This window comes from Helianthus annuus, chromosome 12 (genome assembly GCF_002127325.2).
Source record: "Helianthus annuus cultivar XRQ/B chromosome 12, HanXRQr2.0-SUNRISE, whole genome shotgun sequence".
Lineage (NCBI taxonomy): Eukaryota > Viridiplantae > Streptophyta > Magnoliopsida > Asterales > Asteraceae > Helianthus > Helianthus annuus.
In genome coordinates, this window is record NC_035444.2 from 19200629 (window position 1) to 19344807 (window position 144179).

The window sequence follows — 144179 nt, forward strand, 5'->3', positions numbered from 1 at the left end:
GGTATCAATGTGTGAAGTTGAGAGTTCAATTCTCACAATGAATAAATATGTAAATTTAGAAGAAATGGGATTATAGAATATGTCTTGTGTAAGTGAACTTATAGGAAAATCATATTCAACGTCCTTATCACTACTTAGCTCCTTGCTTTTACCATTGATTACTATTAGTACAATCAATCAGAACCGGCAAAATGTATCGTATTGTATAGTGGCGGAACTAGCCCATTAATTTAGGGTATCCTAATTTTTTTATTGTTTTTGGTCTTAGGCTAACTTTAACAATTATATTTTGGGCTTCCTTTCAATTCTATTATTGTTAATTTGGTCCTATTTTATCATTCGGGCTTAATTATTCTACAAGTTTTCCAGTTGTAAAATGTTTGGGCTTTAAAAAAATTGGATTTTACTAAGTACCCTATTTTTTGGATAGGTGTATCCTCGTAATTTTTTAGGGGTATCTTTTGTATAAAACCGAAAAATAAAATAAAAAATAACACTAAGAATACGGGGTTAAGCCGTAGCCCGTGCTACGGCTACTAACACTATAGTTTCGCCCCTGATTCAACATGGCATGTGCAACTAAACGTGTAGATACTCAAACACTATCTGGAACATGTTTATAAGCGGTTTACACGACACAATACATGTAACACGATCAAATATAACACAAATAACCAGTACAATAACACAAATAACTTATATGTTTAGCACAATTAAATATAAACAATTCAATAGAACAAATGATACAACACACATTTAAAACGATTAGTGACACGTACGGCCCACTTAATAAGATAAATAAATAGTAAAACATAAATAACACGATGAAAAGAGTATAAAAAATACAATGATGAAATCCTTCATGAATTACGTTAACCAATTAGGGAAGTGAATTTAGTTGTGCTATATTATGTTCTATTAAATTTCAAAACTACATCATTTTGATAAACAAACCTTAAAACGTAGCGTATCAATCATTTTATGGCCCGGAACTTATTTAACACGATTAGCTAAACGTGTCATCCGTGCAATACACATGTTAGGCATGTTAAAACCACATAAACACGTCTTTAGCGGCCTCATTTATGTGTCAATAATTTTATATCACGAACCTCTTTAACTTCATGTCAAATCATGTTTGTGTTAAATAACCAATATCATAAATTGTCAACTCTACAATCATATAAAGGTACAAAGGAACTATTAATTCTTTTTCATGGATGTCATATAAAGTGAACCTTTTTAAATAAAAGCTCATATAGTTTTACATGATCAAACAATTATTCACGTCAGTATTTTTATATGATTGGGACATAATCCACCTCAAATTTTGTCTGATTTAAAGGTAGCCAGCCACAGAACAAAACAATCATCAAATAACAAATTCATGAAGATTTCCTTGCATTTGTTTTATCATTGAAAAGTGGAACAAAATGGAAACATGTGAAGCCACAATCACTTCTACATATTTATAATCCTGCGAGTGCCAAAATCTACCAGACCCCGATGCCTGATGGTGCCACTAATGTCCTCCATTGTCGTAACAGGAGTCGTCTGCTCAAAACAATACCAAGGGACCTGCCATTTTGCATCTTCAAGAGCCGCACCTACTTCGAATGTCATCACATGTGCTTCCCTTCCTGCACACAAGAGCGATTGATAACCAACCAGCCATAACCGAATTAACAAAACCGCACAATTAACTTATGCTTTGGTTAAACCATAGCTGATTAACCAAAAAGTTATGGTTCAGTTATGATTTTAGTGTATCCCTTGTTTAGGCTAAGATCGGCGACCTTATTCACACTACAAAAGGCGAGTGGGGTACATAAACTGGACGTGAGGCGCGCTTTTCATACACATTTTGTGCATCAGAATGTTGTATAAGTATACGATTGGCTTTTCCTCTCCACAACACATGTTCTTGGGTGTGAAATGAAAAACCATGCATCCCCTATGTTCATTACAAGAAATATAAGTAATAGCGGCGACACTTTTGGCGGCGACATAGGAAAAGTCGCCGCTATTGCGCAGATTCTTTGTAGTGGTGACGCGCCTTTTTTTTTTTTTTTTTTTTTTTGCATTGCACATTCAGCACAACACATAGTCTAAAGCCTATTTATGTAAAGATTTAGGTAATAATGCTAAAAAATCATAAGAAATATATAAAAAAAACATTTATATAAATAAATTGCGGTCAATGTACAAGCTTTGCACCCTTCGCCTCAATTTTAGACCATGTCGCTACACCTCGCACATTTTAAAATCAAGGTGTCTGGCATAACCGAGTTAACCGAACCAATATTCATCGGTTCAGATATCAGTTTATTTAACTTAAATTTTTTTTCAACCAAAAACCAAACGGATCCAAATTAAATATATTCGATTAAACCGGTTATTATTGAATTTGGCATATATACCCGTGTAGAAGACCCACTTGACTGGACGTCTAGTCACAACATCTTCATAATACGTAATAAAATCAGCCTTCTCCCAAACATAACAATCGAAGCCGTCAACTTGCCGTTGACCGACGTATGTAGCTCCGGCGAGCCAATTGGGTCGTAAAATTCCGACATCCAGCTGCACGGAGGAGCACTGGCGGTCGGAATCAATAGTAAAGAAGAAGGAAGTGCCGTTGTTCCATTCGATGTCGTAGAGTACGGTTCCGAGTTGGTACTGGATGATGTTGAAGTTCCGGCCGTTGGTCCAGTCGTAGTAAAGGTCTATTAGTTGAAGCTCGTCGGTGGAGTTCAGTACGAGAACGGAGTGGAATTGTTCCGGCCATGGTGTTGGTTGAGGTGGGTTATCGGCGTTAGTGATGGTGGAAAACAGTAGTAGTGTTGTGATGGTTGTTATGATTGTTGTCATCGGTGGATCAATGTTTCACCGGCAATATGTGGTTTAAGCAACCTCTATTATTGTTATTTGGGAAGAGAAGGATTATTTAACATTATCATCGAGTATTTTAGTATTTAATGGTGATATCAAAGTCGTCGTGAAACATGATGGCTAGATTTGGATTATAATATAACTAATTGCTCGCAATCAAGTCCCTCCTACTAACGGGCGTTAGTTAACCATCAAATAACCATCACTAGTGCTCTAGTGGTGGCCACAGGTATTTAAGTTCCACTTATGATGGGCCCGGGTGAGTTTTCCCCTCAAGGTCTCAAGTTCGAGTCTTGATGATAGGGGTTTCTCATTAAGGGGTTTAAATTGGGGATCATTATGCGAGAGGGCTCTCTAGCGCGGACTTGGTTAAGACAACGTATGCTAGACCTCCCGACATTCGCGAATAATTCACACCTTTCAAAAAAAAAAAAGTTAACCGTCAAATAACTTAACGGTGAGGAGGGTAGAAAGGTAATTTCACAAAAATATGAAACTTGTCCAACCTTTTAATCCCCTAACTTCCTTCATAAGTCACATTCCACTCCTTCGTCTCCCCCAAACCCTCCTGTTGTCAACAGTATCGATCATCAAGAAGATATGGCGATACAGAGCTCCAATCATCAAGAAGATGAGGCGGTACGTTGTTATACTAATCACATTCCACATTCTAGGTACGATATTGTCTTAATTTTTCATTTGAACTTTGATTTCGTGAATTGGGCCTTGTATAAAACCTGAATTTTGATTTGTTTATCTTCGAATTCCAGTCGGAATCAGAGTTCAGGTCACAAGACAACACGTTAGAATCTAATATCGGGTCATGTTGAGGATCGGTAGGGGGTTTCGTGTTGACCTTTGTTTCCAACGTCGCCTGTGAAAGATTTCGGCTCCATTGTTGTACATAGATGATGCATATCTAATATAGTAACTGATGCGTGTTAGTGTATATATGTTTTAGGTATATATTTTAAGCCCTTTTTTACACTTTAGCCAAGTTTTAAATTTATAAAACACGATATTTACTAACACTAAACACACATATGGGCAAGTGCACCCATCGTGGACGTAGTATAGTGTTGGTAAGATACCGAGGTCGTCCAAGGACACAAGAGCTTTTAGTACCGGTTTATCCTCAACGTCTAATCAAATCAAAATGTTAGAAAAAGATTTTTAAACTAAGAAAAACTAACTAAATGCTGAAAAATAAAATAAAAATAAAAACAGATAGACAAGATGAATCACTTGGATCCGACTCGTGTGTTAGTATAACCTTTGATTATTTTCGCACTTTTGCATTTGTTTAAGAGATTATCTTAGTTATTGTAGTAGGCCCCTCTTTTGAAGGCGACGTTACCCTCAACCCAGTAGTTTGAGTCACCAAGGATACAATCCTAAAGGGTCGGATTATTGAAAGATAATTAATTAAGTTATTAATGCAAATTATGGTAGGCCCCTCTTTTGGATTTGACGTTACCCTCGACTAAGTAGTCTGAGTCAGCAGGGATACAGTCCTAAATAGCCGGGTTATAGTATTAATAGTAGTTAACTTATGAGGGGATCAAAGAGTTTGGACCCCCGCCATCCAATACTTTTGGGTATTGAAGGAGATCCTACTAAATTTGACCCAGGTCCCTTGCAGGACCTCTAAACGTTGAACAAGGGCAAGACCCTTACCAAACCGTTCCCTTAACCCCCGACCAGGTAGCCAACATACCTCCATATAGACCGTGGAGATATGAATGGTGAAAATCTTTTATTTTATATAGACAGTAAAATAATGCCAAGACACCACGGACAAACGATAAGGAAGAAGCACCTTCAACATAAGAAACTAGCTATTAAAGTCATTAATACAAAACCAATTAAGAAGTGCAAAAGATTAAGAATAAAAAGTATTATACTAAACACTTGTCTTCACCAAGTGATATAAGAGACTTAGGCAAACATGGCGTTGATTGTCAAGAACTCTTACGATCAATCTTGGATCCCGAGACGACTCACACACTCTATGATTGACAATGGATGATGGTGGTGGATGATGGTGTTGTGATGGTGGTGGGTGGTGGATGAAGTGTGAGAGAGGTGGTGTGCCAAGGGATGAGTTGCAATGGATCCAAGCACTCCTATTTATAGGCTGAACAAAAGCCTGGGCACGGCCCCATGTCCGCTGGGCACGGCCCCGTGCCCGTCTGACACTATCTCTCCTCATTAATTGTAATTCACAATTACAATTAATGCGCCTGCAGTACTTTGGGCACGCCCCCGTGTTTACTGGGCACGGCCCCGTGGTGAGCAATAGAAGCTTCTACAGGTTTGTCTTTTCTGCTGCTTCTTGGGCACGGCCCCGTGCTCGCTGAGCACGGGGCGTGTTCAGTCTTCTGCCTTCTCTGTTTTGCTTGGGAGGATGCTGTCGAGGGGTCGGGCAGTCCACTTTTGTTCCCTTTCTTGTATTTATGTTAGATTTAGCTGTCTTTTTGCTTCTTTTGTTAATTTGAGCTCATTTAATCCTGAAAATACAAAAGGAAGACAAAAATATACTTTTTCCAACATTAGTACTTAAAAAGGGTTAGTTTTATGCCTCATTTGATGTAATTTATATGTTGCATTTTACACACATCAGTAACTATAATTGTTGTTATTGGTTAGTTTGGTCTGGTCATTTTTGGGTTTTAGTAGTTGATGATTAGTGTTAGTTACAACAATTTAATTGGGTTACTTGGGTTGGTCAAGTTTTGAGTATGTGAGATTAGTGATCATCGGTAACCCATGTTTTCGATATATATGAATGTTCTATGACTTATTTATGACATTTTATCAGTGATGATGAATGATTGGTTTTATTTAAATCTGCTAATTGTTGTTTTTATAAGAATGATATTAATTGAACGGTAAATAGTCAGACCATTAAATGCTCATACGGTATGCTAGTATTGCCCATATTTATTTAGAAAGTTGTTTGTTAAGTTTTGGAAAGCTTTGGTTAAGTATTTGGAAAGCTGTTTGTTTTGACCATTGAATGCTTTGGTTTGGAAAGTTGTATGTGCTTTGGTTGGACGAACATGTTTTTCACACTTACTCGTTTTAGTCATTTGAATGAACGTGTATTGGATGTCCATTTCATTGTGCATTTAACTGAGTACATGTATGTGAATAAACAAGTATATGACAATACATAACCTTTTATTCGAATGAACATGTATTTGATTGAACAAAACCAATGCATTTAACTGTAATTGAATTTGGATGTTGAAACATGTTTGACTAAACAAAAGTCTTTTTATGTTCAAACATGAGGCAACAAATAGAGGTCAAATTGAGGACCAAACATGCTTGACTAACATTGTAACAACCCGCACGTTCGTGCGTTGTTACCATTCGTTATACTCGTTACGCCAAGTACCAGAGATTCGAATCATAATGTAGCCATATCGAATACATCGCTATTTCGCAGTATTTTCGCATATTACGCATACTTTATCGCTATAACACATCACATCGCACGTACTAACACTCATAATGACGTTGAGTAAGGACCTATTCTACCCTCCTCGATAGTCGTGATGTGTCGCAACGCAACGCATATTCGAAACGCGCAGCTCGATTATCGCAACGCGGACTTTGAAATGTGGATATTTATACGACCCTTTGTGACTAATTATAATAAATATGAGAATGTGGGTACGAAAATGTGTAACCAAACCATCACAACGCCCAACGCACAAAAAGAAACATCGAAACGCAACTCGCCGGAGACCACCTATCGAACGACCATTCGATCAAATGGTCATCTGATCGAGTGACCAACCGATTGGATTGCCATTCGATCCATTGCACTCCATCACCTTCTCTCATCTTCACCTACAAACAGCACTTGTCACATCACTGTTCAAGTGATGTGACAGCTCTCACTCGACCAGCACACTTTGGGGCTATTTTCTCCCGATTCCTCGCGATTCTTGTAAGTTTCTACCTCAAATCTTGTACTTCTATGATCTACACGCACTCCTTCACCTTTTTCAACCTCAAATCTCACCTTTTCATGTAAAATCCTCTGATTTGGGGCGTTCTAAGGTGATGACATCATGGAGTTCTTAGGAACAATGAATCGTGACCTCACCTCATCAAGAACTGTTCAGATCTAATGGATTCAACGGTATAAAAACACTAACCGCACCTAGATCTAAGTCGAACCTAAGTATTTCAAGTTTCTCTCAAGCTTTCTTAACTTTTTACTCAAAACCGATAGAATCGGAGCTCGTTCAGACCTTCTACTCATTCTATAGTGAAGTGTCGGTTTGAGAACTGATTTCTATCGACGAGGTGACCGTTTAACGGGTTGAACACGAACAACCGTCAAGGACAGTTAACTGATCGAACGAGGTGATTCCCATCCGATCTGATGACTTAGCCTTGGTGGAGTTCCATTGTTTAATACGTTGTCACACCGTCTCGATCAAACCGCAAACTATCAAACTAATCAAGTTCAAGAGGATCTGGTTCGTTGGGACGGATTGTCGTCCGATCGGATTGCCATCCGATCGGATTGCCATCCGATCGGATTGCCATCCGATCGAACAGCTAACCGATCGGATTGCACTAGGATCCACACTTAAGCAATTGTTTCAAACTTTCAAAGTTCTGAACGACGAACGGATTGTCGTCCGATCGGATTGCTATCCGATCGAACGACCATCCGATCCATTGACATTTGAATTTCAACACTTAATCATTTCATAATTTCCAAAGAACATCAGTTTCTAACGGATTGCCATCCGATCGGATTGCTATCCGATCGGGTGACAATCTTGCAGTGAACTTGTTCTCACCAAGTGTCCTGCCAATCGGATCGCTATCCGATCGAATGACCGTTCGATCGACGTCCTGAAAGGTAGAGATACTTCTCTGCTTTCAAAATGCTACAATGAAAACTTCAAAGCCATCTTACACAAACACATCCATCCTAAACGCATGACAATCCAATCGAATGGTTATCCGATCGGATGACCATCCGAATGGATTACCATTCGACACTTGGTCACTCGCCACCGTTTAACGCACTGTTCAACGCTTACGCCATCGTTCTGTATTCAGGCTAATCTCAGACGCGCTCCCTTCAATCCAACCAAGTTGTGTTGAGCACCGACTGTGTGACAACTCGTACTTTAGACCTATCTTGTAATGTTACGCGAGTCACTCTAATTGATTAAATGCATGTTTACGTGATATGGTTTGCTATCGTATGTTACGAATTAAATGCTTATACGTATGTTGCTTGAACTAAACCCACACGACATGGATCAATCACACAAGGCCATTTGGGCCGTAAACCTTGTAATCGGAACCAAGGGGCAACCCAAGTGGGGTTCGGCCCATCCCTCTTTGATTGTTTAACAATTAGGGTGTTAGTAACTACCACCCATTGCTACCAAAACACTTAACACACACAAGTTGCAAAACCCTAGCTCTTCTCTCCCTCTCCTTCTCGAACCAAAGGCAGCCAGGCATCCCTCCTCACCGAAGCTTTCTTGTAACCAGATCACCTTCTATCAATCGGTTAGTGCTTGATTATTCGTAAATGATGATGTGATTGTATATGATTACGTGTTAGAATTCATGAGTAGGGATGTTTACATGATAATCCGATATCTTGCAATATGTTGTTCGGATTCTTGTTAAGATAATGTTGAACCGAATGCTTGTTAAATCGGACGTGTTTATGTTAAACGTAGGTTGCCATGTTTCGGGTTACATGCCATTGATTTAGAGCCGTATAATTGTTAATCAAATGATCCGGTTGCGTATTATGTTGATATTGAATTACTGTTCTTGTTGATGATGATTTGAATATGTAAAATTGTTAAACATGGTGTTTGATCCGATTTGTGAAACTGATAAGTTGTTAGCTGGATTTACGGAATGATTGTTGCTGTGTAATCATGGAAAGTTGTTACATGCACCGTTGCGACACCGATTGCGAGTCGGAATCTCCCGTTGCGACTCGAAACCACACACGGTTGCGAGTCCCGTTGCGACTCGAGACCACACATTCCCGGCACAAACCGCACGAGCCGAAACCACGGTTGCGAGTCAGGTTGCGACTCGAAACCGGACCATGACAAGCCGGAACCACAGTTGCGAGTCCCGTTGCGACTCGGAACCTCCTTCGTTGCGACTCGAGACCTCTGGTCTCGACTCGAGGCCCTTTTACACGTACACTTAGTTATTGGGCCTGCACACTGTTACGAGCCCAACAGATTGGGCCAGATACTTGGACTCTGCTTGTTTACGTGATTGTTTACGCTGATATGTAATGTCGAATACTTGTACAATCTGTTACAATATGTATGGAACATACGTGCACTACTTGTATACGAATCTGACCCGCATAATAACTGTGGTAGGACGTGGTTAATCGCTCTATAACTTAATTGAACTGTGTGAATCATACCGAGCAACCCCAGGTGAGTTCATTGCATTTTCTCAAGCATGCGTCCCGGTGGTTTGGGACAACTGGTAAACATTTGGAAGGGAAACATTGGGTAAACAACTTAATCGGTTTTGGTTATTGCCTGGAGGGCAATGTGGGTAATTAGTTGATAGCGCTATTAGGTACTAATTATCTGGGTTTCACTATGGTTGTTTAGAGGCACACTCCTCGGTTACGTAAGGGCGTTTTCCCTAGGGTAACTAACTGAACAACATGGTGGGTTGCTAAGAGGCACACTCCTCGGTTACGTAAGGGTGTCGTCCCTAGGGTAACTAACATGAGCAACAACGTAACACAAAATTGAATCGTATTAACATATATCTGGTAACACAACTCATGAACAAAACCTTGAACTCACCAGCGTAGTCTGACACACTTGTTTGCATGCTTGTAGGTCACTAAAACTTGGAACATGGACTTGCTATCTGGGAGTGCTGGAGTGGTCATGGATCGAGGCTCTTGGATTTATTTACATTGGATACTTTGGTTTTAAGTATTATGAAACAATTGCTAAACGATTTACTAAATGCTTCCGCTACACAATACTTTGGGATTTGATATTATATTTTATTTAAGTATTTACTATTGGTTCAATGTGATTGGTGGCTCGAACTCTGATGCGTAACACGCCTCGCGGGATTTCCGCAAGTGGGATTTTGGGGGTGTTACAGTTGGTATCAGAGCCACTGGTTATAGTGAACTAGGTTTTAAAACGTTTTGTAAAACCAGACTATAACCGAACGCCTTCGAACATCGATCATGACACTCAGCTCCAGATTGCAAGGTTCGTCTCTCCCTTTATACCTTACTAGCTTAGCAGTCACACACTCACAACGTATATGAACTGACACATTTAATTCTATAGTGACTTGACAGTGTGACACTACCCTCCGACTCATGTAAACCATAGAACTGTGATATCATCTGTTGTGTTGTTTGAACGGGGGAAACTTCGAGCGCAAGCTAAGAGGCACTGAGATAAGCATGCAAATTGCCTTATTATTATGGGTGCACACTTAATAATAACGCGGGGTGCATGTAAGTCCCAGTGAGGCTTATCGAGCGTGAGAAGGGTTCTGCCTTACTAGGTGTAAACTTGGTAGTATATAGATATCTGTATGACACCTGACTTCCATCTCGTTTCGATTTCTAAATCGGTTTATTCCCAACTATAGAAACATGAGTGGACGAGGACACGGACGTGGCAACATCAACATGACTCAGGCTGAGTTGAATGACCTAATCAATACCCGCGTGGCTGAGGCTTTAGCAGCCTATCAAGCTGGTACGGAATGTACCAAGTACTCTTTACTCTTATACCACGTACACGTCTTTTCATCCCTATAATGTGTTCCCTTTCGTCATTTAGGTCAGCAAGCGCAACCTCAACCTAACCAGCCTGCGTGTACGTTCAAAATGTTTATGGACTGCAAGCCACAGACCTTCACCGGGACTGAAGGGGCTGTGGGACTTCTAAGATGGTTCGAAAAAGCAGAGTCTGTGTTTGCTATCTGTAACTGTCCCGCTGGGGACAGGGTGAAATATGCTGCGGGTACCTTGGCAGATGGTGCCCTAACGTGGTGGAACGCCCAGGTACAGTTGTTGAGCATCGAGGCAGCGAATGCCACAACTTGGGAAGACTTTAAAGAACTGATCAGGGAGGAGTACTGTCCTCGGGATGAAGTCCAGAAGTTGGAAAACGAATACTACGACTTGAAGATGGTTGGATCTGAAGTCGAAGCGTATGTGAAGCGATCGTATGAACTGGCCGACATGTGCCCGAACTTGTCTCGGCCTATGTCTCGGAGGATTGAGTTATTCATCAAAGGGTTGCCTCCGCGTGTGAAGAGCTTAGTCACTGCAGCCCATCTCAATGATTTGACACAGATCGTTCGTCTGACTCATAAGATTGTGGACCAAGAGGTGGAAAACGATTCGTTACCTCCGCGTATTTCGGCCGCTACTGCTGCTACACCCACTGCCACTGCGTCCGCTAATGATAACAAGCGGAAGTGGGGTGATTATGACAAAGCATCCAGTGCTGGCCAGACTCAGAAAAGGCCAGACAACAGCAACCGCAACATCAGCCAGTCGTCTTCTGTCAATCAAGGCCAGGGAAGTGGCCACAGCCAGGGCTCTTATGCAGGGAGAAAGCCACGGTGTAACAAATGTGGCTATCATCATTGGGGGCCGTGTGGTCGGACGTGTAACAAGTGTGGTAAGCCAGGCCATGAGGCTAGGGATTGTAGAACCTCACAACCCAAACACCAGCAGCAACAAAACCAGCAGAATCAGAGACAACAGGGGCAACCACCCCAGCAGAACCAGGGTTTCAGGAAGGGGTGTTATCAGTGTGGTGATGAGGGCCACTTTAAGCAGGATTGCCCCCAGTTAAACCAGAACGCCAACGACAACAACCGCCCGAATAATAACAATGCTGGGAACAACAACAACAACAACAACAACAACAACGGCAACAACGGGGGTAATGGTGCTCGGGGCAGAGTGTTTCAGCTTGGAGCGGGGGATGCCAGGAATGACGGCAACGTTGTAACTGGTACGTTTCCTGTTAACAATCGTATTGCTTCTGTATTATTTGATTCGGGTGCCGATTGGAGTTACGTGTCCCTAGAGTTTAGTCAACGATTAGGGATAACCCCAACACCTCTAGAAGTTAAACAAGTAGTAGAACTAGCAGATGGTAAAACGATAGAAGCCTCGAATGTCCTTTTTGGATGTAAACTAGATCTCGTGGGTCAGGTGTTTGACATTGACCTCCTTCCCGTTACGCTCGGTAGTTTTGACATAGTGGTAGGCATGGATTGGTTGTCTAAGCACCAAGCAGAAATTCTATGTAAAGAGAAGATTGTGCGTATTCCTCTCCTTGATGGAGAGTCACTGTTAGTTCAGGGGCATCGTAGTGGGACGATGGTTGGGATTATCACGGCCATGCGTGCACAACAGTATCTACAAAAGGGGTATCCTGCACTGTTAGCATTAGTTACCAACGCTCAGTCTGAGGAAGGTAAGATCGAGGATCTACCAGTGGTGCGGGAATTCGCTGATGTATTCCCAGAAGAGCTATCAGGGTTACCTCCTCACCGTCAAGTAGAATTTCAGATTGATCTTGCACCAGGAGCGGCTCCAATTGCTCGAGCTCCTTACCGGTTAGCACCAGGAGAGTTACAGGAACTGTCCAATCAATTGCAGGAGTTGTTGGATAGGGGTTTCATTCGACCCAGTTCTTCGCCTTGGGGAGCCCCGGTTCTGTTTGTAAAGAAGAAAGACGGGTCATTCCGTATGTGTATCGACTATCGAGAACTCAACAAGGTGACCATTAAGAACCGCTATCCGTTACCACGCATCGACGACTTGTTCGACCAGTTGCAAGGGTCGAGTTTCTATTCAAAGATCGACTTAAGGTCGGGTTATCACCAGGTAAGGGTTAGGGAAGAGGATGTTCCCAAGACCGCCTTTCGAACGCGCTACGGACACTATGAGTTTTTGGTCATGCCGTTTGGATTGACCAATGCACCAGCAGTTTTCATGGATCTCATGAACCGCGTATGCAAGCCATATCTCGACGAGTTTGTTATAGTGTTTATTGACGATATCTTAGTCTACTCCAAGAACAAGGAAGATCACGAGCGTCACCTACGTCTCATCTTGGAACTCTTGAGAAGGGAGCAATTGTATGCGAAATTTTCTAAGTGCGACTTTTGGATTCGAGAAGTGCACTTCCTCGGGCATGTTGTTAACGAGAAAGGGATACATGTGGATCCTGCGAAGGTGGATGCAGTCAAGAATTGGGCGGCACTGATGCGTGTTAGTGTATATATGTTTTTAGATGTTTATTTAAGCCCTTTTTACACTTTTAGCCAAGTTTTAAATTTATAAAACACGATATTTACTAACACTAAGCACACATATGGGCAAGTGCACCCATCGTGAACGTAGTATAGTGTTGGTAAGATACCGAGGTCGTCCAAGGACACAAGAGCTTTTAATACCGGTTTATCCTCAACGTCTAATCAAATCAAAAAGTTAGAAAAATGTTTTAAACTAAGAAAAATAAAAACTAACTAAATGCTGAAAAATAAAAATAAAATAAAAACAGATAGACAAGATGAATCACTTGGATCCGACACGTGTATTAGTATAACCTTTGATTATTTTCGCACTTTTGCACTTGTTTAAGAGATTATCTTAGTTATTGTAGTAGGCCCCTTTTTCGAAGGCGACGTTACCCTCAACCCAGTAGTTTGAGTCAGCAAGGATACAATCCTAAAGGGTCGGATTATTGAAAGATAATGAATTAAGTTATTAATGCAAATTATGGTAGGCCCCGCTTTCGGCGGTGACGTTACCCTCGGCTAAGTAGTCTGAGTCAGCAGGGATACAGTCCTAAATAGCCGGGTTATAGTATTAATAGTAGTTAGCTTATGAGGGGGTCAAAGAGTTTGGATCCCCGCCATCCAATACCTATGGGCATTGAAGGAGATCCTACTAAATTTGACCCAGGTCCCAAGCAGGACCTCTAAACGCTGAACAAGGGCAAGACCTTTACCAAACCGTTCCCTTAACCCCCGACCAGGTAGCCAACATACCTCCATATAGACCGTGGAGATATGAATGGTGAAAATCTTTTATTTTATATAGACAGTAAAATAATGCCAAGACACCACGGACAAACGATAAGGAAAGATCACCTTCAACATAAGTAACTAGTTATTAAAGTCATTAATACAAAACCAAATAAAAAGTGCAAAAGATTAAAAATAAAAAGTATTATACTAAACACTTGTCTTCACCAAGTGATGTAAGAGACTTAGGCAAACATGGCCTTGATTGTCAAGAACTCTTACGATCAATCTTGGATCCCGAGACGACTCACACACTCTATGATGGACAATGGATGATGGTGGTGGATGATGGTGTTATGGTGGTGATGGGTGGTGGATGAAGTGTGAGAGAGGTGGTGTGCCAAGGGATGAGAGAGAATGAAACCAAGCTCCTCTATTTATAGGCTGAACAGAACGCTGGACACGGCCCCGTGTCCGCTGGACACGGCCCCGTGCCCGTCTGACATTCTCTCTCTTCATTAATTGTAATTGCGAATTACAATTAATGCGCCTGCTGTACTTTCAACACGCCCCCGTGTCCGCTGGGCACGGCCCCGTGGTGAGCAATGGAAGCTTCTACTGGTTTGTCTTTTCTGCTGCTTCCTGGGCACGCCCCCGTGTTCACTGGACACGGGGCGTGTTCAGACTTCTGTTCTCTTCTCTTTGTCTTGGGAGGTGCCGTTGAGGGTCCGGGCAGTCTACTTTTGTTCCTTTTCTTGTATTTATGATAGAATTAGTGGTCTTTTTGCTTCTTTTGTGATTTTGAGCTCATTTCATCCTGAAAATACAAAAGGAAGACAAAAACACTCTTTTTCCAACATTAGTACTTAAAAAGGGTTAGTTTTATGCCTTAATTGATGTGTTTTATATGTTGCATTTTACACACATCAAATACCCCCACACTTGAACTTTTGCTTGTCCTCAAGCAAAACTCTTTTAATGTGGCTTACACTCCCAAATGGAATAGGTAGAAGAGAAGTTTTTAACTTGTCCTAGAGTGTCGGGAATCCAAGGTTTGTATAGGTTCTATTTTTATTTTATTTACAATCTTATTCGTCGTGGCTTATTTTGAACTTTTCATAAGATAAACTACTTATTTGGGCATAGCATGCCTTATTAAAACTCCATTTATATACAAGTTCACATACCTCACGGGAGATCACTCAATCACTCGGCCGAAGGTGTATATTTAAGTGAATCGCTCGAGAGCGGCACGGATTTACATTCTCCATATGCTTGCCAAGCGATCAATCCTCCTCCTTTTTAACTTTTTACCTTTGTAAATATCAAGAGGTCTTTTGGGGTGAAGGCTTGGGTTTAAAGGTGGGTGGTTGGTTAGTGGTTAGTAAAAAGGGCGAAAATCGTAACAAGTGTCGGTTTTCGTGAAATACCTTATTTTTGGTGACATTTATTTTTGAAGTATTTCTCCAAACAAGCTTTTTGTAGCTTAAGTTTGTTTTTGACTTCATTCATTTTTTTTTTTTTTTGTCACTTAAAGGGTGTGTTTATGAAAAACCGAGTTTGTTACTAAAATAAAGGTGAAAAAAAATGAAAAAGGTTTTTGGTGGGTAAAAAAAAAAAAAAAATTGTTTTGGGGGTAATGAAATGAAAGGTTTAGGCTCAAAGGGGTTTTCTAGGGGGGTTTTGGGTAGGTAAAAAAAATTGAAAAATAATGGTTTTGAAAGAAAATAGTTAGTCCTAATGCCTCCATCATTTACTTACTTGGGTTTAAGTTGGTAAGGACCGGGAATGTATCGTCGTGGCAAGTTCTAGATTTGTAAAGACCGAGCGGCTATTCACACAAGAAACGAAAAATGAGCATTTAATCTAAATATGTGTATTTTTATGCTCAATAAAGGCTCAAAACTCACTTTTTGTGGGAATGGGTTTTTAATGTGACCAAGCATATATAATCGAATTTTAGCTAGACTTGTTATGCCGGTTCATAATTTTCTTATGTTAGTTCTTTTTATCACGACGCTATCGGTTGTAAGTTTGTAAAAATATAACCCTTTTATAACTTGTTATTCCCAACTTAAACTAAGACAAGTAAATAATAAAAAAAAATGAAAAAGTTTTTGAAAAAATTTGGGGTGTTTAGCGGTTCCAATAGAGTTTTGTGTAAGGCTTGTTTTAGGATTTTGCAAAATTCCAAGGTTTTAGCATCCCCCCCACACTTAATTTACACATTGTCCTCAATGTGTCCAAAAATAAAGTTTTTGGTTGATTAGAATATGTAAAAGTGTGTTTAAAAACAAAGATTTGTGTTACTGGCGCTCTGGACACGGCCCCGTGTTGACCGGGCACGGCCCCGTGGTCAAGTGCCAGTAACAAAAATTATAAAAGTGAAACAGAAGCCTGGACACGGGGGCGTGTTCGCTGAACACGGCCCGTGTCCAATTACCTGAACTGGGTGATTTCCTGCAGGGGGTTCAGCACGGGGCCGTGTTGGTTGGGCACGGCCCGTGTGGAGCCTTCTGTTATGGAGATTTTTGTCGGTTTGTTCTGTTCTTCTGCATGGTTCCATTTTTTCTCGTTCCCTTTTTCATCCATTACCACCACGAGCCCATAAATCATAAAAACCATCATAACATTGCTAATAGAGAGATAATACATAAAAAAATTACATAGATAGTAAGCTTATGGAGTTCTAGCCCTATGTTTTATTTTAATGTTAGCAAAATTTCCAAGAATCTACTGATCTTGGTTAGATAAGGCTTTGTAGAGCTCCATCTTTCGGACACGTTTTTCCTCATATGTCGGCAAGCCACTCCTCTACCTCCCTTGGAAGGAGGAAGGAAGGCTCGTTTGCATTTGTTTGAGGAGTTTCAACTTCCGCCGGGACTTCTTGTGGGATTTCCATAGGAGGTTCCGCGGGGATGTCTCCCCACCCGGTAGGGTTGTTAATACCGAGTGCTAAGTTCCAGTCTTGTTGTGGAAGGACTGGTTCCATGGGAGGTGCCACCAAAATGTTTAACCTTTGGTGCAAAAGGTTAATCTCTTGGAAGCTGCTTTCCAATCCCATCGTAAGATCGTTGATACGGTCAATGAGGACCTCCTCTACGGACGTCATTTCGTCGAGAGCCTCTCTTAGTGCTATCACGTAGTGCACAAGTGTGGCTTCAACGGAGGGCCTCCTTCCCCTTCGGCTGTTTGAGGAATGAACGGATGATGTTTCGCTGTTTTCACTCGCCATTCTACGAAAAATAAACCAAAAATAGTTTATAAGACTAAACAGTTTCTGGACACGGCCCCGTGCTCATTGAGCACGGCCCCGTGTTCATCTTTCTGCAGAATTTTGGAGCAAGGAATCTTGGGTTTTTAAGTTATTTTCTGGGTTTATGCAAGCTTTTTGTCAGCAAATAACTTTAAACAATGTTACATAACATGTTTTTACCAAGATTCTATGATCAAAACTCATTGTTCCCTACCACAAAGATTGAAAATTCAAACTTTTCATGGTAGTTCTTGAAGAAAGATGAAGAAGAAGGAAATGTCTAGAAGAGGAAAGGACAAGATGGGTTGTTGGAAACTTCTTTTAGACTTACCTAGGATTGTTTGAGAGAAGATTCCTTCAAATCTCTGTCCCCAAGTTGGTCCAAATGTGCAGGATTTTTGGCTGCATTTATAGAAAACGACAGCCTGCTGGACACGGCCCCGTGTCCGCTGGACACGGCCCCGTGTGCAGAGAAAATTCTGACACAGTTTGTCCGTATTCTGACGTCATGATCAGAAGGGAATCTTTTGATGGACACGGGGGCGTGTTGGCCGAGCATGGCCCCGTGTCGGAAAGCTGATTTATGAGGTTTTGTCTTTATTAAGGAGCTAATTCTTATCGGGTGGCTCCTGACTTGTTGGAACAACCCCAAAGTGCCTAAGATACCTTAATTGTCCTATACTAAGGCGAGAACGCAAGAGGTTGTCGGTGAGGGTAATTCCTATTTTCATTCTAGGTGGACAAGTCCAACCCTTTCCCGGGCTCTCGTTAAAGAAGGTGTATGCCGAATCGCTCAGGTCTATGTATGCACCGAACGAGGTCGATGGGGAGTCCTTCACGGCACAATCGGCACAGGGACGACTATCGTCCACGTCTTGTCTAGGAAGAAAGGTATTTTCGGGAGCAACGAGGTTGTCAGAATGCGGTTCCAACATTTCCTCATGGTCATCATCTTGGGATGGATCTAAGAAATCCTTCCTAAGTTCTTTTGACCAATTTAGAAGTAGTTCTTCTAGTTGAAATAGCTCGTCAAGGAGCATATCTCCTAGAATATCCGGTTGGGCGCATTCGAGGGAGAAATAGTGTTTATTTTTACTTTCGCCCCTCTTAAGGCTACAAGGAATTGGTGGGTCTATATAGTGTGGCCTATAAGTGAGGAAGAAACATTTTAATTCCTCGTGTTCGCCCCCACATAATTGACACCACAAACCATAAGAGTGCCGAAAGTAAAAAGAATCACTATTACTCATGTTTGTATCAGAAGTTACCAACCGCCGGGATCAAACGGTTCTGTTTTCAGTAACTGAATCTTGGGCACGGGGGCGTGTTGAGTGGACACGGCCCCGTGTTCAGCCTACTGTCTGATATAAAACAGGATTGCCAGTTCCAATGATTGGGCACGGGGGCGTGTTCAGCGGGCACGGCCCCGTGCTGAGCTCTGCAGAAGCTGAAAAATCTAAAAAAAAATCCTAAAAATTAAAGAAAAATAAAAAGATGATTAGGCCGTTGATTCCTGACTTTCTTAAAATCCTTGTGTCCCCGGCAACGGCGCCAAAAACTTGATGCGTGTTAGTGTATATATGTTTTTAGATGTTTATTTAAGCCCTTTTTACACTTTTAGCCAAGTTTTAAATTTATAAAACACGATATTTACTAACACTAAGCACACATATGGGCAAGTGCACCCATCGTGAACGTAGTATAGTGTTGGTAAGATACCGAGGTCGTCCAAGGACACAAGAGCTTTTAATACCGGTTTATCCTCAACGTCTAATCAAATCAAAAAGTTAGAAAAATGTTTTAAACTAAGAAAAATAAAAACTAACTAAATGCTGAAAAATAAAAATAAAATAAAAACAGATAGACAAGATGAATCACTTGGATCCGACACGTGTATTAGTATAACCTTTGATTATTTTCGCACTTTTGCACTTGTTTAAGAGATTATCTTAGTTATTGTAGTAGGCCCCTTTTTCGAAGGCGACGTTACCCTCAACCCAGTAGTTTGAGTCAGCAAGGATACAATCCTAAAGGGTCGGATTATTGAAAGATAATGAATTAAGTTATTAATGCAAATTATGGTAGGCCCCGCTTTCGGCGGTGACGTTACCCTCGGCTAAGTAGTCTGAGTCAGCAGGGATACAGTCCTAAATAGCCGGGTTATAGTATTAATAGTAGTTAGCTTATGAGGGGGTCAAAGAGTTTGGATCCCCGCCATCCAATACCTATGGGCATTGAAGGAGATCCTACTAAATTTGACCCAGGTCCCAAGCAGGACCTCTAAACGCTGAACAAGGGCAAGACCTTTACCAAACCGTTCCCTTAACCCCCGACCAGGTAGCCAACATACCTCCATATAGACCGTGGAGATATGAATGGTGAAAATCTTTTATTTTATATAGACAGTAAAATAATGCCAAGACACCACGGACAAACGATAAGGAAAGATCACCTTCAACATAAGTAACTAGTTATTAAAGTCATTAATACAAAACCAAATAAAAAGTGCAAAAGATTAAAAATAAAAAGTATTATACTAAACACTTGTCTTCACCAAGTGATGTAAGAGACTTAGGCAAACATGGCCTTGATTGTCAAGAACTCTTACGATCAATCTTGGATCCCGAGACGACTCACACACTCTATGATGGACAATGGATGATGGTGGTGGATGATGGTGTTATGGTGGTGATGGGTGGTGGATGAAGTGTGAGAGAGGTGGTGTGCCAAGGGATGAGAGAGAATGAAACCAAGCTCCTCTATTTATAGGCTGAACAGAACGCTGGACACGGCCCCGTGTCCGCTGGACACGGCCCCGTGCCCGTCTGACATTCTCTCTCTTCATTAATTGTAATTGCGAATTACAATTAATGCGCCTGCTGTACTTTCAACACGCCCCCGTGTCCGCTGGGCACGGCCCCGTGGTGAGCAATGGAAGCTTCTACTGGTTTGTCTTTTCTGCTGCTTCCTGGGCACGCCCCCGTGTTCACTGGACACGGGGCGTGTTCAGACTTCTGTTCTCTTCTCTTTGTCTTGGGAGGTGCCGTTGAGGGTCCGGGCAGTCTACTTTTGTTCCTTTTCTTGTATTTATGATAGAATTAGTGGTCTTTTTGCTTCTTTTGTGATTTTGAGCTCATTTCATCCTGAAAATACAAAAGGAAGACAAAAACACTCTTTTTCCAACATTAGTACTTAAAAAGGGTTAGTTTTATGCCTTAATTGATGTGTTTTATATGTTGCATTTTACACACATCAGGCACCAAAGACTCCGTCTGAGGTGCGTCAATTTCTTGGTCTTGCTGGATACTATCGAAGGTTTATTAAAGACTTCTCGAAAATCGCGCAACCTCTCACCTCACTGACACAGAAGAACACGGCGTACTCTTGGGGAACGAAGCAGGAAGAGGCCTTCCAGTTGTTAAAACAGAAACTTTGTAGTGCACCGATTTTGTCTTTACCAGAGGGCACCGAAGATTTTGTGGTATATTGTGACGCGTCAATTCAGGGTCTCGGTTGCGTGTTGATGCAACGCGAGAAGGTAATAGCTTATGCTTCTCGTCAGCTGAAGGTGCACGAGAAGAACTACACGACGCACGACTTGGAGTTAGGAGCGGTAGTATTTGCGTTGAATATGCGACAACGACGATGGGTGGAGTTATTGAACGATTATGAATGTGCCATCAAGTATCATCCGGGCAAGGCGAACGTTGTAGCTGACGCCCTCAGCAGGAAGGATAATGCACCTAGGCGTGTGCGAGCATTGCAACTCACGATTCAGTCCAACCTCCCTTCCCAGATACGAGACGCTCAGTTGGAAGCGTTGAAACCAGAGAACGTTCGAGCTGAAGCTTTACGTGGCTCGAGACAACGACTAGAACAGAAGGGAGACGGCGCTTACTACGTAACCGGACGCATTTGGGTCCCATTCTTTGGCAACTTACGGGAACTTGTAATGGAAGAGGCACATAAATCACTGTCACACCCCGATTTCCACGCGTCTCACCGGTGGGCCCGGTGGGGGATTACCGTGACGATGTTGGCAACAATATAGTCAAACCACACAATTATATAATGCACAGCGGAAGCATAAGATAAATATATATATTTCAACCTCTGGTGATAATATCAATGTATTACAGGAGTTGAATATCCACAGTGGATCGTAAATAAAAGTAAAGTATTGTTCCATTAGATACTGCAATCAAGCTTGCGAGGCTTATCCCGACGCTAGGGAGCTAATACCAGCCAATTACGTTTAGGTACCTGCACTTAATCTTTTTGGGGAAAATACGTCAGTTTACACTGGTAAATACATTCAACTGACACATTTGAAAATGTTTATTAAAATTGATTTGAATGCACAAGGCACAAACTCTTTTATAACTTGGGAAAATTCATAATGATCTTGTGAACGTTTTACATGTTCTTTTATGCGTTCAGTAGCCCGGGTCGTGCCGGGTTAAAGATTTATAGACACACCACGTTTGCGTAAAACCGTAGTACAAAAACCAACGGCTACGTCTTTTAATTTTAATGTCGACACTTTATACCGGGTGTACGCCTACACCGGGATGTCGATGGTCGTGGCCATTTCGTAAAATGATGCCAAGGATATCCGGGACAACGGTCATTAAACCCCCCAAAGGCTTATAAGCAACAAAACTGTTTAAATGAGCCGATCATATTTAATCAATTAACCACCTAAGCGATGGAATTATATAATGCTCAATCAAGCGGTATTAATATACCGTAACCCAAGCCCATATAGGGGAAATAAGTCAAAGTATTTACCTTTGCAAGTATAAATCCTTAATTTAGATCAAGTCACCGATAGCTTTTACTGGGGCTCCTAATCTGGAACGAAGGTTTTAATTAACCTCTTAGAATCCTAACGGTCCTTGTATTAGCCGTAGCTTAAACCGGTTGATTCCGATATATAGATATGGTTAATTCGCACGAAAAGGCGAAAACCGAGAATGGAGTATGATTTGGACCCAACAAGTTCAGTGACTTGTTTTATATGGGTTTATAGTTCATACTCTGGATTTTGGGGTTCAAATAATATAATTTGACCCATATCGGCTATTGCACGAAAACTAGTTTCATGAGCCGTACCGTGTGCGCAAACAGGCGAAACGGTTAACCATAAGTGTCCTACGCTTATTTCCTAAGTCAATATGCCTTAAAAGTATTTTGGTATCAGTAGGATACCTTCCGTAATGCCCGTAACGAGTTTAAGTTAATATTATGCCCCGTAGGGGCTTGTCGGTCATTTTAAAGACTCTAAAAGGGATTTTCGAGTTCTACAGGAAATCTGAGTTTCCCGAACAGCTTAAAAAGCTTAAAATACTTTATTTATTATTTAAAACCAGTGGCAACTGGAATCGGGTCAAAAGACCTTGTAGAACTCCCGTTTTGGCCAAAAAGGGCATATTCGGTATTTACCGAACCGTAGCCATAACCGCAGGTTATGAGCAAGGTAAAATTTATTAAAAATCTTTAAAATTCCCAAAATATTATTTTACCACAGTGGGTAAAAGTTTTGGTGACGAAAACTTGGGTTAGATGGGCGTTATGCTAATTGCGCCGTTAATTACAAAACTTTCTTAAAAGTGCGCCTTTTAGCATAACTCTCATTCTAGGCCTCGGATTGACGTGAAACTTTAAGGACATGCTTATAATTTGACAAGCAAGGTTTTGGTCCGTTCACGTGTCCGAAATACTCGTTTTAATTTTAAAAGGCCGTTACGGTCAACTTTTAGGCGAATGACGGAAATACGTAAAAGACTTGGATAACTCATGAACCGACCACAGAGGCGTATACCAACATGTGACCTGGTCCTAAGAGAGTCCTAAGGTATATTTATACCTCACTAAAACGGGTCAGAACTGAAGTCAAAGCAAAAGTCAAACTTATGCGACTTTCGGCTCCGAACCGGTTCAATATAGTAAATGATCGATTCAAACGAGCGCAAACAGGTTTATATACTTATTATCATGTTTTATGATTGTCAAAACAGGTTCCATAACATACACATTACAGATTATGCATAAATCGCTAAAATAGCTTTCTGTTGACTTTTTAACCGCACGTTTGACTCGACATTTGACATAGTTAGAGTGGTGATCAGGGGGAACCATTTTAGAGGTTTATTACCCACGTAAATACCAACTCATAACCACTTTTGATTCGTCATAAGACTGAACCATTACTGATTTATTGTAAAGTCAAACCGTAGTTACGACGGTTTGGTTTTTAGCTAAAAACTAAGCATAAACTGAACTATGGATGATCAAGGTAACTTACAGAAGTTAGTACTTGAATATGGAGCAGAGAGGAATGCTTGGAGCTTCTTAGAATGATCAGATAGTGTGTTTTTGTGTTGTGTGTATGTTATGAGCCAAGCATGCTATTTATAGTGGAACTAAGCCCTCTAGCTCACTAAATAACAACCTATACTGACCATGATGGTAAGTAGATGTCCCCTGGGTGATATGGGTCGAGCAGGGGGCTCCCATACCTCATTTATTGGGGTTGATCGTTCACTATGCTCAAAAGTCAAGAAAACACAAAGTTTCTGCATCTGGGCGTCCAATGCGGCCCGCATGGAGGTTCCATGCGTTTACAATGCGGGCCGCCTGGGATTAGAAGATCAGACGCGTAGTTGAGGAGGCTCGCGGCCCGCCTCAACTTAACCCATTATGCAATGCGGGCCGCGTAGGGTTAAGATTTCAGAAATTTTAAATCTTTTTGCAATGATTGCAGAATCTGGCCATTAATAACGAAATCTTTCGTAATGATTTACCTGACCTTTCGGGTTTGAAGGGGTAACTTTGCGGTTTGGCCCTCGGTTATTTACCGATAGGGGCCTCGTGTTAATTACCCGCATTATTAAGTCCCCGGTTTATTTATTAATTATATTGGAAAGCCTTAACTTTCACTATTGACGCCTTTAACCCTTCTTCTACGAATTTGATCGTAACTTTCTCGTTTCATATCGAAACTTCGCGAAATTCATATATTTTATTTTAGTGAGGGTATAATACCGTTACAAAGTCTTTGGAACGTTAAAGGGTCACTCAGAGGTATTATTAAACATGTTGACACAGTTAACCCCTGTAGTTTGTAATCTCTCACTTTCTTTCGCGTTTTGTTTTTGTACGATCTATAATTTATTCGTTTGATGGTTTAAGCATTATTTAGGGATACTATACAGTATATTTACCCTTGTTGACATTTATAACCCTCGAATTTATATACTTTCAAGGTTTGTCAAAATTAGTCCTTTATTTATTATAGATGCCACGTGTAAACAAATGACACGTGTTAACACATCATTGGACACAAAAATTCGAGGTGTTACATCCTCACCCCCTTAAAATAAATCTCGACCCGAGATTTACTCAAATAAATAGGGGTATTTTTCTTTCATTGTAGCTTCGACTTCCCACGTATATTCAGGACCTCTACGAGCATCCCATTTGACTTTTACAATTGGTACGTGCTTTCTGCGAAGCTTCTTCACCTGTCGATCTTCAATCGACAAAGGTTTTTCGATGAACTTAAGCTCTCATCTATATGCACATCTGTGTGGGGAATCACCAACGATTCGTCGGCGAAGCACTTTTTGAGATTGCAGATGTGGAACACATTGTGAATTCCATTGAGCTCTTCAGGCAAGTTCAGTTTATAGGCAACTGATCCGATTCGTTCAATGACCTCAAAAGGCCCTATGTATCTCGGACTCAGTTTGCCCTTCTTGCCGAAGCGCATCACCCCCTTCCAGGGTGACACCTTAAGCAATACTTTTTCACCCACCTCGAAGTGAAAATCCTTACGCTTTGGATCAGCGTAGCTCTTCTGCCTATCGCGGGCAGCCTTGAGACGTTCCCGGATCTGGACAATCTTGTCCGTTGTCTGGAAAACAATCTCTGGTCCCGATAATTGGACCTCTCCTACTTCCGCCCAACAGGCGTATCTACATTTCCTACCATATAATGCCTCAAAAGGCGCAGCCTTTATGCTGTGTGGTAGCTATTATTGTAGGAGAATTCGATCAGGGGTAGGTTTTTATCCCAGTTACCACCTAAATCGATCGCACATGCACGAAGCATGTCTTCTAGCGTTTGGATAGTACGCTCACTTTGACCGTCCGTCTGTGGATGGTAAGCCGTACTAAAATTTAAACGCGTGCCCAAAGATTGCTGGAAACTTTTCCAGAAGTGAGATGTGTATCTAGTATCCTTGTCGGAGATAATAGACACAGGTATGCCGTGTAAGGCTACAATCTTATCAACATAAAAGTTGGGCTAACATATCGGAGCTATATGTCTCCTTAATGGGTAGAAAATGAGCTGATTTAGTCAGCTTATCGACTATGACCCATATTATATCGTTTCCTTTCCTGGTTTTGGGTAACTTGGTTATGAAGTCCATAGTTACGCATTCCCACTTCCACTCGGAGTTCCCACTCGGGAGTTCAGGCTGTTGTAGCAAGCCAGACGGCTTTTGGTGCTCGGCTTTGACTTGAGCACAAGTCAAGCACTTTGCTACATGGGCGGCTACAGACTTTTTCAAGCCTATCCACAATAATTTGCCTTTAAGTCTTGGTACATTTTATCAGCACCAGGATGGACTGAGTATTTGGAACTATGGGCTTCCTGGAGAACAACATCTCGTAGTCCTCCATATATCGGAACCCATATACGTCCGTTCAGTCTAAGAATTCCATCCTTGCTAAGAGTCAACTGCTCCTCAGTTACTCCCAGCTTTTCATTAGGATAATTAGCTTCCAACACAGCCTCACGCTGTGCAGCTAATATCCTTTCTATCAAATTATTCTTAACCTCAATGCTCTTGGCATTGATTCGAATGGGTTTTACCCTTTCTTTCCTGCTCAAGGCATCGGCGACTACATTCGCCTTGCCGGGATGGTACCTGATTTCACAGTCATAATCATTCAGGGTTTCAGGGTTTCCATCCAACGGCGCTGTCTCATGTTCAACTCCTTCTGGTTGAACAGGTGCTGGAGGCTTTTGTGATCAGAAATAAATCACAAATTTAATACCATAAAGGTAGTGCCTCCACAACTTTAGTGCAAATACAACGGCACCCAACTCCAAGTCGTGGGTGGTGTAATTCTTTTCATGCACCTTTAATTGTCTTGAAGCATAGGCAATCACCTTGCCCTTCTGCATAAGCACACACCCCATGCCTGTGTGTGATGCATCGCAGTAAACTACGAATTCATCTGTACCCTCAGGTAAGGTCAACACAGGTGCGTTGCTTAGCTTTTGCTTCAGTATTTCGAAGGACTCTTGCTGCTTCGGGCCCCAAATGTACTTTTCTTTCTTCTTGGTCAAGGAAGTCAAGGGCGCAGCAATCCTTGAAAAATTTTCAATAAATCTTCGGTAGTATCCTGCTAATCCCAGGAAACTACGGATTTCGGTAGGCGTCTTTGCCTCTACCTTAGCGGGATCCACCTGGATACCACGCTCACTTACAACGTGTCCTAAAAATTGAACTTCTCGTAGCCAGAATTCACATTTCGAGAACTTGGCGTAGAGTTTCTCACGCTGAAGTAATTCGAGAATGCAACGGAGGTGCTTCTCGTGGTCAGCTTGGTTCTTGGAATAGATTAGGATATCGTCAATGAAGACTATGACGAATTTGTCCAAGTATGGCTTGCAAACGCGATTCATGAGATCCATGAACGCAGCCGGTGCATTTGTGAGCCCAAAAGGCATCACTAGGAACTCGTAATGACCATAGCGAGTCCTAAATGCAGTCTTGTGTACATCTTCATCTCTGACCCTTAGTTGATGATAACCCGACCTTAAGTCGATCTTGGAAAAGTAGCTTGCTCCTTGCAGCTGATCGAATAGATCATCGATCCTTGGTAAAGGATATCTATTCTTTATGGTAACTTTGTTCAGCTCACGGTAATCAATGCACAACCGCATTGATCCGTCTTTATTCTTTACAAACAGAACTGGTGCTCCCCAGGGAGATGAACTAGGTCTGATAAAACCTTTCGCCAGTAGTTCATCCAACTGGGTCCTCAGTTCTTTCATTTCCGTCGGAGCTAATCTGTAAGGTGCTCTGGCTATCGGAGCTGCTCCAGGAATGATGTCTATTCTGAACTCCACTTGTCTATCTGGTGGCAAACCAGGTAGTTCTTCAGGAAAAACCTCGGGGTATTCAGAAATGACAGGAAGTTCCTCGATCTTCGGCTTTGGTTCTTCAATTATCACCTGAGCCATGTAAATTACACAGCCTCTGTTCAAACACCTTGAAGCTTTCAGCATAGATACGTCTTCGGGCAATCCGTAATGCGTATCCCCTCGAATGGTAAGAGATTCACCACTCGGAGTATTTAAAACTATTTGCCTTTTGCCGCAAATGATTTGGGCCTGATTATGGGATAACCAGTCCATGCCTAGCACGATGTCAAAACCCGCTAATTTGAAAGGAAGTAGAGATAAAGGAAAAGAATGGTTCCTAATGGATATTTCACATCCTTCTAGAACAGTAGAGACGGTTTCTATCGTGCCGTCTGCTAACTCTACTTCGTATTTCACGTCAAGGGTTTTGATTGGCATATTTAGTAGTTGGCAAAATTTCTGGTCTACAAAGGATTTATCAGCGCCAGAATCGAACAGTACTCTTGCAAATATATTATTTACGAGAAAAGTACCTGTAAGCACATTGTCGTCCTTAACCGCTTCCTTTGCATCCAAGCGAAAAACTCTTGCATTCGACTTCTTCGTCTCTTCCGCCTTCTTGGCATACTTCGGGCAATTACTCTTTATATGCCCCTTCTCATTACAATTATAGCAGGTTGCATCCTTTATCTTTTTGCACTCCACTGTCTTATGATCCTTGGACTTGCATAGCCCACAGGGTGGAATCTTTTGTTGCGACTGTGAACCAGACGCAAACCTACACTTCCCGGAGTGAGGTTTCTTGCAGACCTTGCAGTGAGGTCTTCCATCAGCTTGCCCCTCCTTCTTTGCCTCCGACCCTCTCTTGCCTTCACCGTTTCCACGGTGCTTTTTCCCAGACTTTCGTGAGGTATCATCCTCACGTTTTCGCTTTTCAGCCTCCTTGCTCCTTTGTGCCCTCAGACGGACAGCATCAAGTGTAAGAGACAAGGAGAGGTCAGTAACTGACCTGAAGGTCGTCGGCCTAGAAGCCTTTACACTGGCCTTAATCGTCGGCTCTTAGCCCCCAATGAAACGGGGAATCCTTCTAGGTTCTGGTGTCACAAGATATGGCACCAGGCGTGACATAGTGTTAAAACTTGTCAGATATGCTTGACAATCCAGGTTTGTCATCACTAGTGAGACAAAATCAGCCTCAATCTTCTCAACCTCGTGCTGAGGGCAGTAGTTTTCTTTTATGAGGGCAATAAACTCCCCCCATGACATTTTGTATAAGGCAGACTTACCTGAAGCCTGCACCAGAGCTCTCCACCACGCCAGGGCCTCGCCCTTGAATGACTGGGACACAAACTTAACCACGTCCCTCTCAGCGCACCCGCTGATGTCCACTATCGTGTCCATCTCGTCCAGCCAGGTGATACAATCAACCGCACCTTTCTCCCCTGTAAATTCACGGGGCTTACATGATACAAAGTATTTGTAGGTGCAACCCTTAGCACTTGACGCATCAGTATATTCTCTATCGCGATGAACGCTGTGCTCAGTAGACGAGTGCTTGTCGTCATCTTTCTTGGGTTCAGAGGGTGGTTTGGAGTGTGTCTTTGGTTTAGAGGGTGGTTTTGACACAGTTCTGCCTTGAGACTCAGTATGTTGACGATCAATAGCTGCCTGAACAGCATTGTCGATCAGAGCCTTCAGTTGTGCGCCTGTCAAATGCACTGACGCATTGTCATAGTCATCTTCGTTTGTGTGGCTGTTCTCTCCGTTGGGATCCGCCATTGTAACTTGAATCTGTTACAGAAGATAACAAAATTTTAATTCAGGAGATTATTATATGATTGTCTTTTATGACAATTTGTCAACCATGGTACAGAGACCATATTTGGTTAACTTTTTATTTCATTAAATATTAGGATTTGAATATATCCTATTTTAACTATATAAATAGTACTGGCGGCATAAAGCCTAATCATGATGATGTTTTATAATGTTAGCCGAGATTTCAGAGAATCAAAGGCATAGAGAGTTGAACCGTAGTTCTTTTATCTCTTTCTGACAGAGAGTCATAGACTACCACTGCCTTTTGTCTTTATAAGACAATTATTATGGCCCATAGGCACTACATCTCTAATGGATGTCTTAATATGGTTGGCCCGTAGGCACTACATCACTAATGGATGTTTTAATAATATTGGCCCGTAGGCACTACATCACTAATGGATGTTTTAATAATTCTGGCCCGTAGGCACTGCATCACTAATGGATGTTTTAATAATACTGGCCCGTAGGCACTACATCACTAATGGATTTTTTTAATAATTCTGGCCCGTAGGCATTGCATCACTAATGGATGTCTTTATAATACTGGCCCGTAGGCATTGCATCACTAATGGATGTCTTTATAATATTGATCACCTTCATTGGTGATTTAACCCACGATTTATATATCATTTAGTTGGGTTTTGAAATCCTTAAAGGATTATTGTATAAGAATGACGTGCGTGATTTTAACGAATCACATCTGCCATGAATGTTAACATGCGTACAGAGGTTAACTGGGAATCAGAATCTTTTCAGTTAGGTCGTACCATCTTGACTAGATCTTAACAGACCCCAAGCTAGGTTTCACCTTTTAAGATTCTTTATTTAGGCAGATCAATATAAAAGGAATGGTTTTGATTTATTTTTTTTTTTATATATATTAAAACAAAACTCATAACATACATTCCAAAATCTCAAATACAATTACATATTGCCCTAAACGGGTCTTTCAAATAATACATACCTCCAGAGAGGTTTTAAAATAAGTGACAAGTCCACGCAGGGACTAATACATGATAGGTGTCCATGCAAGGACTAAATATAAGTCCTCGTAGGGACTGAAATACGATAAGTTGTCCACGCAGGGACTTATTTCAAAGTAGAAATTACATTCGTATAACTATTAAGGGCTAGTGGTCACGTTTCTTCTTTTTGCCCTTTAGTAGGTTCGCCAAGCCTTTGAGAAATCCTCGGTGGCTCTTTTTCTCTTCTTCGAACTCTCTCTCCACACGATCTAGTCGATGGAGTATTTCTTCCTGTTCAGGAGGAGAGAATCGTGGTTGTGGCGCTTGATGCGGAACGGGAGGTCTGGGAGGTATTGGATACCCATGAGCTGAGTAATCCGGTGGTCCCATGTTTCCATGTGCTCCGTCAGGGTAGCGCGCATTATATCTAGCCGACACCACATATGGGTCGCGCTCATAGCCGTAGTTGTATTGTGCTTGTGATGGTTCAAACGGGTTGTAAGCCGTCGGACCCGTATAAGCAGGTATGGGTTGGTCATACCCGAATGGTGGCGAATTTCGTGCAGTAGGTGCGGAGTTCGCCTCCTGTATAGGACTTGAAGGTCCTTCTTCTTGTAGCGGCGGATAGTGGCTACTACTAGAATGTCGAGGAGTGCTGAAGTGGATACCCCCTCCTCCTCGTGTAGACATACGAGCATTTGTCCTCCTACGCCTCGACGGATCAGGTATAACTGGTTGTGCCGGTGGCGGAGGTGGTGGCGTAACTGCCTCAAAGCGTGAATCCTCGGAGGGATCCTGTGGGTGTCTCGGTTGCGATGTCTGATGAGATGGTGTGTTGTACCACTCATGTCGGTCAAACAAGGCCATAAAGCTGTCTGGGCCTTGATACTGCGGACCATGATATGAAGATCCATCAGATACTTCTATCGGATGCGTGGGCGTACCACGAGCTGGTTCAGTTGGATCCTCATCTTCCTCCATGGGATCTTCAGAAAAATGGTCTTGTGGCCCTAGTGGAACAAAACCTGAAGGTTCCTGTATGTAGTCAGCCGGATTAAACTGACCTATGTAGTACGGACTAGGGTCGTCGTAGTTCCGGTGCGAAACCGAACGTTGCAGAGGTATGAAGGAAGGTTGTGGGTTGTTGGGATTATTTTCTGAATCTGGCCCAAAGGAGTGCCGGTAGGATGGCGTCGAGCTGTGCGAAGTGGAATGCCTCGCGGGTTCGTAAAGATCTCTTCGTCGTTGTGGCTCTTCGCTCCGTGTCATCGAAGGATGTCTTGTACCAGATGGTCCAGCTTCTTGATCGTGATGTGTCACGATTTCTCCTCGGCCTCTACGTCCCCTTCCTCTTCCTCGGAATATAACAGGTGGCATTTTCCTGCTCCAAAACTTATTAAAAATCAATCGAAAATAAAGACAAAAAGGAGTAATAATCCGAATTTGTCCTAAGTTATTGTCTAGACTCAAGTATGTGCAATTGTGTTATTGAGATTAAACACATTAGGATAGTGTTTAATTCACTCAATGTTGGCTCTGATACCAACCTGTCACACCCCGATTTCCACGCGTCTCACCGGTGGGCCCGGTGGGGGATTACCGTGACGATGTTGGCAACAATATAGTCAAACCACACAATTATATAATGCACAGCGGAAGCATAAGATAAATATATATTTTTCAACCTCTGGTGATAATATCAATGTATTACAGGAGTTGAATATCCACAGTGGATCGTAAATAAAAGTAAAGTATTGTTCCATTAGATACTGCAATCAAGCTTGCGAGGCTTATCCCGACGCTAGGGAGCTAATACCAGCCAATTACGTTTAGGTACCTGCACTTAATCTTTTTGGGGAAAATACGTCAGTTTACACTGGTAAATACATTCAACTGACACATTTGAAAATGTTTATTAAAATTGATTTGAATGCACAAGGCACAAACTCTTTTATAACTTGGGAAAATTCATAATGATCTTGTGAACGTTTTACATGTTCTTTTATGCGTTCAGTAGCCCGGGTCGTGCCGGGTTAAAGATTTATAGACACACCACGTTTGCGTAAAACCGTAGTACAAAAACCAACGGCTACGTCTTTTAATTTTAATGTCGACACTTTATACCGGGTGTACGCCTACACCGGGATGTCGATGGTCGTGGCCATTTCGTAAAATGATGCCAAGGATATCCGGGACAACGGTCATTAAACCCCCCAAAGGCTTATAAGCAACAAAACTGTTTAAATGAGCCGATCATATTTAATCAATTAACCACCTAAGCGATGGAATTATATAATGCTCAATCAAGCGGTATTAATATACCGTAACCCAAGCCCATATAGGGGAAATAAGTTAAAGTATTTACCTTTGCAAGTATAAATCCTTAATTTAGATCAAGTCACCGATAGCTTTTACTGGGGCTCCTAATCTGGAACGAAGGTTTTAATTAACCTCTTAGAATCCTAACGGTCCTTGTATTAGCCGTAGCTTAAACCGGTTGATTCCGATATATAGATATGGTTAATTCGCACGAAAAGGCGAAAACCGAGAATGGAGTATGATTTGGACCCAACAAGTTCAGTGACTTGTTTTATATGGGTTTATAGTTCATACTCTGGATTTTGGGGTTCAAATAATATAATTTGACCCATATCGGCTATTGCACGAAAACTAGTTTCATGAGCCGTACCGTGTGCGCAAACAGGCGAAACGGTTAACCATAAGTGTCCTACGCTTATTTCCTAAGTCAATATGCCTTAAAAGTATTTTGGTATCAGTAGGATACCTTCCGTAATGCCCGTAACGAGTTTAAGTTAATATTATGCCCCGTAGGGGCTTGTCGGTCATTTTAAAGACTCTAAAAGGGATTTTCGAGTTCTACAGGAAATCTGAGTTTCCCGAACAGCTTAAAAAGCTTAAAATACTTTATTTATTATTTAAAACCAGTGGCAACTGGAATCGGGTCAAAAGACCTTGTAGAACTCCCGTTTTGGCCAAAAAGGGCATATTCGGTATTTACCGAACCGTAGCCATAACCGCAGGTTATGAGCAAGGTAAAATTTATTAAAAATCTTTAAAATTCCCAAAATATTATTTTACCACAGTGGGTAAAAGTTTTGGTGACGAAAACTTGGGTTAGATGGGCGTTATGCTAATTGCGCCGTTAATTACAAAACTTTCTTAAAAGTGCGCCTTTTAGCATAACTCTCATTCTAGGCCTCGGATTGACGTGAAACTTTAAGGACATGCTTATAATTTGACAAGCAAGGTTTTGGTCCGTTCACGTGTCCGAAATACTCGTTTTAATTTTAAAAGGCCGTTACGGTCAACTTTTAGGCGAATGACGGAAATACGTAAAAGACTTGGATAACTCATGAACCGACCACAGAGGCGTATACCAACATGTGACCTGGTCCTAAGAGAGTCCTAAGGTATATTTATACCTCACTAAAACGGGTCAGAACTGAAGTCAAAGCAAAAGTCAAACTTATGCGACTTTCGGCTCCGAACCGGTTCAATATAGTAAATGATCGATTCAAACGAGCGCAAACAGGTTTATATACTTATTATCATGTTTTATGATTGTCAAAACAGGTTCCATAACATACACATTACAGATTATGCATAAATCGCTAAAATAGCTTTCTGTTGACTTTTTAACCGCACGTTTGACTCGACATTTGACATAGTTAGAGTGGTGATCAGGGGGAACCATTTTAGAGGTTTATTACCCACGTAAATACCAACTCATAACCACTTTTGATTCGTCATAAGACTGAACCATTACTGATTTATTGTAAAGTCAAACCGTAGTTACGACGGTTTGGTTTTTAGCTAAAAACTAAGCATAAACTGAACTATGGATGATCAAGGTAACTTACAGAAGTTAGTACTTGAATATGGAGCAGAGAGGAATGCTTGGAGCTTCTTAGAATGATCAGATAGTGTGTTTTTGTGTTGTGTGTATGTTATGAGCCAAGCATGCTATTTATAGTGGAACTAAGCCCTCTAGCTCACTAAATAACAACCTATACTGACCATGATGGTAAGTAGATGTCCCCTGGGTGATATGGGTCGAGCAGGGGGCTCCCATACCTCATTTATTGGGGTTGATCGTTCACTATGCTCAAAAGTCAAGAAAACACAAAGTTTCTGCATCTGGGCGTCCAATGCGGCCCGCATGGAGGTTCCATGCGTTTACAATGCAGGCCGCCTGGGATTAGAAGATCAGACGCGTAGTTGAGGAGGCTCGCGGCCCGCCTCAACTTAACCCATTATGCAATGCGGGCCGCGTAGGGTTAAGATTTCAGAAATTTTAAATCTTTTTGCAATGATTGCAGAATCTGGCCATTAATAACGAAATCTTTCGTAATGATTTACCTGACCTTTCGGGTTTGAAGGGGTAACTTTGCGGTTTGGCCCTCGGTTATTTACCGATAGGGGCCTCGTGTTAATTACCCGCATTATTAAGTCCCCGGTTTATTTATTAATTATATTGGAAAGCCTTAACTTTCACTATTGACGCCTTTAACCCTTCTTCTACGAATTTGATCGTAACTTTCTCGTTTCATATCGAAACTTCGCAAAATTCATATATTTTATTTTAGTGAGGGTATAATACCGTTACAAAGTCTTTGGAACGTTAAAGGGTCACTCAGAGGTATTATTAAACATGTTGACACAGTTAACCCCTGTAGTTTGTAATCTCTCACTTTCTTTCGCGTTTTGTTTTTTGTACGATCTATAATTTATTCGTTTGATGGTTTAAGCATTATTTAGGGATACTATACAGTATATTTACCCTTGTTGACATTTATAACCCTCGAATTTATATACTTTCAAGGTTTGTCAAAATTAGTCCTTTATTTATTATAGATGCCACGTGTAAACAAATGACACGTGTTAACACATCATTGGACACAAAAATTCGAGGTGTTACAATCACGCTACTCTGTACATCCTGGATCAGATAAGATGTACCACGACTTGAAAACTACCTACTGGTGGCCCAGCATGAAGGCGCATATAGCAACCTACGTCAGCAAATGTTTGACTTGTGCTAAAGTCAAAGCAGAACATCAAAAGCCCTCAGGTCTACTGCAGCAACCAGAAATACCCACCTGGAAGTGGGAACAGATCGCTATGGATTTTGTGACAGGACTACCAAGAACTCAAGCTGGGAATGACACTATTTGGGTGATTGTTGATCGCCTCACGAAATCAGCACACTTCTTAGCAATCAAGGAAACAGACAAGTTTTCTCAGCTGGCAGCAGTGTATCTTAAGGAAGTGGTTTCTAGGCATGGAGTGCCAACTTCTATCATTTCAGACCGTGATCCGCGTTTCACTTCAGAGTTATGGCAGTCAATGCATAAATCGTTTGGTTCCCAACTCGACATGAGTACCGCTTATCACCCACAGACGGATGGTCAAAGCGAGCGCACCATCCAAACACTCGAAGATATGCTTCGGGCATGCGTACTCGACTTAGGAAAAGGATGGGAGAAGCACCTACCGTTGATAGAATTCTCCTACAACAACAGCTACCATTCAAGTATTAAGGCAGCTCCGTTCGAAGCACTGTACGGACGGAAATGTCGTTCACCTCTCTGTTGGCATGAGGTGGGTGATAGCCAGATCACAGGCCCTGAGTTTGTCCTTGAAGCATCAGAAAGCATCGTGCAGATCAGAAATCGTATGGCCGCAGCCCGCGATCGTCAGAAAAGCTACGCTGACAAGCGTAGTAAACCACTGGAATTTGAAGTTAATGACCGCGTTATGTTAAAGGTTTCACCCTGGAAGGGTGTGGTGCGTTTTGGGAAACGCGGCAAATTAAACCCTCGTTATGTAGGACCCTTCAAAATTGTGGAACGGATTGGAAAGGTGGCCTACAGGTTGGAATTACCGGCTAAGTTGGGTAATGTCCATGATGTATTTCACGTATCACAGCTAAAGAAGTGTTTGGTTGATGAAACACTAATAGTACCATTCCAAGAGCTAAAGATAGATGACAAATTGCAGTTTGTCGAAGAACCAATTGAGATTATGGATCGGGAAGTTAAAGTTCGTAAACACAGCCGTATACCGATTGTGAGAGTTCGTTGGAACTCAAGACGTGGTCCAGAGTTCACGTGGGAACGCGAGGACCAGATGAAACTTAAGTACCCACATCTGTTCCCCGAAGACCAGTCTAAACCTAGCGAACCTAATGTTGATGCAACTAGCGAATTTCGGGACGAAATTCCCATTCAAGTTGGGGAGGATGTGACACCCCAGGAAAACCAGCAAACGATATAACCTACCTAGCTTTAACTTATCTAGCTTTCCCAGTGAGTGCGTACCAAATTTCGGGACGAAATTTCTTTTTAGTTGGGGATACTGTGACAACTCGTACTTTAGACCTATCTTGTAATGTTACGCGAGTCACTCTAATTGATTAAATGCATGTTTACGTGATATGTGTTGCTATCGTATGTTACGAATTAAATGCTTATACGTATGTTGCTTGAACTAAACCCACACGACATGGATCAATCACACAAGGCCATTTGGGCCGTAAACCTTGTAATCGGAACCAAGGGGCAACCCAAGTGGGGTTCGGCCCATCCCTCTTTGATTGTTTAACAATTAGGGTGTTAGTAACTACCACCCATTACTACCAAAACACTTAACACACACAAGTTGCAAAACCCTAGCTCTTCTCTCCCTCTCCTTCTCGAACCAAAGGCAGCCAAGCATCCCTCCTCACCGAAGCTTTCTTGTAACCGGATCACCTTCTATCAATCGGTTAGTGCTTGATTATTCGTAAATGATGATGTGATTGTATATGATTACGTGTTAGAATTCATGAGTAGGGATGTTTACATGATAATCGGATATCTTGCAATATGTTGTTCGGATTCTTGTTAAGATAATGTTGAACCGAATGCTTGTTAAATCGGACGTGTTTATGTTAAACGTAGGTTGCCATGTTTCGGGTTACATGCCATTGATTTAGAGCCGTATAATTGTTAATCAAATGATCCGGTTGCGTATTATGTTGATATTGAATTACTGTTCTTGTTGATGATGATTTGAATATGTAAAATTGTTAAACATGGTGTTTGATCCGATTTGTGAAACTGATAAGTTGTTAGCTGGATTTACGGAATGATTGTTGCTGTGTAATCATGGAAAGTTGTTACATGCACCGTTGCGACACCGATTGCGAGTCGGAATCTCCCGTTGCGACTCGAAACCACACACGGTTGCGAGTCCCGTTGCGACTCGAGACCACACATTCCCGGCACAAACCGCACGAGCCGAAACCACGGTTGCGAGTCAGGTTGCGACTCGAAACCGGACCATGACAAGCCGGAACCACAGTTGCGAGTCCCGTTGCGACTCGGAACCTCCTTCGTTGCGACTCGAGACCTCTGGTCTCGACTCGAGGCCCTTTTACACGTACACTTAGTTATTGGGCCTGCACACTGTTACGAGCCCAACAGATTGGGCCAGATACTTGGACTCTGCTTGTTTACGTGATTGTTTACGCTGATATGTAATGTCGAATACTTGTACAATCTGTTACAATATGTATGGAACATACGTGCACTACTTGTATACGAATCTGACCCGCATAATAACTGTGGTAGGACGTGGTTAATCGCTCTATAACTTAATTGAACTGTGTGAATCATACCGAGCAACCCCAGGTGAGTTCATTGCATTTTCTCAAGCATGCGTCCCGGTGGTTTGGGACAACTGGTAAACATTTGGAAGGGAAACATTGGGTAAACAACTTAATCGGTTTTGGTTATTGCCTGGAGGGCAATGTGGGTAATTAGTTGATAGCGCTATTAGGTACTAATTATCTGGGTTTCACTATGGTTGTTTAGAGGCACACTCCTCGGTTACGTAAGGGCGTTTTCCCTAGGGTAACTAACTGAACAACATGGTGGGTTGCTAAGAGGCACACTCCTCGGTTACGTAAGGGTGTCGTCCCTAGGGTAACTAACATGAGCAACAACGTAACACAACATTGAATCGTATTAACATATATCTGGTAACACAACTCATGAACAAAACCTTGAACTCACCAGCGTAGTCTGACACACTTGTTTGCATGCTTGTAGGTCATTAACACTTGGAACATGGACTTGCTATCTGGGAGTGCTGGAGTGGTCATGGATCGAGGCTCTTGGATTTATTTACATTGGATACTTTGGTTTTAAGTATTATGAAACAATTGCTAAACGATTTACTAAATGCTTCCGCTACACAATACTTTGGGATTTGATATTATATTTTATTTAAGTATTTACTATTGGTTCAATGTGATTGGTGGCTCGAACTCTGATGCGTAACACGCCTCGCGGGATTTCCGCAAGTGGGATTTTGGGGGTGTTACAGACTGTGAGTATACTCGAACCCTTTTTATCGCAATTTGGGTGTAACATACGTTCCTATCAAATCGAATTTATTAAAACGAATTATTAATCAAACTGCTTATCACTTACGAATAACTGTTATGCATATTTACACGTGATGCTAGTTACATATGTGTTAGGACTTTTACTCGCGAGATCCCGCCTTAACTAGTATAGTACTTCTAGTATAGTACTTTAGCTGGTAGTATCTGTCCAATATATGTGTGTTGTATCTCGTTTATGTATGTGGTAATTCGCAGCACTTTTTATCTATTATGCTACTTCAACAAAACTTGTATACTCGCCAATACTTTTGTATTAACGTTGTTTTAACGTATGTTGCAGGTTTAGTCGCAGTCTACATCAAATCAAGCTAGGAAGTCTACAAACTCACCTAAAATCTAGGTTGTCGGATTTGTATTGTTCGAGAGGACAGGAAATCTGTGATAACTTATGTGATTGTATTGTTTGTTAGTATGGGATAACAAATGTAATAAATATTGTCGCTTTATAGTTGTTATGGATTCTCTTGAGCAATCTGATCCACCTAGTGCCGCGCCCCAATGATTCCGCCATCGTTTGGGGTGTGACAAACATAGAGGTCAAAACCAAGTTAAGTATGTTGTACCAATTGCAGTTAGGTGTTTGGAAATTGAGTAAACAGATGCTACAAATGTGTTATTACTAAGTATTGTTATTAACTGTCGTAAACAAAGGCCAACCACGGCTTCCTCGTTCAATTCAAGAAGTCAAACCCATTTGAAGTGGCTGTTAGTAGAGATGCAAGTTTTATTAGTGGGTTGGCAAAGAAAAAAGCTGCTAAGGCGGTAGATTTGATGTGTCTTCTATCCAAATTAGGTGACCCGTAGAGTGAACTACTCTTGCTTCGATCATGTATGGGCATTGCCAAACTTTTCTTTGGCTTGAGGACATGCCAACCTGTACATATGGAAGATGCATCGTTGTTCTTTGACAAAGGTTTGCGTGAGGCGATTGAGGAATTGGTGGTTTGTGGAGGTCCTTTCTTTGGAGACTTCCAGTGACGACTTGCTTCCTTACCTATTAGGTTTAGGGGTTTGGGGTTGTATCCATCCGATTTGTAAACATAATAATAAGTAATTTAATCAACAAGATAAGTTTTGAAGACACTCATCTTCAATTAGAGATCACATGGCCAATGAGATGATGTTCTATTGCCACGGGGTCATGGACACGTGTCTTCCACGGAGCAAAAATGTTGCCAGAACTTTTACAACAGTGACCCTTTGGGCAGTGAGCTTCCTATACCGGTGGCGGGCCACGCCACCTACGTCGTCAGCATTCGGGGGCGAACGTGGCCTTTTGCCATTGAGTTAACCTGGGTGATCGGAGTTTTGTTGAGCATTCAAAAAACATAAAGATCACATAGACCAAGAACCGTGGTTTTTTAACCTAAAATAACTAGTTATTTCATTTTTTAAACCTTTTAAACCAATTTTTAAGTTTTCTTTTACCATTTTTCCCTCGCAAAGGTTTTTTTATTTTACAACAAACAAGTTAATTATTTATAAAAAAGAGAAAACTAGTTATTAATAACCGATTATAGGTTAGCAGGTCGTAAAATAACCTAATCGGGTTACATAGGTTAAGGGTTTCGGTCCCCTTAAACCGGTTATTGGGGTAATCTAGAGGTGCACTAAAAACCTGTACTTGGAATTGGCCTGAGAAAAAAAAATAAAACCGGTTATTTTTGTACCAAGGTATTTTATACCCGTAATTGAACCCGACACTACCCATAAGGAATGGGTAGGGTATACATTTTGCGTCAGTATCCATAACCGAAACCGTGCCCGATTTATACCCAAAATACCCAGAACCGGTCATACCCTATACCCGATATCAGTTTTTTTATACCAGATTGAACACCCTAATTTTAAAGAATATTATTATGTTTACTTTACAACTTTTATATTTAAGTTTTTTAAAAAAATGCATATTATAAAGCAAATAATTTGTACATTGAGTTAACTTATGTTATCGTAATTTATTTTAATTATTTTTACAAATTACAAATCAAATTTAATTTTAAATGAATTAATTTTTATGTAAATTAATTACAAACACTTATTTTTTAAAACCGGATATTAATACCCGATTCTAATATCCGATTATACCCGAACTCAATCATATCCTACCCGAGTACATAGGGTATGGTACTTCTCCTCAATACCCGTATCCAAAACCTATCCAGTTTTTCTTAATATCCGATCATACCCGAAACTGAGTATTAAAAATACCCGATTTGTGCACCATTAGTGCACAGTTTACACACATGTTTTTTATTAAATTTCTATGGTAGGCCTATATCAAAGGATAAGACCATGGGGTATGGTGGGGCGGGGGTTTGGGGCATGGGTTGACACGTGGAGTTCGAGCCCCTCTGCTGGTGAGTGACGTGTCCGTGGGGTATGGCGGGGCGCGGCTAACCCGGCGTGGCTTGGCCATGTCTATTAAAATAAAAAAAAATCTAAACATGGCCCGCTATGCCCTAGCCAACAAGCCAATAAGAGCCGGCCACATAGGATCGCTAGCATGCCCCACGCCCGGCCTTAAACTCCCGCCCAAGGGGCCACGCCCAAACCCAAGCCCACCCGGGGTGGTGACTTGGGCGTTTCTCTCCAACCCACGCCCCAACCCCCGCCCCATACCCATAGTCTAAAGCCCAGCTCAAAATAAAATAAAAAACAACCAACGCTTTGAAACCCAAAAGCATACATACATGATACATATAATAACAGATCATCATGAGAGTATAGGCGTGCAGTGATCGTGAACTCAGACTTTTCGTCAGCACGGTCTTTTGAACCGGATGAAAGTATGCAACACTTTAGTGTATCTGTCGGGTTTCCAACAGCTGAGAGCGTATCAGATATAGTCAAAATGGACCCACAAATGATAAGAAGACGCGTGACATTTTCCGTTGATGATCATAATGATTCTGAACTCTGAAGAACCAACAGATCACACAGGCAAATGAAAGAAGAACTTCAAGATTTATTGGATGCTCAAGTGGGACTGCATTCATACTCGGTCACTCGCATGTGGAAAGAAGCCTCGGTTTTGAAGAGGTTAGTGATTAATTTCGCGTATCATTTTCTCAGGCGGAATTGTCGGGGACCAGATGTTGTGTTGAAGGTGCCTCGTGCATCTTTGTTGGTATGGTTTATGTTGTATAAAACATTATTACTGATGTATGGATGCAAGTAGCTTCTGTGTTATAGAAACTCTATATGGGTTAATATATATATTTAATATCCTAAGTGGAAATTATACATCATGTGTTCTTTTAGGCTCGCAAGTCTACTCGAGCTCGATGACTAAAGCTCGAGCTTGGGCTCGTTTATTAAACAAAATATTTCTAGGTTCAAGCTTGTTTAAGCTGGGTTAGTCGGCTAGATTCGAGTTCTTAGTGAGTCGCTCTCGAGTAGCTCACGAGCGACTTGGCTTGTTTACACCCTTACTTTTGTGTCTTAGGTTAAGTGATCCTTAGTGGGTCAAGTCATATTATTTTCAGCTGCTCCAATATGGCTTTGGGTGGTCATAAAGGGCCAGCATGGAATCAAGTTTAGATTACTGGGCTCAATCTATAAGTTAAGTCCCTCATTCTCGGATACACGTCCACTAGTAGACACTTGAAAATGTTTATGCGTTAGGTTCTCAAGCTTCATGTTCATCAATGGACTTCCATCAGAAGAAAGGCAAGCGATTCAAAGCACATGGAAACTATCATTCTACTCGACAATAACATGATGCGATATAAGTTTTGACTATATAATCAAGTTCCTAATCAATTGTGCGGATATCAAATAGGTGTACAAAACTTCCCAAGATATTATATTAGACCCATATGTAAGTCATATTTGCATTAAAAAAAAAACACCACAACTGTGAGAAAACAGAGATGTGGATTCTAGATTAACAAAAGAGTACTCAAAACCAACGTTGTTGATTCACGAGACATAACTAAACAAACATAGACTTCGAGCTTTACGATTGAAAAGATTTGAAAGTGAGCATGCATATGAAACAAAACAAACAGAGACCACACCCGAAGAACAAACACTAGAAGATTTAAGGTAGGTAAACCAAACACAAGTGAAGCTCAGGAGATTCAAATAACAAACGAGTTAGGATCGAGAACATATTACATATCCTCCTCGTTTTTCTTCTTCTTCTTCTCTTATACCTTCAGGAGTATATTTGAAGAGGTCATTAAAGCTAGGAGTGGTGAGTTTGATCCTCTTAAATTTTCGTTTGGAGGTGCCCCGGGTCCCTTCCTCCTCCTGTTAATCAATCAATCAATCATCATGATCATGGTCATGTGGAAGGAAGACTCAAGTTGGATAAGAAAATAAAACAATTTATATCTGTACCGTGAAAGTTGCATCGTCTTTAAGATCAACCTCTGCAAATTGACGTGTTAGTACTCGAAGTCGCATTGCGTCTCTCACGTAACCCCCAGACTGTAATGTAAATAAGAAACACCAAGTTTAGTAGACTAAAAAGTCAAAGTAATAAAAACATTAGCTAGCTATGCACGTACGTACCCTATAAGAGTAACGCTGTCCATCAAAAAGAACCCTTGGGTAGGTTGACAATTTTTTAAAGAAGATGGCCTTATCAACGCCTTGCAAATCAACACGTGCATCTATTTCCTCAGCTGTCCAGGGCTTGCTTGACTGTAAGTAAGTGCCAAAGCAGCAAAAGTAGCTAGGTGTTAGCTATTGAACAAACACAAGTTAAGCCAAGAGGGAGGAGAGAGATGAGTACCTCATACAGTAGACCAAGCACTTGTTTGACTTTAAGTACTACAACGGGATTCTGAGGGTCATAGACGGGTGATCGTGATCGCACCATGACTAATAAGAATAATAAGTTAAGACTTGAAGATAACACAGAGTATTATAAACAAAAGCAAGGAACCACTTGAAGCCCTAAGAAAGTTATAAGTGTTATCCTTAGGGCTGCAAACGAACCAAAAGTTTGGCGAACAGTTCGTGAACTGTTCGGCGGAAAGTTCGTTTGTGTTCGTTTGTTCATTAAACAAACGAACACAAACAAGAAATTTTGTTCGTTTAGTTAAATAAACAAACATGAACAGAGGTCGTGTTCGTTCGTTTATGTTCGTGAACGTTCGGTAAACATGTTCGTTTGTGTTCGATAGTTCATTAGTGTTTTTAGTTTTTATATTTATTTAAATACTTCAAAATTCTGACAAATTAAATATCTAATAAGTACCAGTGTATTATATATTTTGTTCATAAACGATTGTTTGTGTTTCTTTATTTCCATTTGTGTTCATGAACATTAGTCTGTGATCATTTGTGTTCGTCAACGTCTGTTCTTGTTCATTGCCTAAAATTAACAACCGAACGCGAACAAGTTCATTTCCTCGTTGCCTAAAATTAACAACCGAACACGAACAAGTTCATTTCCTTAACAAACAAACACAACATAAAATCTCAATCGATAAGTGGTCGTGAACGGTTCACGAATACATATATTTCTTAACAAACGAACACGAACACGAACAAGGTCTTGTTCGTGTTCGTTCGATTCGTTTGCAGCCCTAGTTATCCTCCTTGCACCATATCACACACACACATATTTCTATCTAATCCCTAAATTATCCACATATATATGTATGTATGTATGTTACTTTAGGGTTTTGGGAAATTACCATCACAATTATTAACGAAAATTCAAACAATTCGATTACTTTGTGTATAGAACTTGATTTACCGATGGTTTTGAAAACCCTAGGGGCCTGGGAGATTCAGATTGGGACAATTAACGAATTCTAAACAAACGGAACGGATTATTATTATTAGGTCAAACAAACGTATAGAGCAAAATCGAATCATGATTTACCTCACTAGGGATGAAAGACAACGAGATTGGGGATATTTTGTAATCAAGATACATATCCAAAAAGAATCAAGATACATAACTTTTTTCAAATGCACTATAACGTAATCAAGATACATATCCCAAAAGAAAAGTTTATATTTTTTCTAATTCCATACCTGTCAGCAAGTAAACCCGTCCCAGTCATGGGTTTCAGGCTGGTTTTTTTTCTTTTTTTATTTGGGCCCAATAGATGTACATAGTGAGCCAATAGAAAAAAGAAAGAGGCCTTTATTTAAAAAGCCCAGCCCAAAAACATACATATAATATAATGAGTATATAAACAACCAACACAACACATATCCATTTTCAATCTGCTGTTGTAATCTGTTGTTTAGGGTTTTCGTGAGGCGGCGGCTGAAACACAATCAAACAAGATGGTGAGATGTTTGAAACAGAAACAAATCACTCTTCGTGGTCGTATAATCAACCCATCTAATATTAAGAATGATAATTGCAGGTTTTGCCGAACGATGTTGATTTGCTGAACCCACCAGCAGAATTGGAAAAAAGGAAGCATAAACTCAAGCGTCTTGTTCAGTCTCCTAACTCCTTCTTTATGGTATTATTTTCTTCATCTTCTCATTCTTTCTTTTTCAATAACTCATGCTTTCCATCATTTTATTAAACTTGTTAACTGGTTTTACTTTGAGTGTATATTTTCAATTTTTAATTTTTGTTTATGATTGGTGCAGGATGTTAAGTGTCAAGGCTGCTTTAACATGTGAGTATATTGATTTTATTTATTTATTTATTTATTTATTTATTTATTTATTTATTGTTTTGATTGCCTATTGGTTGGTTTGGGTTACCTGTTTTAAAAACTGGATGACATTATACTTAGTTTAAGAAAGTATCCAACTAATTTAAAACAAGTTTATGTAACTTTATATTTTTTTTGGATTTCCAGTGTTAACAAAATGTGAATGTTATGCTACTAATATAAAAGAAGTTATGGAATTGTACTTTTTTTATGAATTTGCAATTATGGTTCACTTTTGCCCGAAGCCTGACCCGAATCTATAGTTGTCAATAGCGATTGCTAGCGTATAGGTATAGTGTCGCTATTAGGGTTGTTGCAATGGATAGAGAGAATAGTGACAAATTATTTTCTTTTTATTAACTTAAATAGCAATTAAATATAGCTGGATTTTAGGTTTTTGTTAAATATGCATGAAAATTAGCATACATACCATGGTATTTTGATATAATATACATATAAATCATTTTAATATTTTTTTCTTAGTATATTGCTATTTATCACTATGTAGCATATAGGTAGGTACCTTATTGCTATTTGACGCTATTTGCCATTAACAACTTTGCCCATATCTGAAGCTATCTGAACCCGAATTAGAGATTACTCGAAAAACCCGAACCCGGCCAACATGAACTTTATATGGGTTGGTCATTTGGTCACCATTATCAGTAAAAAAAACTGAAGAAAATGATTTTTTGAAAGGAAGGAAAATAGAAATTTTAAAAATTCAGTCTTAACTGTTATGTCCGGTACATAGGCCTGTAAACGGATCGAACGAACACGAACATAGGCATGTTTGTGTTCGTTCATTTAACTTTAACCGAACATATAATTGTACACATGATTTTGTTCATTCATTAAGAAAATCAGGTATGTTCGTGTTTGTTTCTGTTCGTTAGTTTAAATAAAGTCTAAACAAACAGTTCATGAATATAAACAAAAAAAATTAAACTGAATATATTTGAATAAACATTAACAAACATAAATTAACATGATTGAACAAACATAAACAAACACAAATGAATGTAACTGAACAAATATAAACAAACACAATTTAATATTAGTGAACACAAACATACAAGTCTAATATATTATAATTCATCCGAAAACACATCTGAATCAGGGTTCATAGATACTAAAATTAAGTAGTATTTTATATAAATATTAAGTAAGTGATAATTTACTATTTAAGAAAAAATTTAAAAATTCAGTTAACCTAATATTTATATAAAATATCTATTTATGTATTTACCAAAATTTAAACGAACGTAAATAAATGAACACATGATGTGTTCATGTTTGTTCGTTTATTAGAACTTCCCGCCGAACAAGTTCATGAATGTTTGGTTCGTTTACAGGCCTACCGGTACGTGTAATTTAAGCGGGTCAGTTCAAGTGGACATAACCGGCCCAGTTATGTGTCGGTTCTCAGACTGCTGACTGATCCGGTCTTGTTACAAGAACAATGATAATGATATTTACATATTTAATATTCTTGTTGTTTTGGGTGTACAGAACCACTGTGTTTAGCCACTCTCAAACCGTTGTAGTGTGCGGAAACTGCCAGACGGTGTTATGCCAGCCGACTGGTGGTCGGGCCAGACTCACTGAAGGTTGCTCTTTTAGGAGAAAGGGGGACTGATGGGCATGATGTTTAAGTAGAAGATAATGGGCAATGTTGTTTTTTTTATGGATATGCAGTCTGTTTAGTTTTCATGATAACTTTATTACATGTCATGCTGCCTGAAGAAGCTCTGGTCTTTGTTATTCCCTATGAATGTTATCACCTTGTTTGCTATATAGAAAGCTGTTTGGCTATTTGGTTACGTTATTGTGATTTAGTTACACTCACCTTAACCCATGTGCAAAAAATGGTTTTGTTCGAATTTCGATATTTCGCACCATTTTAATACATATAATAAATTAGATGTTAAGAAACTTTATTAGTTATTACAGGTAGATCCCAGTTTGCAAGGCGTATACCTTAGATAACTTGAACCCAAAAAATACCGATTTATTTTTCAATTTATTTTTGTACAACCTGTTGCAGCAATATTTTTAGATCACATGATCCCTTCGTAAAAGGTACTTATTTTATAGAAACTAGGTTTAGAATTTCTTTCGTTATTTAGTCTGTGTTTACATGTGTTTTGAAATCATTAGGAGCGTGTTGCGAACGGAATTGCTGACAAGAATAAAAAGAAAATGTAGAAAAAAACACTAAAAGATAACTGAAAGAAAATTAACCAAAAAAGTTGTATGGTAACGATGTTGTTCATATGAAGCCCGTGGTCAGAGATAAGGAAATTGTTCTGGGTACGGTTACCAAATTTGTCGAACCGAAAGATCTTAAGTACCAATTCGGTACCGACTTTTGGCGTTCCTGCTACCGGTTCACTACCGTTTTTTACCAACATATATCTGTACCGTAACCGATATTTTCAGTATCAGTATCGATTCTGTATCGGTTGGCACCGAGCTCGTCCCTATCCCTGAAACTAAAAAAAAATTAAAAGTTGAAGAAAATCAACAAAAAAAAGTTAGTACGATACTGTTGTTTGTATGGTAACCGTGATAAGGGATGAGCAAATGGTATCGGGTAGCAACACTGAATTTCCCGAATCAAAAGATTTCCAATATCAATTTGGCATCAACTTTTGGCGTTTTCTATATTAGTGTCGGTGTTTACCTTCATGTACTGATACCGAACAGAACTGTACCTGTATTTTCGATACCGGTACTGGTTTGATACCAGTTGACACCAAACTTATCCCAACCCTTGATATTAAAAAAAAAGATTAAAGTTAAAAAGTAAATAAATAGCTATTGTTGTAATATTAAAATAATAAAAGTATTAAAAAAACTATATATTATTATAATATTAAAATACTGGTTTGATACCGGTTGACACCAAGCTCTTATCTCAATCATTGATATTAAAAAAATAATTAAAGTTAAAAAGTAAAGAAAATAACTATTATTATAATATTAAAATAATAAAAGTATTATAAAAACTATATATCATAGTAATACTAAAATCAATATTCATTTCAATTCGTTTATTAATATACAGTAAAATAATAATATATATAATAATGCTTTCTTCAGTAATTTCAACTCCTAACCCAGGGCCATCACCTAACCAAAGGGTGATAGGTCTCCCCTTTTATTAATTTTTTTTTGTTAAATAATATTCGATATATATATATAAGTAAAATTAAATTAAATAGTAAAATTAATTGTCACACCTTAACTGATGGCGGAATCATCGGGGCGCGGTACTGAGCGAAACAGATTGTCCAGGAGAATCCATAACAACTATTAGTTATAATATATTAAAGGTTCATGTCCCATACCACAAACATATAAAATAAAAACAGTTATTACAGACGTAGTTCTCAAAGACAAAATATCCATTCCGACCACTCAGATTTTATTTAATTTGTTTCTAGACTCTCCTAGCTCGATTCCATAGCAGCTAACAAGCAAAGCATCCTAAACATATGTCACATACGTTAAAATAGAGGTCAATACACATAGTGTAAAGGTGAGCATACAAATTTAATAGTATAATAGATAGCGAAATCGTTTTACGCATAACCAGCATGTAACATGTAGCAAAGTGAAGCTAGTAGGTTAGACAATGAAATATGCACAGACGTGACTGCGAGTTGTAGAATGCGCAACACATATCACCACTTGACACGTGAAGTAAAACCCTTAACAACCCCTATCCACGACAGGTGATGAGTCCAAACTATAGTACTATCGTTGCTAAGGTATCAGGCAACAATCACTGTGCAAACATAACATACAAACATTCATCGAATAACACGTATAACATGCAGTAAAGGTCAGCGTATAAAAGTGTTTGTGTTGTGTGTCGATTGTGATTTGAATAAGTAACGTATGTAACACCCAAAAGTGCGTAAAGCAAAAAGGGTTCGAACATACTCACATATTATGTTTAGTAGATAAACACTCTCTTGGATTGAAGGGGGCGCTGGAAAGTTAGCTTGATTACAGAACGATAGCATAAGTGATGAACAGTGCGTTAAACGGTGTCACGTGACTGAGTGACGAATGGTCATTCGATCGGATGACGATCCGGACGGATGGTCATTCGGTCGGATGACGATCCGGACGGATGGTCATCCGGTCGGATGGCCATTCGGTCGGATTGGCATTCGTTTGGGATGGATGTGTTTGTGTATGATGGCTTTGAAGTTTTCATTGTAGCATTTTAAAATCAGAGAAGTATCTCTACCTTTCAGGTCGTTCGATCGAACGGTTATCCGGACGGATGGTCGTTTGATCGGATGGCGATCTGTTCCAGCGAGACATTTCATGAGAACAAGTTCACAGCAGGATGGTCATTCGATCGGATGGTCGTCCGATCGGATGACCATTCATTTGGATAAACTTGTGTGTTGAAAATTGTAAAATGTTTTTAAGTATTTGGGACCATAAGTCATCCGATCGGATTGTCGTTCTATCGGATGGCAATCCGATCGGACGGCAGTCCGTCTGGTGACTGGCTCGTTTTGTGTCACACCCCCAAAATCCACCTGCGGATAACACCCGCTTCGGGGGCGTGACCGACCAGGATCCAGCCACCAATTATACTGAATACTTATGTTGATAACAAAAGTAATACTTACTAATCATAAGCTTAGCAAATATTAAGTTCAGAGTTTAAAGTGTTAAGTTCAAAACAGTAATAAATAGCGGAAGCATAAGTAAGGTAGTTTAAAACAAAGTTCATGTTTCAAAATAAGGTAACACCCAACACAAGGGTGAACAGACACTACACGTTCCCAAGCTGCAAGCTCCTTCGTCACTGGTTACCTGCAAAGCATGCAGTAAGGGGTCAACAATAATGCTGAGTGAGTTCACTAGTTGTCCAGTTTTAATTACCAAAAACTTTGTTTCGCCGGTTAATTTATCCGTTTATACATGCCCTGGGGAGCTACCCCAAAAGTTAGCGACTAAACTGTTTTTCCAATACCGAACACTAGGTAACCGTTGCGTATCCGCAGGATGCCCCGATGTCAATGTTCTATCATCATTGACGAATATCTGAGTACATTAGTTCACGCCCGTCCCAGACCAGGGCACGGTGTGAGGCTGGTAAACACCTAAATAGCGCTATCAACTAATAACCCGTTCGCCTAACCCGGCGACTAATCGGTATTTGTAGTAGGGACTTGAGTGATAGAGTTTCGTTTAGTGCCGTTAGTTGCAATCCGTATAAACAGTAATTAACCAAAAGGTTTCCCAATACCCGGGAAGAAAAAGTAGGTTTTGTTCCCAATAACTAGGGAAGGTATGTAAATGGTATCCCCTTTTACCAGGGGATAGGGTTGTTAGTCTCGTGTCCCAAACCACCGGGACGCATGCTTTTAAGTTGTGAACTCACCTTGGGTTGCTCGGTAGGTTTAGGTTACTTGTCAATCACGTTGGTCACCACGTCCTAACATGGTTACCGGTATAGGTCAGGTTCGGTGCACAATCATTCACGTAAAACACATATAGGCACGTATCAAGCATATAAGTAAACAGTCATTGGGTTATTGGGCCGGCCTAAACAATTAAACAGTCAACCGCATCATATAGTCCATTTAACAGATAGTCCAAGTTAACACAGAATGGCCCAATAACCAAAATGGACAGCCCACTCGCAACCAGCTTGTCTCGAGTCGCAACCAGGTGGTCTCGGCTTGTCTCGTTATGGTTGCGAGTCGCAATCGTGGTCTCGAGTTGTCACGTGTTGGTTGCGAGTCGCAACCGTCGTAGTCTCGAGTCGAAATCTCGTGGTTTCGACTTGTCATGCTTTGGTTGCGAGTCGCAACTGCGTGGTTTCGAATCGGAATACTGTGGTTGCGAGTCGTAATGCCGTTGTTGCGAGTCGTAATCTGCCACTTTCATATACACGTGATGATGCAGAAAAGACAGTCCAAATTGTACATATGAAATCAGACCCATATTTGGAAACAGCCAATAGGGTTTCTACAAACACTTTTCCTAATTTTGACCATATACAACAATAGATCAAACATTACCATTTTAAAATCTTCAAACTATCTTCAACAAGTTCATCAAGTTCATAGTTTTTCTAGGGTTTTCATGCCAACATAATCACACATTTTGGACCGAAAATCATCTATTTCTAACAAGATTAATATGCAAGAACAAGTAAAACATACACTTAGTGGCATTAACATAACTCGGTTGGCCCTAAACATCCTTAAACCATTATTCCATAACCATTTAAGCATGTTAGCAAGTATCATACATAGGGTTTAACACACATAGTCAAAACTTCACAATCTTCCTAAAAATCATGCATAGTATTTCTAACCAAGCATAATATTTCTAGTTCATTTAACCCACATAAATCTTATACACAAAAGATACACAAAGATAACACTAACCGGTTATGAAAGGAGGAGCCGAAAACAAAGAAAAGAGAACCGAGAAGATGGAGTGTCCGAATTGGTCTTGACCGAGTTTCCTTGTCCGAGATCCTTGAGCTTGAACCGAAAGTTTGGAAGAGTTTGGATGTTGTTGGCTTGGGGTTTTTAGTTGAGAGAAAATAGAAGAGGTGTGTGTTTGTTTGGTGTAACAAATGAAGGAAATGAGGAGGAGGTGGGATATATATTCATAGGGTGTTTCGGGTTGGGCTTGGGGGTTTCGACCCAAACCGGTTACGGCCCAAAGGCCCACTCGCAACCGAGTGACCCACTCGCAACCGCCCGGTTGCGAGTCATGGTCTCGGGTCGTGGTTTCGGCTCTCATATTTACATATATAATACATACATACGTCACATATCAAGTAAAAATCACGTTTTCATTTACTAATATATGTATATACACAAAATATTACAAGGTGATCGTTCGGAAAAACCTCGAGTGTCACATTATCCCCAAGTTTTAAGAACTTTCGTCCCGAAAGTTGAAGCAGCCACTGCCAAGCTAGCGTGTTTCAACGGGGTGTCACATCATCCCCCCGTTAGTTTGGAATTTCGTCCCGAAATTCGGTTGTAGCTTCAGTGCTGGGGTTTTCGTTTGGGAATAACTGGGGATACTTGGACTTCATCTGGTCCTCCCGCTCCCAGGTAAACTCTGGGCCGCGTCGTGAGTTCCAACGAACTCGCACAAGGGGTATCTGGCTACGTTTGAGGGTTTTGATCTCTCGATCCGTGATCTCAATCGGTTCCTCAGTAAAATGTAGCTGTTCATCAATCGTCAGTTCCTTAAAAGGAATCACAAGTGTTTCATCCGACAAACACTTCTTCAGGTTAGATACATGAAAAACGTTGTGCACTGCACTCAGCTCTGCAGGCAGGTTCAATCTATAAGCAACCTTACCGATTTTCTCGGTAATTTCGAATGGTCCAACATACCGTGGATTCAGTTTGCCTCGTTTACCGAAACGAACCACACCCTTCCAGGGTGAGACTTTAAGTAGAACCCGGTCCCCGACCTGGAATTCTAACGGTCTCTTACGCTTGTCAGCGTAGCTTTTCTGACGGTCACGAGCTGCCGCCATGCGTTGCCTGATCTGGGAAATCTTTTCCGTTGTATCTACCACTAGTTCTGGGCCTGTGAGTTGACTGTCACCTATTTCCGCCCAGCAGAGTGGTGATCGGCATTTACGACCGTACAATGCCTCAAAAGGTGCCGCCTGAATACTGGTGTGGTAGCTGTTATTGTAGGAGAATTCCACCAACGGCAGATGCTTCTCCCAGTTCTTGCCAAAATCGATCACACATGCTCTAAGCATGTCTTCCAGGGTTTGGATGGTGCGTTCAGACTGCCCATCCGTTTGCGGGTGATAAGCGGTGCTCATGTCCAAACGTGAGCCAAAGGATTTGTGCATAGCTTGCCACAACTCGGAAGTAAAACGAGCGTCTCGGTCAGAAATAATAGAAGTTGGCACCCCGTGCCTGGAGACTACTTCCTTCAAATAGATTTCTGCCAAGGTAGAAAACTTGTCTGTTTCCTTAATGGCCAGAAAGTGTGCAGACTTAGTCAAACGATCTACTATCACCCAAATAGTATCATTCCCGCGTTGAGATCTAGGTAGCCCTGTAACAAAATCCATGGAAATCTGTTCCCATTTCCATTTCGGGATTTCGGGTTGCTGTAGTAGGCCTGCTGGTTTCTGATACTCGATCTTGACTCTTGCACAGGTCAAACATTTGCCAACATAGGCTGCTATGTGGGCTTTCATGCCAGGCCACCAGTATGTGGTTTTCAAGTCGTGGTACATCTTATCTGCACCAGGATGTACTGAATAACGGGACTTATGGGCTTCGTCCATCACAAGCTCTCGTAGATCTCCGTAAAGTGGGACCCAAATGCGCCCTGCCACATAGTAGGCGCCGTCCTCTTTCTGTTCTAGCTGTTGTCTTGATCCTCGCAGGGACTCAGCCCTGATGTTTTCCGGTTTCAGAGCTTCAATCTGAGCATTTCGAATCTGGGTAGGGAGACTAGACTGGATGGTAAGTTGTAATGCTCGCACGCGCCGTGGTATAGTGTCCTTTCGGCTGAGGGCGTCTGCCACGACATTGGCCTTGCCCGGATGGTACTTGATGGCGCATTCATAATCATTCAGAAGTTCGACCCATCGACGTTGTCGCATGTTTAACTCCTTCTGCTTGAAGATATGCTCGAGACTCCTGTGATCGGTGTAAATGGTGCACTTGGTACCGTACAGGTAATGTCTCCATATCTTAAGCACAAATATTACCGCTCCCAGTTCCAAATCATGCGTTGTGTAGTTCCTTTCATGTGTCTTAAGTTGTCGGGATGCGTAAGCAATGACTTTCTCGCGTTGCATCAACACGCAACCGAGCCCATGAATAGACGCATCACAGTAAACCACAAAGTCGTCCGTTCCTTCAGGTAACGAGAGAATTGGAGCACTGCAGAGGTTATCCTTAAGCCTCTGAAAAGCAGATTCCTGTGCTTCATTCCACTTGTAGGTGACGCCTTTCTGAGTGAGTGTCGTGAGAGGTTGTGCAATCTTAGAGAATCCCTGAATAAATCTGCGGTAGTAACCTGCCAATCCTAAGAATTGGCGAACTTCAGTGGGAGTCTTAGGGGTAGGCCAATTCTTTATAGAGTCGATCTTAGCTGGGTCGACGTGGATTCCGTCCTTGTTAACCACGTGCCCAAGGAAATGGACTTCTCGAAGCCAGAAGTCGCATTTCGAGAACTTGGCATACAGTTGCTCGTTGCGAAGGAGTTCGAGGATAAGGCGTAGGTGCTGTTCATGCTCTTCCTGACTTTTCGAGTAAATCAAGATGTCGTCTATAAACACGATCACAAATTTGTCGAGGTAGGGTTTGCATACCCGGTTCATGAGGTCCATGAACACCGCAGGGGCATTGGTCATTCCGAAGGGCATAACGAGGAATTCATAATGACCATAACGAGTTCTGAATGCAGTTTTGGAGATGTCTTCGTTACGGACCCTTAACTGATGGTAGCCTGATCGCAGGTCAATCTTAGAATAGTAGCTCGACCCTTGCAGTTGATCAAACAAATCGTCGATTCGCGGGAGAGGGTAACGATTCTTGATGGTAACCTTGTTCAACTCACGATAGTCTATGCACATTCGGAACGTGCCATCCTTCTTCTTAACAAAGAGTACCGGTGCTCCCCAGGGTGATGAGCTAGGACGGATAAATCCTTTATCCAAAAGTTCCTGTAGTTGAATAGAGAGTTCCTTCAATTCTGCGGGGGCTAGTCGATAAGGTGCACGAGCTATAGGCGCTGCTCCGGGAGCTAGCTCGATTTGGAATTCGACCTGACGATGGGGAGGGAGTCCAGGTAATTCCTCAGGAAATACCTCGGGATAGTCGCGTACTACTGGAAAGTCTTCAATCCTCTTTTCCTTTTCCTGCGTGTTGGTGACAAGTGCTAGGATGGCGGTGTGCCCTTTTCGTAAACACTTCTGGGCCTTCAAGAAGGAAATAACGCCGGAGATTTCTCCACCCTTGCCACCTTGTACAATGAGGGGTTTGCCAGAACGGCGAGGAATACGAACTGCTTTCTCTTGACAGAGGATCTCAGCGCGATGCTTGGATAACCAATCCATACCAATAACGACGTCGAAGCTTCCAAGAGTAACAGGGAAAAGATCGATACTAAATGTATGACCAGACAACTCTAGTTTGCAGCCTTTGACAACATGTGAGGCTTCGATGTTTCTTCCATTAGCTAACTCGACGATATGAGGAGAACTTAGTAACGAAAGCGGACGCTTAAGCTTCTTACTAATACGTAGGGATACATAACTAGCATCGGCACCGGAATCAAATAACACAGAAACATAACGATCATCGAGTAGGAACTTACCCGTCACGACATTGGGGTCATTCCTTGCTTCACCAGCTCCAATCACGAAAGCCCTTCCTCTAGCACCATTCCCAGCATTGTTGTTCTGGTTGTTGTTCCCAGCTCCCTGATTATTGTTGCGATTCTGATTCAGTTCAGGGCAATCCTTCTTAAAGTGCCCCTCAGCTCCACACTTAAAACATGCCCGGTTGTTTCCCTGCTGCTGTTGCTGTTGGGGTTGTTGCTGGTTCTGTCTTGCTGGGAACTGGCTTCGACAATCCTTGGCGTCGTGCCCCATCTTGTGGCATCGCTGACACTGGCCCTTGTTACATGCCCCATTGTGGTGCTTGTTACACTTGTTGCACTTAGGGTAGCTTCCCCGGTAGCCACCCTGTTGCTGGGTGCCTTTGTTGTTTTCGGTTTTCCTTTGCTGTGCTGGGGCCTGAGTGGGGTTAGCATCCTTGCTTGGATTTCCTTCCCACTTACGTTTGTTGTCACTAGAAGTTCCGACGGTAGCATCGATCCTTTTGGGCAACCTACCCTCCTCTACGGCCTGATCAGTGAGTTTGTGAGCAAGTCGAACAATCGGCTGAATGGTAGTGTGGTTGGCTGAAGTGACATGGCTTCGAATTTCTGGAGCCAAACCCTTGATGTACAGTTCGATTCTTCGATACATTGGTCGAGACAGGTTTGGGCAAAGAGCAGCATAATCGTTGGACAGCTTGGTGTATGTTTCAATTTCCGACCCAACCATCTTGAGCTCGTAGTACTCATTCTCAAGCTTGTGGATGTCATCCCGGTGACAGTATTCATCCTTAATCATGTCCTTGAAATCCTCCCACGCAGTAGCATTAGCAGTTTCCAACCCAAACATCTGAATCTGCGCCTTCCACCAAGAAAGCGCGCTTCCTTCAAGCGTAGCAGTAGCAAATTTCACCCAATTTGCAGGGGGACACTCGCAAACAGCAAAAACAGCTTCAATTTTCTCAATCCAATGTAGAAGACCTATGGCACCCTCAGTGCCGTTGAAAGGGAGAGGCTTGCAATCCATGAAAGTTTTGAAAGTACACACTGGTGGTTGCGCAGGTGCATGCTGACCTGTTCGTGAGAAGCGAAGCGTATAGGTTTAGAGGCGAAAAGTCGATGTGGCGGTAGGATCTAAACATCCTAAAACAACGAGCTTACCTATAGGGTGAGCTGCAAAAGCCGCAGCCACTGTGTTGAGCAGGTTAGTGAACTGAGCCTGCGTCATGTTAATGTTTCCTCTTCCGCGTCCACTCATTGTCTTCATAACCAGAAAACATAGTATGAGTGTGATGTCGTAGTGTAGCGAGAATGAGATAGAAGAGAGAGGTGTATCTATCTAGTTTAGGCACACTAGTACGTATATCATAACAGGAAACATAAAGCAAACAAGTAAACACTGGTCCGAGCTATGAGGTCAAATGTGTCGAGCCTTGCACTTGGAGTGTAGTGTCGTCGCGAGTCACGGGTTATAGTCTGGTTTTCTCCAAAAGATTTTTCCCCCTTTTTAAAACCAAGTTCACTATAACCAATGGCTCTGATACCAATCTGTCACACCCCCAAAATCCACCTGCGGATAACACCCGCTTCGGGGGCGTGACCGACCAGGATCCAGCCACCAATTATACTGAATACTTATGTTGATAACAAAAGTAATACTTACTAATCATAAGCTTAGCAAATATTAAGTTCAGAGTTTAAAGTGTTAAGTTCAAAACAGTAATAAATAGCGGAAGCATAAGTAAGGTAGTTTAAAACAAAGTTCATGTTTCAAAATAAGGTAACACCCAACACAAGGGTGAACAGACACTACACGTTCCCAAGCTGCAAGCTCCTTCGTCACTGGTTACCTGCAAAGCATGCAGTAAGGGGTCAACAATAATGCTGAGTGAGTTCACTAGTTGTCCAGTTTTAATTACCAAAAACTTTGTTTCGCCGGTTAATTTATCCGTTTATACATGCCCTGGGGAGCTACCCCAAAAGTTAGCGACTAAACTGTTTTTCCAATACCGAACACTAGGTAACCGTTGCGTATCCGCAGGATGCCCCGATGTCAATGTTCTATCATCATTGACGAATATCTGAGTACATTAGTTCACGCCCGTCCCAGACCAGGGCACGGTGTGAGGCTGGTAAACACCTAAATAGCGCTATCAACTAATAACCCGTTCGCCTAACCCGGCGACTAATCGGTATTTGTAGTAGGGACTTGAGTGATAGAGTTTCGTTTAGTGCCGTTAGTTGCAATCCGTATAAACAGTAATTAACCAAAAGGTTTCCCAATACCCGGGAAGAAAAAGTAGGTTTTGTTCCCAATAACTAGGGAAGGTATGTAAATGGTATCCCCTTTTACCAGGGGATAGGGTTGTTAGTCTCGTGTCCCAAACCACCGGGACGCATGCTTTTAAGTTGTGAACTCACCTTGGGTTGCTCGGTAGGTTTAGGTTACTTGTCAATCACGTTGGTCACCACGTCCTAACATGGTTACCGGTATAGGTCAGGTTCGGTGCACAATCATTCACGTAAAACACATATAGGCACGTATCAAGCATATAAGTAAACAGTCATTGGGTTATTGGGCCGGCCTAAACAATTAAACAGTCAACCGCATCATATAGTCCATTTAACAGATAGTCCAAGTTAACACAGAATGGCCCAATAACCAAAATGGACAGCCCACTCGCAACCAGCTTGTCTCGAGTCGCAACCAGGTGGTCTCGGCTTGTCTCGTTATGGTTGCGAGTCGCAATCGTGGTCTCGAGTTGTCACGTGTTGGTTGCGAGTCGCAACCGTCGTAGTCTCGAGTCGAAATCTCGTGGTTTCGACTTGTCATGCTTTGGTTGCGAGTCGCAACTGCGTGGTTTCGAATCGGAATACTGTGGTTGCGAGTCGTAATGCCGTTGTTGCGAGTCGTAATCTGCCACTTTCATATACACGTGATGATGCAGAAAAGACAGTCCAAATTGTACATATGAAATCAGACCCATATTTGGAAACAGCCAATAGGGTTTCTACAAACACTTTTCCTAATTTTGACCATATACAACAATAGATCAAACATTACCATTTTAAAATCTTCAAACTATCTTCAACAAGTTCATCAAGTTCATAGTTTTTCTAGGGTTTTCATGCCAACATAATCACACATTTTGGACCGAAAATCATCTATTTCTAACAAGATTAATATGCAAGAACAAGTAAAACATACACTTAGTGGCATTAACATAACTCGGTTGGCCCTAAACATCCTTAAACCATTATTCCATAACCATTTAAGCATGTTAGCAAGTATCATACATAGGGTTTAACACACATAGTCAAAACTTCACAATCTTCCTAAAAATCATGCATAGTATTTCTAACCAAGCATAATATTTCTAGTTCATTTAACCCACATAAATCTTATACACAAAAGATACACAAAGATAACACTAACCGGTTATGAAAGGAGGAGCCGAAAACAAAGAAAAGAGAACCGAGAAGATGGAGTGTCCGAATTGGTCTTGACCGAGTTTCCTTGTCCGAGATCCTTGAGCTTGAACCGAAAGTTTGGAAGAGTTTGGATGTTGTTGGCTTGGGGTTTTTAGTTGAGAGAAAATAGAAGAGGTGTGTGTTTGTTTGGTGTAACAAATGAAGGAAATGAGGAGGAGGTGGGATATATATTCATAGGGTGTTTCGGGTTGGGCTTGGGGGTTTCGACCCAAACCGGTTACGGCCCAAAGGCCCACTCGCAACCGAGTGACCCACTCGCAACCGCCCGGTTGCGAGTCATGGTCTCGGGTCGTGGTTTCGGCTCTCATATTTACATATATAATACATACATACGTCACATATCAAGTAAAAATCACGTTTTCATTTACTAATATATGTATATACACAAAATATTACAAGGTGATCGTTCGGAAAAACCTCGAGTGTCACATTTTGAAATTAGAATATTTGCTGAGTTTGAAAAGTTTGCAGTTTGACCGAGACGGTATGACAATGTGTTAAACAACGGGAATTCCATCAAGCCCAAGTCATCCGATCGAACGGGAATCACCCCAGTCTGACCAGTTAACTGCTCTTGACGGTTGTTCATGTTCAGCCCGTGAATCTGTTGTCTCTTTGATAAGAATCGATTCTCAGGCCGACACTTCACTAGAGAATGAGTGGAAGGCCTGAATGAGCTCCGATTCTATCGGTTTTGGGTGCAAGAGTGTAAAAGAGTTGAAAGAAACTTATGAAAACATCTTTCAGTCCTTTTAATCCTGAAAAAGATTTCGGTGAAATCAGTGTTTAAACATGTTGAAATCTCTTAGATCTGGGTTGTTCTTGGTGGGATGAGGTCAAATCTTGAAGTTCATAAGAACCCCATGATGACATCATCCTAGAACACCTCAAACCAACCGATTTCATGGTGAAAGATAAAGATTTAATGGTGAAAATGATGAAAAAGTGTGTGTAGATGATATATGTACAAGATTTGAGTTGAAAACTTACAAGAATCGCGAGAAATCGAGAGAAATAGAGCCAAAAGTGAGCTGGTCGCACAAGAGTTGTCACTTCACTGTTCAAGTGATGAGACAGATGCTATTTATAGGTGACAAAAGAGGAAAGGCGGTGCACAAGTGACGGATCGCAGGGCAGTCCGATCGGATGACCATTTGATCGAACGTCTCCGGCGAGTTGAGTTTCGATGTTTCATTTCGTGCGTTGAGCATTGCGATGCATTTAAGCGACTGTCGATTAAGCGATGCGATAGATTTAAATAATAGTCACACAAATAATATAACTAACATACAACAACATAATTAAACTTGCGTTTCTAGTTCGCGATTAGTTTGCGTTGCGATAGGGTTGCGATTGCGTTTTCGATTAACCACCCCAACTTAATATAAACATGCACAAGTAACACATAAATAGCACACACACACGTAAAACAATATTCAGAGTCTACGATTTAAGTTGCGATGCGATTAGCGATAAATAGATTAGCGATTAACATGCGATTAAACTGCGATTATTATAGATACTCAACATAATATAACTAAAGTATATAAATTAAAGAATTCGATTACAAGTCAAAGAGTACAATCAATAATTAAGCACGGAGTGACAGATGACATTTAGCAATTTTTCCTTCTTTTGACTTTGACTTTGATTTGTAATTTGACTTCCAAAACGCGGGTTGTTACATTAATAATATAGCTTACATTACATTAAAAGATAAAAAATCTAAACTTAAGAAAAATACTAGTCGTCATTGGGGTGGTGGTGTGCGAAGTTTCAAATGTATTTCACCAAGTCTGCTTGAAGGTTATGATGTATGTACTCGTTCTGTAAAGAGAACGCGTTTAAATCTTGTTGTTCTTCACTTACTGAAACATCATTCTTCGGAACTGACGTCTAAACATCGCATTCGTGTACAAGGGTTCGTCGGCAAAGTAATCAGCCACCAATCTATCGTGTGCACCTACATGTACGTTACAAATAAAAACATAATAATGCTGTAATAAGTTACAGTAAAAATAAAGAGTTAAATGTCAAAATGGTTCATGAGGTTTGATCAATTTTGACACTTTAGTCCAAAATTGAAACCTTTTGAATCTAGGTCCTTGTGGTTAAAATTGTGTTGCCATTTTCATCCAAAATCTAAATTGGGTCTGATTTTTCAGTTAACCACATGTCTTTTTGTCGTTTTCCTCCTTTTTAATGAAGGGTAAATACCTTTAATGTAGTATAATACATATTAAAAAAACAAAAACTAAATAAAAATCACAAAATCCCTTTATGAAACCCTAATTGTCCCTTCTTCAACCCCAGTCCCCATCTTCCTTCTTCAACCCTAGCCACCTGCAACTGAAGATTAACACAATGGTGGTCTGCACCTGTGGAGCTCCAACCCAACTTCGCAACTCGTGGACGACACAAAACCTGGGTCATCGCTTCCATCGATGTAACAAAATTCGAAGTTAACAATCAGAAAGACGTACCATATCTTACTTCAGGAACAAAAGTGGAGCCTTGTTTTTAAACACACCAATTCAAATCATCGTAATCGTCCATGGATTGTGTTAGGGTTCAATCGCAGGACTTTGGGGGGGAATCAGGATTACGGATGTTCGTTGCCTGTGGTATACGTTTCCATTAATAAGGCCAATCTTATTTTTTTTATTTGTTTTTTTAATATGCTATACTAATACGTTAAAAGACCATTTTGCCCTTCATTAAAAGGGAGGAAAACGACAAAAAGACATGTGGTTAACTGAAAAATCAAACTTAGTTTGGATTTTGGATGAAAATAGCAACAAAATTGAAACCACAGGGATCCAAATTCAAAAGGTTTCAATTTTGGACTAAAGTGACCAAACCTAAGAGACCATTTTGGCATTTAACTCATAAATAAATTATTAATACAAAATATAATAGCGATATAAAATCTATAAATACACACATAAACTAACCTTCTCGGTCTCTGTTTATGGCTGCTGGCCTAGTTCTTGGTTATGGCATGGTTTCCTTTTCTTCCTCCGCACTGATCATTTGTGGTCTGCATTACAACATTTACAAAAAAAAATGTACGACTTCACCGGAAGATGACGAACACCACGAAGATGAAGAAGGCATTGTTTGATTTGATTTTTTTTTTTGAGAGAGAGTTTGTGATGTTTTAGAGAGTGTGTGTGAGTATATTTAAAAAATTAAGGGTTTAATTGGTTTATATAATAAAGATTTTTTTTATAAAGTAGTCGTTGTAACGGCTTTGTTTGACCAAAGGGCTCATCACATGCGTCTGGTGAGACGACGAAAGGAGCGCCAACGGGCCAAGGAGGGTGTTAGCCGGTCCTAAGGGCCTGACGGCCCAGGAACAGCCCCATACCCACAGCCTAATTTGGCAAATTTAATTGTCAACCCCACGTGTGTGACAACATAATTATGCGTGTCCAGACAAAAAGAGACCCAAATAGGTTGCTATATACGTTTGATAATTAACTTTAAAGTCTGGAATATTTGAAGCATATATGGTTGGGTAAGACTAGGGGAGGAAGGGAGCAAGTCACGTGCACACCATGATAAATGATAGCTAGATGCTACTCTTCCTCCAACAATTGCTACATCTTTGGATATCAAAAAATGGTAATTATAAAAAAATTACACACATTTAATGGATTTTATATATACTAAAGAAAATTCGATTAACGAATTGACTGCCTATTCGGATCAGAAACCGGATCCCTAACCATATACAGATCCCTAACCGCTTTTGTTAGCATAGGATAAACTGACGCTAGTTAGACCAGTTAGTTTGTGACAAACGATAATTGAATTAGTTTGTTGGTTGAACCGATTGTTAGTAAAAAGAAATGTTGAAATGTTATATTAGATCATAACATTTGATATGGGAACTTCTAGTACACATTTATATGAAAATATTCATAAATAATCTAAAATCATGTTAGTGTTGTTTAACATATGATATTTTGGATATTGTAAAAAGAAAATTGTCAAATATAATAGTTGTCTCTAAGCTCATATGCACTTTTTGATTATCATAAAAATATTCTTATTTATTTACTTTTATATATCTTTTTGTTCATTTGATGTTTGTTTTTATTTTTTACACTAACAAACAAATCATTATTTTATAGTTTTAAGAAAAATAACCATTATAGCTTTACATAAATTAACTTATATAAAATAGCATTGTATCGGAAACTATTAACCATTATAGTTTTACATAAATTAACATATATAAAATAGTATTGTATCGGAAACTAATGCATGAAAAAACATATCTTTTCATGGAAGGCTGCAATTTCTTAACTCCCGTAGTCTCTATTCCTGCTAGTAGCTTAGCACAATTTTACGAGTCCTGGTACACAAGAAACTTTATCTATTGTTGTGAACTAGGTGTTCTCTATATGTTTATTGTTTTGAAACGATTAGCGCAACTTAAATTAGATCTAATAACTTTTTTAAAGTTAATACTTTTGTTGAATATATTATCCTCATTCCATTTTTAGATTTTAATCTTCTAATAAATGTAATAGTTTATTTAAACTTTTATATGCATCTTTTAACTCATTATAATAGTAATAACTAATAGATTAATAAAACCTATTAATAATAATTATAATAAAATATAATTAATAAAATAAATAAATAAAGTTTTAAAACGAAAACTTCCATTTATTCCTTGTAAAGTCTCTAGGAGACATTCTACATTTAAAAAGTATAGATATTAGAGGAGCATTAGAAGATGGCTTAATCATGGGATAAAACTCAAAAGTATATCAACATATTGAAAAAAAATTATTCAAATAGTTTGGTTGAATGGTGGCCAGATGTGACCTTGCCTCAAAAGAATGCCACATTGGGTGAGTATTTAAACAAGACTTTAGTCTCTAATCAAACAAGAAACACTTAAAGATAAATCCTTATAATTTGGCAAGGGGGGTGTTTATCTTTATATGAGGTATGGCTTTGATCTTTATTTATTTCAATATATATATTAAACCAATATGAATGATTTATGTTCAAATATAGTGATATCAGTATACTTTAATTTCTTGTTGAGTTAAAAGATTAAATATAGAAAAACAATCACAAAATTAATATTTCTTACATTCACTCTTGAGTTAAATTATATCTTTATAGTCATAAAACATATGAAATCATTTCAAATATATACTTTATAGTTACATATCGTTTTACAGTTTATACTTTTTGTAATGTATATGTGATTTTTTATGGAGTATTTACACGCGAAAGCTTTTATTGTTAAATATTGTCTTGTAGAAACGAATATGGTTCGAAAAAGATGCCAAGGAGTATGGACATATGCTTATATGTTGGTGGCTGCTCTTCTTATGTGTGTTGTGGCTGGAGCCGCCCCAAAGAAGCCTGTACCGGTGCCATTTGGGAAGAACTACGTGCCCACTTGGGCGTTTGACCACATTAAGTACTTTGACGGCGATTCACATATCCAATTGTCACTCGACAAGTACACTGGTACTGGCTTCCAGTCCAAGGGCTCCTACCTCTTTGGCCATTTTAGTATGCGAATTAAAATGGTCCCAGGAGATTCCGCGGGCACTGTCACCGCCTTTTATGTATGCACATGTCTATATCTATCTATCTATCTATCTAGACATATATGTTTTATGAACAAAGATTAATCATCAATGTGTGTTCATAAATTTTAATGCGTACAGTTGGCGTCACAAAACTCCGAGCATGATGAGATAGATTTTGAATTCTTGGGTAACAGGACTGGCCAACCATACATTTTACAAACAAACGTGTTCACGGGGGGTAAAGGTGACCGCGAGCAACGTATATACCTATGGTTTGATCCTACTAAAGCTTTCCACTCCTACTCCGTCTTGTGGAATCTCCATCAAATAGTGTAAGTGTTAGTTAAAGCGAAAATCACAAGAATAGTCTGGTCATCAACCATCTTAAAAAAAATAATCATTGAATTTTTTCTTTTCAATAATACAAGGACTAGACTTGTAACATATTAAACTTATGGACTAAACTTGCATATTAAACAATAATACAAGGACTAGACTTGTTAACATATGCATGATAATATTTTGAAGGTTTTTTGTGGATGACATTCCCATAAGGGTGTTCAAGAACAGTAAAGATTTGGGAGTCCGGTTCCCATTTACCCAACCCATGAAGGTATACTCGAGTTTATGGAACGCGGACGACTGGGCCACGAGGGGCGGGTTGGAGAAGACTGACTGGTCGAAGGCGCCGTTTGTGGCTGCCTATAAGGACTTCCATATCGATGGTTGTCAATCGTCCGTTAATGCCAAATATTGTGCAACTCGAGGCAAACATTGGTGGGACCAGAAGAAGTATCGCGATCTTGATGATTACCAATGGCGTCGGCTTCGTTGGGTTCGTAGGAAGTTCACGATTTATAACTATTGTATGGATCGTAAGCGGTTCCCTGTTATGCCTAGAGAGTGCAAACGAGACCGCGATGCTTAACTAGTATAGGTCTCAAGTGTATAAGTATTTTTATTAACCAATTTGAAGCGTGATTTAAATATGTTGACATGATAAGTCATTCCTTGTATGATTATTTATTTTCCTTGCCTATGTTTAATGTATTCACTTATTGTTCGGTTTTCATTTTGATGTATATGATGTTTCACATACTTTTCTTATTTGGTTTTGACTTACAAGTGTGTCAAGTTTACTTTTTGTGTAATAAACCGTTAATTACATACCAATTGATATACCAATGGAGTGATGGTCCATTAAACTGTCATTTTAGTCTATCTATATCAAAACTATGAGATTTTAGTTGAGTCTGGCAAAACTGGCGGATCAGGTGATGGGGTCAAGCTCCGACGGAAATGCGTTCAATTAAAAATTGGTTCTAGTGAAAATGAGTTCGGGTCAAAACAACATATTTTAAAAAGGTATTAACTTGGCACGGGTTTAAATAATTCATTTTAAAGGAAAAAACTAGTATAAGAATGGGTGTGGACTGCGACGACGGTTGAGACCCTCGCAGTGATTGAAGAGGAGGTTATGGCGGTGGTGCTAACGACGTCAAGGGCGGTAGTGACAATGGTTTCAGCGGTGGTTTTGATGGGGGCGATGGAGGCGGCAGTGGTGGTGGAGGTGGCAACGGAGACAATGGTGGTTGCGGCAGATGCAATGGGTCAATAGTGGAGGTGGCGGCAACAAAGATGGTGCTGGTTACAGAAGAGAGGTTCCAAATTTATCATCACCTCACCTTTTTCTTTGTATCATTCGTATGATGTCAAATCAAGTCTAAGTCACATCATGCGGGCCATATAAGAGAGCGAAAAAATAATTACACAAGTTGTATGACTTTGTCAGTAGTCACATCAGTCATTTATTTGTCAGTCAATCACATCACAATATTTGGCTCTCATACAACCCATATGACCATTTTCACCTTATCATACACTCCGTATCACCATTTTCACCCTATCATACGACACGTATGACAAGCCAGTGACGTCTGTATATTGTGCAAGTGGTATTTGTTTAGCTCTAACCTTACAATTTTCTTTTTTGTGTAATGAAGTTGGTCCAATTTGGGGCTATCATGTAGATATCAATACACTTACAACAGTTAACTAACTCTAACTAACTCGATCGTGCATTAATATGTATAAATTTAAGAAGCCGCATCAAAATTGATGATGTAATTTTGCCGTAAATTAACTAAACCAACTTGGTTCAAAAGGTTTCGCATCTAAGCTTGCGCAAGAACACCATTTCACAACCCGTGCATAAAACTATGATTGTGTGGAAATTTATCCGAAAAAAAAAAAAAAAAAAAAAAAAAAAAAAAAAAAAAAAAACCATATTCAAGAACCACCAAAATAAATTAGTTTCTCAAACAGCAGCAGCACCAAACAGGTTCCAATCATTGATTCTAAATGTTGCAACTACCTGTTTGAAAACATCAGCCATCGGGGTCCGTCCCGTATCTGCAGCAGGCACGGTTAAACCAGCGCCAACTGATCGTGCGCTTTCACTTGAAGGGCTGCAACGACAACACAAACAAACCACAGTCGGTTATTTGACTCATGAGCTAATTACAGCACCAAAAAGAAAGATAAAATATATAGTTTATGCATACCTTATGAAAACAGGCTCATATGCAGTGATGAGTACATCTGTTTGAACTCCTTTGAGTCGCAAATTTGCCAAATAGACCTGAAGAAATTACATAATTAGAGTTTTTGACAAGAACATAGGGCACGTTCATTGCATAACCAATTTTAAGTAGAGAATTGCGAAAATCGTAATAAGCACTTGTACGTAGTTAGGCAGTTACCTAATGTATTACATTAAAAGCAGCGGTACAAGCGTTTATGTGATTATCACAGTTCTCTACTTAAAATCGACTTTGTATTGAGCAATTTAATGTTTAACACATAGTTATTAAAGCGAGCGCCCAAGCGCGCCTAGGCGCAAATAAAGCCTCGGGCCCAACAAATCGCCCTGAGCGCGCCTCGCGCCTTTAATAACTATGGTTCATGTCATAGTTATTAAAGCGAGCGCCCAGGCGCGCCTAGGCGCAAATAAAGCCCCGGGCCCAACAAATCGCCCTGAGTGCGCCTCGCGCCTTTAATAACTATGATTTAACAAGTCTTTTTTTTTTTTAATTCACGAGCACCTGCATTTTCATCTGGCTCATTAACTCCATCCATTTTTCTCCTTTAAGTCAGGGGTATTTTCGTACATAAAGTAAAAAAGACCAAATTGCCCTTTAAGTTAACAAACACGACGGAAATACCCCTGACATAACAAAGAAAAAATGGATGGAGTTAACGAGCTGGATGATATTGGCAAGATGCCAAGATTTCAAACCTTTTGGATCCAGATGCGGAAAAAAAAACCTTTGGACGAAAGTCACAAAAATGGCCAAACCTCAAGGACGATAATGGCATTTTACTCAAACAAAAAAGTATATTGATTTACGATGGTATTAACCCAAAAAAATTTATGTTCTGGCAATTTAAATTTTATAATGATCTAAAGGAGGATAAAGAAATGTTGAAGGTTATACCTTTACAAGATTTTGAGCTTCCCTTCCTTGACGTCCCTTGGAGATAGCCTACGCGAATAGAAAATATCAGACATGAATAAGCTAAGCGAGGTAACTATTAAGTTTTTATATTTATACATTATACTGCTACAAATAATTTATTAGGGTTCCGAAAATGTCTTATCTTTGACTTTATGAGTTGATAAATAGTCAAAGTTGGTATCTTGTTTACCATTTGGGCAGCTGCAGTTGTTATGACAGAAGGCGAGTTTCCGTAGCCCAATCCCTGCGCCTCGAATACCGCTGACTGTTCGGTCACCTGAAAATATATATTTTAATTATTTGAAAAATAGATAAATTGAACAAATATCACTAATTTTAGTTTACAAACTCTCTTTTCATCATTATTGAGTGGTACTTTATATATTTAAATAACAGTCAAATAATTTAATTATTTATTTGAGTAAATGTCATTTTCGTCCCTGAGGTTTGGCCAGTTTTGCGACGAAACAATAGCTTGTTTTTCCGCATCCTGGTCCAAAAGGTTTGAAATCTTGCCATTTTCACCCAGCTCGTTAACCCCATCCATTTTTCTCCGTTAAGATAAGGGTATTTTCATCTTTTTGTTAACTTAAGGGTATTTTCGTCTTTTTTGAATACTTGTACATTATGCTAAATTCTTGTACATAAAGTGAAAAAGACCAAATTGCCCTTTAAGTTAACAAAAAAGACAAAATACCCCTGCCTTAACAAAGTAAAATGGATGGAGTTAACAAGCCGGATCAAAATGGCAAGATTTCAAACCTTTTGGACCCAAATGCGGAAAAACAAACCTTTGGACGAAAGTCGCAAAGCTGGCCAAAACTCAGGGACTAAAATGGCATTTTAAGCTATTTATTTCAAATAATTCCTGCATTGTATCTATTTCCTATACTATAATAGTAAAATGTGGTTTCAATAGATTGCAACGAAAGTGAATTTACGATGTTGCCCTCGGCGCCTTGTTCACTAGCGAGATCTTGTAGAAACCAAGTAGCACTTCCATCGTCTGGCACGTCATGCTTCATTTCTAAAAGCTCGATTATCAGGCTCTCATCGCGTGCGGGGTCCACAAACACCTCCTAAAGACGAAACATTAATAAAAATCAATAACAAGAAGTAAATAATCACAGAGTTCAAAATAAATATACAGAGAATAACCAAACCTGGTGATCAGGAACTTCACGAACGTTGCTCACATCCTGCGAATGGAAGATCATCGAAAACAATAAACATACGCGCTAAACAAACAAAGACGAAAAAGATTAACTAAAACCAACCTCAAACCTAAGTGGGAAAGTAGTAGAAATTGCTCCACCAAACAATTGTCTTTGCGGGAATGGTTCCATTTCGATGAAAAACTGCAAAAAAAAAAAAATCACCAAGTGTTTACATAACATGTCAAAAAATGAGTAGCAATATTATGGTATTAGAACTTATTATTAAAGGGGCTTTAATATTTACTAGATGAATTTCCAATTAAAATTTGTTCATCATCATCATCATACTCAGTAAATCCCACCAATAGCAAAGCTAAGGTAGGGTTTGAGGAGGGTAAAATGTAGACAGCCTTACCTCTACCCCGTAGGAATAGAGAGGCTGCTTCCAGTGAGACCCATAGCTTGATAGTAGTTTTGCATCAAGCCTTAGCATAAGGCACATAATACTCAGCAAAGGCCAGTTAGTGCATGTACCCCCTTGCCCTTCAGCGCATGATGAACCGTCCCCCGTTTTTAACATTATTTTCACGAAAATAGTAAAATAACGTTAAAATTGGTGCACTTTCAACCCCCCCAAGCGCCACACATATATACATTATATGTGCATACGGGCGTACCAATTATATATTCAACTAAATGAACAACATTTCGACTATGTTGGAAACTCGGGCCGTTGATCAAACACAAGAAACACGAGGTTTCAATCATTTATTATTATGAACCGGAAAAAGTAAACGCCACACCTTAAATTGGCCCTAAATCCTCTATTTATACTAACACATTACTTGAATAATAAGCAACCTAAACAAGCTCTCAATCCATAAAACTAGAAACATTAAACAATCTTGGTAGGTAGAATTTGGAAGAAAACCTTATAATAATTAAAAGGAACAAGATATATATACACACACATACATATATTCCAATTCAGCAAGAATCTCTTGAGCATGTTAGCAAGAATGATTATTTGAAAATTTTAAAACAATATATATATATATATAATGGGTATCAAATTTTAGGGTTTTCCAGTTCAAGATTGGATTTTTGATCACGTCCCAAAAAGGGGTTTCATTCTTTTCGGTTTCATATATTGATCTTGATAATCAAATAACATGTTTTGTAGCAAGAAACAAAGAATTAAAAAAGTAACTAACATGGGAATTTACCTCTGATTACAGCTTCAAACTCGAATCTTCTACTCGTTCTTGAATTGAATCTTCTAGTGGACTAAGGGATTTATAGTTAGTTAATTGGTTATACACGAAGTAGCTTTCTTTTTACGCCTATAATTTGAATTATACTTTCTAAAATACGAATATTAATTTAATTTATACATTTTAAAATACGAATATAAAAATATATTATTTTTGTGAAATATAAATGAATTCATATTATGAAAAGTGCTTATGTCATGTATTAGTTTTCATCGTTCGGTTTACAGTTTATTTGGTTTATTCAGTTTTTAAAATTTTGTACCTTAAACTAAACCAAATTAAGAATATGTAAACTGAACCATATTCAATTCGGTTTGGGTTCAGTTAAAAACTAAACAAACCAATTTCAACCAAATTTAAATGAATTGTACCTAGGTATTGTTTTTTCCAAATTTATATTCGAGTTTGTGTTTCAACTTCTGAACATCAAGTCAGCAACTAATTTAAACCGAACGATGCTTAAATAAAAGAAAGTTTCAAAGCAAATTAAAACAAACACTTCCAAAAAATAGTCGTACACACAACCACAAAGTTAAAACTTCAAAACATAGATCATATAAATTAGAATTAGCCAACAAGTCTAGTGCTACAAAATCCAAAATTTGTTAGACGCCTTGTATATTTTGAAGTTCAAAACAAGACTAGCATAGAAATTGGTGGGCTTAATTTGTAAGTTGGGCTTTATATTTATCATGTGGGCTAATAAAATACATATGGTTTATCCTCTTTTTACTTAATACTTAATTAAATTAACGGTTTATTTGGTTATTCTTACTTAATACTTTAATTAAATTAACGGTTTATTTGGTTATTCAAATAAAAAAATGTGGAACCAAAAACCAAATTCACAATCCGGTTTCGGTTAAAAACCAAACCAAACATTGAATTCATTATTTGGATCGGTTTTTGCACTTACGGTTATAATTCAATTTTCAGCCCTATGATTTTGTCCATGGTATGTATATCTTCTAGAAAAAAGTTGTTAATTGGTTGTAAAAATCTTTTTAGCCCTTCAAAGTAAGGTGGAGCGAAATGGTGCGAGAAGTTACCACTGACATATCAGCAACTTTGTCGAAGCATTCCCTTGAGTTTGGAAACATGTGGGAACTTCTAATCGGCAAGGTGGGATATGATTGTGCCATTCTTGCCGAGAGGCACAAGCTATTTGGGAATTAGTAGGCCTCTTTCTCTCACAAGCCAATCAAATTTTTAGCTAGGTTTTTTTTTTTAATTTGTTATTTAAAAATTAGTTGTGAGAGGTTTAAAAACATATGTATCTTTTGTGATCTGACAAGAAAGGGGCAAGCTACGATGAAGGTTGATATGACACTGATCTGGTATCAAAAGCGACACGAAGGAATAATTGGAGTTCAGTTTGACTGTTGATAGAAAAAAATATATTAATAAAACAAATGGAGATGCGGGGGATCGAACCCCGTGCCTCTCGCATGCAAAGCGAGCGCTCTACCATTTGAGCTACATCCCCATGCCTGTTACCTTACTAGTTCATAAATTATTAATTGACTCGACAGCCATAGGGGAAGAAATATCAACAGAAAACTGGCCGCCGTTAAACCCTCACAATCCAACTGGAGTTTTCTCATTGAATCGCTGTAGGAGAAAAGCAAAAGCAAAGATGGCGAATGAAATGGAAGAACTCATTAACTTCCTATCATCTCCTTCTCCACAAGTTAGTTAGTTCAATCTCTTCTTCTCCTATTTTCCATGCTAAAACCCTAATTTCTATAATTGAACATTATTCTGTCATCATTTCTTGTGATTACAATTCAATTAAACTTTAATCAGCTGATTCGATTAGTCAATCATTATTGCTTTTTTAAAACCTTAATTTACATATCATATCATTACAATTCAGTTAAATTTTAATGATTAGGTGAAGAAGGCAGCTGTTGATATTGTTCGTGGATTAACCGGTTCAGAGGATGGCTTACAATCCCTTGCTACTTACTCCAAAACCGTCCTTCCGTCGTTGTCGCGACTGTTAGCTGAAAATAAGGTCATAATTTGTTTTTGTTTTGGTTTTGGTGGTGAAGTGTATTGTTTCTCTGTCGTGTTTATGATGATTATATGATGAAGTGCGTTGCGGCCGTTAGGGGTGTTCATGATGTCGTTTGGTCGGTTTTGACAAAAATTCTGGACCAAAGAGTTATTTATGATTCTAATGCATGTACATAACTACATATCAATAGAAAGGTTAAAGGGCTGCTTTAACTAGTTTGGTGATTTAAACGCTACCTTTTTGGCGGTTTGGTGGTTTTAACCGTTTTTTTTCATGATTCTGATACATATACATTACTATATATTCCAAAAGATTTTAAATATATACGAATAATAAAGGTTAAAGTGTTCGACAGCTGATTTGGTTATCATATTATGGATTTCAGGAGGTATCTGAACCAGCAGCAGAAGCTCTTGTAAACCTGTCACAAAACTCTGTTCTGGCAGCAAAGATGGTTGAAATGGGTTTAATTAAAATAACGATGGACGTCTTATACAAACAAGGATGTGAAATCGTCGGACCATTGGTCATGCTTCTTGTAAATCTAACACAACTTGATGCTGGTGTTGAATCATTGCTTCAGGTTCTTTCATTCTCTCTTCGTTTGTAGTTTGTACCAATCTTCGTAGACAAATTAAATATTAATTATTTATGTTGAATGTGAAATTAGGTGGGAGACGAGAAGGTGCAGGGTTTGTATGTCATGAAACTTGTGAGATCGTTTTGTACTTCATCCAGTGAGAAAGAAGGTCCACCTTTTTTATCCGTGTCTTATTCCATTTTTTGTAAAATGTCATTTTCGTCCTTGAGGTTTGGCCAGTTTTGCGACTTTCGTACAAAGGTTTGTTTTTCCGCATCTGGATCTAAAAGGTTTGACATCTTGCCATTTTCATCCGGCTCGTTAACTCCATCCATTTTTCTCCATTAAGTCAGGGGTATTTTTCCGTATTTTTTTTGCTAACTCAAAGGGCAATTTGTTTTCTTTTTCTTTCACTTTATGTAAAAACACCAAACACCCCTGAAAAAAAAAACGAATTGCCAAGTTAACAAAAAAGACGGAAATACCCCTGTCTTGAAAAAAAAACCGAATTGCCAAGTTAACAAAAAAAAACGGAAATACCCTTGACTTAGCGGATAAAATGGATGGAGTTAACGAGCTGCATGAAAATGGCAAGATTTCAAACCTTTGGGGTCCAGATGTGGAAAAACAAACCTTTGGATGAAAGTCGCAAAACTAGCAAAACCTAAGGGACGAAATTGGCATTTTACTCTTTTTAACTGGTTCTGGTACCATGTCAAACGATGCTCAAGAAGTGTAGTCTTTTTTATATATCTATATATTCTTTGTTGCATTTGAGCAGATGATCCATTCGGGCATGTTGGTTCCATACTTGTAAATGTTTCGAAAACCAAAGCGGGGAGAACGCTTCTTTTGGATCCTAAACGTGGGCTCTTGAAACAAATTATCAGGCAGTTTGATTCTACAAGCCTATTGCGGAAGCAAGGGGTATGACATTTACACTTAACGGAAATGCGAACGTGTTTATTGATAAATGGACATTTTGTTATCTGAAACTATACTTATGTAGGTATCTGGCACTATTCGTAACTGCTGTTTTGAGGCTGATAATCAGCTACAGAATTTACTTTTGATATCGGAGTTTCTATGGCCAGCTCTACTTCTACCAGTTGCTGGAAACAAGGTGATATCTATATTTTTATTGACACAAGTTTATTTTATTTTTATTATTATTTTTTGTTTTATAAAAAAAATGGATTTTTGTTTTGCATCTTTAGGTGTATAATGAACAAGATACTTCAAAAATGCCTCTTGAACTAGGAAGTGCACTCTCAATCGAGCGTGAACCGGTTACTGATCCCGTAATCCGTACTCAAGCATTGGAAGCTATTTACTTAATCGTATTACAGGTAATATCAATCACAAATTCCTTTCTTTTTAATTGTGTGGTATTTTTGTATTTATTAACTAGGTTTACACGAGGTTGTATAATAGAAACGATATAATTATATTATATGTAAAAAACTTCATATAGGTATAACTGATGTATATTTATCATCATATGACAATTCACACAGCTAACCGTGTATTACACGGGTTGAATTTATCACAAAAATGGGCCTATATTAATAAGCAACACTTAAATACCATAATAGCCGTGTATTACACACGGGTTGAATAGTGAAAATTGTGTAATACATAAATATATATATTCTTCATATGACTGAAATTACTTTTGTATATATTAATGGCTGTATTGCATCAAAGTGTAAAGGACGTTCACGTTTTTTCCATTGCTATGCAATGTACAATTTTTTTTACAATTTGATGTATCAAACTTATATTTGTCACAGTTCCTATAATCGGGGAAAAACCGCCATGTAACCTTTTTCTGGTTAATTTCATTAAATGGTAAAAGAATCAATAACTATATACCATGACCAAAACATTTAAGTTTGTTACATATTGGTGCAATTAATCATTTATATACCGGGACTAACACTTTTATTTTCTGATTGTGATGTTTTAGGGGGCGGGTCGAAGGGCATTTTGGTCAGTAAATGGACCACGGATACTTCAACTCGGGTATGAGGAGGAAGAAGACCCAAAAGTAATGCGTGCTTATGAGCAAATTGGCTCTTTGGTAAACTTCTTCTCTCATTATATAAGAACAAACTTAAAGAAAATGCACTTCTTACTGATATATGCAACATACTGTTTTAACCATTTAATGAAACATACTTGCGATTTCATACCAACATATTTGTTGCACTAAATGTTACGCTTTTCTTCACATTTTAGAAACCAACTTATTGGCGTAAAATAGAAATTATACTTTGTTACTGATTGTGTCAACCAATGACCTGTTCAATATATAGGTCGGTTTTACTATTTTTCACACATTGCTGACGTGACATCTTATTTGTCATTTTGGTGTATAATGACATATATGCCACGTTGACATCCGATATTGCATCTAATAAATATTTTTAGGGACAATTCATATATCCTCTCCCATATTTATAAATATTCCCGTTTTGAAGAAAGATCTTTTCTTTCAAAATTAAAATTTTTCTTTATTTTTCACAAAAAAAAAAAAAAAAAAAAAAAACAGTTTTTTGCATGTGAGAGCGGTTGCAAAACTTGGTACTAACTTTTAAGACAATTTCTATTTTGTAACTAATTTATAGTTGGTTGCTAAAATCGCGAAAAGTTGCATAGTTTGTTTCTACTTACCTGTAAAAAGTTGGTAAGTTTGTCACATTGAAATCACATATGTTGGTAGGAAATGACAAGTATGTTGGATTAAATAATTTAAAAAGCATGTTGCACATGTATCAGGTAAATTTATGGATAAATTACACTTTTCATCCTTTATGCTTGTACCAGATTACAACGGATAGCCTTTAACTTTAATAATTACATTCATAGTCCTTTATTTGCAAAACATCTTACACTATACGTCCTTTAGTACTAACCATGTTAAAAAATTCAGTTAAGTTTATTCATTTAAGGGTATTTTAGTCAATTCATGTTTCTATTTAAATATTTAATAAATAAAACCCAAAAATTGCATATACAGTTCATCTTCCTCATATTCCTAACCCTAAAACCCTAACCACCACATCTTGCCACCAGCACCTCATCTTGCCGCCACCACTCCGGCCACCGTTCACCAGTCGGGCCACCACCACATCACACCCACCGCCCCTAGCCCTTTGCAAACCCTTTGCACATCTGCAACCAAGCATTTTGGGAGGTGGTGGTTAAAAAAAATAAACAATTATGGTGCTAAAAAAATAACTTCAGCCCCAAAAGTTAATACCTGCTTCTCGCAATACTACTCATAGTCAGAAGCACAACTTTGACATGATCTGCATCATCCTACCAAAATTTGTCCCCTATTTTGAAACTTATTAGTAACCGAGTAGTTGGTAAATCCCCATTCGTTCTTGACAAAGTGAAGATCTGAATGACAGATTCCGCAGTAAAGAACCTTGAATCTGACATCTGTCTCCCCGGTAGCCCTGTAAACATACAACAAATAAGATCAACAACATGAACCCAAAAAAAAACCTCCGAAAAACACTAGATCCCTGAGTAGATGGCCGACAACCACCGTCGTTTTTTTCCGGCCATCAGATCTGAAATAACTTCTCTCTCTCACACCGGAATCAAAATCCACCAGATTTGGGGCTACGGTTTGATGAAAAACACTAGATCTGTACATATATCTCTCTTCCAACGGTTTGGGGTGTTTGTAGATCCGATTGTGGTGGTGTTAACGAGGACAGGCGACGACGCTGGAGGTGTTTGTACATCCGGTTGTGGTGGTGGACTTAGGCGGTGGTGGTGTTATGAGTTTAGAGAGAGAGAGAGCGCGTCGATGTTGTAGCTCCGATGATGGCGGTGTTCATGTCTTAGGCGGTGGCGGTGGTGGACTTGGGCAGTGATGACTGAGAGAATGAAATAAGGGGCATCATATATATATGTTATTTTTTGATTTTGTTTATTAAAAATCATTTAAATAAAATATGATATGACTAGAATACCCTTATCTAATTAGATTTGACTCAAAATTTTAACCTGGTTAGTGTTAAAGGACCTATGGTGTAACGAGTTTTGCAAATAAAGGACTATGACTGTAATTATTAAAGTTAAAGGCTATCCGTTGCAATTCGGTACAAACATAAAGGACGAAAAGTGTAATTTATCCTAAATTTATTTTTACTGCATCACATTCTCTTGCAGTTTCCCTTTACGAAATTATTTGTTTCTTTTGCATATAAATGTTCAAGTGCACATAACTAAAAGTAACTTGATTCTCTGGTTCTACAGCTGGTTGAAGGGAATGACACCGAGGAAGGATCCACACAGACATCTTCATAGTACGGCTTCTAAATGTTTTTGTGATTTTCAACAACATTGGATGTTATGCTTGTATGAGGTTGCGTAAGCCCAAGCGTATTCATGATTCTCAACACCCATGAAAACCTCTAGCATTTGCACTTATATATTTTGCTTAAAACAGATGTATCGTGTTAAGCCTGGCAAAGCGAGTTGGGTCAGGTGACTGGTCAAAACGGATTCTATGCATGGGTTTGGGTCAAAAGGGTCTTTTTTTTAAGTTTGTGTTGTTACTTTGTATGCTTATTCCCCCAAGCAGAGGCCGTAACCACATATCTTTTATGAATTTAAAGCATTAAATTATAATGATGTGTTATTATTTGGGGTTTTATTTGCATTGCTTTGTCAGTTCTTCATTCTACTAGTTGTCGTGTATTCGTATGAGAGGTGTATCGTATACAACATTTCTTTTGGATCAAAATGTGACAAAAGTTAAAATTTTTGTAAGACAAGGAAGCGTCGAAGTCTGATAGTTATCAGAAACGTCGCTACGCTGAGGAGTTTTGAGGACATAACGCCTTGGTCGAAAGGAATTTAGGCATGTTTTTAGGTCGGTTATAGGATGTTATGGAAAAGTAATTAACCATTATCATAAAAACAATTATATGCAGCTGGAGTAGTGTAAGAAGATTAAAAGCAATTATATGACTAAGGGGCTATTTGTTTACCTTTTAATGAGGCTCTTAGACCTCTTACTGGTTCAACACTTAATGATTCAGACTATTCGTTTCACGAGTAGATGTCTGAATGGTTTAGACATTTGCCTCTGAATGGTTCAGACATTTGCCTCTGAATGGTTAAGATTTATATAGAGTATGAATTGTTAAAGACCCCTAATCTGAATTGGTCAGACATTTGCCTCTGAACGATTAACCATTATACAGGCTATTAATGGTTCAGACCTCTTATTGGTTCAGCACTTAATTGTTCAGACCTCTTACTGGTTCAGCACTTCACCGATCAGATGTTGTCAAACAGCCTCTAAACTTTTTTTTTGTTACTTGTTTATTTTGTAATCCTTCTTAGATATATCTTAGGTCAGTTTTTTTCATACTCCGTTTATCATATCTCTTATATGGATTTGGTAATCTATTTGTTATTCTCCTAGCAAAATATACATGGGAATACGATAAAATCACGAAAAAATGGCTTGTATTCGACTAAAAATTGATACACAGTCTTGTATTTGCCATGCATGTATAACCTACCTAGAAAAAAGGATATTTATGTTATGTGATTTTCACCCGTGACGGATCCAGAATTTCTTTTCAGTGATGGAATTTTTGAGGGGGATCGAGATTTTTGTCTAAAAATAGCTTTGGTTCCTTTAATCTTTAATTAAAGCATCTAAGAATAAAACAAAAGGTACAATGGGTCTCTTTGTTAAACTTAACAAACTTTAGGGGGTTCAATTGACAACATACTTCGATATTTAGCGCCAAAAATCAATTACAGGCTGGTAAGACGAAAGAAAATAAGAAAAAAGAAAAAAAAGGGGAAACACACACAAAGACGGAGGGAAAAAAATGGCGTGCTCTGGTTTGTTCAAATGGCGCGAAACGAAAAACTAGAAAACACATCAGATTCCATATTCCCGCCATGATTGCTCTTCAATATCATCCTCAACCGTTCACAACAACCACCATTGCAGAAGCTCTGAATCCACTGCATCTCTGATCTCTCTCATTCGAAATGGATCTGTCAGAGTACGCACGGAAGATAGGCCTTTCTGAATCGAAACAAGTCGTCCGTAAAGCCGCTGAGCTCCGTCGAGTTTCCGATCTTCAATTCGATTCATCCAGTGCTGGAATCGTAAGTTCTGCACTTCTGTTGCATCGTTTGTTCGTTTCGACTTGATTTGTTTGACCTAATTTTCACATGATTTTCATCGTTTCTTTGTTTAGAGTTGATTTGTTTGACCTAATTTTCTCAGGATTGCACTCCTGTTGTATCGTTTGTTCGTTTACTGTTGATTAGTTTGACCTGATTTTGACTAGATTGCCCTCCTGTTACATTGTTTCCTCATTTGACAGATGATTTGTTTGACCTAATTTTCAATCGATTACACATTATTTTCACTCGATTATACGCCTGTTGCATTGTTTTTTTTCATGTATTATTGATTTGTTTGACCTAATTTTCACTCGATTACACATTATTTTCACTCGATTATACGCCTGTTGCATTGTTTTTTTCATGTATTATTGATTTGTTTGACCTAATTTTCACTCGATTACACTCCTGTTGCATTGTTTCTTCGTTTATCATTGATTTGTTTGACCTAATTCTTACTCGATTACACTCCTGTTGCATCGATTGTTCGTTTATCGTTGATTTGTTTGACCTAATTTTAATTCAGTGTTTTCTGTTGTGAATACAGGGAGAGATTTGTAAATCTATCATCTGCCTAGAGATTGCTGCTAATATGTACGTGCAATTATTAAAAATCGTATTCAGTTTCCTTGGTTAATTCTTGTTTCGTGAATGTTATCTTATTGTTTCTTTAACTGATATTGTATACAATCATGATTAATGTGATTATTGATGTGCTATAACCATAGGATGCAAGTGATATTTGATCGCCAGACTGCGATAAGGTTGAGTGGAATGTCCGAGAAGGCTTACATTAGATCTTTTAACGTGATGCAGAATGGAATCGGTATCAAGTATGTGCGTCTTTCTTTGTCTGGTTGTACCATCATTGTAGTTATTATTTGATTACTCATGAATTATCACTTGATGAAATACAGGAATAAGCTTGACATTAGGGAATTGGCTATTCAATTTGGATGTGTTAGGCTTATTCCTCTTGTTCAGAAAGGATTATCACTGTAAGTTGTTTATTCTCTTTGTTACATTAACATTTTAATCATGATTGCTTGCTAAAAAGGATAAGCTGGATAGAATTTATGCTCGATATCTGCAATTGTTCATTCTTAGTTGCATAGTAGTTTAGTTTCATTACCTGAGAGTATTGTATGGTTAAATAACATTCAATTACAGATACAAAGAGCGGTTTATTGCATCATTACCTCCTTCACGTCGAGCGAGTGCTGACTTCACACGGCCTGTATTTACCGCCACAGGGTTTTACTTGTGTGCCAAAAAGCATAAGGTATGCTAAAACCTTTCGAAGCATGTAGAAGTTGTAATTGTTTATGTTTTAGTTGGTTTCCTTGACACCAATTTGGCTCATTTTACAGCTCAAGGTTGACAAGAATAAGTTGATTGAACTATCTGGCACATCCGAAGATGAATTTTCAAGTGTAAGAAGCCATTCTAGTGTCACAAAACATGCGTTACATATATTGTGTAAAATATGAACTAAATGTGTGAATCAATGCAGGTATCTACCTCCATGAAGGACCTTTGTCATGATGTTTTTGGGGTGTCAAAGGAAAAGAAAGATCCAAAATCTGTGAAAGTGAACAGAGGTAAGGTTTCATTTACTATTAACTTATAGCCTTTTCACTTGTTGCCATTTTATGATGTAAATTTTATAATATAACTCACAACAATCTGAAATTTATTAACTTTATCTTATTTTGCAGACTTGTTAGATGCCTTACCTGAGAAAAGGCAAGCTGAGGATGGTGGTTATTCATCTGATGAAGGCAAAGATGTATAACTTTGTTCACTTTATTTTGACTTGCACAGTATTAATTTTGCAACATGTAACTATTATATACAACATGACTGTGACCAAACCATCTATTCATGATGGTACATGTAGTTCTTGTTTATAAGCAACATATGAAAGTTCTTATGATCATTTACAAGTCACTGCCAAAATATTGAAACTAATTTTTATTTATGTTTTTGTAACGTTTTGCAGCTTTCAGCCTACAAGAAACGTAAGCTTGAGGAGAACCACAAATACGAGGAATGGAAATCTACTGTAGTAGAATCTAATAAGCAAAGCAAAGATAAAGGTAATTTCAACTCGTTTACTAATAAATGATTAAATGAGTTTATTTGCTCTATGTTTGATCTCTAAGACCACCCGTAGTGGGGCGGTATTTAAAAAAAATTGAAAAAAAAACGCCGCAAAACGCCGGACCCCCATTACATGGGCGTTATATGGCATGTTTATTGAAAAAAAATGGTTTGGCGTTTTAAATAAAACGCTTTGTACATGTTTGACCCACCAATCACTTTTGAGCTAACCCCCACATGGTCTGACAACTTAATTAATGGAGGCCACTTTTGCAATAAATTAAAAATAATATTGGAGGAGCAGTAGCTTTCTCTCTGGCCCCACCAATCACTATTTAAGTTTTTAATCAATTGGAAGGGCGTTATTGGGCATTATTTCCACTACGCCACTTTTGCAATAACCCCCAATAATGCCCAATGCTGACTAGACTGCCACGTGTCGCAAAACGCCCCATGGTGGGGGCATTATTGAGGTAAACCACTACGCATGGTCTAAAGGGTTAAAGTTGTATATCTAAAGCATATAAGTTTAATCCCAAATTTCATTTGTTAAAATATTAAATCATTTTTGTAAAAATACGTTTTTTTTTTTTTTGTTGTCATATTTAGTGCATTAAATATTTCTTTTTTGGGTAAAGGGTTACCCCGGTGATTCTATATATTCACAAACCAAAAAAACAAGTAGTGTAGAACGCCTAGAGGGATATATCATATATGTGCAAAATTGCGGCATCCTTCACACTTTAAACAATAATAGCAGCTTACTTAAAAATATATCAAAAATAGCAAACGCACTTTCATTTTTGTCTACCAATTATAGCAACCATTAGATAAATTGCTCTGCTATTATTGGTAAAGATATGATAATATGTTGCTATGATTGCTAAAAAACATAATTATAATGCTGTTTTTGACAATTTTCAAATATTGTTGCTATTATTGGCAGTAATATGACATTTTGTTGCTATTGTACTTAGACATCCCTTTAAAGGGCTTGCGGGTCAAACTGGCCCTACCCATTATCTGTTTTGACTTGTTATCCAGTTTTCTCATCTTGTAAAAAAAATACAATGAAAATATGTTGCCTGATTCTAATGTCTGTTATTTTTCTGTAGTTGCTGTTAAAAAAACCAAACAGGCACAACTCAAGTTTTTGAAGAGAGATCCAGGAACTGAAGTTGGAGTGTAAGAGTATGCTCATGTTGCCTCAATATATCAGGAACACAGTTTTGGTTTAATTAAGACATTTAACTTTTTATTGTTTTTGTCAAACTATACATGGATTATGAAAGAAGTTAATGTACAGTGTCTTGAGATTTTTGCTAGCCTTTATTGTGACAATTATTTTGTTTCCAGAATATAACTTGTTTCCCCAAAATAAATTTGTATTATTGAAAAGTATAACATACTCAGGTTTTTATCTAACCAGGCATTGTAGATATTGTCTAGTTTTTTTTTTTTCTTCACAAAACTATACATTTTATGGAGATATAGAGTTAAATGCAGTAAAATTGGCTGTTTGAATATTTTTTATATTTAAAATATTTGATTTCTATTACATTAGTGTAATAATAATAATATTCTTTATGAAGCCATACTCTGTACAAAGTTTAGTTTATTTAATAATATAACTTATCCTAATATGATTGATAGATAACATTATACAAGAAAATTATAAAAAACAGGTTAAGCATGTTATCTAAGAAATATGCAATGATTTGTTTAGCTCAGTTCCAAAAAGGCATAATTGATGAATTAAAATATTATATGAATGGTCTCTATTATATACCTGCTTTATGGATTATACCTTTAAGTATGAAAAATCACATCTTAAGTCCCTATTATTCATTGACGAGTAGACGTTTGGTCCTCACATGCCTCCTTTCCCATCATTCATCTTCCCTAAGATCTGAATGCCATCAAAGTTCTTATATCGACCTCACTCGCCTCCTTCCTCTAGAGTCTCCTTTGTCGGCGACCCTAGTCTGATTTCAACCAAGATTTTGATTTCGATCACAGATTCTTGTTGGTGGTGGTACGGTGGTGAAGTTGACAAAGATGGTGGCCGGTGGTGAAGTGAAGGAGAATGATAGTTTATGGTGGTTCAAGAGGAACGAAGGAGTGTCTGTATTATTACTTACATACTTCGTTAACACTAAGAGTGTATTAGTAATTTCACATAAAGTTAACATGTTAGTCAACCCTGGTTAATGAAAAGTATCATTAGTGTTAGATGTCTATTATCAGTAAACAATACAATGAAGTCTAAATGTGTAGTTTCTCATATACAACACGGACCATCCGTGTAATTAACTCCACAAATAATACATTTATAAAATATTATTCATTAAGCACGACCGTAATCAAAACAACCTAATTACAGGCGCAATTTACTAGAGGCTCCTAGTCTGGAATGGACGAAATTATGATCCGTTAAAATGTTTACGGGTCTTATTCAAGTCATAAGACCGGTTAACCTATAATAAATAGGTACGGTTCGATAGATTAAGCGGAGACCGGATAAAATGTGGTTTGCACCTTCACGAGTACTATGAGTCATATAATACGGGTCAAACAACCATACATTCTGATTAGAACTGATTTGGAAAGATTTTGACCCGATTTGGCTAACATATATAAACTATGTTATATAAGTCAACCGTACGCGCATATGCAGCACCAGGTGGTCGAATGGGTCTATTATAAGTCTAATATGCCAAAATATATTTCATTATGTTACCATATCAGTTTCGAACTCAGATTATTAGTTCATTATATTTTTAAACCATTCTTTGCATTAAAAGGGCATTTTGGGCATTATTAGGCATATTATATAAACTTTGCATAAAACCCGACAAACGATATGATCAGAAGGTATAACCTTTAAGGGTTATTCCCTACAATAATACGAGCATATAACAACTTCGAATCAGTATCTAAACTATCCTAAACGGGTTAGAATCAAAAGTCAAAGAAGAAGTCAAACTGTTTGACTTTCAGTTATTAGTATTATAGTATGGTTATATATATAATTATGGATTAAATCTCATGGTCAAGTATATCAAGTATGTCAAGCAAGGAGGTAGGATGATTTCTATCCATTAATCCTCATTATATGATTCACCAAAGCACAAAATCATGAACTTTGTTGATGATTTCGGTTGGTCATAAATATGAAAATAATAAGACTAAAACCTACTAAATCTACAAACAACCAAATGAGCTAGCTAGATGCGTGCATCCTACATATGGAAAGTGTTTGGGGACGTGATGTTGCCTTGTCCCTCTGATGGAAATTGTTTGAGATTTAGGGGTATGAAGATACAAAATCAACAAGTGAGGTAGTGGAACAAAGTTGGAGAGCCAAAGCTTCCATGGTTCACACTTTTGCCAAAACACAAGTTCAACCATATTGAAGATGTTGAACTTGGATGGTTTCAAGTTTCAACATTTGAAGGTTGCTTGGAACCTTGTCAAAACAGAAGGTTTAGAAGGTGTTTGGACCTCTAAACTTAGGGTAATCAACCCTAGTTAAGCTCCATAACCATAGGTTTGGTTAGAAGCAAGGTAGGTGCAAGATTGTATAAGTTAAACATGTCTAAAGAAAGTGTAACTAAAAGTATAATCAAAACAAAATTTTAATACCACTTTGGATCTCAAATGTGGTGGGGTTCCACCTTAGTTTGCCATGGCAAACTTGTGGAAACCTTCCTAGAGGTTGTCCAAGTAGTTTGAAAGAAGAAATGAAAAAGAAAAGTAGGTGAAAACTCACTTAGAACACTAGGTGTTTTCTACCCAAAATGTAGAATTTCTTGAGAGATTTAGAGAGTTTGAGATTGGATTAAGTGTTTGGAAAGTGTTTAGGAGTGTATGGAGGCTCCTATTTATAATAAGTTTGATTAAGGTTAGAGCTAAATGAGTTAGGAGGCGACTGGAGGTGAAAAAGGTGGTAAAAATGGACCAACCCGGAGCTGGAAACGGACTAATGCGAATGGACATCTCCTGCGCGTCACTGGGGAGGACCTGAATTCTCCCGCGTGGTGCCTGGGAGTACAGTCTGAAAATGTTCATTTTTTGGCCCCTGCACTTTGTAATTATGTTATTTTATGTCGTAAACTTGTACTTTAGCCCATTTTTAGGTATTCAAAGTGTATCAAAGTATCGTATGAATGTGTTGCATGTATGATTAATATTTCCAAGCATTTCGAGTCTCTGTTTTTGCGTATAAACAAGTATTCAACGATTGATTGCGTATAACACAAGTATGTAACACGTATATGTATAAAAATGAATTTCCATTATGATCAAAGTCTCGGATTATAAGATTGGAAAAGAGATACGAATATGAGCTTCTAAAAATAGAAATACGAATACAACTTTCTAAATAAGGAAAGTACAAAAATGCGAAGCTTTACACAAACCATTATCCCCTTTATTTTTTAAATTTATTTTTATCTTAAAATCATCAAATGGGAGGGTCGTGGTTGCCGTTGTTTAATCAATGCGAACCACCGTGATTTAATGAGGAGGGGTGGTGTAGCGCATGAATAATGGTCCTATGTGGCAAATGATGACCCAACTGTAACCCCTATACCCCTTAGAACAGATAAATTAATAATAGAGTAAACTTCTGCTTTGCTCCTTATGGTTTGGTCGTTTTAACGGTTTTGCCCCAATCATTTAAAAAGTGTCATTTTCCTCCAATATGTAAGACCCTTGTTAAGAGGACGGGATTTAATAATATATTACATGAATTTCATACTAAAATTTGAGTTTACAAAAAATTTTCATGTTTAAAGACCAAACATATTCATGATAAGTACAAAAGCAAAGTTTTAAGTAACACCTACTAGTCAACTACCGACTAGTTTAAAACATTGATTACAATTCATTTACATCAAAACATTGTCTAGTCAAGATTAAGTTAACGCGGAAGCATCCAAAATTTGTGTTCGGTTCTTGTAACATGCTTGATCACCATCCGGAAGGACCCCATTAGTACCTAGAGTCAAAACCACTTAAAAAGTTAGATATAACATATATACAAGGCTTATAAAAGAGTTCTAGTATTGAACCATCAAAAATAAAATAAAATTCAACTTCTCACCCTGTCGCGTGTCGCGAAGGCTCCTCGCGTGGCGCGGGTGGCCTCGCGTGTCGTGCCAGATTTGCTTACTCCCGTCGTGTGGCGCGGGGGAACACGTTTTCCAGCAGGTCCAGTTTCTGGACTTGCATTTTCTGCCAGCTCCAGATTTTCACTATATTCAACTTCAAATGGTCATAACTTTGGATCCGTAAGTCCGATTTAACCGATTCTTTTTCCTACGTGACCGTAATTTAATTACGGACGCGTTTATCAAAACGTTTTGCATAAAAATATTATTTCAAAAATAGTTGTTTTATAATTTGTCTATTTATTCGACCCATTTGTTTACAAGTTCCATAACATGTATTACTATCACATAAACTTTAGGCCAATGCACCCATTTCTACGTTTACCAAGTATGAGCTTTTGCTCCCCTCCAGAGGGTTGCTTGTGCAATAACCATCATGCTTATTTTCAAGGATTTAATCATTCCTTTCGGACTCATTCAACAAATGAATGTTCCGAACTATAATCCCTCTACAAGGGCTCATGCTCCTGAAACGGATTTGCGTGTCCGTTACACGACGTACGCTTGATACATAACCAGTCAAAAGGGATGGCTATTAGTTTCTATGTTTGTAACACAACTTGTTTTGACCTGTTTGGGTGCCGAATGGGTATCCCCATTGCTAAACACATCCAAACTCTATTTCTAACTCATGTTTTGACCCGTTTTACTTGTCTAATGCACTTTGTCACTTCCGTGACTTAACGGTTTTTCTTGTTTACCAAATTTCAATATAACAACGTAAAACCAACAATTAAACATAATGTAGCGAAACTATAAGTCGCGTACCTTTAGTGCACACCTTTCAAACGCGTATCCGCTCCGGCGTGTCCGCTTGACTATCCGGATTCCTTGCCTAAAGAGTTCAATTCAAAATAAATTTAGAACTCTTTCATATGCCCTAACGCACAATTCTCTATAATAATCGAATCTGTGCGTTTTCACCCAACTTTTTACATTTTAATCCTCACTTAGGCGTTTTATCAAACACCTAGCGGGTCAGATTCTTACATAATCATAACCAAGTTCATGACTTGTAATTTTCATCTAAACCAACTTTAATTAGGCATATTTACACATGTTTTAACTTCTATATTTCAGAATTTACCACTTGGAATTCAGATTACACTAAAACAAGAATCACAATCCTAGTGTTCATCAAGTTTCTACAACTTATTAGTCACCTACATTGGTGATTAAAAACCTTACAAGCCTCATGCAAGATTTTGATAAGAAATCATCTGGGGTTTATCCCTAGACACCATATTACTTCTAATTTCACCCATGCAAGACATAATCAAGCTCAATTTCAGTTCTTCACAATTAACCAAGAATTTGAGATGAATCAAAACATCAAGATTTTATATACCTTATGATTCCTTCAACTAGGTGATCATTAATTTGTGCTTGAAAATCGATTTGGACTTGATTATGACCTTCAATTGATCAATTTTGTGGAAGCTAGGGTTTGGTCAGGAGCTTATGTCGCCCTTGCGTTTCCTGGTCGACCACACACACCTCTTGTGTGTGTTTGGTATGTTTTAATTTGTTTTAATTGAATTAAGTTTCAAGTTATACAACCTAGGTCCCTCCACTTATATTTAGTTTATATTTTGGCAATTTAAATTCATTCATGCTTTAAAACAAGTTAACTAACTAACTGGGTTGTAATTTCCTATTTAGCTGGTCCCTGTTTAATTAACACTTAATAATTCTGATTTAGAGTTTTATAAATTTCGGGTTGTTACACAATAGTTTACAATGTTTTTTCCATTTACTCTATAGCTTTAATTCCATCCAAAATATTCATTAACTAGAAGGGTATTTTGCTAATTTAATAGACAACAATAGGGGCATTTGAGTCTTTTCATCTAAATAAACATTAAACTTGTTTATTTTACAAGCTCTCTCACTCACATACTCACCACCACTAGCTATCGCTACCTGCCACCACATCAACCACCACCTATCGTAATACCCTAGAACAACCATAAATTGTAAACACTAGCCACCATCACATCAACCATAAACTATATTAGAAACAAAATCTGAATCCAGATACAAAGATTTGAACCAAAAAGGTGTGTTTTGGTAAACAAAAACCCTGACTTTAAACTCACTTTCTCCGTATATCTCCCATTCAAATGTATAATCACCAACACCACCAAGCTGCCGCCGCCAGCACCAACAACGCCGCTACCATCATCCACCTACAAACCTGCAAATCGAACCATTTGTATTGAACATCACCGCTAGGACAAGAAACCACTAGATTTGAACCTGATCTAGAAGAAACTTGAATATGTCGTCGTCGATTGCTACCGCTAAACCAACACCACCTAATTTGCCCTAACACATTGGAGTCGGGGCGGTGGTGATGAACCAGGATGAATCGGACCCTTTTCAGATCAGGACGAATCAGACCCTTTTCAGATCAAAACATAAACCATAACAGATTGTCGTCATCGTGGTTCGCCGCCAGAATCGAACCGTTTTTCAGATCTGAACAAAGTCGAACCCATTACAGATCGGGACGATACCAAACCGTTGGGGTCGGGCCGGTGGTGAACTCGAGTGTTTCTGGTCCACGTTAACCCTGGTGGCGATGCTGATTTGCTGTGTTAGCAGAAGGATTCCACCGTGAATCCCTGGCGTCGATGGTTTCTGGTCGGCTTAGAGAGAGAGAGAGAGAGAGAGAGAGAGAGAGAGAGAGAGAGAGAGAGAGAGTGAAGGAGAGTAGGGGGAGTGGGTGGGGGTGGCGATGACGATAGAGGTGGTGGTGGGTGGGTGGTGGTGATGGCGTCAAAGGTGGTGGATGGTGGTGACCAAGTTCTATAATGAAGTTAGGGTTTTAAAATGAAGAGGATAAAAAGAATGGATTGGAAAAGACTTAAATGCCGCTCATGTGAGACGCACACGACCAATTTTTAACAGTGGAAATGAACGTCGTTTAAGACGGGGAGCAAAATGAGAGAAAACACAGTAAACTATTAAAGTAAAATGACACTTTTTAAAATGACTGAGACAATACCGTTAAAACGACCAAACCACATAGAGTAAACAAAAGTTTACTTCTAAAAATATCATTGGTCACATCAACAATATTTGTTACGCTTAGGGGTGCAAACGAGCCGAGCTACTCGCGAGCTACTCGAGCTAGGCTTGAAAAAAAGCTCGAACGAGCCGGCTAAAACGAGCTCGAGCCCGAACCCAAGCCTAAAAAACAAGCTCGTTTAGTAAACGAGCCCGAGCCCGAGCTTCGCTTATCGAGCTCGAGCCGGCTCGCGAGCCTAAACGAGCTTTCTGTTTATATATTTGTTATTAATATATTAAACATATATTTATATAATAATAATTACCACTTATATAAATATAAAAAATAACTTAATTATATGTATAATAATAATTATAATTAATATAAATTAATTAATAAATACTAAACGAGTCGAGCCCGAGCCCGAGCTTGAAAAATTACCTTCGAGCCGAGCTCAAACTCAAACTTTCATATGTTAAATGAGCTCAAGTCTGGTCGAGCTCAGGCTCGGCTCGTTTGCACCCCTAGTACTAACTTACGCTTTATTGTAATAATACACTTTAATTATATTTTAGTATCAAATATTCAATAAATCAACAATTCAGTTCAAAACATAAAAAAGAGTTAATTACTATTTTCGTCCCTCAGGTTTGTCAAAAATAACAGTTTCAGTCCATTAGTTTAAAAATTGCGAATTCAGTCCATTAGTTTCATTTTCGTAACCATTTCAGTCCACTAACTTAACTCCATCCATTTATTTTGTTAACTTTGAGTTAACTAACTAATTCAGGGACGGTTTGCGTCAGTTTTAGAAACACAGGGACTTAAGTGTAAACTCTAAAATATTAAAACAAAAAAAATAGTAAATTCCAAAAAATCAAAAAGATTCCAAAAAACCAAACAAATTCCAAAAAATTCTAAAAAATAATAAAAATTCTAAAAAATCATAAAAATTCTAAAAAAATCTAAAAAATCCAAAAAATCCGTTTCGACGCAAACTGTTTCGAACCCGAACCGTTTCAAGCTGAACCGTCCGTACCGTTTCGACCCGAACCGTTTCGAGCTGAACCGTTTCGACGCGAACCGTTTCGACCCGTACCGTTTCGAGCCGAACCGTTTCGACCCGTACCGTTTCGACCCGTACCGTTTCGAACCGAACCGTTTCGACCCGTACCGTTTCGAAGCCGAACCGTTTCAAGCCGTACCGTTTCGAACCGAACCGTGCCGTTTCGAACCGAACCGTTTCGAGCTAAACCGTTTCGAACCGAACCGTGCCGTATCGAACCGAACCGTTTCAAGCTGTACCGTTTCGAACCGAACCGTGCCGTTTCAAACCGAACCGTTTCGAGCTGAACCGTTTCGAACCGAACCGTGTCGTATCGAACCGAAACGGTTCGGCTTCGAAACGGTACGGCTTCGAAACGGTTCGGGTCGAAACGGTACGGTTCGATACGGTTCAGCTCGAAACGGTTCGGTTCGATACGGCACGGTTCGGTTCGAAACGGTTCAGCTCGAAACGGTTCGGTTCGAAACGGCACGGTTCGGTTCGAAACGGTGCGGCTTGAAACGGTTCGGCTTCGAAACGGTACGGGTCAAAACGTTTCGGTTCGAAACGGTACGGGTCGAAACGGTTCAGCTCAAAACGGTACGGGTCGAAACGGTTCGGCTCGAAACGGTACGGGTCGAAACGGTTCGCGTCGAAACGGTTCAGCTTGAAACGGTTCGGGTCGAAACGGTACGGACGGTTCAGCTCGAAACAGTTCGGGTTCGAAACAGTTTGCGCCGAAACGGATTTTTTGGATTTTTTAGATTTTTTTAGAATTTTTATGATTTTTTAGATTTTTTATTATTTTTTAGAATTTTTTGGAATTTGTTTGATTTTTTGGAATTTTTTTGATTTTTTGGAATTTACTATTTTTTTTGTTTTAATATTTTAGAGTTTACACTTAAGTCCCTGTGTTTCTAAAACTGACGCAAACCGTCCTTGAATTAGTTAGTTAACTCAAAGTTAACAAAATAAATGGATGGAGTTAAGTTAGTGGACTGAAATGGTTACGAAAATGAAACTAATGGACTGAATTCGCAATTTTTAAACTAATGGACTGAAACTGTTATTTTTGACAAACATCAGGGACGAAAATAGTAATTAACTCCATAAAAAAAGTATTATTATTATTAATTATTTTTAAATGAAAAGGGTGCTAGAACGTTAATCATTCACGTAAGATATTTATCAAACACCCTTGAGAACATGTGGTCAAACGTGGCGTCCAACTGGCCCGACGCCAATGCGGACACCGATAATTCCAAAAGCTTAAACCAATCACATCACTCCACGTCCCCAACAGACCACCCTACCCCCCAACACCCTCCCGCACTACATCACTCCCCCCACCCCCAACACAGTTTTCTCAGCGACTTGTTCACCATTTTTCTCCTTCAAACAAGAACAAGAACAACAACACGTCGTCGTTTTCAACGATCAATCATCTCGTTTCTTCTCATTGCTCATCAAAACCTATATAAAAAGGCCTCCAATTTCACACTTTCTCGTTCTGTTTTCCCGTTAGGGTTTCGAATTGTTATAGCGGTGACTGTTGTTTGTCTGGAAGGATTAGATTTGATGGAGGTTAAGATATCGGATGAGTTTTTGGGAACCGTGGCTCCGTTAGTGGTGTACTGGATTTATTCTGGATTTTACGTCTTGTTTGGATCCAGTGAGAAGTATCGATTGCACTCCAAGAAAGAAGAAGATGATAAGAATCTCGTTTCCAAGAAAACTGTTGTCAAAGGTGTTCTTCTTCAACAGGCTATACAAGCTGTTGTTGCTATCATACTTTTCACTGTAAGTTTACTTGTTTTGATATGATTTGTTATTAATTGTTTGTAGTTTACTTCTTTTGGAATTGTTTACTTGATTTTGTTTTCGAAATTAGGGCATTTATTGTTAGGTATAAGAAAAGTATAAGAGATAGGGATTTAATGTGGTTTTGTGTAAGTTGAGTCGTTGAACTACGTCCACGGGTTGCAACTACGGTTTTTTGTTTCTTTTGGAGGCGATAACGATTAGAAATAATGTCCTACGCATATGTTTATAATAGAAAATCAGGGTAAATAACTTTGGTATGATTTACTATGAATTATATTGAAAACGAAAAGAGAGCGGAGATTTACTATTAGTTGTTTGTAGGGTACTTGTTTTGGAATCGTTTACTTGATTTGGTGCAACGGTATGCTTATTGATGTTGAATGAGTGAATTTTGTTTTGGAAGTTAGGGCATTTATGACCTTTGTTGGTGAAAAATTGTAATGATTCGATCGTTTACTCTGCGGTCCTTGCATTTACTGAGATTCTAATGATCATCTATGAGCTAAGGAGTGGTGTAGCAAGAAAAATATATTTGAATAGGTTATTAGTTCCAATAGTGGAAAATAAGGCTACTTTGATCATGTTAGTACTTTGATAAATGTTTTTGTAAGCTGTGGATCCAGCCATCCAGGTCAAATTATTTTAAAAATGAAAAGAGAACAGAGATTTACTATTTAATTGTTCATAGTTTGGTATAATTTACTTGATTTGGTGCAACGGTATGATTATCGACATTGAAGGAATGAGATCTGTTTGGAAGTTAGGGCATTTATGACCCTTGCTGGTGAAAAATGTAATGATTCGATTAGTTACTAAGAGTCTAATGATCATCTATGAGTTAAGGAGTGGCGTAACAAAGAAGTTTATATTTAAAGGGGTGGAATTCTGTACAAATGAAATTAACCTACTAAAGTCTAAACGAACAGATAACTAGAATTACTCTACAGTTTTGATCTAGAGTAATTACACTACACAAAATAAAGCAAAGTAGTAATAAATAAATAATTACACTAGCTCAAAAACTGTAGAGTAATAATAATAACTCTAGTGTTGGCTTTATTACTCTAATTAATTATATGCTTAGCACGCAAAATCTATTTGTATTTGATCCTAAAACTATATATGTGTAGGTTATTAGTTCCAATAGTGAAAATAGGGCAAAGTTTGATCATGTTAATACTTTGATATTCGTTTTTGTAAGCTGTGAATCCAGGTCTGCATCCTGTTTCTTTAGTTTCTAGTCTTTTAGATTTTTTTTTTATGTTTTGACCCTTTCCCACTAAATTCACCAATGCTTTTCTTTTTCTAATCTATCTATCATGGTTGGCATGATAATAATACTTATTATACTATAGCTGGAGATACTCTTCTGTTGTGATACATGTTTTGGTTAACGAATCACTTTTAGTCCCTTTGGTCCATGGTTGTAGAAGTCATTATAGGATATCGGTCATGGACAGATATTTGAGATATAGGTTATCACGGTGGGATATCGGTAATATTAATATCATGCAGAATTTATATATATAGCAATTTAACAATGACAATTCAGTATACCCTCATACCATTAACAAATTAACCTTTTGCAACTTGCCAAACACTGACAGTTGTAGCAAGTAGGAACTTATTAAGACTTAAAACACTAATAGCAGTAATAAGAAGAAAGACGGATGGTAGAACTAAGAAGAAAGGTACTGATATTGGGAAAGTCGGTGATATCTCGGTCAAATATTGGTTGAATATCGGTCAATATCGCCGATAATATCGGTACCGATATTCTGACTAATATTTTGCACCGATATTTTACCAGGGGACCGATAACCAATATATCGGTGATATATCGCGATATCAACTACATTTAGGCACTCTCAGGTCGGTCGACTGGGGAGTTGCGAGTACTCGGTCTTGGCGGAGAGTACATGAGGAGTACTTGGACATGATAAATTTTAAAGAAATTAATTTCAGGAAATTATATATAGAGTAAAGTACATGGATGGTCCTTGTGGTTTTAGTTTACCAAAATCTTGTATTTGGTCCCTAGCTTTCCAAAAGTACATAGATGGTCCCTGTGGTTTGCATTTTGTAACAAATTTAGTCCCCAGTCAACAAATCTAAAGGTTTTAGCAAATCCAACTTAGGGACTAAATGTGTAACAAAGTGCAAACCACATGGACTATCCGTGTACTTTTGGAAAAAGTTAGGGACTAAATGCGTTACGAAGTACAAACCACAGGAACCATCTGTAGACTTTTGGAAAACTAGTGACCAAATACAAAATTTTGGTAAACCACAGGGACCATCCGGGTACTTTACTCCTATATATATGTTAGATATCATAATTTTACTAATATTTGTAACAAAAAAACGTGAATATCAATATAAATAAATAAGATACATGTTCAAATACTTAAGTATTTCAAAAACTGATATTCATTCATTAATATTACAGACATAGAAATTATGTTCTATTTTTTTTAAAGTCAAACTCGTCCCAAGTTGACCGACTAAAGCCGATTCTGGCCGAGGTTTTACCGTCTTTGATCGATTCCGAGTAATTAGGCGAAATTGAACAAAATCGCCCCGGAAATGTACCTTGTAGTGATTACTTGGACTTCTAGACCTAGTTTTGTAACACTGCTTTGGTCAGTGATGATGAGTTTATGTTTAAGATACGATCCTGATAGAATTGTCAGTTGGAGCACCCCAGTCGGTTTTGATTCTTTCATGCTATTACTTATTAGGGAGTCGGTTTTGATTCTTTCACGCTATTACTTATTAGGGAGTCGGTTTTGATTCTGTCATGCTGTTACTTATTAGGGAATCATGCTATTACTTGTTAGGGAATCGGTTTTTTCAAGGTCATAAAAACTAGATATTTTTTATTCGATAAGAATTAAGTGAGGAGACTCGTGAGTCTGATATTGATGGAATCATCTAGCCATCTAGGCATATCCCCCTTGAATAGTTCAAACGAATATAAATAAAGCTTACAGGGTGTCATCCTGCTTACATTTGGAATCCTAAGAGAATTTTTAATCTTTCTATTAATATTATGATGCAATGTCATCTTTGAATTTTCTTAGCTTTCACCTAGCACTACGCGGGTCATTTAACTGTTTACAAAGCCAAGTTAAACGAACAACAATTATTTTAGAACTAATATATGTTTGTAATTTTGATTGATGGAAGCATTACCTCCAATGGTTTAATATTTATTTTGTGATTCAGGTTACTGGGAGTGATGAAAGTCCGACAACCAACGGAAGTCTTTCTGTATTCGATCTGGGCCGTCAGTTCTTTACAGCGATGGTGGTTCTAGACACATGGCAGTACTTTATGCACCGATACATGCACCAAAACAAGTTTCTATACCGCCATATTCACTCACAACATCACCGCCTCATCGTCCCATACGCATACGGAGCTCTTTACAACCATCCATTAGAAGGCCTTCTTCTCGATACAATCGGTGGGGCTCTCGCTTTTCTTCTTTCAGGCATGTCCCCTCGCGCCTCGATCTTCTTCTTCTCATTTGCCACCATTAAAACCGTCGATGATCATTGCGGATTATGGCTTCCTGGAAATCTCTTTCACGTCTTTTTTCAAAATAATTCCGCGTATCACGACGTACACCACCAGCTTTACGGCACCAAGTATAACTACTCGCAGCCCTTCTTTAACGTATGGGATAAAATCCTTGGGACCCACATGCCATACACGCTTGAAAAGAGGGAAAATGGCGGTTTTGAAGTTAGGCCGGTAAAAGTTGTCAAGGATGATTGATTCATTCAATTCGCCTCTTTTCTAGGCTGTATACATTAAAATTACATGTAATTTTTTCCTTAAATGTTGCAGCGTATTAATGTTATCATAAATATCCGATATAATATATAGTGTGTTGACAAATAAATAGTTTCTTGTTGTATTCCTTGTTTGAGGTAATGTAAATTTAAATTCAAACTGATGTTTGTAACATGTTGACTTTACATTTTTTCGTATTCATGTGATTTTTCTTTTTGCTTCTGCTTGTAGATTTTTTTGAACGTATATGGTTGTCGTAATGTCATGATTGTGGATACGGTTAGATTGTCAGCTGTTTAATAAAGAAGTCGTGTTTGGGTTGACTTGTATTAAACAGGATGATTAATCCAACCTGTTTAATTTTAGAACAAAAATAACAAAATCATATTATATAAGGTCAACTTCCCAACCCATTTAGGGGCCCGTCTAGTTAACCCATTTGTTACAACCCGTTTACTGTTTCTAACCCGTTTAAACCCATTTCCAGCTTAATTGCAACCCATTTACAAACCGTCAACGGTCAACCCATTTGACTCGTTTAGGTAAATCGGTTACACGGATCATGTTCTAGTTACATGATTTTAAGTGTGTTAGAATAAAAGTTTGGGTCGTGTTCGGGGTCCATTAGTTCTACCAATGGATATGACACGATTGCCATGCAATAAACTATCAGTTAAATTTATGGAAGTTAAAACATTTATTTTACGATTGGATTTTTTTACTACCAGGAAATTCATATGACAATTAGGTTTGCATTTTCACATCTTGGGACGAATCAATCGTTTTCTTGATTGTTTTTACGTGACCTACAAAAATCTATCATGAATGTGTGATCAAGATATACGTAAAGGATTAGCATTCGTCACAGAGTTTAATGTGACAACATGTGTATCTGTTTGTTGGTGTCGACCTTCCCTCGGAAAGTAAATAATAATAATAAAAAAAAATTCTGATGTGAGTTCGACATCCCACCTGCATTCGAGAAGAAGTTCCTTGTTCTTTTTCTCTATTTTCCTGCCATTGGATTGCTTGATTTTTGACCCTACTGATACTAGACAAACACATGTGCTTGCAGCGTATGTGTGTGTTTTCATACTAATATGCAATCGCAAATTGAGGTTTTATTTTTCGAAACGTTAATCTGTAGTAAAAACTTTAAAATGATAAAAATGGTTCATGGTTATAACAGATGCCTGATAATAACAACTACATATTCCAAATCACCTGTTTGGAATATACTTTTTGGACCTCAAACTTTCCAAATCAGCTGACTTGCTATGGTTTATATGGTCAGTTGGCTTTCAACGGTTTTTGAACACCCATACAGACTGGTTATGGTTAGAGCCGTCAGTTTAGAAAGGTTAGGACTGGTTTTTGCTAGATATATATCAGTTATATAGTAGTTGGTATGAAACTATAAAAAAATGTTTTTGACCCATTAATTTAGTCTTTAGAAACATGATTTGTTTATCTAAACATAAAACTAACTTCAAATCTCACTGCTTTAAGATTTTTACTGTTTACACCCCGAAAGAATACCCGAATTACCTTTCACATTTCTTGTTACTACCAAATCTTCAAGAGTCGAAAAATGCGTTTTTAGACTTTTTTTTTTTTTGGAGAATATAAATGTCAATAACAGTCAGTTTTGTGAAAGTTAATTCACACACTATATATGCTTTTTTAGACAATTATTTGGAAATATAAATGGCGAAACAATCATTATGCTTGGCTTCTTGGTAACTCATTATTGCCAAAGTAATGCTATATTTGCATTTTTGTAAGATTTATTTACAGCAATCTTTACGATCCTGTCTTTATCGTCGTCACCTAGTAAAAAATGGGTCGCAAATTTGATATATGTTCATAATTTGCAGGGAAAAAAATATTTTATAACATTTGAAATATTCTGTTGAAAAAAAGTATAACTCACTGTTTTTTTTTTTTTTTTTTTTTTTTTTTTTTTTTTTTCTATCAGAAGCATCTTTTAGAACAATTATTGCTCCACATATGCATGCATACCTTCATATTTGAGCTGTCAAAATAATATCATGTTTGAACTGCATGCTGGAACTTCCATACCCTTTCATATACTTTAACGCATAGTTGTAATAGCGAATAGTGGACAATAGTGACAAGCTACCTATATGCTACTTAGTAATAGCCATGAAATAGCGGGCACTATTTTATGTTTCGCGACACACTAGAAGAAAATTTTAGAAATATTTTATATGTATATTTATATCCAAATACGCTATTTTATATGTATATTTAGCGAGAAACCTAAAATCCCGCTATTCTACTATTTATATTAAAACAGATAAAAAATCAGAAAAAAAAAACTAGGTGCCAAAATCTGATAGCGACACATGAGCTCTTCACTATGATATTCGCTGTAGTGCCCGCTATGAGCGCTATTAACAACTATGTTTTAACCCATGTGTTTATGGTGACAATTCATAAAGATCATTCATAGATAGTTATCTAGACTAGGGTTGACGTTTTTTGACATAGCCTAGGAGTTTATAGGTTTTTTAGTAAACAGGTCGTCTTCGGATTGACCTGTTTAGTTAAACGGACATTTAGGTCAACCTGCCAACCCGTTTAGGGCCGTTTAACCCATTTGTTACAACACCACTAACCCATTTTGATCTTGATTACAACCTGTTAACCCATTTGACTCGTTTAGATAAATGGATTACACAGATCATGTTCGAGTTACACCAGTGGCAGATCTAGAAGAAAAACTTAGGGCATCCCAAAAAAAAAATTTGGACCTAGGGTATCCGATACATAAAACGGAGAAGAAAAAAAAATTGCACTAGTTTTGCACTTCGCTGACAAAGTTGAGGGGTAGGCCTACACCTACGCCCTTCATAGATCTGCCTGTGAGCTACACGATTTTAAGTGTGTTGAATGCATATATGGTTCTGGAATCCAGAATATTATACTATCCTTTATGTTTATGGAATTTGATGCATATTAGTTTACTTTGGATTTGTTTCTTATATTACTGAGCATTTTAGATCTAAAGATGATATTATGTTTGCATTTTCATATATCTTCAGACGAATCAGTCACTTCCTTGATGGCTTTTACATGGCCTACAAAAATCTATCGCGTACGTGTGATCAAGAGATCCATATTTCGGTCACTGATTATAATGTAACAACCATTGTATCTATTCGTTGGTGTCGACCCCCTCCCCTCAGAAAATAAAATAAAATAAAATAAAAGTGTGGTGTGATTTCGACATCTTACCCACATTTGAGAAGAAATTCCTTGTTCTTTTTCTCTTTCTCATGTCATTCGGATTGCTTTATTTTTGACCCTATTGGTACTAGACAAACACACATGTGCTTGCAGCATGTGTCTGTTATTCACACTAATATGCAACAACAGATTTTGGGTTTCTGTGAAAACTTGGACGGGTGGCGGGTCATGTTGTGCATGTAGAAATGGGTCAATATTAGTACGGGTCATGTTGGGTTCAGGTAGAAACGGGTCAATATTATTATAGATGGTATGACATGTATTGATACTGATACTCGATATCCTTAGGCGGTTAGGCTTCTGTCAGAGAATGTGAGGTAGATATAAGGGTAGAGACGGGTCAATATTAGTACGGGCCGTGTTGGTTCACTGATGGGTGAGTGAAAATAATCTTACCTAAAATAATGGCATGTTGAGACACAACTAGATATTACTTCTTAGATATCACATCATATACCTTCTACACATTATAAGTTTGTATACATGCTCATAATATGTCGGGGATCTCACTGGAAACAGTTTCTCTATTCCTACGGGCTAGAGGTAAGGCTGTGTTTACATCTTACCTTCCTAAGACTCTACCTTAGCTTTGCTATTGGTGGGATTTACTGAGTATGATGATGATACATGCTCATAATATAATCTCTTTTAGTAAAACTGGCTGTTTAAATATAGTAGATTACTAGACAAAATGACCAAAACAGATATCATTGTGAAAAAAAAAAAACAAAAATATTATATAAAATATTTAAATAGGAATTACAATCTTGTATATCGGCGGGCTGGTAGATGGCGTTGAGCGTCCAGTTCAACCAATTATGACGAATATCATGCAACTTCTCCTCATCTAGCACGGCCTTAGCCAAGGGCGTTGCCCTTCAGAACCGTGATGGTTATGTACTCCACATCTTCTGACTTGAATTAATGTTTATTATAATTTCTAATTTGGTCTTTATGTAAATCATAATTACCCAAAATCGCTTAATAATACTAAAATCACCAACGGTTTCAACAATTTTTAAACACCCATACGGCTTGTTATTTTATATTTTATTTTATTTTTTTAACGGCAAATGTTACTCCTACTCTAATCTACACAAAAACGCTAAACTACTCCTCCTTACCCACGTTTAAACCTGGTACCTCCCCTCTAAAAAAACATGCGTCTCTGCAAAGTGGGCTAGCCATACATTGGTAAACGGTTATGATTAAACTAAATTACTAAAACCCATGGTAGCCGGTATATTTATTGTTATCGAAGGATCATGAATAGTAACTTTCTATTTATAATAATATATAGCTTTTTAATATGTTATTATTTAATATTATAATAGTTTATTATTATATTTATTTTTAAGTTTTAACATATTTTTTTTTTACTTTTTTAAAACCATATTCTTTTATCAATTATTTTTTTGTTTTTAATAATTCTTTTTTATTTTCTAAATCATATTTTCTTTATCACATAATTTGAAATTTCTCTAATAACTTGAGTTCTTTTTCCCTAAAAACATAAGTACGTGGTTGTGTTCAATTTTTTTACCCTCGACATTCCAAGTTTTGCTAAAATGAAGTTGTATTCAAAATAGACTATTTATTTGGTGTCGTAAAACGGCATAATGAAAAATTAATCGATTCTAACAGTTTGACTTTCTAAATAGCATGCCTCATTTTCAAATAACGTTTGTTTTACATTATCATTACTCTGTTTCGCCGCAACGCGCGACGCAAACAGCTCTAGTTAGTTTAGAAACATAATTTATCTAAACATTAAATAGAAACATTATTGATTTATCTAAACGTTAAATTGACCACAACACAAGTAACAATAATTTAATCGGTTACAAAACATAAATCCAAACACTATTTTAACGCTACTTCAAGTACAAATGATGTGATGATGCATGTTTAGAATGTGTCTTGTGAACTGGACGAGCAACGCCAAACCCATTTTGACTTATATGCAAACCAGACCCCGCACATATCAGCTTGGTGTCGGCCTGTATTTTCGCTACCGGTGTGTCCGAATCCAACCGGTTGCACCACTCTCGCCTAGCGCTCGACACAACAACACCCGCCTTCTCATTACTACCTCGTTCATCACCAGAGATTCTCACCGCTTTAACGCTTTTACACCCCGAAAGAATACCCAAATTACCTTTCACATTTCTTGTCACTACCAAATCTTCTGGAGTCGAAAAGTCTGCCACGCTGGCAGTCGCGACACTCCAAGCGACACTCGCCTCACTTGGTGCATACGCGCTGTTCTTCATTGCTTGTCCAGCAAGAAACGAGTTATTTTCGTTAGTGGAGAAACTCTCGATTTCAAATAAATCCGAGCTTTCATCACTTCCTGTATCGGTTTGTCCCTCGTTTCTAGAACTATCTAGAATTTCCTCTATTGGAGGATTCAACACTGGGAATGTGAAACAATCTTCTCTTTTTATGTTAACATCCTCATCAGCCCGTTTGCTCGAAACGGGCTTTGTGTTTTGGCCCGAATCAACGTCTTTAACGGGCTGTTTGGCTTCTCTAACCTTAACCGAGCCTTTGTCCCTACATTTGCAACCGAGACTCGCTAACAAGCTTTTGACACTAGTTTTCTTACTATGGTTGTTGCCATTAGGCCCATTATTAACCAATAAACCTTTCCTGCTATTCATGCTCGATTCTGAGCGAACACTTGATGGGTTTTTCGGTTTAGGTACCGCGCATGGCTCTTCATGTTTTTCTGGTGGTCGGTATGGACAGTACCGACCACCAGTATTGGATGTTTTTACAAGTTCTTCATCTATTACTCCTTTGAAGTACTTCTCGGCTCCAAACACCCCTAGCTCGCCATCTTCTAACTTGTTTTTCATCATTTTAAGCGTTAAACGATCTTCTTCTTCGGTCGTGTAGGAGATTGGTGCATCCGGTGCTAGCATGTTGGTATAGTAGATTTTTGAAAATGGTTGATGGGTATGAATAGGTTTGTGAATGACAAGTATGGAAAAGACCAAGTGAGATATATCAAATGTTTATAAGTAGAGTGATTTTGAAAGGATTGGGTTGAGAAAGTGATGGGATCATAGATTGGTGTTTTTGTGTGGTTTAGAATTTGCGATCATATTCGTTTCAACTGTTATATCGCCATAATTTAAAAGATTAGACTTAAAATCTCAGTTTTAGCATGGACTCGCCTTTTTTTTTCTTTATTTTTAGTATATTTTTATGTCTTATGCAACTTACATTTTCTTTTAGCATGGACTCGTCTTTTTTTCTTTATTTTTAATATATTTTTATGTCTTATGCAAGCAACTTACATTTTCTTCTCGAATGTATCTCAGACATGCTATTATGAATATTATTGTTGTATATTGGGATTGATTATTATAATTAATAGAGTAAACTGTTAAAATGGTCTCTGAGGTTTGATTACTTTTGACACATTAGTCTAAAACTTAAATCTTTTGAATCTGGATCTCTATGGTTTCAATTATATTGCCATTTTCATCCAAAATCAAAACTTAGTCAGTTTTTTCAGTTAACATCTAGCTTTTCGGTCTTTTTCTTCTCTTTTAGTGAAGAACAAAATGGTCTTTTAACGTTTTATTATAACAAATTAAACAAATCTAGCCATTTTGCCTTTCATTAAAATGGAGGAAAAAGACAAAAAAACTGGATGTTAACTGAAAACTCTAACCAGATTTTGCTTTTGGATGAAAATGACAACAAAATTGAAACCACAAGGATCCAGATTCAAAAGATTTGAGTTTAGGACTAAAGTGATAAAAGTGACCAATCTCAAAGACCATTTTAACAGTTTACTTTAATTAATATTATAAGTGCCTCAATGCATTTTTATTATGTATGTTAAGTCTTAGATTCTTTTTGTTGATTCAAAATTTCAGGTTATAGGTAGATAAATATATATTCGAATAGTCTTTTTTTTTGTATTAAAATGCCTGTAGGATCAGTGTAGAGTTATTAATTAATCTCAAATTTTATGGGTTCTTTGATATTTATATTTTTGAGATTGTGTACAAGGCAATTGCTATCACTATGTCCTTTAATGATGAACATGGATACATTTTTGAGTTACTTTTTTCGATATAGACATAGGATACTAGAAATTTCATTTATAAATTATAATTAATTTAAATTAAATTTTACGGTCCAAGAAGCTCCCGGATTGTAACCTAGTATCCTAATAAAAGATGATCGATTGGTGGAAAAACATGCTTATGAAGCTTTAAAAGGACTAGGTTGGGTTGGCTTGGGTTGGGTTAGGTTGAGTAAATGATGGGATCATAAAATTGGTATATGTGTGGTTTAGAATTTGTGGTTATATTCGCTTAAACAGTTATACCACGATAACTTAAAAGATTAGACTCAACAAGATTCCTCTACTAATAAAGATAAAAAAAATTAAAGGGTGATAAAACAAGTTGATTAAATAGTGGATTAACGGGTTTATTAAGCTTTTATAGGTGTATAAAAGATAAGTTTTTATAAAAATAAATAAACAAAAGAGAAGCAAAAATTAAGTTGGCAAGGGAGGAGGGTAGAAGGGTCATATGTTGTACAAATAGGAAGCTAACACGAAGTGTGGGCGCTCTCCATGTGCTTTGTCCCCTCTTTTTTGTCATAAAAAATGTGATATCATATCAAAGACCGGATATTTTGACTTATGTTAAAAAGAATGGGTTGGTTATTCACACATCTCCTTGGTTATTTGCACATCCTTTAAACTTTATAGAAAGTGTATACGGTAATACGTTCCTCTAGGTCTAAACGCATTGAGCAATACATTTTCTATATGTGTACTTGAAGTGCAAACTTTTCAGAAGATGGTCGGCTAATGATTAGAGGACCAGAGGAAGCGTATAGGGCAATACGGTTGCTCTGGGTCCAAGCGTATTAAGTAATACACTTCCTATATGTGTACCAAACTTTTCAAAAGATGGTCAGCTAAAAGAAAGTGTATAGGGCCATACGCTCCTTAATGATTTTTTTTTCAAAAGTCAAGAGGAATCATATAGGGTCATACGTTCCCTGGAGGAATTATTATTATTATTATTATTATTATTATTTTGCAAGAACAACATATTGATATTAATATCTTTTTGAACTTTATTTTTTAAACATTAATTAAGTTGTTTTTTTTTGTTATAAAATGATGTTAGTTTTTTTGTTATAAATTTTATAAAAGACGTAGTGAAATTAAGCAATCCAAACAAATTAAACATATCCAAATTAAACAAATATTACAAATACTTAAATTAAATTCAATTGTTCGTACAGTACTACATAATATGATAATAAAAACCACTATCATCATCAATACTCGTCAGACTCCTCGTCAGACTCAGCGAGCTCCTTCTCTATAAAGTTCGGGCCACGCCTAGTAGAGGGTGACGGGCTGTGCCGTGTATAGGACGTGCCTGGAGCCTACAAAAAATTCAAACAAAATACTCATTACATAACATTAAAATTGTCCGTAGAAAATGAAATAAAACAAAATAACATACCTGCATGGAAAGGCCGGACAGAGGAAAGAGCGGCATGGTCTGGCCGGACCGAGGAAAATGTGGCAAGGAAAGATCGGGCTGAGTATAGGACGGGTCGTAAGGCTATAATAATTTAAATAAAATACCCATTACATAACATTAAATTGCTCGTAGATAAATGAAATAAAAATAAGATAATATACCTGCATGGACGGGATGGGCTGGGTAAAGGATGGCATGGACGGGTTGGGCTGCTGCGTAAAGAACGGGCCCTGGTCCGAATAAACTCATGGTGGTGGACGGGGTGGAACCGATATACCCATGTACTTATACATTTCACCCAGCCAGTCATCAGCCACCCTATGTCATCATGCATCTGATCCGTCTGGCGACCGTGGGATGTTATCTCCTGACCCTGCAGTGTTAGAAGTCGCATTTGGTCATCTTGGTTATGTAAAATCCTATCGAGAAGACGGTTGGTTGACCGAGGCAACCTAACCGCGCGATAAGCTCTCTGTGGATGCTGATGATCCCCCTGTTCATGCTGAGGCGGGACCTCAACATCATCATGCCCGCCATCCTGCTCAGCCATCTGAGGCATCTGAACCTCCTCGACCTCCAAACGCGGGTGATGTACCAACGGCTGCCATGCCCAAACCTGACAGTTCGTCCCGACAAACCTATAACCAACATTAGGAATGTTTACCGCCACTTTCATCCCTGTCATCGACCTCATGTCCAAATATTTGCAGGGAGCCGGCGGTGGATACCTATCCTCGACCTAACCAAAGTACCGACTAACACTCTGGGCTATCCGGCCGATAAACGATCCTCCATATATACTACCACGACGCTGCTTTTTCCAACGTGTGACAAACTAATCCACCAGGCAGAGATGGAGGGCGCACGGACGACCAGTAAATAAACAATAGAGATAGAAAAGATCGGCCTTCGTTACGTGCTCGCAACTCTTGCCACGGGCCGTGATGCCCGTGCTAAAGCAACGATGCAAGTAACGAACTAACGGGTCGCGAATCTCCAAGGATCGAACCTCCTCCGCCTTAGTGTATGGACCTTCACCGATGGTGGGCCACCAGGCAATCAACTCATCCTCGGGCATACGATCGATAGCCGTGGTATACACGTCCTGAACCAACTCCTCATCTGTGTAAAAACTAGTGGCGACGGCAAATTGACGAAGCGACATCTCAAATACCTCGCTGAACAGACGGAATGTGATCTCGGGTGATGGGGCCGGCAAGTTCGGATCATCAAAATCCGAGTTCGGCCGGTCATCCGATCGAGGTCTATAGCGGAATGATAAAATTATTTTGGTTATCATAAATATGTTTTGGGTATTACAATAATATATAAACATTTTTTGACACATTTCTATAAAAAGGATTTAGATTAGGGGACCAGGGGAACCATATTGCCCCATACGCTTCCTATACATTGGCTCTAGGGGAACCATATTGCCTCATACGCTTCCTATTCTTTGGGTCTAGGGGAACCATATTGCCCAATACGTTTCCTATTGATTTAATGCGTTCACCAACCCAAGCCCTATGGGCCCTATACGCTTCCTATTAAACTTATGGGAATCGTATTGGGCAATACGCTTCCTATTGATTTAATGCGTTCCCCAACCCAAGCCCTATAGGAAGTGTATTGCCCTATACGCTTCCTATTGGGTCACTTTTCAGATCTTTATAGTTTTGAACTGCGTGCTAGGAACCGTATTGCCCAATACGCTTCCTATTGGTGTCGCATTTAATGCTTCAAATCCTATAGGAAGCGTATTGGCCTATATGTTTTCTATTGAGGGATGTACAAAAATTTTAGAGGATGTGTAAATACCATCACCCTAAAAGAATAAAAGGTTACTTGGACTAGTTATTTATTTAAGTGACATTGTCTGGCAATAAATATAACAAGTTATATATTCGATAATGTGAGAATATATTTTTATTATCTAAAGTTACTAATAGATTGTTTTAAGATAAAACTGGTTCTTAGACCATGAGTGGGGTATTATAAAGGCATGAAGTGGTTTGATAATGCCCTTAGCATCACCCCTGTAGACTTTATATATGCATGAAGAAGAAATGGGCATTTCTAATATAATGCCCAATAAGGATAACGAAATTGAAAAGTAACAATGAAATGAAGGTATTAAAGAGGTTAAACATTAATATATATTTTTTACATATTGAGGTGACAGAAAATATGTAACATTCCCAAAATTTTTATATATATAAAAACTTATGTTATTAAAAAAATGCATCATGGGTAAATTGACCAATGGAAATATGAGGTATTTTGGGCAAACGTAGAAACTATTTAATAACTAATTTATAAAAATATATTATATTTGAACCTACTCCGTTTTTAATGAAACTTGATTCAAAATGTAGATAAAAATATTCTTGTTCAAAAGACATATTTATTATTTTATAAAACGTCATATTTTAGAAGTTATAAGCACCAAAAGAGTGAAGCAGTTAAATTAATTATAATCTATAAATTAATAAAATAATATTAACACTTAAACATGTATGAATATGAGAATTTGAAAAAGTTACGTGTGCATGTAGTACACCAATATACATTTGAATTAATTGTGGTGTACGTGGCCTAGCTTGTCTTTCAAGCAAATCTCAAAGTTAGTATAAATAGATACCTCTTCCTAACATTCCCTTGTTCACCTTCTTTCTCTTTTTTCCCACTGTGCGCCATGTCTACCCTCTAAATATACATCCATTATATTTCAAAAGCCTTATTCCATTTTAAGTATTGTAACCCCTAATCACTGATGCCCTGTCCGATTGACGTAGGGCCCCGTAACGTATGTCAAGGCTCTGCCTAAATTCGTTGGGGTTCTGTCTCGTGACGTAGGGATAAAGTAGAATTGGGTCACTATACTTAATGTGAGTGCACTAGATATTTTATTAAATTAACCCAGGAGTTGTACCCAAAATATAACAACCCTCCCGAATATTTTTCTGACACCCTGCACTTCCTAAAATACACCCCGTATGTGAAAACCAAGCCCGAAATATAATATAGTATTAAAAATAAATAAAAACAAGAAATAATAAGTTGAGGCGGGCCGCGTAGGACCTCACCTCAACTTAACGCAGGCCGTGTGAGGATGTAACTGGACTCCGCTGAATTCTTTAGTTCATGCGGGCCGCGTAAGGCCACACCGTTAGCTTATGCGGGCCGCGAGTGTCCCAATTGGTGGCGCAGCCCGGTGATGACACGTGTCATCATCGTGGCAAGGCTAGATCATGACCAGGACAACCTACGCGTTGACCCAGTATTGACGCGGGCCGCGTAAGCTTGCCTGTTCTTTACGCGGGCCGCGTGGGAACCAGTTTCAGCAACTATATAAGGAACACATCGGATTTCAATTCAGTTCGTTCATTTCTCAATTCTCAATTACAATTTCTGTAGTAGGCTTATTATACTCGGGTATTATACCCCCTAATTAGCGAAGCTCTGCCTCGTTGTAAGTATCATAACCCCTGGATACGTATTAGATACTCTGCCAGATTGATCTAGGGTTCCGTAACGGCTGTCGTGGTTCTGCCCGACGTAGTCGTTGGAATGCCGTCTCGGGGAGTGTGACACCCCAGGAAAACCAGCAAACGATGTAACTTACCTAGCTTTAACTTACCTAGCTTCCTCAGTGAGTGCGTACCAAATTTCGGGACGAAATTTCCTTTTAGTTGGGGATACTGTGACAACTCGTAATTCGAACCCACTTCTGTGTAACGTTATGTGCTGATGTGAACTATTACGATTGATTAAACGTTATGATTTTGTGTTTTGTGTAATGTGATGAATGTATGTATATATTGGCTTAAACGCACAATACAAACCGACCGCACAACACTTATTGGAACGCACAAGGCCATTTGGGCCACATCTTGTAATCGGACCAAAGGGGCAGCCGTGATGGGCCGGCCCACTCCTTTTCTACGCAAACAAGAACTCATTCTTGAGTTTTGTTTTCTCATTTGTCACAACTCTCAAACATAACACACAACCCTAGCTTTTCTTTCTCTCCCTCTCACGAACCGAAGGCAGCCACCCTCCTTGAAGTTCATAGGATTCGGATCTTTCCTTGAAACGGTTAGTGCCCTATGTTTTGTTACATGTTACTGTGATCAATGTTTGATATGATGGTTAGTGTGTAGACATGATTATTGTATGTGATGTTCTTGTTAATCGGCTCACATATAGGTTGAATGATAATGATCATGAAATCGGCTTGTTATGGATCGGATTGTATGATATTAACCAAGAACCGAACACTTAGGAATCGACCGTGATGTATTATAAACCGGATGATTATTGTTCATGTTGGTAGATCTTTAGGGTTCATAAGAATCTGAATAATATGTTTAAGAATATTGTTCATGATTAGGGTTCTTATGGGTTAGTCTATGATTGCCTTGTTTGATCGATAATTGATTAATTTTGAAATTGTTAGATGTTAATTGATATGTGATAAGTTTGGAAACTGTTAATTGGGTCAAACGAAATTAATTGTAATTGTAACCGAATAACAAGATTATCGGATGTTTAAACGGATCGCATAAGGGCTTGATCGCACAAAAGCCCAATCACACAAGCCACTCGGTCGCACAAGATCAGACCATACCTGATCGCACAACACAGATCGCGCAAGCTAGGTATCACAGGTTTTAGCACAGTGTACAACGTGAACATTGCATGATCGCACAAGGTTAATCAGATCGCACAACCCAAGCAGATCGCACAAGTCTGCTTGGATCGCACAAGGCCACATATTTGTGACTGATTGGGCCGGACAGTGATTGGGTTGGGCCTGTCCGATCGCACAAATCCAGCGAATCGCACAACTTATACATTTTCACTTTGGGCCGTATGTGTTTGGGCTGTTTACCTATTTGGGCCGATTACCAGTGGGCTTATCTAATCGCAATTGTTTGATTGTTAAAGTGTTGCCATGACCTATACGTGTTTGTAACGTGTTAACTTTGTGTGAAACACATGTGCTTTACCTGAACCAAACCTGACTTGTATGGTAATCCTGTTAGGACGTGTTTGATCACTTTTAAGTCAAGTAACTTTGGTATAATCTGCCGAGCAAACCAAGGTGAGTTCATTGCATTTTCTCAAGCATGCGTCCCGGTGGTTTGGGACAACTGGTAAACATTTGGAAGGGAAACTTGGGGTAAACAACTGGAACATAGAAACAATCATCTACCGGATTGCCTGTAAGGCAATGGGGTAATTAGTTGATAGCGCTATTAGGTTTGGCACCCTCACACCGGGCCGTAAGGACGGGCGTGAACTAATTACTGGGACAACTTGTGAATATAACGCGGATATAAGACCTCCTACAGCTTGTCAAGGTTGTTTGATACCTTGACTTTGACCAATGCCTGTAGGGCATTGGGGTCAGGCATTCCCATCATTGACGCTGCATACGGTATAGTAAACGAGTTAACAACGACATCTAAACCAAAACAACGAGTTGATTTAACTAATATCTGATAACTTCACACGTAAGCAACACCTTGAACTCACCAGCGTAGTCTGACACACTTGTCTGCATGCTTGTAGGTCATTAACGTGTGGAACATGGACTTGCTATCTGGAAGTGCTGGAGAGGTCATGGATCGAGGCTTTCGGATTAACTTGCATGTTAGACATTGGTTTTAAGTACTATTATGAAACATTTGCTAAACGATTTATTACATGCTTCCGCTACACAACATTTTGGAAATTGATATCATGTTGACATTTTATTTCAGTAATTAATGACATGTTTTATTTAAGTAATTACCATTGGTTCAATGTGATTGGTGGCTCGAACTCTGATGCGTAACACGCCTCGCGGGGTTTCCGCAGGTGGAATTTTGGGGGTGTTACAGTTGGTATCAGAGCCACTGGTTATAGTGCACTAGGTTTTAAAACGTTTTGTAAAACCAGACTATAACCGAACAACTTCGAAAATCGATCATGACACTCAGCTCCAGATTGCAAGGTTCGTCTCTCTGTCACTTGATACATTACTTGCTTAGCAGTCACACACTCGCAACGTATATGAACTGAAACATTTAACGCTATAGTGACTTGATAGTGTGACACTACCCTTCGACTCATGTAAATCATAGAACTGTGATATCATCTGTTGTGTTGTTTGAACGGGGGAAACTTCGAGCGCAAGCTAAGAGGCACTGAGATAAGCATGCAAATTGCCTTATTATTATGGGTGCACACTTAATAATAACGCGGGGTGCATGCAAGTCCCAGTGAGGCTTATCGAGCGTGAGAAGGGTTCTGCCTTACTATGTGTGAACTTAGTAGTACGTGAATATCAGTATGATACTTGACTCCTATCTCGTTTCGATTTCTAAATCGGTTTATTCCTAACTATAGAAACATGAGTGGACGAGGACACGGACGTGGCAACATCACCATGACTCAGGCTGAGTTGACTGACCTAATCAATACCCGCGTGGCTGAGGCTTTAGCAGCCTATCAAGCTGGTACGGAATGTACCAAGTACTTTTACTCTTATACCACATACACGTCTTTTCACTGCTATAATGTGTTCCCTTTCGTCATTTAGGTCAACAAGCGCAACCTCAACCTAACCAGCCTGCGTGCACATTCAAAATGTTTATGGACTGTAAGCCACAGACCTTCACCGGGACTGAAGGGGCTGTGGGACTCCTAAGATGGTTCGAAAAAGCAGAGTCTGTGTTTGCTATCTGTAACTGTCCCGCTGGGGACAGGGTGAAATATGTTGCGGGTACCTTGGCTGATGGTGCCCTAACGTGGTGGAACGCCCAGGTACAGTTGTTGGGCATCGAGGCAGCGAATGCCACAACCTGGGAAGACTTTAAAGAACTGATCAGGGAGGAGTACTGTCCTCGGGATGAAGTCCAGAAGCTGGAAAACGAGTACTACGACTTGAAGATGGTTGGATCTGAAGTCGAAGCGTATGTGAAGCGATCGTATGAACTGGCTGACATGTGCCCGAACTTGTCTCGGCCTATGTCTCGGAGGATTGAATTATTCATCAAAGGGTTGCCTCCGCGTGTGAAGAGCTTGGTCACTGCAGCCCATCTCAATGATTTGACACAGATCGTTCGTCTGACTCATAAGATTGTGGACCAAGAGGTAGAAAGCGATTCGTTACCCCCGCGCATTTCGGCCACTACTGCTGCTACACCCACTGCCACTGCGTCCACTAATGATAACAAGCGGAAGTGGAGTGATTATGATCGAGCATCCAGTGCTGGTCAGACTCAGAAAAGGCCAGACAACAACAACAACCGCAACATTAGCCAGTCGTCTTCTGTCAATCAAGGCCAGGGAAGTGGCCAAGGTCAGGGCTCGTATGCAGGGAAGAAACCACAGTGTAATAAGTGTGGCTACCATCATTTCGGGCCGTGTAGTCGCACATGTCGCAGGTGCGGTAAAGTGGGCCATGAGGCCAAGGATTGTAGGGCCCCACAGCCCAAACACCAGCAGCAACAAAACCAGCAGAATCAGAGACAACAGGGACAACCACCCCAGCAGAACCAGGGTTTCAGGAAGGGGTGCTATCAGTGTGGTGACGAGGGTCACTTTAAGCGGGATTGTCCTCAGTTAAACCAGAACGCCAACGACAACAACCGCCCGAATAATAACAATGCTGGGAACAACAACAACAACGACAATAATGGGGGTAATGGTGCTCGAGGCAGAGTGTTCCAGCTTGGAGCAGGGGATGCCAGGAATGACGGCAACGTTGTAACTGGTACGTTTCCTGTTAACAATCGTATTGCTTCTGTATTATTTGATTCGGGTGCCGATTGGAGTTACGTGTCCCTAGAGTTTAGTCAACGATTTGGGATAACCCCAACACCTTTAGAAGTTAAACAAGTAGTAGAATTAGCAGATGGTAAGACGATAGAAGCCTCGAATGTCCTTTTTGGGTGCAAACTAGATCTCGTGGGTCAGGTGTTTGATATTGACCTCCTTCCCGTTACCCTCGGTAGTTTCGACGTAGTAGTAGGGATGGATCGGTTGTCTAAGCACCAAGCAGAAATTTTGTGTAAGGAGAAAGTTGTGCGTATTCCTCTCCCTGATGGGGAGTCACTGTTAGTTCAAGGGCATCGTAGTGGGACGATGGTTGGGATTATCACGGCCATGCGTGCACAGCAGTATCTACAAAAGGGGTATCCTGCACTGTTAGCGTTAGTTACCAACGCTCAGTCTGAAGAGAGTAAGATCGAGGATCTACCAGTGGTGCGAGAATTCGCTGATGTGTTCCCAGAGGAGCTACCAGGGTTACCTCCTCATCGTCAAGTAGAATTCCAGATTGATCTTGCGCCGGGAGCGGCTCCGATTGCTCGAGCCCCTTACCGGTTAGCACCTGGTGAGTTGCAGGAGCTGTCTAATCAGCTACAAGAATTGTTGGATAGGGGTTTCATACGACCCAGTTCTTCGCCTTGGGGAGCCCCAGTTCTGTTCGTAAAGAAGAAAGACGGGTCATTCCGCATGTGTATCGACTATCGAGAGCTCAACAAGGTGACCATTAAGAACCGCTATCCGTTACCACGCATCGACGACTTGTTTGACCAGTTGCAAGGGTCAAGTTTCTATTCAAAGATCGACTTAAGGTCGGGTTATCACCAGGTAAGGGTTAGGGAAGAGGATGTTCCCAAGACGGCTTTTCGAACGCGCTACGGACACTATGAGTTTTTGGTCATGCCGTTTGGATTGACCAATGCACCAGCGGTTTTCATGGATCTCATGAACCGCGTATGTAAGCCATATCTCGACGAGTTCGTTATAGTGTTTATTGACGACATCTTAGTCTATTCCAAGAACAAGGAAGATCACGAACGTCACCTACGTCTCATCTTGGAACTTTTGAGAAGAGAACAGTTGTATGCGAAATTTTCAAAGTGCGACTTTTGGATTCGAGAAGTGCATTTCCTTGGGCACGTTGTTAACGAGAAAGGGATACATGTGGATCCTGCAAAGGTGGATGCAGTTAAAAATTGGGCGGCACCAAAGACTCCGTCTGAGGTGCGACAATTTCTTGGTCTCGCAGGGTATTATCGGAGGTTCATTAAAGACTTCTCGAAAATCGCGCAACCTCTCACCTCACTAACACAGAAGAACACGGTATACTCTTGGGGAACGAAACAGGGAGAGGCCTTCCAGTTGTTAAAGCAGAAACTTTGCAGTGCACCGATCTTGACCGAAGATTTTGTGGTTTATTGTGATGCTTCGATTCAGGGTCTCGGTTGTGTGTTGATGCAACGCGAGAAGGTGATAGCTTATGCTTCTCGTCAGCTAAAGGTGCATGAGAAGAACTACACGACACACGACTTGGAGTTAGGAGCGGTGGTTTTTGCGTTGAAGATTTGGAGGCACTATCTGTACGGTACCAAATGCACCATCTACACCGACCATAGGAGTCTCCAGCACATCTTCGACCAGAAAGAGTTGAATATGCGACAACGACGATGGGTGGAGTTATTGAACGATTATGAATGTGCCATCAAGTATCATCCGGGCAAGGCGAACGTTGTAGCTGACGCCCTCAGCAGAAAGGATAATGCACCTAGGCGTGTACGAGCATTGCAACTCACGATCCAGTCCAATCTCCCTTCCCAAATACGGGATGCCCAGTTAGAAGCATTAAAACCAGAGAACGTTCGAGCTGAAGCTTTACGTGGCTCGAGGCAACGACTAGAACAAAAGGGAGACGGTGCTTACTACGTGGGGTCCCATTCTTTGGCAACTTACGAGAACTTGTAATGGAAGAGGCACATAAATCACGTTACTCTGTACATCCCGGATCAGATAAGATGTACCACGACTTGAAAACTACCTATTGGTGGCCCAGCATGAAGGCTCATATAGCAACCTACGTCAGCAAATGTTTGACTTGTGCTAAAGTCAAAGCGGAGCATCAAAAGCCATCAGGCCTACTACAGCAACCAGAGATACCCACATGGAAGTGGGAACAGATCGCTATGGATTTTGTGACAGGATTACCCAGAACTCAGGCCGGGAACGATACCATTTGGGTGATTGTTGATCGCCTCACGAAGTCGGCACACTTCTTAGCAATCAAGGAAACAGACAAGTTTTCACAATTGGCAGCAATCTACCTTAAGGAAGTGGTTTCTAGGCATGGGGTGCCAACTTCTATCATCTCAGATCGAGATCCGCGTTTCACTTCAGAGTTATGGCAGTCAATGCATAAATCGTTCGGTTCCCAACTCGACATGAGTACCGCTTATCACCCGCAGACGGATGGTCAAAGCGAGCGCACCATCCAAACACTTGAAGATATGCTTCGGGCATGCGTACTCGATTTTGGGAAAGGGTGGGAGAAACACTTGCCGTTGATAGAATTCTCCTACAACAACAGCTACCATTCAAGTATTAAGGCAGCTCCGTTCGAAGCACTGTACGGGCGGAAATGTCGTTCACCTCTCTGTTGGCATGAGGTGGGGGATAGTCAGATCACAGGACCTGAGTTTGTTCTTGAGGCATCAGAAAGCATTGTGCAGATTCGAAACCGTATGGCCGCAGCTCGCGATCGTTAGAAAAGCTACGCTGACAAGCGAAGTAAACCGCTAGAATTTGAAGTTAATGACCGCGTTATGTTAAAGGTTTCACCCTGGAAGGGTGTGGTGCGATTTGGGAAACGCGGCAAACTAAACCCTCGTTATGTGGGACCATTCAAAATTTTAGAACGGATTGGAAAGGTGGCCTACAGGTTGGAATTACCTGCTGAGTTGGGTAATGTCCATGATGTGTTTCACGTATCACAATTAAAGAAGTGTTTGGTTGATGAAACATTAGTTGTACCATTTCAAGAGCTGAAGATAGACGACAAATTGCAGTTTGTCGAAGAACCAATTGAGATTATGGATCGGGAAGTTAAAGTTCGTAAACACAGCCGTATACCGATTGTGAGAGTTCGTTGGAACTCAAGACGTGGTCCAGAGTTCACGTGGGAACGCGAGGACCAGATGAAACTTAAGTATCCACATTTGTTCCCCGAAGACCAGTCAAAACCCAGTGAACCTAGTGTTGATGCAACTAGCGAATTTCGGGACGAAATTCCCATTCAAGTTGGGGAGGATGTGACACCCCAGGAAAACCAGCAAACGATGTAACTTACCTAGCTTTAACTTACCTAGCTTCCTCAGTGAGTGCGTACCAAATTTCGGGTCGAAATTTCCTTTTAGTTGGGGATACTGTGACAACTCGTAATTCGAACCCACTTCTGTGTAACGTTATGTGCTGATGTGAACTATTACGATTGATTAAACGTTATGATTTTGTGTTTTGTGTAATGTGATGAATGTATGTATATATTGGCTTAAACGCACAATACAAACCGACCGCACAACACTTATTGGAACGCACAAGGCCATTTGGGCCACATCTTGTAATCGGACCAAAGGGGCAGCCGTGATGGGCCGGCCCACTCCTTTTCTACGCAAACAAGAACTCATTCTTGAGTTTTGTTTTCTCATTTGTCACAACTCTCAAACATAACACACAACCCTAGCTTTTCTTTCTCTCCCTCTCACGAACCGAAGGCAGCCACCCTCCTTGAAGTTCATAGGATTCGGATCTTTCCTTGAAACGGTTAGTGCCCTATGTTTTGTTACATGTTACTGTGATCAATGTTTGATATGATGGTTAGTGTGTAGACATGATTATTGTATGTGATGTTTTTGTTAATCGGCTCACATATAGGTTGAATGATAATGATCATGAAATCGGCTTGTTATGGATCGGATTGTATGATATTAACCAAGAACCGAACACTTAGGAATCGACCGTGATGTATTATAAACCGGATGATTATTGTTCATGTTGGTAGATCTTTAGGGTTCATAAGAATCTGAATAATATGTTTAAGAATATTGTTCATGATTAGGGTTCTTATGGGTTAGTCTATGATTGCCTTGTTTGATCGATAATTGATTAATTTTGAAATTGTTAGATGTTAATTGATATGTGATAAGTTTGCAAACTGTTAATTGGGTCAAACGAAATTAATTGTAATTGTAACCGAATAACAAGATTATCGGATGTTTAAACGGATCGCATAAGGGCTTGATCGCACAAAAGCCCAATCACACAAGCCACTCGGTCGCACAAGATCAGACCATACCTGATCGCACAACACAGATCGCACAAGCTAGGTATCACAGGTTTTAGCACAGTGTACAACGTGAACATTGCATGATCGCACAAGGTTAATCAGATCGCACAACCCAAGCAGATCGCACAAGTCTGCTTGAATCGCACAAGGCCACATATATGTGACTGATTGGGCCGGACAGTGATTGGGTTGGGCCTGTCCGATCGCACAAATCCAGCGAATCACACAACTTATACATTTTCACTTTGGGCCGTATGTGTTTGGGTTGTTTACCTATTTGGGCCGATTACCAGTGGGCTTATCTAATCGCACATTGTTTGATTGTAATCCTGACTTGTATGGTAATCATGTTAGGACGTGTTTGATCACTTTTAAGTCAAGTAACTTTGGTATAATCTGCCGAGCAAACCAAGGTGAGTTCATTGCATTTTCTCAAGCATGCGTCCCGGTGGTTTGGGACAACTGGTAAACATTTGGAAGGGAAACTTGGGGTAAACAACTGGAACATAGAAACAATCATCTACCGGATTGCCTGTAAGGCAATGGGGTAATTAGTTGATAGCGCTATTAGGTTTGGCACCCTCACACCGGGCCGTAAGGACGGGCGTGAACTAATTACTGGGACAACTTGTGAATATAACGCGGATATAAGACCTCCTACAGCTTGTCAAGGTTGTTTGATACCTTGACTTTGACCAATGCATGTAGGGCATTGGGGTTAGGCATTCCCATCATTGACGCTGCATACGGTACAGTAAACGAGTTAACAACGACATCTAAACCAAAACAACGAGTTGATTTAACTAATATCTGATAACTTCACACGTAAGCAACACCTTGAACTCACCAGCGTAGTCTGACATACTTATCTGCATGCTTGTAGGTCATTAACGTGTGGAACATGGACTTGCTATCTGGAAGTGCTGGAGAGGTCATGGATCGAGGCTTTCGGATTAACTTGCATGTTAGACATTGGTTTTAAGTACTGTTACGAAACATTTGCTAAACGATTTATTACATGCTTCCGCCACACAACATTTTGGAAATTGATATCATGTTGACATTTTATTTCAGTAATTAATGACATGTTTTATTTAAGTAATTACCATTGGTTCAATGTGATTGGTGGCTCGAACTCTGATGCGTAACATGCCTCGCGAGGTTTCCGCAGGTGGAATTTTGGTGGTGTTACAGGGAGGGTATTACTAATGTTAAAATGGGTTATTATACTAACACGTGTGCATTGTTTATTTAATTAGATTATAACCAGGAAGTCACAAAGGAAAGCCCTATAATAGCAATGTGAGTTGATCCACTTTTTGTAAATTTTTTTGTTAACTGTTTTTACAAAACCTTAAATATTTCTTCATGTGAAAGACAGTTATTGAGTATTTGTAAGGGTACAATTATGATGGTATATTTGAGGTTTTGTATACAAAATTTGTTACCACCTGGGGAGAGGAGTAACATGACCATAAGTCAGATGACAGTACCATGGGTGTTAATTGGTATTACCTGTAAACAAATGTAATTGCGGATGCGCCCTCAATATTGTACACTGTGAAAATGGTTTTATTTAAACTTGATTAAACTGGGATTCACTCACCAGTATTTCCTGCTGATAAAATGTTTTAAACACGTGTTCAGGTAACTTAGTGTGAAACTAATAGAAGCCAGCTGGAGAGCATTGAAGGCTTGGAAAAGTGGCAATAAAGTTACCTAAAATAAAATAGATGTTTTTATTAAATAAAATAGGATGTATTCCTATGAAAATGTATGTACTGCAAAAACTTGGGTTTTATCCCATGTGGTTAATATTATGAAAATATGGTGGTTTCACTCTGATAAAATATTTCCTAACTACGGTCCTGATGAAAAAATTCCGCTGCCAAATTAGACAATAACCAGATACCACCGAAATTGGCTCACGGCCGCCCGCTCCCGGGATAGGGGTCGGGGGTTGTGACAGAGGGTGGTATCAGAGCTATGCCATTGGTTCAAGCCAAAGAAGTGTTCTGCTGACACTTAAGTTTTAAATTCTGTGTTAGGAAATTAATATAACAATTTATGTGTTATTCTATGTAGATAAATCTTAATATTTATATTATGGTTTTTTATGTTTTGAGTTCAGAGTATGAGTAATCAATATGACTAGACGTACCCATAGGCTACCTCGGCAGAGGTATTATACTACACTGTTATACAATTAGTAACTTAAGGTATCACCTTGAGTGAGTTCTCTTCTTAAATAAATGAATGTACCGTAATATATATATATATATATATGTGTGTGTGTGTGTGTATACTACTATGTGTATATCAACCTTACTATGAAATATTAATACACGTTCATTTTGTAAAAGTATTCATAGATTATGGGTATAAATTTTAGATATTAAATCTAAAATCATAATTTATGGTAAACTTACGTAAGAAATCGAATAACATTATGTATCCACCTTAAATAAATAAAAGTATGTTATTTTAGTTGATTCATAGACTTCATGATCTATACCGTGATCTATCCTTATGAATGGTGGTATAAATTATGGTAAATTCCTGAATTGGCCTTAAATCCAGAAATCGTGTTAATATACAATATTAATTGTATGTAAAATAATATACACGATGTAGTATAGTATACTTCTAATAAACATACACCATTAAAAAAAATGGGTCTGATGGTTTGTACAATCGGTATAAAAAAGAGTTAATAGTTAATGTTTTTAAGAAGTAAAAATAAGGGAACCTCATTTCAACCAAATCACTCAGGATACTCAGCAGATACTAAGAAAGAAATTTTTATTCGTAAGGCACAGTCTGAGAAACTAAAAAGAGAAGTAGGATTACTAGAAAAAAAAAATAAAGAAGTCACAACCAAAGAGAGTAATAATGCACAAACTCAGGAAACAGGCAATAACCTACCATAGGAAAATGAACAATGGGTAAATCTCCATATGTTAGCCACTACAGCAGTAAATGTTAACTTATATTAAATAGTTGAACCACCAAACCAGTACCAGCACCCATGTCACCTATGAGTCAGAAATTTTAAAGAAACTTTTGCCCATTAAATAAACAACTTAGTAGAGGAAAGAGATAGAATAAACCTTACATAAAGGCATGTTGAGCATAATACTCTTATAATCTAGATAGACTAAAATAAGTTATGAATGAATAATCACTAGTATATTTTGAACCCCAGTTGTTGTAATAAATACATATATATATATATATATATATATAAGCTCCAATGTTCGCCGTTTTTAATCAATCTATTTTATGATTGTACCCAAATGTTTATACTAGAATTTTGTCTGTGATAATTAATACCACCTACTCAAATAATATTATAATATACATCAAACTAAGTTAGTTGTTAACAAAGCAATCATATTCATGATTTTGTTTTGGTACCAATAATTTACTTTGATTTAAAATACATATTGAAATATATGTTATAAAACTTTAAACCTTCGTGATTTTAATTATAGTCTATAAAACCGAAGCTATTAAATTAACCAAAAGGATTTTAAGGATAAAATTTAAAAGATTGCTTTAATAGATTGAGCCAAAGCAAGTTTTGAAACCCAAGTGTACTAATTTACCACTCCATTTTATCCCTTATGGTTTATAACCAGTTGACCCTAAGACTTCATACTTTCATAGTTTTATGAAATAACTGATGTTGGGATTACTTGTAAAAAAAATTATTAAAACACTTAGCAATAAATGGTTAAATGAATATGATGGGTAGTCATGATTAAATAAAATCATTTAAAATTTTTGAGATTTGGGTTGGTTGGACTACGTAGAAAAGCCTAACTAAACGTTGAAAACATTTCTACAAATCTTTAATACCAAGGTATGTCCAGAATAGGTCTTATGCCTGGAAATAATTAATATAAGATTTTAAGATTTACCAGTCATATTAATTATAGGATTGTGTATCCTAAGTTATAAAGAAAAATACTCGAGTCAGCTGGCTGATGTATAATAGTTAAATAATAAAATACTATTATATTTGAAATGTATATATACATGCTTTAATACAATATTAGTAAATGAGTTGAGTTGATAAATTGGATGTTAAATTTACCTTAAGTAATCTCGAAGTTCTCATACTTTAAAAGATTAATGAAGATAAAAGAGATGAGAGTGAATTGTGATTGGTTAAATAATGAAGATGGAGATTCTCATAAAATAACTGTAGTAATAAAATACCAGTGATGTAACCGTGACACAAATAAATTTTATAAAGTCGGTTACATGAATCTATAAAAGATCTATTTAATTAAATACGTGAAAAATAGATCTCAAATATGTACAAAATAAAGTATTAATCTTAACATATTTTGAATATAAAATAAACATACTTTGATAGTATGGGATGAAGTACGTTACATAAGGTTTGAAAAAAAAATCACATTTTTAAACAGAGGGCAAAATCGTAAATTAATGTTATGTGTTTTAAGTTTATACTATATATTAATATTTAATATATATCCGTTACATTACTATAACTAAAGTTTTCAATTACAGAAAGTAATTTATATATAGTATATATATATCTCTGGGTAACCCATAAATACTATGTCACGAGTCACATAAGCACATATTCTTCTAAATAATGCCTCTCAATCTTAAATGTATATTATGATTGATTCAAAAAGGAAAAGGTAGGAATGTGATATTTGGAATAGATATATAGATGGTTACTTGAGGAGAAATTATTAAGGTAATATAAATAGTGAGTCTGGTATAGTTTAACCCATTAGTTAAAAATGAAATTGTTCTTATGAGTCCAGAAAATTTAGTAAATTATTTCCCTAAACTTTTAATTCCAAAATAGTATATTTGACAAGAAATTTATACTATTATAAAAGGATAAACAAAGTAATGGGAATGAGCTCGATGATTGGTACCATCAATTATATAGTTGTATTGTTAAAGATATTATAAAATAACTTAATATCATACATATATGTGTGTGTATTACGTAAGTTTAAATATTAAACTAGAGATTTGAAAATTTCGTTTGTTTCCAAATAATAAATATATATATATATATATATATATATATATATATATATGTATATACATAATAGAATCTCTTGATGATATACACAAAATAATAATCAAATATCTTCTGTAAGATAAAAATAAGAGAAAATATCATTGGTGATTCTTATGAAAACATGAAGTCATATAAGAACAAATCCTGAAACGTATTATGTTTTAAAATACCATATGTCTCAATAAATATTCTGTGCATCGGAATCTCATATAAGCATGAATAGAGTTAGCTATAAGCATACTTATTACATTGAATCTAGCTATAGTATCAATGGAGACAATGATATATTTGAAACTCCATTTTCCAAAAGAAAACCACAACCATAATAATATCTATGCTTAAATGAAAGAGTTAGGATATTGATATTCACTGGTAACAACCAGGACAATATTTAGACTTGAATCTAAGAAAAATGCCTTAGTATAAAGCTTTGAGACAAGCCAATTACTTGCATAGATAAAGTGTGATGGTTATTGGTATCCCGTGAGGATGATGACTAGAACAGTGCAAGTATGATAAATAAGCGATAACAACTGGCCACTCCTATTTCTTGTTTATTGATACTACTCGGTTCTAGAATATGATCCATCATGAGAATACTAATTTCTTTGTTCCTTGATACAAGCCATGATAAATGATGTACTTCTGAAATTATTATTTGAGAAAATTCTATTTATGGGAAATACAATGATAACTACCCCTCCGGCAAGACTGGGTATGATGTGGTATACACTCCAGCTTGTCCGGGTGAGAAGGGGGTACCTCTCCGGCGAGACCGGGTGAGATGGGGTATATGTTATGATAATGAAATTCCCTAAATAGTACCATGACTTGATGTTTGACCTGTTTTTGGAAATATGAATCTGTTAAATACACTAACCTGATGAATGGTGTGTATATTACAGTACGTGAACATCTATGAGGAAATGCGAAGACCATATTGATTGAAAATTAGGTCAATGATAATTTTAGATTTATTTATCAGGAATCTCTCGTATACGTCTATAATTACGATATCAAACACTATTTCGTTTGATCATCAGTCTCGAAACTCGTGCGACAAGATAAACGAAGGGAACCCTATAAGTTGGGACTCCATGGAAAGTATAAGATTTCACTTTGCGATTATTAATGCATTAAGAAGCCTGTAACCAAAAGTTGTGCTAAGACACAAAACATCTAAACAAAAAAATTATAGAGAGTCGTTTTACCTTTATTAAGAGCTCTTGAGAAGATAAGAGTAACCATGACTAGATATACTTACAAGAACTCTCTTCCCCTGTGATTCTATTAAGATTTACCATTCGGAACCCTTAAATTTATTTGAAATGACAGGAATACATACTTAACTGATAAATCTTTAGTTGTACCTCTTCAAAGTTATAGAGGTAAATGAAAAAATTTAAATCCATTAAAAGATTATACAAATTAAAGGTAAGGATCTCAAAGCATAGGGAATAGTTCTAGTCAAAGTAAAGTGAAATTCAAAATAAAAACAAGAATATATCTAGAAACTAAAGTAACTAAATATATTCATATATTTCAGGGAATCTCGAGGACGAGATTTAAAACAAGGTGGGGAGGATGTAACATTCCCAAAATTTTTATATATATAAAAACTTATGTTATTAAAAAAATGCATCATGGGTAAATTGACCAATGGAAATATGAGGTATCTTGGGCAAACGTAGAAACTATTTAATAACTAATTTATAAAAATATATTATATTTGAACCTACTCCGTTTTTAATGAAACTTGATTCAAAATGTAGATAAAAATATTCTTGTTCAAAAGACATATTTATTATTTTATAAAACGTCATATTTTAGAAGTTATAAGCACCAAAAGAGTGAAGCAGTTAAATTAATTATAATCTATAAATTAATAAAATAATATTAACACTTAAACATGTATGAATATGAGAATTTGAAAAAGTTACGTGTGCATGTAGTACACCAATATACATTTGAATTAATTGTGGTGTACGTGGCCTAGCTTGTCTTTCAAGCAAATCTCAAAGTCAGTATAAATAGATACCCCTTCCTAACATTCCCTTGTTCACCTTCTTTCTCTTTTTTCCCACTGTGCGCCATGTCTACCCTCTAAATATACATCCATTATATTTCAAAAGCCTTATTCCATTTTAAGTATTGTAACCCCTAATCACTGATGCCCTGTCCGATTAACGTAGGGCCCCGTAATGTATGTCAAGGCTCTGCCTAAATTCGTTGGGGTTCTGTCTCGTGACGTAGGGATAAAGTAGAATTGAGTCACTATACTTAATGTGAGTGCACTAGATATTTTATTAAATTAACCCAGGAGTTGTACCCAAAATATAACAACCCTCCCGAATATTTTTCTGACACCCTGCACTTCCTAAAATACACCCCGTATGTGAAAACCAAGCCCGAAATATAATATAGTATTAAAAATAAATAAAAACAAGAAATAATAAGTTGAGGCGGGCCGCGTAGGACCTCACCTCAACTTAACGCGGGCCGTGTTAGGATGTAACTGGACTCCGCTGAATTCTTTAGTTCATGCGGGCCGCGTAAGGCCACACCGTTAGCTTATGCGGGCCGCGAGTGTCCCAATTGGTGGCGCAGCCCGGTGATGACACGTGTCATCATCGTGGCAAGGCTAGATCATGACCAGGACAACCTACGCGTTGACCCAGCATTGACGCGGGCCGCGTAAGCCTTGCCTGTTCTTTACGCGAGCCGCGTGGGAACCAGTTTCAGCAACTATATAAGGAACGCATCGGATTTCAATTCAGTTCGTTCATTTCTCAATTCTCAATCACAATTTCTGTAGTAGGCTTATTATACTCGGGTATTATACCCCCTAATTAGCGAAGCTCTGCCTCGTTGTAAGTATCATAACCCCTGGATACGTATTAGATACTCTGCCAGATTGATCTAGGGTTCCGTAACGGCTGTCGTGGTTCTGCCCGACGTAGTCGTTGGAATGCCGTCTCGGGGAGGGTATTACTAATGTTAAAATGGGTTATTATACTAACACGTGTGCATTGTTTATTTAATTAGATTATAACCAGGAAGTCACAAAGGAAAGCCCTATAATAGCAATGTGAGTTGATCCACTTTTTGTAAATATTTTTGTTAACTGTTTTTACAAAACCTTAAATATTTCTTCATGTGAAAGACAGTTATTGAGTATTTGTAAGGGTACAATTATGATGGTATATTTGGGGTTTTGTATACAAAATTTGTTACCACCTGGGGAGAGGAGTAACATGACCATAAGTCAGATGACAGTACCATGGATGTTAATTGGTATTACCTGTAAACAAATGTAATTGCGGATGCGCCCTCAATATTGTACACTGTGAAAATGGTTTTATTTAAACTTGATTAAACTGGGATTCACTCACCAGTATTTCCTGCTGATAAAATGTTTTAAACACGTGTTCAGGTAACTTAGTGTGAAACTAATAGAAGCCAGCTGGAGAGCATTGAAGGCTTGGAAAAGTGGCAATAAAGTTACCTAAAATAAAATAGATGTTTTTATTAAATAAAATAGGATGTATTCCTATGAAAATGTATGTACTGCAAAAACTTGGGTTTTATCCCATGTGGTTAATATTATGAAAATATGGTGGTTTCACTCTGATAAAATATTTCCTAACTACGGTCCTGATGAAAAAATTCCGCTGCCAAATTAGACAATAACCAGATACCACCGAAATTGGCTCACGGCCGCCCGCTCCCGGGATAGGGGTCGGGGGTTGTGACAGAGGGTGGTATCAGAGCTATGCCACTGGTTCAAGCCAAAGAAGTGTTCTGCTGACACTTAAGTTTTAAATTCTGTGTTAGGAAATTAATATAACAATTTATGTGTTATTCTATGTAGATAAATCTTAATATTTATATTATGGTTTTTTATGTTTTGAGTTCAGAGTATGAGTAATCAATATGACTAGACGTACCCATAGGCTACCTCGGCAGAGGTATTATACTACACTCTTATACAATTAGTAACTTAAGGTATCACCTTGAGTGAGTTCTCTTCTTAAATAAATGAATGTACCGTAATATATATATATATATATATATATATATATATATATATGTGTGTGTGTGTGTGTGTGTGTATATACTACTATGTGTATATCAACCTTACTATGAAATATTAATACACGTTCATTTTGTAAAAATATTCATAGATCATGGGTATAAATTTTAGATATTAAATCTAAAATCATAATTTATGGTAAACTTACGTAAGAAATCGAATAACATTATGTATCCACCTTAAATAAATAAAAGTATGTTATTTTAGTTGATTCATAGACTTCATGATCTATACCGTGATCTATCCTTATGAATGGTGGTATAAATTATGGTAAATTCCTGAATTGACCTTAAATCCAGAAATCGTGTTAATATACAATATTAATTGTATGTAAAATAATATACACGTTGTAGTATAGTATACTTCTAATAAACATACACCATTAAAAAAAATGGGTCTGATGGTTTGTACAATCGGTATAAAAAAGAGTTAATAGTTAATGTTTTTAAGAAGTAAAAATAAGGGAACCTCATTTCAACCAAATCACTCAGGATACTCAGCAGATACTAAGAAAGAAATTTTTATTCGTAAGGCACAGTCTGAGAAACTAAAAAGAGAAGTAGGATTACTAGAAAAAAAAATAAAGAAGTCACAACCAAAGAGAGTAATAATGCACAAACTCAGGAAACAGGCAATAACCTACCATAGGAAAATGAACAATGGGTAAATCTCCATATGTTAGCCACTACAGCAGTAAATGTTAACTTATATTAAATAGTTGAACCACCAAACCAGTACCAGCACCCATGTCACCTATGAGTCAGAAATTTTAAAGAAACTTTTGCCCATTAAATAAACAACTTAGTAGAGGAAAGAGATAGAATAAACCTTACATAAAGGCATGTTGAGCATAATACTCTTATAAATTAGATAGACTAAAATAAGTTATGAATGTATAATCACTAGTATATTTTGAACCCCAGTTGTTGTAATAAATACATATATATATATATATATATATATATATATATATATATATATATATATATATATATATATATATATATATAAGTTCCAATGTTCGCCGTTTTTAATCAATCTATTTTATGATTGTACCCAAATGTTTATACTAGAATTTTGTCTGTGATAATTAATACCACCTACTCAAATAATATTATAATATACATCAAACTAAATTAGTTGTTAACAAAGCAATCATATTCATGATTTTGTTTTGGAACCAATAATTTACTTTGATTTAAAATACATATTGAAATATATGGTATAAAACTTTAAACCTTCGTGATTTTAATTATAGTCTATAAAACCGAAGCTATTAAATTAACCAAAAGGATTTTAAGGATAAAATTTAAAAGATTGCTTTAATAGATTGAGCCAAAGCAAGTTTTGAAACCCAAGTGTACCAATTTACCACTCCATTTTATCCCTTATGGTTTATAACCAGTTGACCCTAAGACTTCATACTTTCATAGTTTTATGAAATAACTGATGTTGGGATTACTTGTAAAAAAAAATTATTAAAACACTTAGCAATAAATGGTTAAATGAATATGATGGGTAGTCATGATTAAATAAAATCATTTAAAATTTTTGAGATTTGGGTTGGTTGGACTACGTAGAAAAGCCTAACTAAACGTTGAAAACATTTCTACAAATCTTTAATACCAAGGTATGTCCAGAATAGGTCTTATGACTGGAAATAATTAATATAAGATTTTAAGATTTACCAGTCATATTAATTATAGGATTGTGTATCCTAAGTTATAAAGAAAAATACTCGAGTCAGCTGGCTGATGTATAATAGTTAAATAATAAAATACTATTATATTTGAAATGTATATATACATGCTTTAATACAATATTAGTAAATGAGTTGAGTTGATAAATTGGATGTTAAATTTACCTTAAGTAATCTCGAAGTTCTCATACTTTAAAAGATTAATGAAGATAAAAGAGATGAGAGTGAATTGTGATTGGTTAAATAATGAAGATGGAGATTCTCATAAAATAACTGTAGTAATAAAATACCAGTGATATAACCGTGACACAAATAAATTTTATAAAGTCGGTTACATGAATCTATAAAAGATCTATTTAATTAAATACGTGAAAAATAGATCTTAAATATGTACAAAATAAAGTATTAATCTTAACATATTTTGAATATAAAATAGACATACTTTGATAGTATGGGATGAAGTACGTTACATAAGGTTTGAAAAAAAAAATTACATTTTTGAACAGAGGGCAAAATCGTAAATTAATGTTATGTGTTTTAAGTTTATACTATATATTAATATTTAATATATATCCGTTACATTACTATAACTAAATTTTTCAATTACAGAAAGTAATTTATATATAGTATATATATATCTCTGGGTAACCCATAAATACTATGTCATGAGTCACATAAGCACATATTCTTCTAAATAATGCCTCTCAATCTTAAATGTATATTATGATTGATTCAAAAAGGAAAAAGTAGGAATGTGATAATTGGAATAGATATATAGATGGTTACTTGAGGAGAAATTATTAAGGTAATATAAATAGTGAGTCTGGTATAGTTTAACCCATTAGTTAAAAATGAAATTGTTCTTATGAGTCCAGAAAATTTAGTAAATTATTTCCCTAAACTTTTAATTCCAAAATAGTATATTTGACAAGAAATTTATACTATTATAAAAGGATAAATAAAGTAATGGGAATGAGCTCGATGATTGGTACCATCAATTATATAGTTGTATTGTTAAAGATATTATAAAATAACTTAATATCATACATATATGTGTGTGTATTACGTAAGTTTAAATATTAAACTAGAGATTTGAAAATTTCGTTTGTTTCCAAATAATAAATATATATATGTATATACATAATAGAATCTCTTGATGATATACACAAAATAATAATCAAATATCTTCTGTAAGATAAACATAAGAGAAAATATCATTGGTGATTCTTATGAAAACATGAAGTCATATAAGAACAAATCCTGAAACGTATTATGTTTTAAAATACCATATGTCTCAATAAATATTCCGTGCATCGGAATCTCATATAAGCATGAATAGAGTTAGCTATAAGCATACTTATTACATTGAATCTAGCTATAGTATCAATGGAGACAATGATATATTTGAAACTCCATTTTCCGAAAGAAAACCACAACATAATAATATCTATGCTTAAATGAAAGAGTTAGGATATTGATATTCACTGGTAACAACCAGGACAATATTTAGACTTGAATCTAAGAAAAATGCCTTAGTATAAAGCTTTGAGATAAGCCAATTACTTGAATAGATAAAGTGTGATGGTTATTGGTATCCCGTGAGGATGATGACTAGAACAGTGCAAGTATGATAAATAAGCGATAACAACTGGCCACTGTTATTTCTTGTTTATTGATACTACTCGGTTCTAGAATATGATCCATCATAAGAATACTAATTTCTTTGTTCCTTGATACAAGCCATGATAAATGATGTACTTCTGAAATTTTTATTTGAGAAAATTCTATTTATGGGAAATACAATGATAACTACCTCTCCGGCAAGACTGGGTATGATGTGGTATACACTCCAGCTTGTCCGGGTGAGAAGGGGGTACCTCTCCGGCGAGACCGGGTGAGATGGGGTATATGTTATGATAATGAAATTCCCTAAATAGTTCCATGACTTGATGTTTGACCTGTTTTTTGAAATATGAATCTGTTAAATACACTAACCTGATGAATGGTGTGTATATTACAGTACGTGAACATCTATGAGGAAATGCAAAGACCATATTGATTGACAATTAGGTCAATGATAATTTTAGATTTATTTATCAGGAATCTCTCGTATACGTCTATAATTACGATATCAAACACTATTTCGTTTGATCATCAGTCTCGAAACTCGTGCGACAAGATAAACGAAGGGAACCCTATAAGTTGGGACTCCATGGAAAGTATAAGATTTCACTTTGCGATTATTAATGCATTAATAAGCCTGTAACCAAAAGTTGTGCTAAGACACAAAACATCTAAAAAAAAATTATAGAGAGTCGTTTTACCTTTATTAAGAGCTCTTGAGAAGATAAGAGTAACCATGACTAGATATACTTACAAGAACTCTCTTCCCCTGTGATTCTATTAAGATTTACCATTCGGAACCCTTAAATTTATTTGAAATGACAGGAATACATACCTAACTGATAAATCTTTAGTTGTACCTCTTCAAAGTTATAGAGGTAAATGAAAAAATTTAAATCCATTAAAAGATTATACAAATTAAAGGTAAGGATCTCAAAGCATAGGGAATAGTTCTAGTCAAAGTAAAGTGAAATTCAAAATAAAAACAAGAATATATCTAGAAACTAAAGTAACTAAATATATTCATATATTTCAGGGAATCTCGAGGACGAGATTTAAAACAAGGTGGGGAGGATGTAACATTCCCAAAATTTTTATATATATAAAAACTTATGTTATTAAAAAAATGCATCATGGGTAAATTGACCAATGGAAATATGAGGTATCTTGGGCAAACGTAGAAACTATTTAATAACTATTTTATAAAAATATATTATATTTGAACCTACTCCGTTTTTAATGAAACTTGATTCAAAATGTAGATAAAAATATTCTTGTTCAAAAGACATATTTATTATTTTATAAAACGTCATATTTTAGAAGTTATAAGCACCAAAAGAGTGAAGCAGTTAAATTAATTATAATCTATAAATTAATAAAATAATATTAACACTTAAACATGTATGAATATGAGAATTTGAAAAAGTTACGTGTGCATGTAGTACACCAATATACATTTGAACTAATTGTGGTGTACGTGGCCTAGCTTGTCTTTCAAGCAAATCTCAAAGTCAGTATAAATAGATACCCCTTCCTAACATTCCCTTGTTCACCTTCTTTCTCTTTTTTCCCACTGTGCGCCATGTCTACCCTCTAAATATACATCCATTATATTTCAAAAGCCTTATTCCATTTTAAGTATTGTAACCCCTAATCACTGATGCCCTGTCCGATTAACGTAGGGCCCCGTAACGTATGTCAAGGCTCTGCCTAAATTCGTTGGGGTTCTGTCTCGTGACGTAGGGATAAAGTAGAATTGGGTCACTATACTTAATGTGAGTGCACTAGATATTTTATTAAATTAACCCAGGAGTTGTACCCAAAATATAACAACCCCCCGAATATTTTTCTGACACCCTGCACTTCCTAAAATACACCCCGTATGTGAAAACCAAGCCCGAAATATAATATAGTATTAAAAATAAATAAAAACAAGAAATAATAAGTTGAGGCGGGCCGCGTAGGACCTCACCTCAACTTAACGCGGGCCGTGTGAGGATGTAACTGGACTTCGCTGAATTCTTTAGTTCATGCGGGCCGCGTAAGGCCACACCGTTAGCTTATGCGGGCCGCGAGTGTCCCAATTGGTGGCGCAGCCCGGTGATGACACGTGTCATCATCGTGGCAAGGCTAGATCATGACCAGGACAACCTACGCGTTGACGCAGTATTGACGCGGGCCGCGTAAGCCTTGTCTGTTCTTTACGCGGGCCGCGTGGGAACCAGTTTCAGCAACTATATAAGGAGCACATCGGATTTCAATTCAGTTCGTTCATTTCTCAATTCTCAATCACAATTTCTGTAGTAGGCTTATTATACTCGGGTATTATACCCCCTAATTAGCGAAGCTCTGCCTCGTTGTAAGTATCATAACCCCTGGATACGTATTAGATACTCTGCCAGATTGATCTAGGGTTCCGTAACGGCTGTCGTGGTTCTGCCCGACGTAGTCGTTGGAATGCCGTCTCGGGGAGGGTATTACTAATGTTAAAATGGGTTATTATACTAACACGTGTGCATTGTTTATTTAATTAGATTATAACCAGGAAGTCACAAAGGAAAGCCCTATAATAGCAATGTGAGTTGATCCACTTTTTGTAAATCTTTTTGTTAACTGTTTTTACAAAACCTTAAATATTTCTTCATGTGAAAGACAGTTATTGAGTATTTGTAAGGGTACAATTATGATGGTATATTTGGGTTTTTGTATACAAAATTTGTTACCACCTGGGGAGAGGAGTAACATGACCATAAGTCAGATGACAGTACCATGGATGTTAATTGGTATTACCTGTAAACAAATGTAATTGCGGATGCGCCCTCAATACTGTACACTGTGAAAATGGTTTTATTTAAACTTGATTAAACTGGGATTCACTCACCAGTATTTCCTGCTGATAAAATGTTTTAAACACGTGTTCAGGTAACTTAGTGTGAAACTAATAGAAGCCAGCTGGAGAGCATTGAAGGCTTGGAAAAGTGGCAATAAAGTTACCTAAAATAAAATAGATGTTTTTATTAAATAAAATAGGATGTATTCCTATGAAAATGTATGTACTGCAAAAACTTGGGTTTTATCCCATGTGGTTAATATTATGAAAATATGGTGGTTTCACTCTGATAAAATATTTCCTAACTACGGTCCTGATGAAAAAATTCCGCTGCCAAATTAGACAATAACCAGATACCACCGAAATTGGCTCACGGCCGCCCGCTCCCGGGATAGGGGTCGGGGGTTGTGACAAAATACCCCTTAAAAGGCATTAATCATTCTCAATATCACCTTAGAAAACATATATTATTATTACTATATTAAAGTAATTACAAAAACATATATTATTACTATATTAAAGTACTTACAAAGATGGGTTTCTATGATTTGAACGGTTATTCTTTTTCCTAATATAATTATCCATAATTATAAAGACATTTAAAATAAAAAAAGTAAAGTTAGAAAAAAAGTAGTATAAAAAGATTTGGAAGCCAACTTTAGAGAACTCATCTCCTAGATAATCATATCTAAACTTGTATTTGTCCGAAGCTCAAACTCCTAATTACTTAAACATCTCTTAGGAGCTTAAATTTTAGACTCATTTTTCAAATGGCGAGACTCTAGAATAACCTCACTCTACAATTCCTCAACCATGGACAAGGAGTTGTGGACATTAGGACGTACATCAAACCAACACTAGACTCTTCTCTGGGGGTCGTGCTCCAGAATGTATGATCATGACAATACTACATGCAAGCAGTGTTGCGAGTACATTGTGCCCTAGGTTTGACAATCCCATATTATTTGCATAATACACACCACAGAGTAGGAGGTGCCCCAAATGATCCATGACTAGGGCTCTGAACTAAAAACATTCCCCGGCAAGTAGTTTGCGATTTTTTTTCTGTAAAAGTTGGTAGTTAGCTAAACGAATGTTAGGACTTTTGAAGGAATTTCAGAAGTTGTTAGATCTTGCATTGAAGTTAGCCAAATAATTTTTAGGACATTCCAAGTTAGCCAAATGGTTTTTAGGACTTAAAGAAAAATACCGTCGCATTGTTGTGATCATAACTTCAAACAAGTTAGCAAAATGGATTCTAGGACTTCAAAAGGTCTCCAAATGGGTTCTAGGACTTCAAAAGGTCTCCAAATGGGTTCTAGGACTTAAAGAAGCTAGCCATTTAAATTCTAGAACTTCAACTAGGACGTCAACAGCTTGCTATGTGGGTTCTAGGATTTCTGCGGAAATTTGTTGAAGCTAGCCAAATGGGTTCTACGACTTACATGAAGCTTGCCAAATGGGTTCTACAACTTCATTATGTGCAGAACACTTCACATACCATTGTAATTTTGTTTAAAATACTCACATAGCCACATGGAGCACTAAATCATTGTAATTTTCTAAAGGTATATATGAATACATACGTTTGGTTTATGTTGTTATTTTCACACCATCCTAATTGGAAAATGAATTAAAAAGACAAAAAAGTAGCTTCTCCTTCAACTATTCAGAATGATGAAAAGCAAGTTGTTGATGTTGATGAAACTAAGTGTGTGACGCCTGTGAAGAAACAAGCTTGTTCTTCAACTGCAGTTATGAAACAGAAAGGTGTACATGCCAAACACAAACAAGATCAAGCAACACCAATGAAGAAAGGTCATGGTGCTGTCGAAGCCCTTTCTTTCAACCTTAATCCAGAATTGGATTATGATTCGGTCGTATTAAAAAGGAATGAGTTCTTCAACTGCCGTATGATTCATGGGCTTGGCACAATCCCTACGAAGGACATGATTCTGATTCTGACTTATCATCCAAAGGAGACTGTCATTAGAAATAAGGATCACTAGGTGTTTGCGTACTTTTGTGCGTAATTACTAGTTGTTTTTGAACGGCAAATTTGGATCACTGATGGACCACTGGAGTATCATCGTGCCACCAACAGAACCACCCGATTATATGCATCTCCACTAGGCAATAATGCCCATACACCAACTCATGAGTAAACCCAATAAATCTGGGACCCCTCCTTGTGTGAATCGAACCCAGGACCTAATGGTCCCTAAGCCTTATTCCACCCCCAAGATGCCACTAGGCTATAATGACATGGGCGTGTAGTTACTAGTTAACTGTGTTATGTTCAATAATTAAAGTATACTTGAATTATGTTACATGTGTTATGTGCAACAGTATGACAAATTCAACATAAGCAAGACATAGTCTAATACATTACATAAAAGAGCAATTATTCAAACACAAGCATCGTAACAATAATAATTGTTCAACCATACTAATTACAATGGCATGTGAAGTGGTCTGCTTAAAAGGAAGTTGTAGAACCCGTTTGGTAAGTGTAACAACTCCTATCAAAAAGTCTTAATTAAAATTTTAATTATCCAATAGGAAACTCTAATTAAGACACCCAAGTGATTCTGCACAAACCCTAAAATTTTCAGAACAATCAGAATCAGGATCAGGGCTCCTAAAACTCAGGGGGGTAAACCCTAGTTACGATTATCTAAATTATGTGCTGTCAAATTCGAAATTTTCAATTTCATCAACTCAGCAGGCCTAGTCCCACACGTGGCAACCCTATGACCATTAGGTGTCCCTTACGGACCGTAAGGGATAAAAGTCTTACGGTCCGTAAGCAATGTCAAATTTTGGCTATAAATAGCAGACATTGGCATTTGATATTCTGCGTACGTTCGACGAAGAAATTCGTTTTAGGCACTGAGTTACGTTCTGTTTACCACAATTAACACACACGGATCACTAATCGACGCCGCAATACAGGGTAATAACTCGATCGCTATTACGATTCAACGTCCGATCGATTGAAACTATCCAACGTATGATTAAGTGCTGCTCAAATTGAGTTTATACTTTGTCATTCGTCGTGATTTCGACTTGAATGTTTGAGTGCTGTCCGAACTCGGGCTATACTCTGTCATTCGTTGTGAATCCGCTGAATTGTTAAGTATTGCACTTTGTCAATCGTTGTGAGGGTTTAATCTCGTGAATTGTCATAACTGCTGTATTAGTTACTAACCTAGTTTGTGTGCATTGTTATTTAAATTAGGTTAATCAAGGCTAATCAGTAGGCTTATACACTACTCGTTAACTCTGCAACGTGAGTCATTCTCTTTTTATCAACTGTTTTACAATACTCCAAATTATTTTCAAAAGTTATAATTACAGGGACTAAGTCATGGATATCTTGAATCACTGGCTAATGGGGTATTGTGCACATTACTAATTTCTCCCAGTTAGGTTCATTGACCTACTAGGGATAATCATCACTATTTGGGTTCATTGACCTAATAGTGGTATGACCATCGTCACCATTGTGACATGTCACCATTGTGACACGGCGCCAGATAAAAATAATATATAAGCCATTGTAATCGCTCTTATGCTGTAATTAATAACTATGCATCATTTTATGTAAATAGAATGATTCACTCAGTATTTCCCGCTGACAAAACCTTTTTCAAACATGTTTCAGGTGATCTGTTATGATCTAGGAAAAGTGTCGTGAAGCACTACAAGCTTAAGAAAGTGGCCCAGGATAAAATAAAGAAACATGTTTTGTAAAATAAAAGATTTCTTCAAATGATTGTAAATTACCGGGGTTTTATCCCGAGTTGTGAAATAAAATAATCGGGAAATATTTCAGTTTTAAAAAGATCCTGATAATAAACTTCCGCTGTTAAACTCAATTAATTAAATACCACGGGATTTCTGTCCCGCGGCTCCTGAAACGGGTCAAACCGGGTCGGGGGCCATGACAGAAAAAGGTGGTATCAGAGCCACTGATCGAGCCACTAATTTAAGCCAATTAAGTATTTAGAAATACTTAATTTTTATTAATTGCTATTCTGTGATTATGTGTTCTATTATCTGACTAATTGTGTACAGTATGGGCAGATCTTTATATACTAGCCAATGTAGCGATTAATGCAAATCCTTAAATAATTTGACCCAAGTTTTAGCACCTTTATTATCTACCGTCTAGAAACCTTATTCAGTAAATAAATAAATTTACAAATAAAACCTAGTGTGTTTTAAATTTCAGTTGTTTTGGTAGTTACCCAGTATGAAATAATATTTAAAAGTTTTTCTATAAAATTTTGTTATAAATTTTAACTTAGTAATTGTGTGTATTTTGCTAAACAGCATGAGTGACTTGTCTGACGCCCTTCAGAATTTAAATCTCTATCCAGTAAGAATAGAGGTTTCCAGAGATTTCAATAGGTATATACCAGACATAGAAGAACCTATAGAATTCAACGCTTTACCTCTCGAGAAACCCAAGCCTAAGAAAATGGAAATTGGGGAAAGTTCTAGGCAAATTGAAAGGTTACTATCTCAGGAAGAGCTAGATTTTATATTGGCAAGCTATAATACTATTAAGCCTGTTAATGAAAATGTTTTTATTCACTTTCTTGAAACACAACTACCAATGAACTTAGAACTAGCTATTCCAAATCCTTCAATCCACTCGCAAATAGACGAATGGTTAACTAATGAAATACAGTTCCAAAACAATCCCTATAAGTTTTTTCCTCAGTTCAATCCAGAACCTTTACCAAATCCACCAATGAGTAACGAGAATATGGCTGAACTCCGCCACTTTGGCAAAGAACTAATGGATACTGGAATAGGATCCAAGAGATTGGGGGACAGATCTCCTGGAAACACGATGAGAGGGAACGCCATTACTAGAATATCATCTGACAAAGGATAGGGGATTTATGGAACTGTGGTTGTGTAATAGTAATAGTAAAAAATCAGTCTGTAAAATAACCTAAAATAAAACTTTGTAAGATAATGGTGTGTATTGATGCATACTATTAAATATAAATGGAAATCAAGAAATCAATAAGTTTGGCTATATGCGTATTGTGAAATTAATATAATTATTTTATGTATAATTGTTATTATTAATATTAATAAATATATTATCAGATGGAAAACGCTAGTAATGAACCAGTTAATGAGGTTAATCAACCTGAGCAACAACCGGGGATCAATATATGACTAGGCAGGATATAGAAAATATCGTTGCTCAAGGGATAGCCAACGCTATTCCAGCAATAGTTGCTCAAGGGATAGCCAACGCTATTCCAGCAATCGTTGCTGCTGTTAAAAATCCAATAGAACCACAACAAATCGTTCCTAGCAAACGTATTTCTGAAGATAACTTCAGTAATAGCGTAAACGGAAGCAATAATCATACTAATCATGAGAATGAACCACGACAAGCTCCCCCCCCCCCTAAGAAAATGAAAGCTGCAACGCCTGGTTGCACTTACAAAGAATTTCTTGCTTGTAAACCCACTTAGTTTGCAGGCAATGAAGGAGCGACTGCGGCACTGCGTTGGTTAGAGAAAACCGAGGCAGTAATTGCCATAAGTAAATGTGCTCAGGATGATCAGGTCATGTACGCGTCAAACCTTTTCAAAGAAGGGGCGCTAGAATGGTGGAATACGGTGTTACAAGCAAAAGGAAGAAGGATGGCGTATGCTATGAACTGGGAAGAATTTAAGAGCTTTGTAGAGGAAAATTCTGTCCCGAATATGAAAAGGAACAAATGACAAATAAGTTTTTAACCCACCGGATGGTGGATGTAGATTGTCGAAGGTATACTTCGACATTCTTCGAGTATGCTCGAGTAGTACCAACCATGGCTTCGCCAGAGCCGGTACTTATTTCTCGTTATATTTGGGGATTGATTGCTGAAATCCGTAATATCGTCAAGGCTGCGAAACCTCGCACGATTGATGATGCGGTGGATTTAGCCAATACTCTGACTGACAAACTAGTACGAACAACAGAAGAAAATAGAAGGAAGGAAGTAGCCCAAAAGATTACCCAAGGATTCCCTCCGGGTAACCATAACAATTTCAAGAAAGGAGGGAATGGCCATCTTCCACTAGCCCATTTTGCAATTCTTGCAAAAGAAAGCATTTTGGAAGATGCAAAGCATATTGCAATTTTTGCAAAATTCCGGGGCATCAAGAAGAAGACTACAGGAGGAAGAGATTTTCAGTCTGCTACAACTATGGAGAAGCTGGACATGTTAGGCCAGATTGTCCAAAACTGAACAAACTATCTAACAATAAAGCCAAACCTGCAGAAGAAGCAAAAAGGAATGTAAGAGCCTTCCAACTGACTGCTCAGGAAGCAGAGCTCATTCCAGATGTGATAGCTGGTACGTTCTTAGTTCACAACGTTTACACAAAAGTATTATTTGACTCTGGTGCAAACAAAAGTTTTATAAATATTTCATTCTGCCAAACTCTTAACTTACCTTTAACCAGCATTAGGCAAATTTCTACAGTAGAAATGGCAGATGGGAATTCAGTTAAAATAAATAAGGTTCTGCAAAACGTAGAAATAGAACTTTTAAGTCATAAATTTCTGCAACCCCATTTATCTATGAAATTAGTTGAATTTGATGATGTGTTAGGAATAGATTGGTTAGTAAACAACCATGCTTAAATTATCTATGATAAGAATTCCATAAAAATTTGTGCACCCACTGGAGAAGTAATAATGATTACAGGAGGTAAGCCATGTAAACCCATAAAGTTTATATCAGTAATGAAAGTTGCTAATTATGAACAAAAGCAAGGAATAGTATAAATGATTTCAGTAATCATTAATACTAAAGATAAAGAACTTAAGGAAATTTCTGTAGTTTCAGAATACCCAGATGTATTCCCAGAAGAATTACCAGGGTTACCACCAGATAGGGAGGTAGAATCTAGGATTCATCTAATTCCAGAAACTATACCGATAGCCAAGGCCCCTTATCGGTTAGCACCCACATAAATATTAAAACTGAAAAATCAATTAGATGAATTATTAAGTAAAGGTTTCATACAACCTAGTTTATCCCCGTGGGAAGGGGCACCAGTGTTGTTTATTAAGAAAAAGGATGATCCGATGAGAATGTGTATTGATTATAGAGAATTGAATAAGGTTACAATTAAGAATCGATACCCATTACCTAGGATTGATGATCTTTTTGATCAACTTCAAGGAGCTAGATATTTTTCGAAGATATACCTACATTCCGGATATCATCAATTGAAAGTACAAGAGGAAGACATACCTAAAACTGCTTTTAGAACTAGGTATGGTCATTACAAGTTTACAGTCATGCCCTTCGGATTAACGAATGCACTTGCAACATTCATGGACAAAATGAATAGGATCTGTAAACCACATTTGGATAAATTTGTAATTATCTTCATCGACGATATACTTATTTATGCCAAAAGACAGGAAAAACATTATCAGCACTTGCATGCACTCTTAACTTTGTTAAGAAAAGAGAAGCTTTTCGCCAAATTCTCGAAGTGTGAATTTTGGCTGCCAGAAGTACAATTTCTAGGTCATATGGTGAATCATGAAGGTATTCACGTAGATCCTGATAAGATAGCAGCAATTACCAAATGGAAGGTTCCGCAATCCGCAATGGAAATTAGGAGTTTTGTAGGTTTAGCCGGATACTATAGACGGTTTATTAAGGATTTTTCCAAGATAGCTATATCATTAACTAAGCTAACCTGTAAAACAGTTAATTTTGAATGAGGACCTAAACAAGAAGAAGCTTTTAGGATCTTAAAGCATAAATTAACAAATGCCTCAATCCTAGCCTTACCAGAAGGAACAGAAGATTTTAAAGTATATGGTGATGCTTCAAAGCTAGGATTTGGATGTGTGTTAATACAACGCAAAAAGGTAATTGCGTATGCATCAAGGCAATTGAAAAAGCACGAAGAAAGCTATACCACTCATGACTTAGAATTAGGAGCCATAATTTTGCCCTTAAGATTTGGAGACATTATCTGTATGGAAGTAAGTTTACTGTCTATACGGGTCATAAGAATTTAAGATATATATTTAAGCAAAAACAATTAAACATGAGGCAAAGGAGATGGATGAAAATCTGATGTGTGTAAAATGCAACATATAAATCACATCAATTAAGGCATAAAACTAACCCTTTTTAAGTACTAATGTTGGAAAAAGAGTGTTTTTGTCTTCCTTTTGTATTTTCAGGATGAAATGAGCTCAAAATCACAAAAGAAGCAAAAAGATAACTAATTCTAGCATAAATACAAGAAAAGGAACAAAAGTAGACTGCCCGGACCCTCAACGGCACCTCCCAAGGCAAAGAAGAGAAAACAGAGACTGAACACGCCCCGTGTCCAGCGAACACGGGGGCGTGCCCAGGAAGCAGCAGAAAAGACAAACCAGTAGAAGCTTCCATTGCCCACCACGGGGCCGTGTCCAGCGGGCACGGGGGCGTGGTGAAAGTACAGCAGGCGCATTAATTGTAATTGCGAATTACAATTAATGAAGAGAGAGAATGTCAGACGGGCACAGGGGCGTGTCCAGCGGACACGGGGCCGTGCCCAGCCTTCTGTTCAGCCTATAAATAGGGGTGCTTGGCTTCATTCCATTTCATCCCTTGGCACACCACCTCTCTCACACTTCATCCACCACCCACCACCACCATAACACCATCATCCACCACCATCATCCATTGTCCATCGTAGAGTGTGTGAGTCGTCTCGGGATCCAAGATTGATCGTAAGAGTTCTTGACAATCAAGGCCATGTTTGCCTAAGTCTCTTACATCACTTGGTGAAGACAAGTGTTTAGTATAATACTTTTTATTTTTAATCTTTTGCACTTTTTATTTGGTTTTGTATTAATGACTTTAATAACTAGTTACTTATGTTGAAGGTGATCTTTCCTTATCGTTTGTCCGTGGTGTGTTGGCGTTATTTTACTGTCTATATAAAATAAAAGATTTTCACCATTCATATCTCCACGGTCTATATGGAGGTATGTTGGCTACCTGGTCGGGGGTTAAGGGAACGGTTTGATAAGGGTCTTGCCCTTGTTCAGCGTTTAGAGGTCCTGCTTGGGACCTGGGTCAAATTTAGTAGGATCTCCTTCAATGCCCATAGGTATTGGATGGCGGGGATCCAAACTCTTTGACCCCCTCATAAGTTAACTACTATTAATACTATAACCCGGCTATTTAGGACTGTATCCCTGCTGACTCAGACTACTTAGCCGAGGGTAACGTCACCGCCGAAAGCGGGGCCTACCACAATTTGCATTAATAACTTAATTCATTATCTTTCAATAATCCGACCCTTTAGGATTGTATCCTTGCTGACTCAAACTACTGGGTTGAGGGTAACGTCGCCTTCAAAAGAGGGGCCTACTACAATAACTAAGATAATCTCTTAAACAAGTGCAAAAGTGTGAAAATAATCAAAAGTTATACTAACACACGTGTCGGATCCAAGTGATTCATCTTGTCTATCTGTTTTTATTTTATTTTATTTTTCAGCATTTAGTTAGTTTTTATTTTTCTTAGTTTAAAACATTTTTCTCACTTTTTGATTTGGTTAGACGTTGAGGATAAACCGGTATTAAAAGCTCTTGTGTCCTTGGACGACCTCGGTATCTTACCAACACTATACTACGTCCACGATGGGTGCACTTGCCCATATGTGTGTTTAGTGTTAGTAAATATCGTGTTTTATAAATTTAAAACTTGGCTAAAAGTGTAAAAAGGGGCTTAAATATACATCTAAAATATAACACACTTCACGCACATCAAGTTTTTGGCGCCGTTGCCGGGGACACAAGGATTTTAAGAAAGTTAGGAATCAACGGCCTAATCATATTTTTATTTTTCTTTAATTTTTTAGGACTTTTTCTTAAATTTTCAGGTTCTGCCGAGCTCAACACGGGGCCGTGCCTGCTGAACACGCCCCCGTGCTCAATCATTGGAACTGGCAATCCTGTTTTAAGTCAGACAGTAAGCTGAACACGGGGCCGTGTCCACTCAACACGCCCCCGTGCCCAAGATTCAGTTACTGAAAACAGAACCGTTAGATCCCGGCGGTTGGTAATTTCTCACACAAACATGAGTGATAGTAATTCTTTTTACTTTCGGCACTCTTATGGTTTGTGGTGTCGATTATGTGGAGGCGAACATGAGGAATTAAAATGTTATTTTCTCAATTATAGGCCCCACTATATAGACCCACCGATTCCTTGTAACCTTAAGAGGGGCGAAAGTAAAAATAAGCACTATCTTTCCCTCGAAAGCGCCCAGCCAGATATTCTAGGAGAAATGCTCCTTGACGAGTTATTTCAACTAGAAGAACTAATTCTCAATTGGTCAAAAGAACTTAGGAAGGATTTTATAGATCCATCCCAAGATGATGACCATGAGGAAATGTTGGAACCGCATTCCGACAACCTCGTTGCTCCCGAAAATACCTTCATACCTAGAAAAGACGTGGACGATAGTCGTCCCTGTGTCGATTGTGCCGTGAAGGACTCCCATCGACTTCGTCCGATGCATACATAGACCTGAGCGATTCGGCATACACCTTCTTTAACGAGAGCCCGGAAAAGGGTTGGACTTGTCCACCTAGAATGAAAATAGGAATTACCCTCACCGATAACCTCTTGCGTTCTCGCCTTAGTATAGGACAATTAAGGTATCTTAGGCACTTTGGGGTTGTTCCAACAAATCAAGAACCACCCGATATAAATAAACTCCTTAGTAGCAACAAAACTCCATGAAACAGCCTACCAACACGGGGCCGTGCCCGGTCAACACGACCCCGTGTTCACTCAGAAGATTCTCTGCTGATTCTGTCAGAATACGGACAAAATGTGTCAGGATTTTCTCTGCACACGGGGCCGTGTCCAGCGAACACGGGGCCGTGTCCAGTGTGCTGTTGTTTTCTTTAAATGCAGCCTGAATCCTGCTCATTTTTGACCACTTCACCAAGCAGAGATTCCTGGGATCTTCACATATACCATCCTAGGTAAGTGCTAAAAGAAGGTTCCTAAGGGCCCTCTTGTCTTTTCCACTTTTGTTTATTTCTCCTTCTTCCAAAATTTTGCAAACATCCCCTCCATGGAAGCTTGGAAACCCATGATTCCAATCTTCTATGTAAGGTTTGTAGGATTTTTGGCTACGGATTCTTGTCTAAAGTTAGTTCTATAACTTTGTTTTAAATTATCTGAGCTTAGAACACGATAAAGTATATTAAAATAATTTAAAAACCTAGAAGTGTTAGACAAAAATCCTGCAGACAGCTGAACACGGGGCCGTGCTCACTGAGCACGGGGCCGTGTTCGAGGTACTGTTCTGCAAAAGCTTAGTTATCTTCGGCCTCTTTCGCAGAAAATGGCCAGCAGAAATAGCGGAACATCTTCGAGAAATAACCGAAATGGAAGAAGGTCGTCCACGGCGGAAGATTCCCTAGTGAACT

At 38.3% G+C, this 144179-nt stretch overlaps 9 protein-coding genes, 1 long non-coding RNA gene and 1 other non-coding gene across 12 annotated transcripts; 5 read left to right on the top strand and 6 right to left on the bottom strand.

Annotated features, from left to right (window-relative positions):
- Positions 1 to 1223: 1223 nt before the first annotated feature.
- On the bottom strand, positions 1224 to 2920 carry LOC110894410 (uncharacterized protein At4g14100). The gene is made up of 2 exons (XM_022141640.2): positions 2421 to 2920; positions 1224 to 1640 (listed from the first exon to the last, which is right to left on the bottom strand). The coding sequence occupies exons 1-2, from the start codon at positions 2869 to 2871 to the stop codon at positions 1462 to 1464; spliced, it is 630 nt and encodes a 209-aa protein (XP_021997332.1). The 5' UTR covers positions 2872 to 2920; the 3' UTR covers positions 1224 to 1461.
- Positions 2921 to 42485: 39565 nt separating this feature from the next.
- Positions 42486 to 44627, bottom strand: LOC110894341. Its single transcript, XM_035980822.1, has 5 exons — positions 44490 to 44627; positions 43389 to 43477; positions 43166 to 43297; positions 42992 to 43081; positions 42486 to 42901 (listed from the first exon to the last, which is right to left on the bottom strand). The coding sequence occupies exons 2-5, from the start codon at positions 43473 to 43475 to the stop codon at positions 42746 to 42748; spliced, it is 465 nt and encodes a 154-aa protein (XP_035836715.1). The 5' UTR covers positions 43476 to 43477; positions 44490 to 44627; the 3' UTR covers positions 42486 to 42745.
- A 141-nt stretch (positions 44628 to 44768) lies between these two features.
- On the top strand, positions 44769 to 47113 carry LOC110894342 (40S ribosomal protein S27-2). The gene is made up of 4 exons (XM_022141553.2): positions 44769 to 44905; positions 44986 to 45087; positions 45221 to 45249; positions 46801 to 47113. Exons 1-4 carry the CDS (start codon positions 44903 to 44905, stop codon positions 46925 to 46927), a joined length of 261 nt encoding a protein of 86 aa, XP_021997245.1. The 5' UTR covers positions 44769 to 44902; the 3' UTR covers positions 46928 to 47113.
- A 16948-nt stretch (positions 47114 to 64061) lies between these two features.
- LOC110894344 (probable xyloglucan endotransglucosylase/hydrolase protein B) lies at positions 64062 to 65787 on the top strand. Its single transcript, XM_022141554.2, has 4 exons — positions 64062 to 64114; positions 64438 to 64751; positions 64854 to 65047; positions 65244 to 65787. Exons 2-4 carry the CDS (start codon positions 64446 to 64448, stop codon positions 65641 to 65643), a joined length of 900 nt encoding a protein of 299 aa, XP_021997246.1. The 5' UTR covers positions 64062 to 64114; positions 64438 to 64445; the 3' UTR covers positions 65644 to 65787.
- Positions 65788 to 66830: 1043 nt separating this feature from the next.
- LOC110894345 (probable ran guanine nucleotide release factor) lies at positions 66831 to 70731 on the bottom strand. The gene is made up of 8 exons (XM_022141555.2): positions 70617 to 70731; positions 69511 to 69591; positions 69397 to 69432; positions 69175 to 69312; positions 68424 to 68510; positions 68213 to 68260; positions 67280 to 67356; positions 66831 to 67183 (listed from the first exon to the last, which is right to left on the bottom strand). The coding sequence occupies exons 2-8, from the start codon at positions 69577 to 69579 to the stop codon at positions 67033 to 67035; spliced, it is 606 nt and encodes a 201-aa protein (XP_021997247.1). The 5' UTR covers positions 69580 to 69591; positions 70617 to 70731; the 3' UTR covers positions 66831 to 67032.
- Positions 70732 to 72077: 1346 nt separating this feature from the next.
- TRNAA-UGC lies at positions 72078 to 72150 on the bottom strand. The gene has a single exon. It is a non-coding gene; the product is annotated as a tRNA-Ala (tRNA).
- Positions 72151 to 72193: 43 nt separating this feature from the next.
- On the top strand, positions 72194 to 77930 carry LOC110894346 (protein HGH1 homolog). 2 transcript variants are annotated; one of them, XM_022141558.2, is made up of 9 exons: positions 72194 to 72354; positions 72559 to 72681; positions 73070 to 73267; positions 73355 to 73433; positions 74046 to 74191; positions 74274 to 74387; positions 74482 to 74613; positions 75234 to 75347; positions 77543 to 77930. In XM_022141558.2, the coding sequence occupies exons 1-9, from the start codon at positions 72301 to 72303 to the stop codon at positions 77591 to 77593; spliced, it is 1011 nt and encodes a 336-aa protein (XP_021997250.1). In that variant the 5' UTR covers positions 72194 to 72300; the 3' UTR covers positions 77594 to 77930. The 2 variants fall into 2 exon arrangements, with proteins under 2 accessions (XP_021997250.1, XP_021997251.1); XM_022141559.2 differs by having other exon boundaries at positions 72222 to 72358.
- A 1179-nt stretch (positions 77931 to 79109) lies between these two features.
- Positions 79110 to 82888, top strand: LOC110894347 (origin of replication complex subunit 6). Its single transcript, XM_022141560.2, has 10 exons — positions 79110 to 79423; positions 79992 to 80038; positions 80173 to 80277; positions 80362 to 80442; positions 80615 to 80726; positions 80815 to 80877; positions 80958 to 81045; positions 81163 to 81233; positions 81447 to 81543; positions 82663 to 82888. The coding sequence occupies exons 1-10, from the start codon at positions 79304 to 79306 to the stop codon at positions 82734 to 82736; spliced, it is 858 nt and encodes a 285-aa protein (XP_021997252.1). The 5' UTR covers positions 79110 to 79303; the 3' UTR covers positions 82737 to 82888.
- Positions 82889 to 86356: 3468 nt separating this feature from the next.
- Positions 86357 to 88188, bottom strand: LOC110896484. Its single transcript, XR_002567937.1, has 3 exons — positions 88070 to 88188; positions 87490 to 87556; positions 86357 to 86549 (listed from the first exon to the last, which is right to left on the bottom strand). It is a non-coding gene; the product is annotated as an uncharacterized LOC110896484 (long non-coding RNA).
- Positions 88189 to 92127: 3939 nt separating this feature from the next.
- On the top strand, positions 92128 to 96624 carry LOC110894348 (sphinganine C4-monooxygenase 1). Its single transcript, XM_022141561.2, has 2 exons — positions 92128 to 92579; positions 95832 to 96624. The coding sequence occupies exons 1-2, from the start codon at positions 92358 to 92360 to the stop codon at positions 96384 to 96386; spliced, it is 777 nt and encodes a 258-aa protein (XP_021997253.1). The 5' UTR covers positions 92128 to 92357; the 3' UTR covers positions 96387 to 96624.
- A 4823-nt stretch (positions 96625 to 101447) lies between these two features.
- Positions 101448 to 102821, bottom strand: LOC110894349 (protein PHYTOCHROME KINASE SUBSTRATE 1). Its single transcript, XM_022141562.2, has one exon. The coding sequence runs from the start codon at positions 102602 to 102604 to the stop codon at positions 101552 to 101554; it is 1053 nt and encodes a 350-aa protein (XP_021997254.1). The 5' UTR covers positions 102605 to 102821; the 3' UTR covers positions 101448 to 101551.
- Between the last annotated feature and the right edge of the window lie 41358 nt (positions 102822 to 144179).

What these genes read in the sequence shown, in the direction of transcription:
- LOC110894342 (XM_022141553.2), top strand. An exon ending in CTCCTAACTCCTTCTTTATG is followed by an intron (nt 45,088 to 45,220) that starts GTATTATTTTCT and finishes TGATTGGTGCAG; the next exon opens with GATGTTAAGTGTCAAGGCTG. An exon ending in TGTCAAGGCTGCTTTAACAT is followed by an intron (nt 45,250 to 46,800) that starts GTGAGTATATTG and finishes TTGGGTGTACAG; the next exon opens with AACCACTGTGTTTAGCCACT.
- LOC110894410 (XM_022141640.2), bottom strand. Translation starts at nt 2,871, where the DNA reads ATGACAACAATCATAACAACCATCACAACACTACTACTGTTTTCCACC. An exon ending in CAAGTGGGTCTTCTACACGG is followed by an intron (nt 1,641 to 2,420) that starts GTATATATGCCA and finishes TCTTGTGTGCAG; the next exon opens with GAAGGGAAGCACATGTGATG.
- LOC110894346 (XM_022141558.2), top strand. Translation starts at nt 72,301, where the DNA reads ATGGCGAATGAAATGGAAGAACTCATTAACTTCCTATCATCTCCTTCT. An exon ending in TATCATCTCCTTCTCCACAA is followed by an intron (nt 72,355 to 72,558) that starts GTTAGTTAGTTC and finishes TTTAATGATTAG; the next exon opens with GTGAAGAAGGCAGCTGTTGA. An exon ending in ATGAGCAAATTGGCTCTTTG is followed by an intron (nt 75,348 to 77,542) that starts GTAAACTTCTTC and finishes CTGGTTCTACAG; the next exon opens with CTGGTTGAAGGGAATGACAC.
- LOC110894341 (XM_035980822.1), bottom strand. Translation starts at nt 43,475, where the DNA reads ATGGTGCGATCACGATCACCCGTCTATGACCCTCAGAATCCCGTTGTA. An exon ending in GACAGCGTTACTCTTATAGG is followed by an intron (nt 43,082 to 43,165) that starts GTACGTACGTGC and finishes TTTACATTACAG; the next exon opens with TCTGGGGGTTACGTGAGAGA. An exon ending in AAGACGATGCAACTTTCACG is followed by an intron (nt 42,902 to 42,991) that starts GTACAGATATAA and finishes ATTGATTAACAG; the next exon opens with GAGGAGGAAGGGACCCGGGG.
- LOC110894349 (XM_022141562.2), bottom strand. Translation starts at nt 102,604, where the DNA reads ATGCTAGCACCGGATGCACCAATCTCCTACACGACCGAAGAAGAAGAT.
- LOC110894345 (XM_022141555.2), bottom strand. Translation starts at nt 69,579, where the DNA reads ATGGAACCATTCCCGCAAAGACAATTGTTTGGTGGAGCAATTTCTACT. An exon ending in GTGAAGTTCCTGATCACCAG is followed by an intron (nt 69,313 to 69,396) that starts GTTTGGTTATTC and finishes TTTCGTCTTTAG; the next exon opens with GAGGTGTTTGTGGACCCCGC. An exon ending in AAGGCGCCGAGGGCAACATC is followed by an intron (nt 68,511 to 69,174) that starts GTAAATTCACTT and finishes ATATATTTTCAG; the next exon opens with GTGACCGAACAGTCAGCGGT.
- LOC110894347 (XM_022141560.2), top strand. Translation starts at nt 79,304, where the DNA reads ATGGATCTGTCAGAGTACGCACGGAAGATAGGCCTTTCTGAATCGAAA. An exon ending in TGTGTGCCAAAAAGCATAAG is followed by an intron (nt 80,727 to 80,814) that starts GTATGCTAAAAC and finishes CTCATTTTACAG; the next exon opens with CTCAAGGTTGACAAGAATAA. An exon ending in CCGAAGATGAATTTTCAAGT is followed by an intron (nt 80,878 to 80,957) that starts GTAAGAAGCCAT and finishes GAATCAATGCAG; the next exon opens with GTATCTACCTCCATGAAGGA.
- LOC110894348 (XM_022141561.2), top strand. Translation starts at nt 92,358, where the DNA reads ATGGAGGTTAAGATATCGGATGAGTTTTTGGGAACCGTGGCTCCGTTA. An exon ending in TTGCTATCATACTTTTCACT is followed by an intron (nt 92,580 to 95,831) that starts GTAAGTTTACTT and finishes TTTGTGATTCAG; the next exon opens with GTTACTGGGAGTGATGAAAG.
- LOC110894344 (XM_022141554.2), top strand. Translation starts at nt 64,446, where the DNA reads ATGGTTCGAAAAAGATGCCAAGGAGTATGGACATATGCTTATATGTTG. An exon ending in GCACTGTCACCGCCTTTTAT is followed by an intron (nt 64,752 to 64,853) that starts GTATGCACATGT and finishes TAATGCGTACAG; the next exon opens with TTGGCGTCACAAAACTCCGA. An exon ending in TGGAATCTCCATCAAATAGT is followed by an intron (nt 65,048 to 65,243) that starts GTAAGTGTTAGT and finishes AATATTTTGAAG; the next exon opens with GTTTTTTGTGGATGACATTC.